The 144,179-nt window shown below is 38.4% G+C and overlaps 4 protein-coding genes across 5 annotated transcripts; 2 read left to right on the top strand and 2 right to left on the bottom strand.

Moving 5' to 3' along the window:
* Nucleotides 1-15,366: 15,366 nt before the first annotated feature.
* OR5B21 (olfactory receptor family 5 subfamily B member 21) lies at nt 15,367-16,799 on the bottom strand. Its single transcript, XM_073022884.1, has one exon. The coding sequence runs from the start codon at nt 16,671-16,673 to the stop codon at nt 15,744-15,746; it is 930 nt and encodes a 309-aa protein (XP_072878985.1). The 5' UTR covers nt 16,674-16,799; the 3' UTR covers nt 15,367-15,743.
* An 18,961-nt stretch (nt 16,800-35,760) lies between these two features.
* Nucleotides 35,761-81,453, bottom strand: LPXN (leupaxin). Its single transcript, XM_007997754.3, has 9 exons — nt 81,325-81,453; nt 76,132-76,289; nt 69,507-69,553; nt 59,812-59,911; nt 56,077-56,244; nt 54,991-55,164; nt 54,805-54,886; nt 36,933-37,081; nt 35,761-36,603 (listed from the first exon to the last, which is right to left on the bottom strand). The coding sequence occupies exons 1-9, from the start codon at nt 81,335-81,337 to the stop codon at nt 36,334-36,336; spliced, it is 1,161 nt and encodes a 386-aa protein (XP_007995945.3). The 5' UTR covers nt 81,338-81,453; the 3' UTR covers nt 35,761-36,333.
* Nucleotides 81,454-84,644: 3,191 nt separating this feature from the next.
* On the top strand, nt 84,645-126,446 carry ZFP91 (ZFP91 zinc finger protein, atypical E3 ubiquitin ligase). Of its 2 annotated transcripts, none has more exons than XM_007997722.3 (11): nt 84,645-85,207; nt 90,415-90,443; nt 114,814-115,023; nt 115,280-115,316; nt 115,934-116,035; nt 116,581-116,715; nt 117,270-117,320; nt 117,751-117,829; nt 119,295-119,409; nt 122,134-122,233; nt 122,596-126,446. In XM_007997722.3, the coding sequence occupies exons 1-11, from the start codon at nt 84,864-84,866 to the stop codon at nt 123,104-123,106; spliced, it is 1,713 nt and encodes a 570-aa protein (XP_007995913.2). In that variant the 5' UTR covers nt 84,645-84,863; the 3' UTR covers nt 123,107-126,446. The 2 variants fall into 2 exon arrangements, with proteins under 2 accessions (XP_007995913.2, XP_007995903.2); XM_007997712.3 differs by having other exon boundaries at nt 115,931-116,035.
* A 1,632-nt stretch (nt 126,447-128,078) lies between these two features.
* CNTF (ciliary neurotrophic factor) lies at nt 128,079-131,144 on the top strand. The gene is made up of 2 exons (XM_007997690.3): nt 128,079-128,291; nt 129,457-131,144. The coding sequence occupies exons 1-2, from the start codon at nt 128,178-128,180 to the stop codon at nt 129,943-129,945; spliced, it is 603 nt and encodes a 200-aa protein (XP_007995881.2). The 5' UTR covers nt 128,079-128,177; the 3' UTR covers nt 129,946-131,144.
* The last annotated feature ends 13,035 nt before the right edge of the window (nt 131,145-144,179 follow it).

Genomic DNA, 144,179 nt, shown 5'->3' with positions numbered 1-144,179 from the left:
CTCTCATATTACCTTATCATGAGACATAAGATATATTGACTTCATCAGAATTTAACTATTGTTAATTTTACATCATTGTTTTTAAGTTACGGGATATCAAGGAAAAGAAGAAGTTCAAATAATTATAACTATCTATATAGAAATAACATTATTTCTCATGCAGTAAAAGGTAGCCATAAGAAAGGGGCAGCCTGGCAGGGGTGTGAGTTTCAATAGATACTACCAATCTCCAGCTCAGCAAGCAGGGAATTGAGGGAATAAAGACCTCAGCATCTCTTTCCTCCTGCCTTTTGATCACCAACTGGCCAAATCCATGAAGCCACAAGGAACAGGAGTCCAGATGATCTAGTTTATAAAGTGAGCCTCCCGTGGCATGGAGGACCAGAGAGATGGCAGAGCAGGATGTACAGGGAAAGACAGAAATGACAAAATGACATCTGTGACTGCCTAGAGAATAAAATTCAACTTCCATATCCAACCACCAGTATGTATACTATTAGGTAGTCAATATGCTTGCTAGGGTCTGGCTTATAGCAGATGCCTCACAAATGTACTTTGAAATAATAAGCCTAACACTCAATGAATGATAGAATTCAAATGGCTGTCTGACCAAGTCAAACTAGCCCTCTCGTGGCGGAGTTACACACATTCTGCAGTGCCCTTTAAATATTTTTCTTGGATGTGGACTGAGTTAAATACTTCACGAATGAAACAAACACAGGTCGGCAGATAATCATGAACCTTCCAAGAGTTTTAGAGGTGTTTATCTGTTTTATTTAAAAATAAATAAAAACATTCACTCCTGACTTAAAAATAATCACAGAACATTTATGTTTCTTTGGCTCCTCTCTCTTTTGCTCTCCCTCTCCCTTTCTCTTTCTCTTTCTCTTGCTCTGTCACATAGGCTGGACAGAGGAGAAATCAAAAGAAGATCAAACCTGTGTAGAATACTATCTGCCTTTAAGAAGAAGAAAACTCTGCCATATGCAACAACATGAATGAACCTGGAGGACACCACGCTCAGTGAAACAAGCCAATAACAGAAGGACAAATACTACTTGATTCCATTTTTATAAAGTATCTAAAATAGCCAAAATCATAGAAACATACAGCGAATGGTGGTTGTTAGGGGCAGGGGGAGGGGGCAATGCTGAGTTGCTTGAAGGGTATAAAGTTTCCATTATGTGGCCAGTTGCAGTGGCTCACACTTGCAATCCTAGTTCTTTGGGAAGCTGAGGCAGAAGGATTGCTTTAGCCCAGGAGTTTCAGGTTACAGTGAGCTATGATAGTACCACTGCACTTCAGCCTGGGGGCAGAGTGAGATCCTGCCTCAAAAAAAAAAAAAAATTCAGTTATGCAAGGTCTTCTATACAACATTTTACCTATAGTTAACGATACTGTATTGTGCACTTACAAATTTATGAAGAGGATAGATTTCATGTTGTGTTCTTATCAAAATATTTAAAAAAGGAAAAGGAGGCCGGGTGCGGTGGCTCACGCCTGTAATTCCAGCACTTTGGTAGGCCGAGGTGGGCGGATCACAAGGTCAGGAGATGGAGACCATTCTGGCTAACACGGTGAAACCCCGTCTCTACTAAAAATACAAAAAAGTTGGCTGGGCGTGGTGGCAGGAGCCTGTAGTCCCAGCTACTCGGGAGGCTGAGGTAGGAGAATGGCAGGAACCCCGGAGGTGGAGCTTGCAGTGAGCTGAGATGGAGCCACTGCACTCCAGCCTGGGCAACAAGGCAAGACTGCGTCTCAAAAAAGAAAAGAAAAAGGAAATAAAGACATTGCTTCTGACTTTAAAATACAGAATGTTTTTGTTTTGGTGGCTTCTCTCTCTCTCTCCTTTTTACTTCTGCTGTGTAGGTGGGACAGAGGACAGACCAGAGGCAACTGAAACCTGTGAGGAATGACTTCTGCAGCAGGGCCTGGGGATATGAAGGTCCCTCCTAAATCAGAAGACAGTATCTTAAGGTTATATATGTGTTGTAAAGAACATCTCCCAGTGTCCCCAAAATATAAAGACACACTAAAAGTACATATGACCCAAGGAGAGAACCCACACAAGTGTGGGTGTGATTCACAAAGATAGAAATATCACTTTCATAAAGGGTGACTCAGAGAAAAATAATTTAGAAAGAGACCAAGAACATATTTCATTAATATAATTTCTTCTGAGAAAAAAATGAGGCTGAAATATATGACAGTGCTTTCTTGTTTCTCATCAATAATGAACCCCTAAATGGGGTTGATAGGAAGAGTCTGCTATAGATCACTCCTGTTCTCAGTTACCTCTTCCATTAAATGAAAACGCTAAGAATAATACCCACCTAATAATAATATGAAAAACATTAGGTGATATTTATTGAGCTTTACTATGAGTTAGAAATCAGGCTGCAACAATTATGTTGTGTAACCTCTACAAGCCTGATGAAAAAGATACTACTGTCTTATGATTGCTACTTTATAGATGGGAATTAGACAACTTAGAGGTATTTTGATAATTTCTTCCAGGTTGCATCACAAGTAAATAGCAAAACCAATATTCAAAACCAAGAAGTCTGATTTCAGAAGCCACAGCCTAAATACCAGGATAAATATCTCTTGATTAAATAAGATAAAGCATGTAATAGTAAGCACTCCGTATATGAAAGTGACTACTCTATTTCATCTAAGTCCTGCTTCTATGCATTCTACACTATTATCCCATGCTAGTCCACGCTTGGAATTTATTTCTTGTGTTAGTATTGATTTCAGTCTGCAGTGTTTTTCCATCTTTGCTGATAGGAAGGATCAAAATTCACTTAGAGAAGATTTTTCAATTCCTAAGAAGACTTAGCATCTCTTCAGCATGCTCTGCAAAGTTCAAGGCTCTTGATTGAAGCTTCTTATCCTCTGTGCATCCATGTGCTCATTAAATTCTGAAACGAGGTTCATGAACCAAAAGAAAAACAGTGACGAACCACAGTTCTGGCTCTGATGACTGAAGCAGGACTACTGTCTCTATTTATGAGGAGTTGGGGTTTGGCACTTTTCTTCCTACTTTGAGCTTTCTGTGTTCAATGCCAAATACCACTTAGATTTTCCTTCTGTCAAAGCCCTATGGAATATTGGTACCATCACATGAGTTTAAAAAAAATTCTATGTTGTTGAAAAGTCTAAAAGTTCAGAAACATTCCCATCTGAGATTTAAGTGTTCATGAGGCTATTAAAGATGCTGAGAAGTACCGTAGTAATGTAACAGCAAACTGTTTAACTTACCTGCTTAAGGAAAATTTTTTCTTATGTAACCCGGTTAACTCCCCATAGCATTTATGCTTGGGTGGTGGGGGAGGGGAAGCAGCAGTATTAGACAGAAGTGTGTAATCCATGAAATTCCTGGATTGTGTCCCTCTGAATACAATGCATCTCAGAATTATACTCTTTGTCCATTTCATGCCAGTTTTCAGGAAAGCACATATACAATTTGCCCATTTTCATAATTCTCTCTCCTTAGCGTGAGTGTTCCATGAGGCTACATTTTTGACATGTTTACCTTTAAAATACCATCACACTGTCTAGAATTTATTAGTTATAAATAAACACTTCTTGAATAAATGAATTACTCAGAACCTTTTGTTTCATTGATGGTGAGTAGAGTAAACAACTGTTCCACTTTGCCCAGAATTAAGAAATTTCTTGAGATTTGGGGCTTTCAGTGAGAAAACAGATTGTCCCAGGCAAACTAGGACAAATTGGTCATGCTATGTAGTGGTGATTTTTTATTTTCTGGATTTTTGTTTATAATTATTCTATTTGTCCACTCTGTGTGTGTGTCCAGATTTTAGCCAAACACTGGCCATGAATTAGTTTGTTTACTTCTCAAAACAACCTCAGGAAATATGTATGATTTCATCTCTGTTTCACAGATGAGGAAATTAAGACAAAGTTTTCATGTCTTGGCCACAGATACCCAACCTTACCCTGCTGTCTGGTTCTAGAGCCTGTGCCCTCCAAAATGAATTCTGCAGGTACAGAAAAGAGTATAAGGTCATGAAATTCATCTTTGAAAATAAGAGCTCAGTAATTCACATAGAAAATAATGTGGACAAGCACAATCCATTCCCTGCTGGGTGAGATAGAATGTGAGAGAAAGAAGTCTGGAAAGTCATAATCTTAACATTAATCCAAGAAGCGAGTGAATTTGAATTTGAGCTTTTAATATGTTATATACAGGCCAAGCAAGCTGAGAGCTATTTTTAGCTCTAAGTTATGAAATACAATCACATGGACAGGTGGCCTACATTTTCAGTTTTATATTTGGTGAGGAGTTTTGCAGTCAAAGTGAGAATGCCATTGCACCGACCATGTTTGGAAAAGGCAGCCGTAGTCCTACAGATTCTGAGCGTGCTAAGCAGGAGAGCTAGCTGGTGGTGTGGAGTGGGAGATAGAAAATCTGCAGCCTAGATTCAACACCACCAGTCTAGCTATATGACATGGGAAAAACTGTTTGAGGGTTTTTTTTTGTTTTTTTTTTGTTTTGTTTTGTTTTGTTTTGTTTGCCTTAGTTTTCTCATGTGAAAAAAAAATGGAGCATGATGGAGAGGTAAGAATAGAGTAAAAGACTTGTAGAGCCAGCAAAAGAGTGAATCGGTATCCTGATTCTATTACTTAGTATCTGTGTATCTGAGCCTCAGTTTTACCATCTGTAAAATGGGAAATCTGATTCATAAATCACAGGTTATCATTTAGTAGAAAATGATGACACTTCTTCATCTGTTTCATCCTCGATAAGTCGCTTCACATTTTGGGGCCTTGGATTTATCAACTATAAAACTAGGATAATAACCTAAATGTCAACAGGGTAATTATGAGAAACAACAAAAGTGACAATGCCCACCAGAGCTCACAGCACACACAAAACCATCAGGAAAGTATTTGAGGAGGGGATAGCTTCTAAGGCTCTTTACATCTCTAGGAAATGTGAATTTTGTGCACACTAGCCACTGTTTTCTGCTTACTTCAAGAAACAGGTCTAAAGATTTAGGACTTTAGTTCTGATGTTTTTAGCAACACAAATCACAATCTTAAAGAAGGTAAAAAATTATTTGGCCATCAGAAATGATCATATAATTAGGAGTGGGTGAGGACAGCCAAAGAAACAAATAGAGTAAAAAAGGCAACTTACGGAATGGGATAAAATATTTGCAAACTCTGCATCCAACAAATGTCTAATATCTAGAATCTATAAGAGACTTGACTTAAATTAACAAGTAAGAAACAACCCCTATTAAAAAGTAAACAAAAAACATGAACAGTTTTCGAAAGAAGACATACAGTGAACAAGTATATGAAAGATGCTCAAAATCACTGATCATTAGAGAAATGAAAATCAAAAACACAATGAGATACCATCTCACACCAGTCAGAATGTCTATTACTAAAAAGTCAAAAAATGACAGATGCTTGTGAGGTTGCAGAGAAAAGAGAATGCTTATACACTGTTGGGGGGAATGTAAATTAGTTCAGCCATTGTGGAAAATAGTGTGGCAATTTCTCAAATAAATTAAAACAGAATTCTCATTTGACCCAGCATTCCTAATCCTGCAGATATACCAGGAGGAATATAAACAGTTCTGTCATAAAGACACATATACACACATGTTCATTGCAGCACTATTCACAAGAGCAAAGACATGGAATCAACTTAAACACCTATCAACAGTAGACGAGATAAAGAAAATGTGATATATATACACTGTGGGATACTATGCAATCGTAAAAAGAAACAAGATCATGTTCTTTGCAGCAACATGGATGGAGCTGGAGGTCATTATCCTGAGTGAACTAACACAGGAACAGAAAATCAAATATCATATGTTCTCACTTGTGAGAGCTAAACATTTGAACACAAATAATGGAACAAAAGACACCAGGGCCAACTTGAGGGTGGAGAGTGAGGAGGAGGAAGAGGGCTGAAAAACTACTTATCAGGTACTATGCTTATTACCCAGGTGACAAAATAATTTGTACACCAAACCCCCATGACGCATAGTTTACCTGTATAACACACCTGCACATGTACTGCTGAACTTAATAAAATAAAGTAAAACAAAATACCTATTTTATGTGGGAACAAAACAGCAAGTGAGGAGATCTCTCAGATTAGATTCATTGGGAAATAGACTCTGACACTGAGATCTGTGTGCAGATGGCTCTCCAGGAAGGACTCTCAGGAACAGCATCTATAAGGGAAGATGGCAGCAGAATCAGAGAGAGGGAGAAACAAAGGCCTCAGCCAATTCTTCAGGGTGCTTGGGAGCTAAGATGACCCTTGGGAGCTGTGTCAAGGAAACAGGATAAGCGGGGGCTGGCCTTCATACTACTCACTGGCCAATGTTGGATGACACTTCTACAGCTGTTTAATCTTCACCTGGAGCCATAATAGCAGGGGAGGTGGCTCCTATTGACTGAAAGAAATTCTTGGAAGGATTTCAGCTAGGAGATCCAGGTAGCGCACAATGGCATCCACTATCAGAGACACTATTATTTACATAAGACGTGCTTGGAATTGAAGAGAGAAATCTGAAGAGCAGCCAACGAGTGACCTAAAAAGAAGTGGTTGTTGGAATTAACTTGAAAGTCAGCATACTAGCTCCTGGACACAACATTGTCCAGCTTTAGCCAGGCTCATATATTACTCAGATAAAAAGTGACCATTATCTGAACAGAAAATCAGTCACGTGTTTATAAGGACAAACATGTTTGTAAGAAAAGTGTGTCTGACTCTATCAAAAACATTAAGCAGACTAAATGGCTGCTCATACACACAAAAGGGGTTGTGGCCACCAGCCGAGCAGCTGTGGTGTGTGAGGTGGTATGCAGAGTTAGAATACTGCACAAAGTCTCGCTCTGTCACTTCCTGGATGTGAGAATTCAGAGACCACTTCTCCTCCCCAGGCCTCAACTTCTTAGTCAGTAACATGCAGCAGGGGAACAAAAACAGCCCTAAGATCTCTTTCATCCTACGTGCCAATAATTCCAGATCTTTATTACCATTGTTAGCAAGAACAAAAATAACTACAATATGGATGCCTTGGTAATTCCTTCATTTTCTGCTAAGTTAAATTTTGGGGCAGTGTCCTCTGCATTATTCACTTTCCTGATAATTTTTTATAAAACTTTTTGCTTTTTATTGAAATGTTGTAGGCCTCTCTTTTATTATTGAGGGTGCTTTATTCCTCATACTCTTTAACATTTATAATTTTGTGAGGTCAGTGACTTCACACTTGCTTACTGTACCGTCCATGGAAGAGTATCTCTCACAAGCTAGAGGTATCAGCTATGTTTCATTATAGACACCAGTTCAGGCTAACTTAAAGGGGAAAAAGGAGGTATTTGAAAGGATATCAAGAGGTTTGCAGAATCAAAAGGAAACTGGGCAAAATGCAGGAGCATTTCAGAGCGCTGAGGAATGGAAGTCAGAAGCAAAGAACCATGTCATGTCTGGAATGGCCCCACCAGCATTTCCCTGCTATAGCAAATGAGCTCCAAGCCTTGATGCTACCTTTCCATCCCTTGCAGATTCAAATTTAGGGGAGTGAGAACTTTTTGTTGGCTGAGCTTCGGACTCATGCCTGCCTCTCTGTGTACCTTCATGAATCTCTCTGTACAGATTTCTCTTCCTTTGGGGGACGGGAAGGAAATGTTATCCTTGCCTCAGCTTCCATAAACTTGTGGGTGGCGAGGGTACAGGAACTAGACACTCTTCTCCCACCAATCTATTCTCCAAGAAAGAGGTCATTCTCCTAGAAAGTCACGATATTTTAAGCAGGAGAATGGATTCTGGATACACAGAATACCAATATTTGCTAGAGCGGGTGCTCAAATAATGTTTTAGGTGGATATGTGCTCATACATAAAATGCTGAAAATTTCCTCTGAAGCAAACAAGTGCTTTACTTTAACATAAGTGCATAAGGAAAGCTGTTTTAAATATTCTTGTACAGTAGTTGAGATTCTGCTTTATCTCTGACATCTATCTGCATGATATCCAGAATTTCTTTAGTGAAGTTTGAATCTAGAGCTTAAATTTGAAAACCTCAATTTGAAAGATAATATCCCTACTGTTGGGCACCAACGTATCATTCCAAACTTATTTTTCATTACTTCTCTCCACAGATATTACACTCCAGCCAAACAGACATTGTTTGCAAAACACATCTGCATGATTTTTCTTCTATTTTACTGTATCTCTCTTGTCCAGAGCAAAGTTATCTTCCTCAATTTCCCACCCTAAAATCTACCCTTCATCTGTTACTATAGCATTTTATATGTATCTCTTGTTGGTTTTTATTATTTTCTACATAGAATTAAAGTTACTTATGTATAGGTCTTATCTCCCCTTTAGTTTTTTTTAATAAACTTTTTGAATATAGGAGCTCTGTTGGGTCTATCTGTTTCTAAACATTTGAAGTGTGAAATATATATAGAAAAGTTTATAACAGAAATTTAGTTATATCACTTTCTAAAATATAAAAGCTTTGTTTGATTTACTTTTATAACATTTTTACCAAGATATATATTTTGGTGTGTGCGTATATATATAAATATATTTTATTTTTTATTTATACGTACATGTATATATGTGTATGTGTGTGTATATATATAAAATTTGATATTCAAAAAAAGGTGCATAAAATACATAGGTTCATTTGGCTTTCCTTATCTACCTAGTCTCAGCTTTCACCTTTCTTCTGAGCTCCCAGTTCAGGTTTCTTAAGTATTGAGGCACATCCCCAGAGAGGAGACATGTTAGCATCTAAAATACAACATATTATGGGGCAAACTTCTCACCTTTTTCACCAAACTAGCACTTCTTTGATATTTCTGACCATGTCATCACAATTGTTCAACCAATCAGGCAAAATCCAAAAAATTCCATTAACTGATATGGACTTCACTAATGTTGGCCCAAGGATGCAGCATATATACATATATGTGTATATATATAGTGTATATATCACTATATGTATATGTATACGTATATATGTATATATGTATATGTATGTATATGTATATGTATACATATACATATAGTGATATATACACTATATGTGTATACATATACATATATACATATATGCATATATACATATATGTATATACATATACATATATACATATATGTATATACATATACATATATACATATATGTATATACATATACATATATACATATATGTATATACATATACATATAGTGTGTTTATCACTAATGTTGATATATATGTATATATATCAACTTATATATACACATATATGTATATATATACATATACATATATGTCACTAATGTTGGCCCAAGGATGCAGCTTATACACACACACACACTATATATATACACACACACATATACACACACACACATTTTTTTTTTTTTGAGATGGAGCCTAGCTCTGTCACCCAGGCTGGAGTGTGGTGGTGTGATCTCAGCTACTGCAACCTCTACCTCCTGGGTTCAAGCAATTCTCCTATCTCAGCCTCCCAAGTAGCTGGGATTACAGGCACCTGCCACCATGCCCCACTAATTTTTGTATTTTTAGTAGAGATGTGGTTTCACCATGTTGCCAGGCTGGTCTCAAATTCCTGATCTCAGGTGATCTGCTGGCCTTGCCTCGCAAAGTGCTGGGATTACAGGCATGAGCAACCGTGCCCAGCCTCAGCATATATATACACATACATATATACACATATATGTATATATACGTTTATATATACATACACATATACACATATATACATAGTTGCTTCTGAGCTCTCTATTTCACTCCACTGTATATCCCCACTCCAAAGCCAGCACATATTTTTGACCTAGGATCTGAAGCATGTGTTTATTATATTTGCTTGATTCATAGGTGACCTATGTTAAATAAATAGTCCACTGTGGGCACTCAATGAATATTGTTTAAATAAGTGAGGCTTGGAAGAAGAGGAAAGGAAACTGATATTTATTTAGTCAATGTGTTTTGCTAGAAACTTTATATACCTTAACTAATTTATTACTCCCAATAGCTTTCTGGGAATTTATTGTTGCCTTTTATAGAGTTGAAAAGTGAAGCTTGTAGAGGGTCCGGAGAGTAGATGATAGCAGCACATAAACCTAGTTCTTTTTCAATTTAAAAGACCACACTGTTCTTTTACTAGACCTCATAGCTTGCACATTGTAAAATTATCACTAAATTCTTATTATTATGAGCATATTTTAAAAATAAAAGCTCTTTCAAATATCAAAAAAATTCTAGATTCAGTTTGACAACAATTACCATGCAAACACCAATTTCTATCACCCAGTTAGGAACAGAACAAATTAACTCCCCATATATTCATTTCCATTTATTCTGCTTGTATTTAGTTGTAGTTCATTCTTACACAAATAAAAATAGGTGAAAGATTTGGGGAAAAAAACGAAACCAAAATTGTGCTGAACTTCAGCAGTCATCAATATAGTACAAATTAAGACAACAATAAAAGACACTATTCTCTAACCAAACTGGCAAAATTTATAACTCCAGTAATACCAAGAACTGGCAGTAAGAACTCTCACACACTGTTCATAGGAGTAAAAACTGGTACAACTACTTTGGAAAATAGCATCACATTATTCACAAAAGTTGAAAATGGATAAACTCTACAACTCAACAATTCTACTTCCAGGTATATTTAGCCCAGAAAAATTAATGCATTTGTGCACCAAGATACATGACCAAAATGTTCACATCAGCATAATTCACCACTACCCCAAACTGTAGATAGGCCATATAAATGAACATGAAAAAATAGATTGGGCAATTAAATTTTGTATTTTCTATTGGGTTATCTGTTTTTTTCTTACTGTTTTCTAGAAAGTTTAAAATACACACATACACACACATGAGTGTATATATAGACAAATAAATATGCACACACATGTGTATATGCATGTATATACAATAACTTTTTCTCCTAATTAAATATGCTACAAATATCCTATCCATCCCCCTACACACTTTGTGAAATAATGACAGACTAACAACTGAGAAATTCCATGTTATGAAGAGGAGGCAGAATTATTGGGCTTGAATCTACATACCCGATTGGTGAGATCCTACAGAAATTTTTCTGTAAAAGTATGATTTCTCTGTAGGGATGCAATTACTCTCAAAGGCCCAGTCTCTTCACCTTTTTTGATGACAAGAAGTTCCAATTGCCTGTAGAAGTAACTGACTGAGGCATTAATGGTTCACCCTCTTCTAATCTGAATGGCCAACTTTCCTACAAGCTCCTGCCAACATGCCATCTGCAATCCCACCTCCATACCTGAGTTCAGATGGTTGCTTAGGAACTCCCCATTCAGCTCTGCTTATAATATTTTACCAACAGCAACACTATAGTTCAAAAGAAGGTGGCAATTTTGAAGATGCTTTCTCACCCATTATCTCATTTAGCCTGCAAAACATCCTAAGGAAGGTATGGCTGGTGCTATTGTCTTCATTTTGAAGGTAAGAAAATTGGCTCAGAGATACGTGGCTTATACCAGCTTCACCACTGGCAACTGGCAGAGTTGTGACTAGAAAGTAAGATTAGAATCTTGGAATTCTGGGTTCCATCTACATTATTCTTTCAGAGTTTGGCTCACGTCCCACATCCTCTGAGGATCTTCCTCTGCCCATAGGATTCTTTTTTGCCCCTGATGAGCTCTAATTATTATTTTCTAGACTACTCATCTGATAATGGCCACAAATGCCTTTGAACTATCGTCTACCTAGAGGTATGTCCTCTGTTCCACCACAGAGTTATTTTTAAGTTGTTTCTGAAGCAGGAACAATATTGAATATCAACTGGTTTTTTCATCAACTTCACACCATGCCTTTTCTGCAGCTTGTGTCTAGTTAACATTGGTTGAGGCTTGGCTATCACTGTCAGCTGTGGCACTCAAAGAGCCAACTCTATCAGACTGAAAACAAATATGCCCTGATCCATTCATGCTCTGTGGAATACTGGGAAAATTCCTGTTGGTAAAGTTATTGAACATTGAGTCATTAACCTCAAGGTGCATTACATCAGTAAACATATATGCAGAGGGCTTTACTTTGTGGAAGTAGGAATTACATCTTACAGTCTTACTTATTTGTATTCTTCAGAGTGCCTTCCACATGGCAAGGACTCATCATGAAAGAGTGTAAGCAAGTCACACATTAAGTAAGACCTCCATTGAAATTTACTAACATACATGGTGACTTATTTTTTCAGAGTGTTGGTCAGGGAAGGCAAAAAACTCAGTTTCATACCTCGGTTCCTCTTTTTAACAGTAGACAGGTAAGTTAACTTCTCAAAGCTTTGGTTTCCTCCACTGCAAAACTGAAGCACAAATAACTATATCATGGTGAATAAATGAAGGTAAAAGTATAAAATGTCTTTTTATACAACAAGTACTTTATAAAATATGAAAAAGTGTCAAACAAGATTTGGTTCTTTGTGAGTTTCAGCAAGTTAAACTGTAAAAATAGGGGTTTTTAATTGCAAAATGAGAGGATTGGTTTAGATTATTTTTAAATTCTTTCTTTGGCTAAAGAGTCTATGACTCTGCAATTCCAGCTTCAGTTGCCAAGGAATCTAATATTTTAATTTTCCATTCCCAATACATAAACCTCAACAAATGCTCTAATGCACAAAGGGAACATCCTATTTAGAATAATTCAATCATAATCCATTTTTAAAAGAATAATCTATCCTGATATAAATAACTGCCCTGATTTTTGAGTTTTCACATTCTCTTTTGAACATTTCAGGTGGGAAGTCCTTGTGCCTTTATCGCACTGTATTGGGCTGCAGGCCCTACACACAGGGTCTCTCATTCATCAGACAATTCCTGCAGGGAGAGAGTGGGTGTTGTTATTAACCAAATGGGCATTTACTCTCCATTTGACAGATTTCCTATGTGGAAGGGAAGAGCTCCTCACAGTAATGTATACTCTGTGAATTGATGTCTTGCTGGCGACAAGACATCTCCTTCTGAGTAGCTTCTATAAATGAATACCCATGTAATGTCAGTTTGAAATGTAGAGCTGGGAACTTGGAGAGCAGAAAGTTAAACAAGGAATGAAAATAAAAGCTTGGACTTGGATGGGACGAGCTTCACCTGGCTGTCCTTGGACTTCCCATTTTTGCTCAGGCAGCTCAAGAGCAAACATGAGAAGTCCAGGGACAGCTAAGTGAAGAAAGAGCTAGTATAGGAATCTCAACGGTATGAAATACACGTTCATTATGATGGGCACATTCACATACTTAATATCATATTACCCTCACACTTTATCCTGTACATTGGGTTTGGTGAGACTAAATGACTTTCTTGAGGTCATACCACTGATAAGAACAGTTAGAATTTTCATCCAGCTTTTGATAGTACTCTTTTATACCTATTTACAGTCAGATGGAACACTTGTTTGAGGTGATTTCAACATAAAATATAAATATGTAGACATTGGGCCCTTAACTCTTAGGAGACCCACATTTTCCTGCTAAACTGAGGTACAGAGGCATAAAGAAATACATCCATGAGAATGATAAAATGGACTTTGGGGTCTTGATGGGGGAAGGTTGGGAAGGAAGTGAGGAATAAAAGACTATATATTGGGCACACTGCTCGGGTGATGGGCACACTAAAATCTCAGGAACTACCACTGAATGATTTATGCCTGTAACCAAAAACAACCTGTACCCCCCAAAACTAATGAAATAAAAATTAAAATTATAAAAGAAAGAAACATGCCCAGAAACACATGCTAATATATACTGTAATCGTTATGACACATAGACTCTAGATTTTAATTTTTTTTTTTAGAGATCTAAATGGCCTAGTGGTGAGGAAAGTTCCTGCTTGGGCTGGGCATAGAAAGAAGTTGGGAAGAAAAAAGAGGAGAAGAAGGATAAAAGGAAGTAAAGAAGGAGGAGCAGGAAGAGGAGGGGAAAAAGTCAATTATATCAAGTAGGGAAAATGTGTAGGTGAGATTGGAATGCACTCAGTGCTTGGATAGCTACTTCCTAGGCTCTTCTCCAAATGCAGATACTCTTGAGCTCTGTAGCTTTCAATGAGAAAGATTCCCATATACAGTGGATCCTGGCCTGTAAAGGCTGTTCTTCCTCGCGTGTTGCTGGATGGGCCTCATTGCTAAAGAAGAGGGGAGGCAGGGGGCTGAACGGGGGAAGTACAGGTTGTCCAGGCCTTAGGCTCAGAAGCTCCTGATCTTTTCAGGTGATGGCAACCGTGTGCTAGAGAAAGATATTCTCGTGTTTCTCATGTTCCATAACTCCTTCTTTGCAATTTTCCCTGGAAGGCTTATGATTTATCCTCTTCAGACAGAGGCTGCCCTGTACATAATGGAGCCCAATAATCTCAAAACTGAATTGGCATTTTAAGCCAACTGAGTTAGCCAACCAAGATTTCTGGTTTTCATCTATAAAGTTAAAATTAATTTGTGGGGTTTTTTGGGGAGATTTTGAAATCATGACCTATTGTGGTGACTTAGATTAATTGCAGTTATAAACACCATCAAGCAGTTGATATGTGAGAAGTGAAATTAATCACCACTCCCCTCCCACGCACACACATTCGCTCACACCATTTAGCACATGAAACAAGTCCTGAAGGTGGACTAGCACTGTGCGTCATCGTGCTGTTCCTAAGAAGTAAATTTCCAGGCAGGCTTTTTTATTCTTGTAGCATCTAATTACAGAACACTAGAATGCAATGGAGACCCAGAGGTGAGCTGAATTATTGAAAAAATAAAAGCAAAGACAGTCCAGAAAGCTATTACGCATCTTCATAATAGATTCGCCAAACTTAAGGGTGCTAAGAAATGCAAGCATTTGATTCAGAAAACAAATATATATTTTTTAGAGCTCTAGGGAAAATTGGTTTTTTTCTCTAAACCTTCTGGAAATTTTGGTAATTATGTTAGACAGAGACAAGAAACATAGAAGATAGTGTAGGCTCTCCGAAGGAAGTTATATTTAGTCAGGTTCAAATTTAAGTAATTCATCTATTAAAGCATTTCCATACTTATGTATACAACAAGGTGTATTGTTTCCCCAACGCTTTAGCAAAAGGGAATGGAAATTGCAAAGGCACATGACTAGCAAGTAGGGTAGGAATATGTGTAGAGAAGGGAGAGTAGGGAGTTGGAAAGATGTAATCTTCAGTCACCTGACTTGATCTAGTGCCTTGTCCTTTAAATTACAACTTCCTCTGAAATATCATTTAAAATATTGAACCATCCTTTCTCTACATTAGGAAGTCCAACTTTCAAACTCACAGAACAAAGGAATAAAAAACAATACTGCATGTTCAGTTGATAAATATTATAAATGAAGGTGAAATCTTTATACCAAGTTTAATAGTGAATGAAAAATCCTTACAATTAAAAATAGGATGAGGAAAATTCAGTACATTCAGTTATATCCTTCAATCTTCTGCTTTAAAACACATCAAGAAACTAAAGCAAGAATAGCGCAACTGTCCCATGCTGCTGTTCACTAAATATAAGATTATCTTTCTAAGTAAGACTTTTCAACGTGCTGCTTTTTACATCTTCTAATAGCAGAAGTAACCGCTGTTCTTGGGGAAGAAAGAACTGAAACCAGCCAAACATTAAAAGTCATGATGGCATTTAGGTGTGAGAGAACGTTTACGCCTTAATTGCTTGCCTACTTCCCTTTCACACTTAATATTGGGGGTAAAGTTTGTTGAGTATTTTCCAGAGAGCACTTTTCACTTCTTTGTTCCTAAGGCTGTAGATCAAGGGATTCAGCATGGGAATCACCACTGTGTAAAACACAGAGGCTATTTTGTCTGTGTCCATGGACTGGCTGGAGTTGGGCTGTAAGTACATGAAGATGATTGTGCCATAGAAGATGGACACAGCAGTGAGATGGGAAGCACAGGTGGAGAAGACTTTCTTCCACCCTTCAGCAGAACGCATCCTTTGAATGGTGATGCATATGAAGAAGTAAGAAATGAGGATGACCAGGAGGGTGAAAAAGACGTTGAAGCCCACCACAAAGAAGACCACCAACTTGCTGACGCGCGTGTCAGAGCATGAGAGAGCCAGGAGTGGGGGAATGTCACAGAAAAAATGATTAATCTCATTAGAACCACAGAAGGAGAGTCTGAAGGTGCCTGCTGCATGGATAGAGGCATTGAAGAAGCCAGAGACATAGGAACCAGTAGCAAGGAGGGCACACACACCTGCTGTCATGGTGGTGGTGTAATGAAGAGGCCTACATACCGCTGCATGGCGGTCATAGGCCATGGAGGCCAGGAGGTAGCACTCAACAGTGGCAAACCCTACAAAGAAGAACTGAGCTGCACATCCATTGTAGGAGATGGCCTTGTCCCCTGACTGCAATGCAGCCACCGTTTTAGGGGCTACAGCTGATGAGTAACCCAAGTCTACAAAGGAGAGGTTACTGAGGAAAAAGTACATTGGAGTGTGGAGATGGGAGTCTGAGTGGATGATCACCATCATTCCTCCATTCCCAAGCAGGGTTATGAGGTAGATGAATAAAAATGCCAGGAGGAGGGGTATCTGAAGATTAGGGTCATCTGTTAATCCCAAGAGGATAAACTCTGTCACTTCTGTTCTATTCTCCATTGTGGTCAACTTGAATTAGCCTGGTGATTAAAGAAGAGGCATCAACCAAATTCAAATGAAAGTATGAGAAGGGATGATGGGATGATAAAAAAGGAGAAAACTAATGTATAGAGAGAACGTACTGTGTGTAAGACTCATGCTAGAACCCTCTGTTATATTATAGCTTTTAATTCATATGAGATAGGTGCTATTATGACCATCTTACAGACAAGAAAGTTAAGACTCAGGGAGCTGAATATTGAGCAAGATAGTCTATTTAACAGTCACAATCAAAGTTCACCCCTTTATATTTCTGAATCCAAAGTCCACACATTCATCTTGAATTCTTTAACATATTTACATGATATAAATACAAATTATGATATGGATATAAGATTGTATGCATTTAATTATTAAAAATAAAAACATCCATCACTCAATGTCTTCCACATTCTACTTCCAATAATATAGCCTCACTAAAGATTTTCTAAATTTATTTTTCCTTGAAACAACACAAGTTTATTCTCTCAAAGTTCAGGAGGCCAGAAGTCTCAAATCAGTTTCACTGGGCCAAAATCAAGGTGTTGGCAGGACAAGGTGGTGGTGCCCTCAAGGTCTGTTTGATACTAAATCCAAATATCTTAACCACAACTTTTGAAGCCTTTATAAATTAATCCCTCAACAGTAGTTCAACTGAAAGGGAGTATGGTATATTTAAATATGAGGATGTATTTAGATATATATTTAATATGGAACTATAAATTTGATATATACAAATGTTTTTGTGTATCTGTATATATGCATATGTCTTTTTTCACCCCTTATCAGAAGTCTGTTGTAGACCCTAATTACAGTTAAGTCCTCCTTTCTCCACCTCCTCAAAGCACTTGAGTCTTGGCTGATTATTGCACAATTAGTTGGGCAACCACTCACTCTTCGCCTAGCTCTAAGCCCCTTGGGACGGTAACTGTCTTCATCCTCTCTGGTCCACCCACCTTATCATGGCCCCTCACACACATATATAAATATTTGGTGAATCGAACGGAACATCAATAGGAAAGTATAGAAACATTTTTCACGCTCTTTAATTGTCCTCTTGTCTACCAGGCTTGTGCTTTGGGCCAAAATATTAGCTTAGACTTGTCGTATGAAAAATATTCAGGAGTAACAGTGAGTTTGCAGCTGGTCAGGCCTGGAGACAGGCTTGTGTCCTCATTTGAGAGCACTCTTTCTCTCCTATTTTTGTTCCTCAACCTCAGGTGTTCACAGGCTTTCCCCACTCCTCGTAGCAGAGTGAGTGGGAGCAGACTCAGAAGAAATGAGAGAGAAAATGTTAGAAGAGAGGAGGAAAAAGGAGAAAACAGGAATTAAAGGAGAAAGATGCTTCAACTCTGCTGGACTTTAGCTTACCTTGAAGAGTAACAGCAGCCATTCGATTGGTGACACAAAAAGAAGGGGATAAGGTAGCTTGTCATTTCTGGATGACCTTTACACATACACGATGTGGCTAGTTTCATAAGAACTGGCTCAGTCAGCTTGGTACATTACTGGATAGTACTTTCTGACCAGTAGCACTTTCCATTATATTTATCCAGCCTTTTTAACTTTTCTTTTGACTTCTGACATGTGTGTATACTCTCTAATTTTAGCAGACACAATATCCTGTAATCTATGACAGGCAGTGTTCTGATCTTACATATTTGGAAACAGAAGGATGTGGTGCCCCTCGAGGTCACATAACTACTTAACTGTAAAATCTGTACAATTCCAGAGCCTGATTTTTCAGCCTCAGCACTACTGACATTATGAGCTAGACAGTTCTGTGGTTCAGGGTGTGGTGGGGAAGAAGGAGTGCTGTCCTGTGCATTGTAAGATATTTAGCAGTTTCCCTGGCCTCTTTGTACTCACTAGGTTCCAGTAACACCACTACCTCCCATTTGTAACAGTCAAAAATGTCTCCAGATGTTGCCAAATGTCCCCTGAAGGGTAACATTCCCCTGATTGAGAACCGCTGTTCTCGAGTTTATAAAAAACAGTGGTTCTAAAGTTTATAAAACTCTTTTTGCATTCACTTCTTAATTATTGCATGACTAGATAGAGAGAGAGAGAGAGACAGCAGATATAGACATGAAGAAACTGAGGCTCAGTGAGGTGAAGTGACTGGTTTAAAGTCTAGAACTCTGGCCAAATATTGCTGCTTATTGGCAGAGGGATCCCAGGAAGGGATAACTGCTTGCTAAGTACTGTGGTCCTTTGACTAAAGAGATATTAGCCCTCCCATATTGTAAACCAACCTTTTCCTAGACACAAGGTAGGATGAAAGCCTGGAAAAACTCCAAGAATAAAATGCAGCTGACTTAGGGTGGATTCTGAATATTTTTCCAAAATACCTTCTTGAATGCTTATTAGATCAATTTCCTTGGTTAATATTGACCACAGGAGTCTATTCACTTAAGCTGTAGGTTCAGTTTTTAAAAGCCATTACACACCCCCCCACACACACCATATTGAACTGCCGCTGACTGCCATCTTCATCTATCAGCAATTAATCTTCAAGATACTTTCTGTGTTCCCGTGATGGGCAACCCTTTCCATTATGCATTGCAGTCTCTGTTAATAAATGTGTTGAGATCCAGAGCAGCAAGGAGAAATCTGGAGTCAGTGCCGAGAGAAAAGGCCTCATTTACCCAGCACCAACCCTGGGAGGCTGCAAGGCCTGAATCCAAATCCTGCCACTGCCGCTGCTATATCTCCTCCCACTCAAGTCCTGCAAAACCCAGGCTTTTCTGCATGGGCCTAAAATAAATATCGGAAGGAGTCTTGAAAGAGAAAAAATATCTTTAAAATATCTAAGGTTGAATGCTGAAATACCTAAGGTTGAAATATTAAGTCAAAAACTGAAAAAGCATTAAAAATTAAGAAATTATTATTGTTATAAAGAGATAAGGAGAAGTCTAAGCCATTAAGATAGCTTGGAAATAAAAAGTTCCATCAAAATTGCTTCTAAGGGGGTTTGAAGCATCACCCCCAGTCATAACAGCCCTGTCTGGGGAGTTCTAAAGAAGATTCTCAATGGAATAAATTCCATAAGGGAAGAGACAAGGCCTATATTGTTTGTCAGTGTTTTGTGCATTATTATCCATTACCTAGACTCGAGGCAGCCACACAGTAGACTCAACTATTTGTTAAGTGGATGAGTGAATTAGAATCTCCGCAGTTGAGTTAGAATAAGAGCTTTAATGCTTACTTGCTGTGGGACTGTAGGCTAGTCAATCTTCCTTTATAGACAGAAGATAAAGTAAGATAAAATAAAATAAAATTCAGCCAGTGTGTGACCTCTAGCAGGTGCTCCATAGAAGCTAATTAATCAATCTTTTTATTAAACTGTAGGCCAATCGTGTGAAGTTATTTCCCAGGTTTTGTTAACACCAGTTGGTAGCAACACCCCATCTAGCAATGACTATGGCAATGGCTGTCTAATTAAAGGTAACCCAGAATTACTTATGGGAAACGTCTGTCTCTATTCTTGTGAAATGTAGCAGAGGAGGTTGGGGGAAATTGAATGAAGAGTCTTTTTATATACCTACTTCCGAGCCTCTTTTTTTTTTTTAGACAAACCCGTTATTTCTACCTACAGTGTGAAGAATACTGCTTTTTAAAAAGGTCAGGGAAATCATACCTATGTCCTTGGGAATTACGAGATCTCAATTCAGAACTGCTTCAACATTGGACTTTTTGAAGTCTGAAAAAGAAAAGAAAAGAAGAGCTGTTGGTCTCTGAGGACCTTGGATTTCAAATAGTGAAAGATTTCCTGAGGCTATGTGATAAAAATGTAAAGGCAGTTCAGCTGCCGCTGCAGTTTGCTTGAGACTGTAAGTGAGCCATACCAAACTGTGTGAAAAGTCTGAGATCAGCTAGAAACTAGTGCCTATGTAGATCTGGGAGCCTCTGAAGGGGGGTTCCCTAAGGTCTCAATTCCAATCCAAGGCTCAGCAACATACAAACAAGCAATCAAAACACCACTTTCCTGAGGGAACTGAAACATTATTATGATATGGAAGCACCTCGAAGATCCCTTAGGGGCCACAGGGGAGTCCTGGTTCTTCTAGTCACAGGCTAAGATTATTGATGAGCAAATTCTGTCAAAAAATGCTTTCAAAGGAGCTTGAGGATCCAGCCACTGCACACTCAGCCCACAGATTTACTGTGATTATTGCAAGTTGGCCCTTTATCTAAGACTAAATGGGGAGAAATTTTCAAAATGTCAGATTATAAATGATAAATTTTATCAGAATCTCCATTTTCCCAAACCCAGCTCTGTCTACAGAACTCAAAGTTTCAAAGAGCTCTGTGAATCAAAACACTTCCAGGAATTTTTTTCCCAATCAACCTGGTTTTAAATGAATTTTAACATGGTGCCTACAAGAAGCGAAGGATTTCTCTATTTCAGCTTCTGATAAATTTATATGTATATAATATATTTATATAAAATATATAGCTTCCTATGTTTCAAACCCTTGGTTCAGTATATATTTGTATGTGTTATTTCACTTAATGTTCATATAACTCTATGAGAAATATATTTTCAATTTACAGATGTGAAAACTTCTGTATATACCTAGCACTTAGATCTTTTTCTAATATTATTCTCTAATAAAAGAAACCAGTGCTCCTTCGAGAAATGGTTGGTTCTAGCACTGGAGCAGGGAATATACCAGAGAAGCCTGGAGCATCTTATAGTTCCAGAAAGTGAGGAAATGCTCAAGTCTGTCTGACCCAAATTCTATATATTTTTACACTGTGCTTTACTGCTTCTCTTGGGAATAAATGTGGAAAAGCAAAGATGTTCTCGGAATCTAGAAAACAATATTTCTCTTAAGTTCTCACAAATGCCTATTCCACTACAGTCAGTTACAAAAGTAGAGCTTATTTACTCACTTTTTTCTTTGCTCTCATGAAAACATTTCCAAGAAAAAGCCCCCTGTTAGAAAAATTATTTTTAACAAAAGAAGACATATAAAGTGGCCAAGCAAGTGGCAAGCTAGGTGATAGGAGTCCAAGGATATTTTTGCACACTGTTGGAATTTTGTAGCATCTAATCACCTAACCCACATGTCCAACTCTGAAGACTTAGGTTTCTTCCTCATTATTTATTTGACCAATATAACAACCAAGGAAAAAACTAGAGAAAGAAAGAGGGAAAAATGGCTGAAGACAGATAAAGAGAGAAAGCAAAGAAAAGGAAGGAAGGAAGGGGAGGGAAGAGAAGAGGAAGAGAGGGAGAGGAAGAAGATGAGGAATGAAGAGAAAACTTCACCTGTAGGATCAAGACTCTAACAACTGAGACAATCTAGCCTATATATCTGGCTTTATAAAGTAATTTAGTACTCTCCTTTATCAGTGTTTAATATTCTAAAAAATTAAACAGATAAAAATGAAGACTATTAACATGGTGAAGTGAGGTGGTTCAGGGTTTTGGCAAGTAAGAGGCCTAGAATCAGCCACTTATGAATGGATAACAGATGAATCATTAATCTTTTTGAACCTCATCATTTTTTCATGGCACCAAATATATCCTCTTTCTTTTCCCTCCAAAGACTCTTAATTCCTGGTAAATACTTATGCTTTTCCACTTTGATGTCTCCAGCGTCTTCACTGTTTGGTCTCCTCACAAGATCAGTTTGACTCTTCACCTCCAAATAGTTACACCCTGGGGTTTTAGAAAAACTAAAAGGCAGAAAAGGGCCAATTCTGAATTTTTGATTACTTCAAGGCCAGATACCAGGCTCTGTCCATCCATATTTGAGTTAATGCTGCCACCTTGAGGCCTTCCCAAGCTTTTCACCTGATGAGCCGTTCCCAGTGGTGGGGCTGGGAAAATGAAGACTTGTCTTCCTTGCCTCAATGATCAGTAAGTTCATACAGGAAAAATGCTTTGGAATTACAGGAAGAATCAAGAAACCACCCATCTGCTTAAAAAGTTAATTTCATGGCCACATAGAATGTTAGCACCTCTTAGGACCTTGGAGATCACCTAGGTGTTAAGGTACACCAGGCACCCAGCCCACAGGTGACAATTACAGTCCTAGAGCCAAATGTATGGGTTCAAATCCCAGTTCTCCCTTCTAGTTCCTGGAGGGGCTCTTGCAAGTCACTTAGGCTCTCCATTCCTCTCTTTCTCATTATGGGACTGTTGAGAATTAAAGTTAATCAACATAAGGTACAAATAAACTTTGGAGATACTGGGGGTTTGGTTTCAGACTACTCCAATAAAACGAATATCACAATAGAGCAAGTCACGCAAATTTTTTGCTTCCTAGTGTATATAAAAAGCTATGTTTACACTATACTGGGTCTACGAGCATTATGTCCAAAAAATGTACATAATTTAAAATACTTTATTGCTAAAAAATGATGATGATCACCTGAGCCTTCAGTAAGTTGTAATTTTTTCTTTTGCTGGTGGGCAGCCTTGATGGCTGCTGACTCATCAGGATGATGCTTGCTGAAGGTTGGGGTGGCTGTGGCAATCTCCTAAAATAAAACAACAATGAAGATTGCTGCATCGATTGACTGACTTTCTTTTCTCTCCTTTTTTTCTTTTTTCTTTTCTTTCTTTTTTTTTTTTTTTTTTTTTTTTTTTTTTGAGACAGAGTCTCTCTCTGTAGCCCAGACTGGAGGGCAGTGGTGTGATCTTGACTCACTGCAACCTCCACCTCCCAGGTTCAAGTGATTCTCATACCTTAGCCCCCTGAGTAGCTGGGATTACCGACACACACCACCAGGCCTGGCTAGTTTTTGTATTTTTAGTAGAGACGGGGTTTCACCATGTTTGCTAGGCTGGTCTGGAACTCCTGACCTCAAGTGATCCACCCACTTCGGCCTCCCAAAGTGCTAGGATTACAAGTGTGAGCCATTGTGTCTGGTTGATTGACTTTCTTTCATGAAAAATTCCTCTGTAGCATGAACTGTTGTTGATAGCATTTTATCTATAGTAGAACTTCTTTCAAAATTGTATTAAGTCCTCTCAAACCTTGTCAGTGCTTTATCAAATAACTTTATGGAATATTTGAAATCCTTTGTTGTCATTTCAACAACGTTTACAGCCTTTTCCCCCAGAGTAGATTCTATCTCAAGAAACCACTTTATTTTCTCATTCATAAGAAACAATTCCTCATCTGTTCAAGTTTTGTCATGAGATTTCAGCAATTCAGTTACATCTTCAGGCTTTACTTCTAATTCTGGTTCTCTTGCTATTTCCACCACATCCACAGTTACTCCCTCCACTGAGGTCTTGAACCCTTCAAAGTCATCCACGAGAGTTGAAATCAATTTCTTCCAAACTCTTGTTAATGTTAATAACATGAACTCATGAGTCACAAATGTTCTTAGTGGTATCTAGAATGGTGAATCCTTCCAGAGGTTTTCAATTGACTTCACCCAGATCCATCAGAGAAATCACAATCTATTGCAGTTATAGCCTTACAAAATGTATTTTCTAAACAATAAGACTTGAAAGTCAAAATTACTCCTTGAACCATGGGCTGCAAAATGGATATTATATTACCAGGCATGAAAACCACATTAATCTCTTTGTCCATCTCCATAAAAGCTTTAGGTGACTAGGTACATTGTCAATGAGCAGTAATATTTTGAAAAAAATATATATTTTTTTCTAAGTAGTAGGTCTCAATAGTGAGTTTAAAATATTCAATAAACCATGCTATAATCTAGTCTTTTCCATTTATAGAGCACATGCAGAGTATATTTAGCATAATTCTTAAGGGTCTTAGAATTTGCAAAATGATAAATGAACATTGGCTTCAATTTAAACTCACCAGCTTCATTAGCCCCTAACAACAGAGTCAGCCTGTTTGTGGAAGCTTTGAAGTCAGGCATCAATTTCTCCTTTCTAGCTATGAAAGTCCTAGACGGCATTTCTTTCAATATAACGGTGTTTTGTCTGCATTAACAATTTATTGTGAGGCTGGGCACGGTGGCTTATGCCTGTAATTCCAGTATTTTGGGATGCTGAGGTGGGTGGGTCACCTGAGGTTAGGAGTTCGAGACCAGCCTGGGTAACATGATGAAATCCTGTCCCTTTCAAAAAAAAAAAAGCAAAAGGAAAAGAAAAATTAGCTGGGTATGATGGCTTACAACTGTAATCCCAGCTACTCAGGAGGCTGAGGCATGAGAATCACTTGAATCCGGGAGGCGAAGGCATCCGTGAGCCAAAATCTCACCATAGCACTCCAGCCTAGGCGACAGAGGGAGACTCTATCTCTCTCTCTCTCTCTCTATATATATATATATATATATAGTTTAGTGTAGTGACTTCCATCAGTTATCTTAGCTAAATCTTCTGGATAACTTGGTGTAGTTTCTACATTAGCACTTGCTGCTTCACTTTGCACTTTTAGGTTCTAGAGATGGCTTCTTTTCTTAAACTTCATGAACCAGCCTCTGCTAGTTTCCAATTTTTCTTCTGCAGCTTCCTTAACTTTCTCAGCCTTCACATAACTGAAGAGAGTTAGGGCCTTGCTCTATTAGGCTTTGACTTAAGGAAATGTTGTGGCTGGTTTGATCTTCTATCTAATATTTTCTCTGAATCAGCAATAAGGATATTTCACTTTATTATCATTCAGGTCTTTGCTGGAGTAGCACTTTTAATTTCCTTCAACAACTTTTTATTTGCTTTCTCAACTGGGACAATTGTTTGACACAAGAAGCCTAGCTTTTGCCCTGTCTCAGCTTTTGACATGCCTTCTTCAGAGTTTAATCATTTCTAGCTTTTGATTTAAAGCGAGAGATATGCAACTCTTCCTTTCTATTGAACATTTCAACTCCATGTTAGGCTTATTAATTGGCCTAATTTCAATGCTTCATGACTTTCAGACTTATTTCTACCCATCAGTTTCTCAGAATTTTCTGAGTGTCTGCAGACTCCGCAGCCCCACTCAGGTAAATGCACTCTCTATGGATGTGTTTTCCTTCATCTCCTTTACCAAATCAAGGCCATCTAATATTAACTTTGCCACAATCTCTCCATCTAAATCCATCCTATCCTGCTCTGCCTTCCTACCTCAGAATTTCCCCCTCTTCTGTAGCAGGCTGCCCCCTTCATCTATGCCATTGATCCATCTCTACTTACTTTGGTGAGACTGTACTGTGGCAATTACTCCTGTCCCTCCACCCTCCCTTATTCATTCCTACCCCATTTGTCCACAGACATTCTAAAGTTACCCATCCCTTCCCCCAAAATGCTCAAGAATCTTTCTCCCATCCTAATATACTCTTGTGCTATACCAGCATCCTTCCTTCTACCATCGAAATGATCAAAAGTGGTCCACAGCATCTTCCATTCTCTCCTAATCCACTGCATTGTAGCTTCAACTGTTTCTACTCCATTATGTTGAAATAATATTTTTTCTTTGGTTTATTTATATTATTTTTAATTGACAAATCATAGTTGTATTACATTTATGGAGTATGATGTGATGTTCTGATAAGGATATACAATGTGGAGTAATTAAATCAAGCTAATATAGTCATCACCTCTTGACTTTTTTTGTTTTTTATTTTTTAATTTTTTGAGATGGAGTCTCACTCTGTCGCCCAGGCTGGAGTGCAGTGTCGCGATCTCGGCTCACTGCAAGCTCCGCCTCCCGGATTCACGCCACTCTCAGGCCTTAGCCTCCCTAGTACCTGGGACTACAGGCGCCCGCCACCACGCCCAGCCAATTTTTTGTATTTTTAGTAGAGACAGGGTTTCACCATGTTAGCCGAAATGGTCTCAATCCCTGACCTCATGATCTGCCTGTCTCGGCCTCCCAAAGTGCTGAGATTACAGGCGTGAGCCACCGTGCCAGCCTTGACATTATTTTGTGGTGATACATTTGAAATTTACTCTATAAGTTATTTTGACATGTTATTATTGACTATAGTCACCCTGATGTGCCATAAATCTCAACACTTATTTCTCTTGTCTAGCTGAAACAAGATTCTTAAAGGTTGCTCCAAGACTAGCTTCACAGATGTGCAAAACAGTACAGTCGCACAAGACTGTGCTCAGAAAAGTCCCATCCTTGGAGACTAACATCTTGTGATTGGCATATTCAAATTATTTAAAATGTTATCTTTGAATTTGCATTTTGTAGGTAAAGTCCAATGGGATAATGGAGCAAACACAGAAAACTTGGAACCCCAGCTTGTGTGTGGTCACACATTCTGCTGCCTCCCATTCTCCCCTCAATCCACTGCATTCAACACCGTTGATGACTGTTGCCTACAAGATGATGTCCTGCTTCCCAAGCCTGACATTCAAAGCACTCTAACTCTGAATAGTTTTTCCAGTTTTTATTTCTTTTGATGGCCACCAAGCATCCTACTTTCTATCCACATAGACCCCAAAGTGACCATGCCTCAGTGTTTGGCACACCATGGATGCTCAATGAACGGGGTCTATCTTTCACTCACCACACCATATATGCTATCCCCTTTTGATGTATTTCATGCTGTTCCCTCAGTTTGGAATGCCCTAGTTTTATTTATTTATTTTTTTAATCACTTTTACTTGTAGGTTCAAATTAATGCCATCTCCAAAGTGAAGTTTTTCTCTGATGTTTTAAACAATTATGTGTGTCCTATTTATAACTTTTTTTTCAAAATGCCTTGTGTTATTTTCTCCTGTATATTACGTCTCCTTTTGTTTCTTTTCCCAGAACACAATACTTTAGCTTCTCCCACTCCTATGTTCCTACCTATTACACAATCCTGTCCAGAAACCATCTTGTATGGACAAACTCATATTAGGGACTGAATGTGGGGGTTCTTCCTGGGCTGTACATTTTCTGAAGGCAGACTATGCCTTACTCATCTTAGGTTTCTTCTGGAACCTAGAACAGTGCCTTTTGACAGTAGGACCTACTGAATTATGCAAATCCCATCTGATTCTCTATTTAATAAATTGGAGAAGGCACAGGTGTATCAATTTAGGAGCCCAACTCAGGGAAATGTATTTGTCCTAAACAAGCTAGCTTTCCGATCACTAGATGTGATAGTTTAAAGTAGCACTGTATGCTTGTCATTATGAACAAACATGGAAAATTTGTAAACTGATAAACCCTGGGGCTATTTGCTAATGAAAACAGTTTAAACTGATGTCTTGAAATATATCTTGCTCCCACTTTTGAAAAGGAAACCATATCTATCTGCTATGTTACAAAACACTTGCATATGTAAACACATGGAAGATGGAACACTCGTTCCTAAGGATAACTCTCATCTGGGCTCCTGCCTCCATATCATCTGTATCCTTTAGAATCTGGTTTAGTTATGTCACCTTACATCTCTTAAATCACCAATATCTGCATCTCTGTGGTCTCTGTCCAGTTACATCCAAAAATCACTTCTCAACTTTGATCATCTTTGGATCGAAACTTCTAACTCAACTTTCTTTTCCCTGAGTGAATGAATAAATGCTCAAAAACCAAAGGATATTCATGAAGGAACAGAACTAGTAAGTGGTAGAGCTGGGATGGAAACTCAAACCTGAAGTCAAGACCCACAACATAAAGTCTTCCCCACCTTTTAACTGCAACTCAACTGCATCAGTCTCTAATGATTCATGTACCAAAAGACCACAATATTCCTGTCAGTGGGTTTAGTATTGGCTAACAGAGTACCATCCATCACCTAGCTGTTGATCAGAAGGCATATGGAATTATATCTTTGCCAAGCTGAATTATTTTACGTAATAGTGGTAACAAAGATTTTCCTAGAAATTTCCCTTGGATTATAGTTAGACCTATGGCAGGCAGTGGAAAATCTTGGCCCTGGAAGACTCCTGAGCTCTTTTCTCATGGCTATGCTTCCTTGACCTGGGTGAGCTGTTTTCTATCTATGGGAAGTGGCTAACTGGATAGATTTCCTGTGCCATGGAAATCGTTCACTCTTGAGTATTACTTTGTCAATATGCTGCTGCAAAGGAAGATTATGAGCTCAAACTCAAGCTCTTCTAATCACCCAGCATTTTCAATTTCATCAGCTTTCATCCCGAGCCTTAAAAAAGATTTCTAAAATCATACAAAAACAACTAAAAGCCTGCTATGGTTTCTCGGTCTCCATGGAAATGCTAGGAATGGATGCTGTGTTGACTTCTTCACACATCTCTTGGACTATTTTGTTAATGCCTTTTATGTATGGTACTTGGCAGTTTACAAAGCCCTTTCTCACTTATTATCTCAGTTAATCCCCACAACAAACCCACGTGGGAAGTATTATTACCCATGTTTAACATATTATGAAACCTAAATTTAGAGAAGATAAGTGGTCTAACCAAAGTTTACAAGTGGTAAATTCACTTACAGTTTGCAAGTGGTAAGTTCAACATTTAAATTTTGGTTTGTCTGATGCCATGGCTGCTACTCTTGCCACTATAACCAAAACTGTGTAGCCTAGAGTAGATCACTTTGATGCCCTAGTGCCATTGCTTGTCCCTTGAAAATTCACCTCATGGGTACTTTACATTGTTGATATACAGCCTAAAAGAAAGCATCCCCGACAAGGAATTAACAAACTTTAGTTCTGTTTCTAATTCAAGTCACCTTGACTTATTCATATAATCGACAGCTTCTTCCACAGGTAAATGGAAATAATAATCCTTGCCCACTTTCTCCCTTCTGTTATCTCCTCTACTAATACTACCTTAGATGAAACACATTAAGCTTCATAGAGCTGGGAATATTATAAAACTTTGCAAATGCATGGCTTACCACAAATTCAGCCTTGTGATTACCGGTAATGTGAAGACCTTTGTTATGATTTTCTTCCTTTTTTTTTTTTCTTTTTGAGACGGAGTCTCGCCCTGTCGCCCAGGCTCAAGTGCAGTGGCGTGATCTCAGCTCACTGCAAGCTCCACCCACCTCCCGGGTTCGCGCCATTCTCCTGCCTCAGCCTCCCGAGTAGCTGGGACTACAGGCCCCCACCACCACACCCGGCTAGTTTTTTGTATTTTTTAGTAGAGACGGGGTTTCACTGTGTTAGCCAGGATGGTCTCGATCTCCTGACCTTGTGATCTGCCCGCCTCAGCCTCCCAAAGTGCTAGGATTACAGGCGTAAGCCACCACGCCCAGCCAATTTTCTTCCTTTTAACCTTAACCCTCGATAACTTTACCCAACAAATGACATCAGTTCCTCACTCCTATCTGTTGGCACTTACTGCTAGGTGCGCACTGCTGCTTCTTACTCAAAGTGCCTGTGACTTAGAAGAAGGGCTTTCTTTGGCCTCAGAGTACATGCAGCTTGAGTACAAGGAAGACACAGTGGGGTGTAAGGGTTGGTGGACCACCCCTTGTACTCTACAATGAATCCCAGAAGTTCTCTAAGTATTCAATTCCAACTTCCCAAGACAGTAACCTGCTCATTAATGCAAACTGATTTGGCCTCCTTGCCTTTTCTTTTTTGTTTGTTTGGTTTTTGGTTTTTGTTTTGTTTTGTTTTGTTTTGTTTTCAGGTGGAGTCTTGCTCTGTTGCCCAGGCTGAAGTGCAGTGGTTCTAGCTGGGCTCACTGCAACCTCAGCCTCCCGAGTTCAAGTGATTCCTCTGCCTCAGCCTCCTGAGTAGCTGGGACTGCAAGCCACGTGCCACCACGCCCGGCTAATTTTTTGTATTTTAGTAGAGATGGGGTTTTACTGTGTTGGTCAAGATGGTCTCGATCTCCTGACCTCGTGATCTGCCCGCCTCAGCCTCCCAAAGTGCTGGGACTACAGGCATGAGCCACTGCACCTGGCCCCTCCTTGCCTTTTCTTTCTCACTTCTGTCTCTCCTACCTGTACATCTAGAGATCACCTCCTAGATAGACTACACATGTCCTAGTCTCAGCATCCACTTCTAGAAAAACCCCAAACTGTGAGACAATCCAGGATAAGTAGTAGCTTCACCAGGTAGTTTGTGTAAGGGACTGAGTGACAATTCCCCCCACCCTGTCTTTCTTTTCCTCACAGAGAGTGTGTTATATGGCCCATCTTGCCTCCTTTACTGAAAGCTCTGAAAATTTCACCTTGCCCAACTCACAAATTCTCTTATATATCCTGTAACTTTCTTAAGTCCTACTTTTCCTCCCTTTCAAAATTTTCAGATTGTCTTAGGAAAATCTCCAAGTTCTTCATTTTATTTTTGAGACTCCAATATTTTCTAACTTGTGTCTGAAAATGCAAGAGCACCTAGAGACAGAAAGTCATATTTTCTAAGTATTACTGAACATAATGAAAATAACCACTTCCAACCTCCAAAGCACTGAAAAGTGTCCTTAAGGTCCCCCTCTCAGAATCACTATAAATGTCTTCTTTTTCCTCCTTAACTTCATATAAACCCAACTTTCTTTAAGTAGCACCTTTCAGGATGTAATGGGCTGAATGTATGTGTCATTCCAAAATATGTTGCAGGCCTAACCCCAATGTGGAAGTAAAGAGGTAATTAAGATTAAATGAAATCATAAGTGTTGGGGCCCTGATCCGTTAAGATTGGTGTCCTTACAAGAAGAGACACCAGATCTCTTGTGGTCTCTCTGTCTCTCTCCCTCTCTTTGTCCCCTCTTTTCACCCTGTGAGGACAAAGCAAGAAGGCAGCTATCTGCACGCCAAGAAAAGAGCCCTCAATAAAGTCCAAACTTGCAGACCTTAATCTGAGACTTCTCATCCCCAGATCTGTGCGAAAATAAATTTCTGCAGTTTAAGACACCCAATTTATGGTATTTTGTTATGGCAGCTATGCAGACTAAGACACAAGATAAATGTAAATTTATTTATCTTATAATTGTCTAATTTTTCTTTCTTTTTTGTTTGCAAGTGGGATATCAGGATGTTTTAAAACTATTTTTCACTATAAAGAGTATTGCAGTAATATCAAATATGTAATAGTTCTCTCTGGGTGATAATTAAACAAAGTAGCATGAATACCACGATTTCCAAAACAATTTTAAATCTCAGAGGATGACGACACCCTCCCAACCTTTTTCTTCACCTTTGTAATAGTGACAGATACTGCAAAATTGGACAGGAGCAAGAAGTTTGTACTCTAAATATACAAGCTATTCACAGGATGACTTCACTTTAAACTATAGAGTTTCACTGTGCTCTGGTGTAAAAAGCATCAAGAATTGATCAAACACTATTTTTGTGTATTAGTTTTCCATGACGACACACAATATATGTTCTATACCAACACTGAGTTTATTTGTTCAATGTAAACAAAAAAAGAGAATTTATTTGCTCACATACTTTCCTAGTCTATGATTAAGATGCTGCTATGGTAGAACTGAGTGGCTCAAAAAAAGAAAACACAGCCTCTCCATTACTCAGTTCTATGTTCCTCTGTGCTGGTCTCTTTCTCAGACAGCCTCCCCCTAAGTGATGATAAAAATATTTATCAGCAACAATGGGTTTTTATTATCACACAACTGGAATTCCAAAGAATGGGAATGTTCTTTCTGAATAAATCTAGTAAAGGTCACTGGCTTTGCTGGGTGTCACATGTCTATCCCTGATCCAATCACCTTCCTTCAGAAGAGCGAAGGAATTTTATTGGTCAGACCTGGGACGGTACCCATTTCTGAGGCTGAGGTTAAAGTCAGCCTCGCCTAAACACGTGGACCAAGAATAGGAGATGCAGTTCTTTGTAGAGAAACTAGACTATAGGGGAAAACAGCTGAGAAATTTACTCCCCTTTCATTTCACGTCCCATCCTCAATTATATCCAATATTATTCAACACAGCATATCCAAGTTCAAAAACATTAAAATCCCAAATCAAATTCTGTAAGTTAAAGTTTAGAGAAAGTAAAGTCTTTCTGATTTATTGGTCTGTTCATTTTCAGCTTTAGGAGTTTTTCCAGTAACACCTGTGATCTGAGATATCTCTCACTAGAATTGAGGTACTTATCCCAGGAAAAATGTTATTCCCATAATACAGTATTTATTGTGATTTAATGATATCCAAAATAGGAAGGGAAGATGGATGGCTCTCAATAGGATGCCAGGAAGTCTGTGCAATTGTCCAGAATCCATGGTCTATGAACCTAAACACAGTGAGGAGACTTCCCCCCATGGAAAATCAATTCAGGCACTATACACTGACTATATCTAGGGTAGGAGAATGTCCTACATAAACTGTCTCCTTTCTTATAAATTTGAGACACCACTGCCTTCTGGCAAAGTTATAAATTTGCAACAAGTACAACCCAAGCACCAGCTTTTACCTGAGATTTCTTTCTTTGTATCCTGTGGATCCCAGTAGATTTCCATTTCCCCACCGAGCTCTGTGTTCCCAGCACTGACGTGCTGCACTGATAGTAAGTTTTACCTGGTAACACAACCTCCACAATATTTTGGGGACAGGCAGTCCCTTTTTCAGTGTCATATTTCAGTGGCTGCCACCACTGCTTTATTGAGGACCTGCTTATGCCTAAGACACTCCCCTCTAAAGGAAGTTGCTACTCTTTCTCACCTTGATTTCAGCTGGAAGATCTTTTCCAGACTGCCAAACTGAAGCGGCTTTTGATGTTTCTCAGCGGTGCGCCCCTAGGGGCCCAGGAAGAGCAGTGCCTCTGCCGCATGTTCCTCAGGACACCAGCATTTCCGGGCTCTCCTCTGCCTTTGGGTTCCGTAAAGTTCTTAGACATGATCCCTCAGGATACTGACAATGCCTACTTGCTTACTTTCTACATTACCTTGAAACTCAGAAACTCCAGTATTTTCACCTTTTTTTTTTCTTTTTTTTTTTTTTGAGACAGAGTCTCGCTCTGCCGCCCAGGCTGGAGTGCAGTGGCCGGATACGAATTCTTCACATCTCCTCCACAAAGCTTTCGGGAAACTGAGTCCTGCTTCTAACTTTGGAAGTAATTCAGTCTAGTTTAAGCCAAGCTGCAGAATCCATTCCCCCAGCAAAAATTACTGGTATGTGACCTAAGCTAGACCAGTCAGGATGAATCCCGGAACTTTTCCTTGCAAATGCTCGATAAAAGCACTCTTGCTCCCCCTACTGGTTGTGAAAAAAGAAGCATGCGCTGGCAGCCATACTACAACTCCAAGAAGAGTGCATGATAGAACTCGGATGGAAAAATAATTCTTTATCAAAGTATCACCTTGGAAGAGACTAGATTTACTTCAAAGAAAAACTGACCAAACTAATTGAGGGACTCCCCTTTGAGAACAGAGTGCCAACTCTAGAGCATATTCCTTTCTATATGTTTATATTCACTGGTGGAAAACCCCGTCCTGTGAGGGTGGGTTTAATTTTTTAAACACCCTAGAAGTTACTCAAAACCAAAAGTAATTAGGTACGTGATCAATTTTAGTAATGACATTTCCAGGGTTTTTAAAAAGTAGAACTTTTTACTTATGAGTAGTTTTCTTATTGCTAAAACACTGGTCCTGAAGTCAGTATCTCTTTTTGAGCATGTAAAACCACTTCCGTTAAATGTGGGAAGAAAATGTTTTCACTTCTTTATTGCATCTTAGTGAACTTTGGATTTTCTTTGACATTTAAAAATAGTTAAATTCTATTGAAGTCTCAAAATAGCTAATCTTTTTTAAAAAAAGTTTTAGCACCTGTACATTTTAAGGGCTAAAACTCCAAGTTTACTTTGTCAAATTGCCAGGGCAACCAAGAACAGCGCCATATTAACACCTGCGTGTGACATCGTTGACTGAAGACATTGCAAAGAGGATGTTTAAAAGTTGAATGTGTATTCTGCATAGTCTGGCGCTCTCAGACAGCCAAACAGGATAGAGGCCAGATGGTTCCATATCTGTGTGGCCTCCCACATATCTTACATGCATTTGGAGTTCCTATTTTATAGAATTAACTGTTGCCAATTCCTTGTAACTCTCAAAACCCCCTTATTATCCATTCCAACAAAGGACATAGATATAATAAAGTTTGGCAAGAAACATTTAATCCATTTCAGTTCTCCCAAGTAGTACTATTCCTCTATCAATCTAAAGACACCAAATTTTGTCCTATTTTTAAAAATACCTCCAGTGAAGGCGTTTTTGCCAGTAACTTATTTCAGAATCAAGGATTCTAAGAGTCTGGTTTTTGTTATAACAAATAATCACACAATTATTTTTAAGACCATGGTGAGAAATATATTGTACTGATCTCAATATCTCTTTTGCAGAAAGATGAGTCCTTGTGAAGCTTACTTTTATAAAAAGTAAACTATAGGACAGTAAACTGATAGGACATAAGAAAGTCAGAATCTCTGATAACCTGGCAAGCTTTTCCACACTTTGACTTATAATATTTTGAGATGAACAAATGATTAAGAGGAATTTTTCTTTGAGGCTTGGCTTTCCTAATTCTAGATAATAATCATTTGAGATTTTACAGCATTTTTCTTCAGAGATGCTCTAAGAACAGCCATCTCATTTGTCTTCAGGAGGCAAATGTAAAATTGAGTGTTTCATTTTTTACTTTAGAAATGAATTTGTGGCCAGGCATGGTGACTCACACCTGTAATCCCACCACTTTGGGAGGTTGAGGCAGGCAGATCACCTGAGGTCGGGAGTTTGAGACCAGCCTGACCAACATGGAGAAACCCCGTCTCTACTAAAAATACAAAAATTAGCTGGGCATGGTGGCACACGCCTGTAATTCCAGCTACTCGGGAGGCTGAGGCAGGAAAATTGCTTGAACCCGGGAGGTGGAAGTTGTGGTCAGCTGAAATCACACCATTGCACTCTGGCCTGAGCAACAAGAGTGAAACTCCATCTCAGAAAAAAAAAAGAAATGAATTTGTAATGTATCTAATGGAGAGCCAGAGTTTCTCCTTCTGTAAACACAGTAATAAAAACAATCTTAAGAAGTTTTGTCATTTTTAAAAATGATTCAATCATCTAAGTCCAGAAAATAAAATGGTTATGGGACCAAACTAAAAACAAAAATTAGTGAAAAGGAGACCCTCCTTTTAATTTCTTCCAATTAAAATTTTTAAAGTGTGCATTGGATGGAAGGAAACAAGAGAGTTGATATAATCATAACTGTACATAGTGCCTAGTATATAACACAGGAAGCACAAAGTTTATCTCCCAAACAAATATGACAATGAGTTATTGAAACCACAAGCTGGTTTATTTATCAATGATGTCAGTACTTAAAGTTGTCCAGTTAAAATCTACTTCCTCTTGGAAAACAAAAATACACTGAAGGAAGATGGAAAAAGGTAGGAGTGGTATCATGATTTCACAGCAGTGATTGTAAGACAGCGAGCCACAGGGACATGGGAAAACTTGAAAAGAGACAAATATCAGGACCAAATTAGAGAAGATCTGAGTAGGGCCATCAGTAGAGGTGAAAATGGAGAAACCTAAGGAAACCAGTGTTGGTATGAATTATGCAAGTGGAAAATACATCTGTAGAGGGACTAGATAGAAGGACCTAAATCTAACTCCAAGTACTTGATTGGAGAAGAGAGAAAGAGAATGTATAGAATTAACTGTATAGAAGCCTCAAAAATAAGATTATCAGCCTAGTCATGTAAAGTCTAGAAGTTAGTTTATTTGCTCATCACCTTTTTCTATAAGACTATTAAGCAGAAGGTCAGAACAGCAAATTTACCCTTTCCTCTCCTCTCTTGGTTTAAATTGTATAAGGAACCTGAAGAGGCTGTGGATCAGTTGGTATTACAGGGGGAAGAGCTTATTGAAGCAAGGTTGACAATACGTCTTGTCATTCTGCTCCCTGAAAATGCCCTTCGACAACTGTGTCAGGCAGAAAGCACACACAAAGTGCTCAGGATGGAACTTGTGCCCCATGGCACTGATACAACGGCCAGTGATGGGCTGTCCACATCCATGGCAGAGCGTTCCCCGGCGGTGATGGTAATGGAGCTCACAGAATGGACGTCCATCCAGTTCAAAGAAGGAACCAGTAGAAAAACTGGTGAAGCAGTCCTAGGGGTAGAGAGAAGAGAGAGAAAAGGAATGCAAATGTCAAGAGGTAAAATGTCAGCAAAGTAAAATTTTCAGCCTTGAAATTCCTGCCAGTTACCTGCCAGCTACAGGAATTTCCCTCAGATTCTTGACAAATGGAGGCTAGACTGCCTGCTTGCAAAACAGACAAGCAAATGCCCACAATGGATTTGTATCTCATTTCTCCTTTAGGATGCCCACATCCATTCCTCATTCAGGACTGCGAATCCTTTCACTAACTGCAGCCCTTCCTCTCAGAGAGGAGAACCCTTGATTTTCCCTAAGTCCAGAAGAAAAGTGATTATACAGACCCCACAAACAAAGCATTCTGGGTGCCAGACAGTGTCCATGGCTGATAGGTAGTTTTCCAACACTGGACGATTGCAGCCACCACACTTGGGTGAGAACATGGCTAAGAAATCCTTTCGGCAATATGGCTTCTTGTCCTTCTCATGAAAGCCTGGAGAGATAAAATCAGGAATTCACTGTTGCAGGTTGAGCCCTGAAAGCTACACTGGAGACTGAGAGGAGGCCCTTTCAATCTCAGTGTCCTTGTATTCAAAATAGGATGATTATTGTTACCTAATTCAAAGGGTAGTTGTAAGAAATAAATGAGATAATGCAGGTGAAGTGTTTGGCAGTCTCAGTGTCCTTGTATTCAAAATAGGATGATTATTGTTACCTAATTCAAAGGGTAGTTGTAAGAAATAAATGAGATACTGCAGGTGAAGTGTTTTGGCATTGTGTCTGGTTCATAGTAAACATTTAATAAGTGTTAGGGGCTATTGCTCCTCAGTGCCTTTGTACTAAGTATTCCCTTGGCTTGGATAGTTCTGTCCCAGAGCCAGATATAGTTGCCCTCTTCATGTGATGCAGGAATCACTCAAATATCATCTTATCAGAGAGGCATATCTTCAGTCCCTCCTTGTCACATCATCTTCTTTCACTGTCTTTATAGCATTTACCATTATCTAAAATCATCTTTGTGATCTGTCTCTCCTTACAGGAACATTAGCTCTGAGAGAAACTAGATATTGTTGATCTTGTCATCACTATATCTCTAGTATCTAAAACAGCATCTGGGAAGAAAAAAAAGTGTCTAATATTTTAAAATAAAATACTAGTAAATAATAATTTCCAAATGGATGCAAGATCTAGACAGTGACTCATACCATATATTAAAATTAAAAACAGATGTATTCCTCCTTTTTATTTTTTGTGTGGGTATATTTTGATTGTTTACCAGCAGTGTATGAAAATCCCAGTTCTTCCTCAGTCTTTATATCACTTGATATATCCAGATATTTCCTGTTTAATCAATCAAATGGATGTTATCTATCTGTACAATGTCATCTCATGGTAGTTTTGATTTGTATTTCCCAAAAGGCTAATGATACTTAGGGTTTTTGTTGTTGTTGTTGTTGTTGTTTGTTTTGTTTTGTTTTGTTTTTCAGACAGAGTCTCGCTCTGTCACCAGGCTGGAGTGCAGTGGCAAGACCTTGGCTCACTGCAAGCTCTGCCTCCCAGGTTCACGCCATTCTCCTGCCTCAGCCTCCCGAGGAGCTGGGACTACAGGTGCCCGCCACCACGGCCAGCTCATTTTTTTGTATTTTTACTAGAGACGGAGTTTCACCATGTTAGCCAGGATAGTCTCGATCTCCTGACCTCGTGATTTGCTCACCTCGGCCTCCCAAAGTGCTGGGATTACAGGCGTGAGCCACCGCGCCCAGCCAGGGTTTTTTTTAATGTGTGCATTTGCATTTCATATCTTGTCATTAATGATGTATTCCTCTTTAATCTGGAAATAGAAAAACTGTCATAAATAGGGCCCAAATTCCAAAAGCAAGTTAAATATTAATAAATTTAGCTACATAAAAAAAATCTGAATGACTTACACATGTCAAAAAAGCACCATAAACAAAGACAAAGAACAATCTGAAGAAAATATTTGCTGATTATATTCTAGAAAAACATAGCTAATACAAAGAGCTCCTAAGTATAAGTATGGTTTCAATTATTGTTGTATAAAATTAAAAAGTGAAAAAATTAAAATAGAAAAACACAAATCCCTAAAAAATTCAATCAAATTGAAGCAAATTAACTGTACATCAAACTGATGACACAAGCAATAAAAGAAATAATTCGGAGATTGCTGGCAGGATGGCCCAATAGGAACAGCTCTGGTCTGCAGTTCCCAGGGAGACCGATGCACAAGGCAGGTGATTTCTGCATTTCCAACTGAGGTAACCAGTTCATCTCATTGAGACTGACCGGACAGTGGGTGCAGCCCATAGAGGGTGAGCCGAAGCAGGGTGGGGCGTCACCTCACCTGGGAAGTGCAAGGGGTCAGGGAACTCCCTCTCCTAGCAAAGGGAAGCCATTAGAAACTGTGCTGTGAGGAATAGTGCACTCTGGCCCAGATACTGTACTTTTCCCACCGTCTTCACAACCGCAGACCAGGAGATTCCCTCTGTGCCTACGCCACCAGGACCCTGGGTTTCAAGCACAAAACTGGGTGGCTGTTTGGGCAGACACTGAGCTAGCTGCAGGAGTTTTTTGTTTATTTGTTTGTTTTTTCATATCCCAGGGGTGCCTGGAATGCCAGCAAGACAAAACTGTTCACTTCCCTGGAAAGGCGGCTTAAGCCAGGGAGCCAAGTGGTCTGGCTTGGCAGGTCCCACCCCCATGGAGTCCAGCAAGCTAAGATCCACTAGCTTGAAATTCTCGCTGCCAGCACAGCAGTCTGAGCTCACCCTGGGATGCCAGAGCTTGGTGTGGGGAGGAGCATCCACCATTACTGAGGCTTGAGTAGGTGGTTTTACCCTCACAGTGTAAACAAAGCCACTCAGAAGATCAAACTGGGTGGAGCCAACTGCAGCTCAGCAAGGCTGTTGTGGCTAGACTGCCTCTCTAGATTCCTCCTTTCTGGGCAGAGCACCTCTGGAAAAAAAAGGCAGCAGCCCCAGTAAGGGGTTAATAGATAAAACCCCTAAATCCCTGGGACAGAGCACCAGGGGTAAGGGGTGGCTGTGGGCTCAGCTTCAGCAGACTTAAACATCCCTGCCTGACAGCTCTGAAGAGAGCAGTGGATCTCCCAGCACAGGGTTTGAGCTCTGCTAAGGGTCAGACTGCCTCCTTGAGTGGGTCCATGGCCCCCATGTCTCATGATTGGGTGACACCTCCCAGTAGGGGCTGACTGACACCTCATACAGGAGATCTCTGGCTGGCATCTGGCAGGCACCACTCCAGGATGAAGCTTTCAAAGGAAGGAACAGGCAGCAATCTTTGCTGTTCTATAGCCTCTGCTGGTGATACCCAGGCAAACAGGGGCTGGAGTCTACCTCCAGCAAACTCCAGCAGATCTGTAGCAGAGAAGCCTGACTGCTAGAAGGAAGACTAACAAACAGAAAGGAATAGCATCGACATCAACAAAAAGGACATCCACTCAGACACTCCATCTGAAGGTCACCAAGTTCAAAGACCAAAGGTAGAAACATCCAAGAAGATGGGGAGAAACCAATGCAAAAAGGCTGAAAATTCCAAAAACCAGAATGCCTCTTCTCCAAAGGATCACAACTCCTCACCAGCAAGGGAACAAAACTGGATGGAGAATGAGTTTGACGAATTGACAGAAGTAGGCATCAGAAGGTGGGTAATAACAAACTCCTCCGAGCCAAAGGAGCATGTTCTAATCCAATGCAAGGAAGCTAAGAACCTTGAAAAAAGGTTAGATGAATTGCTAACTAGAATAACCAGTTTAGAGAAGAACATACATGACCTGATGGAGTTGAAAAACACAGCACAAGAACTTTGTGAAGCAAACACAGGTATCAATAGCCGAAACGATCAAGCAGAAGAAGGGATATCAGAGATTGCAGGTTAACTTAATGAAATAAAGCAAGCGGACAAGATTAGAGAAAAAATAATGAAAAGAAATGGGACTCCAAGAAACATGGGACTATGTGAAAAAACCAAACCTACGTTTGACTCGTGTATACCTGAAAGTGATGGGGAGAATGGAACCAAGTTGAAAAACACTCTTCAGGATATTATCCAGGAGAACTTCCCCAACCTAGCAACATTCAAATTCAGGAAATACAGAGAACACCACAAAGATACTCCTTGAGAAGAGCACCCTCAAGACACATAATCATCAGATTCACCAAGGTTGAAATGAAGGAAAAAATGTTAAGTGCAGCCAGAGAGAAAGGCTGGGTAACCCACAAAGGGAAGCCCATCAGACTAACAGTGGATCTCTTGGTAGAAACCCTACAAGTCAGAAGAGAGTGGGGGCCAATATTCAACATTCTTAAAGAAAAGAATTTTCAACCCAGAATTTCATATCCAGCCAAACTAAGCTTCATAAACAAAAGAGAAAATTCTTTACAGACAAGCAAATGCTGAGAGATTTTGTCACCACCAGGCCTGCCTTACAAGAGCTCCTAAAGGAAGCACTAAACACAGAAAGGTGTAACTGGTACCAGCCACTGCAAAAACATACCAAACTGTAAAGACCATAGATGCTATGAAGAAACTGCATCAACTAATAGGCAAAATAACCAACTAGCATCATAATGACCGGATCAATTCACACATAACAAGATTAACCTTAAATGTAAATGGGTTAAATGCCCCAATTAAGAGACACAGACTGGCAAATTGGATAAAGAGTCAAGACCCATCAGTGTGCTGTATTCAGGAGCCCCATCTCACGTGCAAAGACACGCATAGGCTCAAAAAAAAAAAAAAGGGATGGAGGAATATTTACCAAGCAAATGGAAAGAAAAAAAAAAAAAAAAGCAGGGGTTGCACTCCTAGTCTCTGACAAAAAAAGACTTTAAAACAACAAAGATCAAAAGAGACAAAGATGGGCATTCCATAATGGTAAAGGGATTAATACAATAAGAACTAACTATCCTAATTACATATGCACCCAATACAGGAGCACCCAGATTCATAAAGCAAGTTCTTAGAGACCTACAAAGACCCAGACTCTTAGACTCCCACACAATAATAGTGAGAGACTTTAACGCCCTCCTGTCAATATTAGACAGATTAATGAAACAGAAAATTAACAAGGATATTCAGGACTTGAACTCAGCTCTGGACCAAGCTGACCTAATAGACATCTATACAACTCTCCACCCGAAATCAACAGAATATACATTCTTGTCAGCATCGCATTGCATTTATTCTAAAATCAGCTACATAATTGTAAGTAAAACACTCCTCAGCAAATGCAAAAGAACAGAAATCATAACAGTCTCTCAGACCACAGTGCAATCAAATTAGAACTTAGGATTAAGAAACTCACTCAAAACCGTAAAACTACATGGAAACTGAAAACCTGCTCCTGAATAACTACTGGGTAAATAACAAAATTAAGGCAGAAATAAAGAAGTTATTTAAAACCAATGAAAACAAAGACACAATGTACCACAATCTCTGGGACACATTTAAAGCAGTGTGTAGAGGGAAATTTACAGCACTAAATGCCCACAAGAGAAAGCAGGAAAGATATAAAATCAACACCCTAAAATTACATTAAAAGAACTAGAGAAGCAAGAGCAAACAAATTCAAAAGCTAGCAGGAGACAAGAAATAACTAAGATCAGAGCAGAACTGAAGGAGATAGAGACATGAAAAACCCTTCAAACAATCAATGAATCCAGGAGCCGGTTTTTTGAAAAGATCAACAAAATAAATAGACTGCTAGTCAGACTAATAAAGAAGAAAAGAGAGAAGAATCAAATAGACACAAAAAAATGATAAAGGGGATATCACCACTGATCCCACAGAAATACAAACTACCGTCAGAGAATACTATAAACACCTCTATGCAAATAAACTAGAAAATCTAGAAGAAATGGATAAATTCCTGGACACATACACCCTCCCAAGTCTAAACCAGGAAGAAGTCGGATGCCTGGATAGACCAATAACAAGTTCTGAAATTGAGGCAGTAATTAATAGCCTACCAACCAAAGAAAGTCCGGGACCAGGTGGATTCACACAGAATTCTACCACAGGTACAAAAAGGAGTTGATAGCATTGCTGAAACTATACCAAACAATAGAAAGAGGGGGAATCCTCCCTAATTCATTTTATGAGGCCAGCATCATCCTAATACCAAAACATGGCAGAGACACAACAAAAAAAAAAACTTCAGGCCAATATCCCTGATGAACATCAGTGCGAAAATCCTCAATAAAATACTGGCAAACTGAATCCAGCAGCACATCAAAAAGTTTATCCACCACGATCAAGTTGGCTTCATACCTGGGACGCAAAGCTGGTTCAACATACATAAATCAATAAATGTAATCCATCACATAAACAGAACCAATGACAAAAACCATGATTATTTCAATCGATGCAGAAAAGGCCTTTGGCAAAATTTAACACCCCTTCATGATAAAATCTCTCAATAAACTAGGTATTGATGGAATGTATCTCAAAATAATAAGAGCTATTTATGACAAACTCACAGCCAATATCATACTGAATGGGCAAAAACTGGAACCTTTCCCTGTGAAAATCGGCACAAGACAAGGATGCTGTCTCTCATCACTCCTATTCAACATAGTGTTGGAAGTTCTGGCCAGGGCAATCAGGCAAGAGAAAGAAATAAAGAGTATTCACATAGGAAAAGAGGAAGTCAAATTATCTCTGTTTGCAGATGACATGATTGTATATTTAGAAAACCCCATCATCTTAGCCTAAAATCTCCTAAAGATGATAAGCAACTTCAGTAAAGTCTCAGGATACAAAATCAATGTGCAAAAATCACAAGCATTCCTATACACCAATAATAGAGAGAAAAATCATGAATGAAACTCATTCACAATTGCTCTAAAGAGAATTAAATACCTTGGAATACAATCTACAAGGGATATGAATGACCTCTTCAAGGAGAACTACAAACCACTGTTCAAGGAAATAACACAGGACACAATCAAATGGAAAAATATTCCATGCTTATGGATAGGAATATCATGAAAATGGCCATACTGACCAAACTAATTTATACATTCAATGCTATCTGCATCAAGCTACCATTGATTTTCTTCATAGAATTAGAAAAAACTACTTTAAATTTCATATGGAACCAAAAAATAGCCCGCATAGCCAAGACAATCCTAAGCAAAAAGAACAAAGCTGGAAGCATCATGCTATCTGACTTCATACCACACTACAAGGCTACAGTAACAAAAACAGCATGGTACTGGTACCAGAACAGATATATAGATCAATGGAACAGAACAAAGGCCTCAGAAATAACACCACACATCTACAACCATCTGATCTTTGACAAACATGACAAAACCAAGCAATGGGGAAAGGATTCCTTATTTAATAAATGGTGTTGGGAAAACTGGCTAGCTATATGCAGACAACTGAAACTGGACCCCTTCCTTATACCTTATACAAAAATTAACTCAAGATGGATTAAAGACTTAAACATAAGACCTAAAACCATAAAATTCCTAGAAGAAAACCTAGGCAATACCATTCAGGACATAGGCAAAGACTTCATGACTAAAACACCAAAAGCAATGGCAACAAAAGCCGAAATAGACGAATGGGATCCAATTAAACTAAAGAGTTTCTGCACAGCAAAAGAAACTATCATCAGAGTGAACAGGCAACCTACAAAATGGGAGAAAATTTTTGCAATCTGTCCATCTGACAAAGGACTAATATCCAGAATCTACAATGAACTTAAACAAATTTACAAGAAAAAACAACCCCATCAAAAAGTGAGTAAAGGACATGAACAAACACTTCTCAAAAGAAGACATTTATGTAGCCAACAAACATACGAAAAAAAAAAAAGCTCATCATCACTTGTCATTAGAGAAATGCAAATCAAAACCACAATGAGATACCATCTCATGCCAGTTAGAATGGTGATCATTAAAAAGTCAGAAAACAACGGATGCTGGAGAGAATATGGAGAAATAGGAATGATTTTACACTGTTGGTGGGAGTGTAAATTAGTTCAACCATTGTAGAAGACTGTGTGGCAATTCCTCAAGGATATAGATCCAGAAATAGCATTTGACCCAGCAATTCCATTACTGGGTATATACCCAGAGGATTATAAATCATTCTACCATAAAGACACATGCACACATGTGTTTATTGCGGCACTATTCACAAAAGCAAAGACTTGGAATCAACCCAAATGCCCATCAATGATAGTCTGGATAAAGAAAATGTGGCACATATACACCATGGAATACTATGCAGCCATAAAAAAGATGAGTTCATGTCCTTTGCAGGGACATGGATGAAGCTGGAAACCATCATTCTCTGCAAACTAACACAAAAACAGAAAACCAAACACCACATGTTCTCACTCATAAGTGGGAATTGAACAATGAGAACACATGGACACAGGGAGGGGAATATCACCCACTGGGGCCTGATGGGGAGCCAGGGGCTAGGGGAGGGATAACATAGGAGAAATACCTAATGTAGATGACGGATTGATGGGTGCAGCAAACCACCATGGCACGTGTATACCTATGTAACAGAACCTGCACATTCTGCACATGTGCCCCAGAACTTAAAGTATAATAATAAAAAAGAAATAGTTCATACAAGTAACTTTAAATGATAGTGTGGAGAGTGTACAGTCCTAATGATTCATTCTAAAGACAAAATGAGCTAAAAAGAAATCTCAAACTGTTTTTATATATACTAGAAATGTGCTGAGAGTAGATTCTGATGCTCTTACCACATACACATGAAAAGGGTTACTATGAGTGAGGATAGGTATGTTAATTTGCCTAACTGTAGTAAATATTTCACTGTGTATATCAAAATATCATGTTGTGTACCTTAAAATATACAATAAAATAATACAATACTATATATACATGCATGTCTGTACACACAATAAAAATAATTAGTTCATTTATAATACTTAGGTATTTTTTGAAATTATTATAGGTAGATTGTATAATAAAGCAAATAATTATATTAATGCCTTTGGAAAGCAAGATTTCCAGCATTAAAAAAGACAAAAGTAATCAAACAAATCAAACAAAAAACTGTATTCTTACACTATATCAGATATATTAGTATGAACCCATGACTTACTTTTCTTTAAAAAAAAAAAAAAAAAAAAAAAGAACAGATTCTATCGGGGTGCAGTGGCTCCTGCCTGTACTCTCAGAATTTTCAGAGGCTGAGGCGGGAGGACTGGTTGAAGCCTGGAGTTTGAGATGAGCCCTGGGCAACATAGTCGGACCCACTCTCTACAAAAAAATTTTAAAAATTAGCCCGACCTGGTGGTACACATCTGTAGTCCCAGCTACTCAGAAGGCTGATGTGGGAGAATTGCTTGAGTCCAGGAGTTCAAGGCTGCAGCAAGCTATGACAGCACCTCTGCACTCCAGCCTGAGAGACAGCATGAGACCCTGTCTCTATAAAATTTAAAAACCTTAGAAAGTAGATCTGAAGCTCTGTCCACGGAAAAACCTAGAAGAAATGACATCCCAGAAATAATGAACACTCTTAATTTTTAAATACCCTCACTGAAGCAGTCTTTTTGGAGAAATGGATGATTCCAAGTATGTGGCAGAGTTGACAAGATAGGCCTGATGTATCTTGCTGTGCCAAGGAAATAGGAAGATTACTGGGATCATATCAGAAAGATACAGTAACCATATTGAAGGGGCTACCTCTGACCTCAGACGAAAAAGCGTGAGCATTAAAAAATACTACTTCAATAGATCAAATTATACCAAGTATATGTAACTCCATGAGTGCATAATGATTTTTTAAAAATAAAAATTTATTGGTTTCCATTGGACATTGTTAATGAACCCATTTATTATCCTTATAATTACTCTGATTAACAGAAAGTGTCAAACACTTATCTCACCTTTCCTGTATGAGATATATTTCAAGATAATCCAATAATTGATGATAGAAAATTTTTGTAGAACTCAGCTAATAAATATAGAAGGAATAATAGAAAATTCAGCATTTTACCACCTATTCCATTGGATTTAGGCAATAGTCATCAATGGGGAACTTTAAAATGGATCAGGAAGACACTGCTTAAATCTAGTGGTCAATGTTAGTTATCAATAAAAGTGGTCAACCAGCCATTATATACCTCTTGATGTGATTCAACAAGAAGTATACTGCACCAACCACCTGAAACCTATTCTTGATGAGATTACATGACTTCTAAACTTGCTTCTCAATATTCCAGCAAGAAAAAATATGGATGGATGGGTGAAAGTTAATAGAGGAATCCATTTGGCAAAACACTTATACTTACTGAAGCTAGGTAAGGAAGTACTTTAATGTTTAGACTGTACTATAATAAAAACATTTAAAAAGCAATTTGTTGAGGTATAAGAACTTTCTCTTTAATACATGAAATTTTCACTGTTAGACACGTATTAGAAAATTCTTGGCTTGAGTCTTCCTGATCCCATGTCCAGGTAATGGAGCTACACTGAAAATGAGAAACTCATAGTGAATGTTTTTTAAAACCTTTTAAAACAAGTGCACCTCACAAATCAACAAATAGCCCCAAAATAGATACTTTTAATAATAATATGTTGGGCATTATGAGTAAGTCAGGAAACTCAAAAGAAAACAATGAATTCGTAATTTTTGCTAATCAGTAGTTGATTTTCTAATTTTAGCTAAGTAGTAAAAACAGTGTTAAATAAATATACTCAATGCTAAAAGATATATGGAATGATCCATATATTCATATATTCCTGGTAATAATATTCACTGTATTGTTCTTTTGGAGAGTCACTTGATAATCTATATCTTTTGGAGAGTTTTTTTTAAAAAGGTGTAGACATCTAAGTCCTGGGAATTAATTAATACAAATAATTCAAAAGAAGAAAACATTATGTTTAATGATATTCATTACAGTACTACTAAACACCAGAATTAATCTAAATATGATACTATTGTTAATACATTTAGTTGTTTCCAATGTTTAGAACTATAATAATGCTTCAGTGAAAATCTTTAGGCATATAGTATTTTATTTTTTGTTTATTTATATAAATCCCTAATGGAATAATTGATAATGTTAAAATTATTATAAAAATATTATGAAATTATGATGAAACAACATGGAGAAATGCTTAAGTATAAAAAAACAATTTTAGGCACACAATAACTTATGTGTGCCCATGTATGAAAAATATAGAAAAACACTGGAAGGAAAAAGTTTTTTGTATTGCTTGAGGTTAACAGGGTAATAAGTTAAAAACAAAAGTTTCTGCAAGGTGTTTTTATTGTCTTTACACTTAAAAAAAAAATTAACTAATTAATCCTTAAGCACTTATTCCAGTGATACATTTGCTCTGTTTTGAAACGCACTTCCCTGAGATACCCAAATGGCTTAATCCTTTGCTTACCTCAGGGGTCTGCTTAAGAGAAAAAGTGACTCAACCACTGGGTCTCAAATAGTATCTAATCACTCCCTCTCTCTAACCATGCAGAATAGGTAGTAGTTAGTTGACTAGATTGATTACTGTTTGTCTCCTCCACCAGAATACATTAATCGTGAGGGCAAGAACTTTCCTTTTTGTCGCTATATCCCTAGTACTTAGAATAATGCCTGACACATATATAGTAGTTGCTCAATAAATACATATTGAATGAGCAGACATAAGAACAATATTACAATAGCATACTTGAGATCATCTGCTCCAGAGTATATGGCAGTTTAGAGTCTCACTTCAGCATTGACCAGAATATGTATAGATGGATTAACTTTTATATAAGAAACCCTCCTTAGTATTTACTTAGAGAGACACCTAAAATGAAGACTATATTATCAGCAATCCCATTTATGGAGCATCTGCATTGTACTGATTCCACTGAAGGCTCTGTCTATAGCACTAAATTAAAATGAGATTTTTTTCAGAGCAACCTTCTGAAGTAGGCTTTAGCCCCATTTAACAAATGAGAAAAGACAGCTTAGAGAATTTACACCTGACTAGTCAGTAGAGGAACTGAGATTCAAATCTAGGCCTAACTTCAAAGCCTAACTTCAATGTCATACCTCTAACTTAAATGCATCCTGACTTTGACCTCTCTGTGGGAACTGACAATATCAGCTGAGCACAAATAATTTTGTAAATATGAGAGTTCTACCTCTTCTCCACTAAAACAGCATGTAAGCAAAGTATGCACGGTGTTCTGTAAAGCAGACTACCTAGAAAACACTATTTCTAGAAATCAGCTTTGATAACAGCAGTCAGATCACAACATTGCAATAGAAACAGCTAGGTGTTGGGACCCAAACCATATGGCTGCAGTTTTTCCACTACCTCAACACTTTTTCACATGCCTTGCTTTGTTCAGCTTTGCTTTCTTTAAAAAGCAGACAGTTTAGCAGAATTCTGAGGCCTACAGATCTGAATCTAAACTACTAATTTTATATGCTGTCCTGTGTTCTTCTTCTAAACGCCTGAGACACAGAAGAGCTCACTTTACTTTTTACTTACTCTGTCAAATGATGTCTAGAGTCTATTCAAGGAAACCTGAATACCGTAAGTCCTACTATGTAAGAAAAACAAATACCTGCAACCACCTGTCTCATTTTGTGTAGTGTAATAGTGTTTCTCAAACTTTAGTGTGCATTATTTATCTGGGAACTTGATAAAATGCAGATTGCTGGGTCTTCCACCCTGAGTTTTCAATTCAATAGGTCTGGGATGGGGCCCAAGATTTCACATTTCTAACAAGTCCCCAGGTAATGCTGGTGCTGCATAAAGCAAATGACACAAAACTGAGCTTGCCTACAGGTAGGTATTACTTGAGAAAACTGTAAGACATGCCAACTATCTGAGAAATGACCCTCATCTAGGCATCTGCTGGACAGCTGGTTTCGAGAGTGGGATAACAGGGGAGTAACAGCCTCTGTTTCAACTCGGGTAGATCTCAGCAAGGAAATCAAAAGCAATCAGCCAAACTTGCTGTCATACCCCTGCATTTCATAATCTAATAAATTAAGAAAGTTTCAGCTCTTGCTTTCTTGGAGGATCTCTCTGGGACCAATTACCTCATGAGGAAGAATGAGAAATACCAACAATTAAAAGTGACACAAAAAGAGGGAGAGTGTTTACACTCTGGTGAGGCTCTTAGCCACAGGGGAAATTAGGGAGCACCTACATGGCCTGGATAATGAGCAATTAAAAAGAAACACAGGTAGACACTGAAGAGCTCATCCTTGTGGGAGGAGGCTAAGGCCCAATGGCTTGAGCCCCCTAAAGAGGAATTCTCTGAACTGATGAAAAAATACAGACAAATTTAATTTCCCAGAAGGCTCAGTGGTTAAACTGTCATTATAGAAACTCCTTGTGATTATGTAACTTGGGGTGAGGCAGAATGTCACCTAATTAATGGACTGACCATATGGCAGGAGACCTTTTTACAGAAAGCCAGGTATAAAAAGGAAAATACAACCCAAGTGGAGCTTGTGATTAATAAATGTCACTTTTTGTCATGTGACTCTACGTATAAATATGTTTTAAGTGTTGTTTCCTGTTTATAAAAAGCCATAAATGACCCCATCAGCCCTGTCTGTCTAGAAGGGGCCTGAGTCAAGAAAATGAGAACTAGTTACCTTCATGGTGCTTTCTGGTCATCCTATGGATTAGATATTTTGTGTATGTGTATCTAACTTATGTCTCTACTTGAAATGTGCCTGTGTCCTCTTGTTCTGCTTTCAGGCAACTTCTCCATCATAATGATCCACGGGGCAGTATTCACTTGCTGACTGTTCTACTCAACTAATTCTCAGACTTTTGTGGCTACCAGTACAATATAAATTACTGTAACACATTTTAATATGATTTGTATTAAGTGTCAATGAAAAATGCTGCTTAGGTAAAATACCATCTAGAAATGAAATACCTAATGATTTGTGAAAAAGCATTGAGCAAGCTCCAGTGAACAAGCAAATTACTACAGGGCACTTTGCTTGTGGAATCTGTCAGCACCACTGTATCTAGGTCTATTGTCAAATAAAGCATATTGTGTTGGTACCACAAAAGTAAAGAGATGCAACAGCAGAAGAGGAATTGAGTTTCAGTCAAAAGGCAGTTGTGATGTTTTATGAAAAACATGGAACTTGCAGAAATGATACCCAAGTTGAAATCTTGCCTCTTCAACTTTCTAACTGTGTGACTTTAAGAAAATCCTTTACCTACCTGAGACTCACTATTTTTATCTAAAACTAGGTAAAATGTGGAATAAACTTGCTGTCACAAGACTGCGGTGGCATCAAATAAATTATTTTTAACCACATACATAATAATATGCCTGATATTTGGGAAAGTCTCCATATTAGCAAAGGGCCTAAACACATGGGATTTTCTTTACTCCCTCCTGAAACATCATTAACATGACAGTTAAGGAATTATGTAAATTATAAAGAGCCATAAGGAAAGATAAAAAAGTAAAGGATATGCCACCAGATGAGATATTAACTAAATTTTCAAGAATTTAAAGTAGGTTGTAAGAGTGGCAACTGGCTTAACATAAATAAGAAAACTGGAACTTATGTCTCCACAGATGGGAGAGGCCAATAAAAATCAAGCCATCTTGAATACAATAATATCAGAGGGGCTCAGAAATTGAATGCATGAGGTACTCTTCAAGGCTAGAAACAGGACTGGTTGAAAGTCTAAAGAATGATTAGAAGGTTAGATGCCTTATCTTATGGTAAGATGCAGTGATTATTTCTGTAAATATTGAACAAGAGAGTCTCAATGATCAGGAATGTTGGACACCATGAGGAAATGAGTCAAGCTCTCTACTGAAAAATGGGAATTAAGTAAAAGTTGACATGCTGAATGGTGAAAGTCCATTTCCCCATCCCCTTTTTCAATCTCAGAATGCTGGCAAAGAGAACATCTCTTTAGCATAATTGGCTCAACAGAAAAGACCTAAGATTGTCATATTCAGGAGTCACTCAACAAAATGGCCAGAGCATCTTACCTGAGTACCATATAGTCAAGTCCACCAGTCAACAATTTCTGTCTATATCCATGGAGTTTGAAATTAGCATTTTAGTGTCTCATTCTTAAACAGTAACCGACAACCATGGATCAGCAGTATTTGCAAAGACCAGTGTAAACAAATGTAAGGCACCAAAATGTAATATATATCAAATTCCAAATTGAACTGCAAAACATCCCTCCAAACAGGTAACCAAAGACTATTTGTACAATTCTGGAATTCCTCACTCATGTTCAGGAGAAAACAGGTAAAGAAAAGGGAAAACTGAGAGGATTTCTTTGAAGAAAACTGTGCTATGAGTGCATCATCACCACCAAGAAAGATGAGGTATAGTTCTGTTATCAAGATAACCTGAGGTTATCACTCAGGTTAAAAGAGGGACTTCAGTGGGACCACTCAGAGAGCTGGATATGTGTGCCTTGGCATTAGTGAGATGCAGTTAGTGGTATCAGAGTTATCCCTGGAAAAAGTCCATAGGTGAGTCTGGCTGAAAGAGCCTATGGCAGCTGAATAGAAACATGCAGCTAAAAATTAATCCACTGGCTGTCAGAGAAAAGAGTAAGTTATCCATGGTCCTTCTATGAAAATTTGAGTGGAATAGATGATCTGGAACCATGTTAATAATTTCTAAGGGTTTACTAGGGGGGAACAATGAAAGCCCCTTGAAAAAAAAGAATCTTTACAAAACAAATCCTCAAAGAAACATGACAAGGACAGAATAGCCAGTCAAGACACATAAAGGGCAATCAAGAGTTCACTGTTGGACCTGTCTTAATCCCAAAAAGAATTCAGGGAAAAAAGAGCTAAACACTGGCCAGGCCTGGAGAGCATACAGACAATTTAACAACAATCCCAGACAAGTTAGACCTTCCTGCCTTCCATTCTCATCTCCATCCTCCCTAGTGTTTCAAGCCTACAGCAGGCAGGTGTCAATGCTGGCAATAAGGGTGAGGGTGGTAGATAACAAAGTGGGGTCAGGAGAAATGAAAGGCCATACCCCTGTCCTCACCTCCTGCAGCTTGAAGGTCCTAAAAAAGGGAGGGAGTAGCTGTCACTTTTAAAGTGCTGTAAGCCTTAACTACTACGCAGACCGAATTACCTATGGGCTTAGTTTTTGTGTTTTGTTTCTTAAATTGATTTTATATTTAGAACTGTTTTTTAAGAGTAATCAGAAAAGACAGAGGACTGCACCAGCTTTTATTTGTAAGAGAGGAGAAATCCTTCCCCACTGAGTTCATTCTAAAAGGACAGGAAAAAAAAAACAAAGTAAAGCAGCTTTCTGATTCCATATTTGCTTAAAACAAACATAAAAAGAAGAAATTTAAAAAAAAAGACAATTCAGAAAACACATGAAACAAACATACAAAGGGAGAAGAATGGGTCATGTAGAAAGGATCAAGGATAAAAAAATTTTAATAAAAACTTGCCAACCATGGAAGGTAGAAGACGGTGAAGCAATGTCTTCAGAATTATGAAGGAAAATAGTTTCCACTTAGAATTCTATGCCCAGGCAACTTAAGGGAAATGACAGAGTAAAAATATTTTCAGATATTCAAGTTCTCAAAAATTCTTTCTCAGAAAGTTACTAGGGGATTTTCCCCACCAAAATAAAGGTGGTAACATGTATAAAACATAGACATGGGACCCAGGAAACAGAGAATCCAGAGAGGAAAGTAATAAAAGGGATTTCTAAGAGTAATTACTAGATATAATTCTAAGCTAATGAACCAGAATGACTGTTACTCAGCAGGAAGAAATCATTTCATGTTGAATCAGGAGGAAGAAAGTCTCCTGGAGGGATATCTCTAGCAAAAAAAAAAAAAAAAAAAAAAGAAACTGACTTATTGCCAGATGTAGTTGACCATTTTGAAAAGAATTTCACAGTTCTGTTACATAACTTAGTGGTAAGTACAATGAAAACAAAGCTAATTTCAAAAAGGATTCAAATGTTAACTTAAGAAAAAAATGAATTTATACAAAAAGGACACTGTGATAATAATATTAACATTACTATACCTCCGTGTGCTTGGCACTGTTCTAAATACTATGCTTGTATTGTCTCGAAATCCTCATAACAACCCTATGAGGTAGGCAATTTCATTAGGACTATTTTACTGATGAGGAAAGTGAGGTACAGAGATGTTAAATGACTTGAACAACATCATACAGTTAATAAATACCACAACCCAGATTTGAACCGGGAAGTCTGACTCTAAAATCCAGACTCTAATGTAGTCCGTTTGCTACATGGCTTACTTGTGAGCAGTATTTTATGATTGTCATCATATACACACTGAATACTGATCTAATCTGTAATTATGACATAATTATATATTGAAAAAACAGGGGAGGGGAAATATGTTGGGACTGAGTGGGGTAATAATAACATTTTTAAATCTCATCTTCCCTCCTAGACAGTCAATACATAATGGTTGAAACTGGAAAAATAAAACAACCTATAACAAGATACGTTATTATTTAAAACACATAAGCAGGCCAGGCATGGTAGTTCATGCCTAATCCCAGCACTTTGGGAGGCTGAGGCAGGCAGATCATGAGATGAGAAGTCCAAGACCAGCCTGGCCAATATGGTGAAACCCCGTCTCTACTAAAAATACAAAAATTAGCCAGGCGTGGTGGCAAGTGCCTGTAGTCCCAGCTACTCAGGAGGCTGAGGCAGAAGAATCGCTTGAACCCAGGAGGTGGAGGTTGCAGTGGGCCGAGATCGCACCAGAGATTGCACCACTGCACTCCAGCCTGGGCGACAGAGCAAAACTCCATCCAAAAAACACACAACAACAACAACAACAAATAAGTAAATAACAGAAGAAACAGCTAAAATAATTTGGAGAGGAGAACTGGATTTGGGGATGAGAAAGAGACTTTTTCAATATTCAACAAGAAAAGTCTTTTTCAATGTTACCCGTGAACTAATATTTGAGTTTTTAAACTATGCACTTGTATTTCTGTGATTTAAAACATCAATTTAAAGGGAACTTACAAATGTTGGAGAAAGGTAGAGAGGGATGGTATCTAGTACTGAAATGGGCGCTTCGATAGTAGTGATAGGAACCAGGACTCCCGTGACTACCAGGAAAGGTGTTGCTGGTCTTATAACTACCTACTGGGGTGTGGGATACCACCTCTCAAGTCGGGTCATACCTTCTGCACCAAACACCTCTCCACAGTGAGAGCAGAAGAAGTGTTCTGGGTGCCAGGTCTGGTTCATTGCTGTCAGCACTTTCTGAAAAGGGAACACACAGATATTACAATGATGCAGAGTTGTAAAGCATAACTCTGGTTCTGAACGAGTGATTGAAAGCTGGAGAGGAGTGGGGATTTACTTACATCCAGGATGGGAGCAGCACAGTAAGCGCAGCGTGGAGAAAAAAGTTGGTGGTAGTCGTTGGGGCAGTAGGCCAAGCCATTCCGCTCAAAGAAGGGACTGGAGCCAATCTCTTCTTTGCAATGAGTACAGACAAAATGTTCAGGATGCCATGATTGCCCTAGAGCATGGATCACCTGTGGAGTGAAATGAAGCCTGACACAGGAGCCCAGTTGAGTGCTCTATAGCCTATAGGTTGCACAACTCTAGGGAGCACTCTTCACACTGTACCCCTTGTAGACAACACCCTGTGGAATTACACAACACTGAGGCCTAGACCTAGGTTCCACCTAAGGCCATCTGTTGTCTGTGCTTTATGGATTGATAATAAAAGGATGCCCACTTCCCTGACTGATCACTGTAATGAAAGCCTGCAAATGTTCACAACCACTCCACTGCCACAGGGGGTGGCCGAAACAACACAGAGCACATTAATGACACACAAGTTGTAACTGTAGCCTTGGCGTGGAAGGGACCCCTGGAAGAGGAAAAGGCCAAATGACAGTTTTTATTCCTCTAGTTTGAACACTTTATTCCATGCCCCATGCAGTCAGGTCTCCAAGCCTTTTATCACAGCTTTGGTGAAGGATGATGCAGAACAGGGGTCTGCAGCTGTGACTTGGAGCTGAGTTCAGCTGAAAATTGTAATCAATCAATTTAGGCTGGGAATGTCTGAACAAAGGGAGCAGTGAGAAAGGTCATCTCAGTAAAGGCAGTACAGAAAAATGGTTAAGAACTCACTTGGGAGAGAGTCTACTGGTTTCAGATCTTATCTCTACTTCTTACTAGGCCTTGAATATGTCCATTAATGTCTTTGAGCCCTTAGTTTCCTTATCTTTACAAAGGGAGCAACCATGCTTCTTGAAGGGCCGATGTGACCATTAAATGAGGAAATACTTGTAAAGCACTTAGCTCAGTGGCCAGAGCACTGTGATTAGTAATTATTCATGATAACTAAAATATCTCAAATTATAAGGAGAAAGAGCAATCCTTGATGGGACAGAGAAAGACACAGAAGGCTGTAGGACCAAAATTTCAGCCCATCTCACCTTCCCAGCAATCGGTTTCCGGCAGGATGCACAATGGCCCTTGGGCACTGTGGCAATGCCAAGGTCCTGCAATTCCTGCTCCAGACCCCCAAGCATTGAGTCCAGGGAGGCCTTGTGATCCTGCTTGTCTGGTAAGTGTTTCTTGCCAGCATCTGCTCTCACTGCAACCTGGTCCAAGGGAAGAACCAAGAACAGAATCAGTCTCATGTATTTCTATTCTCACTGGCATCTTCTAATGACTCTATAAATTCACCTTTCCTGACTGATCTCTTAGCCTTTCCCCAGTCTTCCTCCAAGGCATTGGAAGAATCTAAAATTTCAACACCAATAAAAATATTGTCATCTCCCTTTCACCCTAAACTCCTCAGGCCAAATGAAATCTGACTAATCTTCTGTTTGTAAATCTTTTCTTAACATAGGAATTTTAGTACATGAAAATGATACCCTTTGAAGATCTTAGGATGACCCTAGTTCAAAAACTAGTCACATCTCCATTTTACTCACTTATTTGGCAGTATTTGTTGAATACCCGGTTTGTGCCAATCATTGCTCTAAGCACTTGGATTAAAGCAAGGATAAGACAGACCAAGTGTCTGGTCTCATGGAATTCTGTGGGTGATAGACAATAAACAATTAAACAAATAAATATATGTTACAATGTCAGATAGAGATGTTATATAGAAAGAGAGAAATGACACATGAAGATGGTAAGAATAATTGATTTAGATGGAGGTAAAAATCAAAGAAGGCCCCTCTAAGGAAGTAATATTTGAGTAGATACTTGGGACTCAGAAATATTGGCATTTATGGGAAAAGCATTCTAGGGTGAGGGAAGGCCCTGAGGAAGAAAACAACTTGGCACATTAGAAGAAAAGTCAAAGAGGTCAGTGGGGCTAAAGCAGAGGGAGTGAGATTGAACACAGCAGGAGAAGGTGATCGAGAGAGAGAGGCAAAGATCACATAGGAACCTCATGGTAAACACTTGGGTTTTATTCCAAGGTGACGGGAGCCATTGCAGGATTTCAAGCACAGGAGTGAAGGAATCTGGAGGATCCCTGTAGTAGCTGAGTGGACAATTAAGTGTTGACAAGCAAGAGTGAACATAGGGAGATTATCAGACAATGACTTAGATCGGTGTTATAGGAGAAGGTGGTGAGAAGTCATCAGATAAGACTTGTTGATGGATTGGAATTATTTAAGCAAAGTCCAAAATTATTATAAACCATTCAAAGAAAGATCCTTACTTTAAAAAAAAGTGGCGGGGGAGGGGAGCTAACTGACCCTTCATAACCTCATATCCTGATTCTGGCTCTCTCTACTCCTTTCCAGCTGGGCGACTGCTACCATCTATCTACCAAATACTTCATTCATCAGAAAACTACAATGGCTCTCCATTGCCTCCACATCAAGTCTGCACTCATCAGACAGACATTCAAAGCCCCCCATCCCCTGTCCTCCCTTTTTATCTTTCCCAATCTCATCTTTTATTAATACTATGTTGTAAAAGGCCTCCATTGTTTAGGCCAGCTGGGCTCTTCAGTCTCCTGAATGTGATCTGTTACTGTCTGCCTTAAGACCTCTACTTATCCTACTTTTACTGCCTGTTAAACATCACATTGTCACCAATCAAAATGCTCATTTTCCTTCAAGATATTTTGATCATCTGACAGACATCCTTCCTCCTCTAATATGTTAGTTAATATTCAAGAGGTTAGTGTTCAGAAGGTTAGTGTCTGAAAGGTCTGAAGGGGTGACTGACATTAATTATGAAAAATAAGTAAAAATACAATATAACTACATCTACACCTACATCTCTATCTCTTCACTGGTACCTTCCAGAATACTTCTGAACAGATATAGAAGAGACAGGAAATTCTGCCTATCTCCAGTGGGGCAGAACTGGACGGCTAGGCTGCAGAGCTGAGAAGGAAACAGTTCAGTGCAAGCTTTTTGTACTTTCGTTTTTTGTACAATGTGAAGGTGAAGCTTATTCAAAAGATAAATGGCGCCAGGAACAGTGGCTCATGCCTGTAATCCTAGTACTTTGAGAGGCCGAGGCAGACAGGTCACCTGAGCTTAGAAGTTTGAGGCCAGCCTGGGCAACATAGCAAAACTTCGTCTACTAAAAATACAAAAATTAGCTGGGCATGGTGGCGCATGCCTGTAATCCCAGCTACTCAGGAGGCTGAGGCACTAGAATCGCTTGAACCCAGAAGGTGGAGGTTGCAGTGAGCTGAGATCATGCCACTGCACTCCAGCCTGGGTAACCGAGTAAGAATTCGTCTCAAAAAAAAAGATGGCGTTGTAAATTAAGAATTTAAATAAACCAAGATACATGCTAAAACAATTAGAAACACAACACAATTAAATCTAATGTACATTTTTTTCTAGTATTTTCAGATATACAGCATAATGAGCCAATCTACCCAGCTTTATTGTAGACACTGGCCCATCAAAGGATGTAAGTCATTAAGGAAAACTTGTTTGTAATGTTTATTTATTCATCTCTCTAATAAATATGTGTTGCTCACAATGTATCAGGCCCTGTGTTGAGCACTGGGAGTCCCAAGGTGAGCTCTAAAGATAAGGTTCCTGCCCTCTCCAATCACACACGTTTTTATGTACTGCTTTGAAATTACTTCATAGTCACCTCATGAGTATATATCAAATCCTCCAACCAGATTTAAAATGGTTGGATTCTCTGCCTTAAGGATTCTGGATTATATTTCCTAAATAAATCTTTAAGCCCATTTATCTGAGATTTTCATTCCATGCCAGACCATGTGAGCTCACCACTTTAGAGGTGTTCTAGAGACTAGAACAAAGAGGCAGATTTTATCTCAATACGGGCTTGGGACTTCTCACCCTTCCTACTGTCAGAGCTATGCTTTGATCTCCCCTGCTGTGTCTCAGCTTGCTCACTGGTATCCTCTGTCCTGCTTAGTCAGGTCTCTTTAACAGTCCTTTCGGCCAGGTGCAGTGGCTCACGCCTGTAATCCAAGGACTTTGGGAGGCCTAGGCAGGTGGATCACGAAGTCAGGAGTTCGAGACCAGCCTGGCCAAGATGGTGACACCCCATCTCTACTAAAAATACAACAAAAATTAGCTGTGCACAGTGGCGGGCACCTGTAATCTAAGCTACTCGGGAGGCTGAGGCAGGAGGATCACTTGAACCCAGGAGGCAGAGGTTGCAGTGAGCCAAGATTGCGACACCTGACTCTAGCCTGGGTCACAGAGCAAGACTCTGTCTCAAAAGAAAAAAAAAAGAAAATCCTTTCACATTATCAAGTCTTAGATACCTCTGCCCTCAGGACTCGTTGCAACTAACATCACCTTTCTTCCCATCTCTCTATGTCCAAACTCTGCCAGGTCTTCAGAGTCCATCCCAAGTTTCAACTATCTGATTAAAACTCCAAAATCTCTCTATATCTGTAACGTTTGCTCTACATATGTTTGCAAACCACCTGGCTTTTATTCTATGAATGTTAAAAAAAACTTATGCCTCATTTTGCCAAGCACACTCCAGCTCCTTGAGATCAAAGTCTGTATTATATATTAATTTTTGTGTCCAAATAACACATAGTACAAAGATGGGTTAATTCATGGAATTAAATTTAGTCTGGAAAAAGCAATGACAACTTAGGAAAATTCCTAAGTGGGAGAATGCAGAGCTGAGTTCCACGAAGATAAATTGGTGACCCCATGGGCCCTGTTTATCATCTGGACTGCACTCACCTTGGCCTGCATCTCAGTCAGGTGAGCCATGAGCTCATCTAACTGAGCAGCTGCTGACGTTTTAGAAGGTGGTGGTGATACCTTTGGCTCTTGGGCTTCACTAGAGAGGGAAAACAAAAAAGTCATATGAACAAATCAAAATTCAAATAATGTTAAACCACACATAAAGTACTGGAAATGCAATTGTAATAATGAATCCCCTGGATATGAATCTAAAATCAGAGATGGAGGTATTTAAAAATATACATTAATATGTACTGACTGAAAATCTAAACAAGTTCTCTCTGCCTTTTGTCTCTATTTCTCCCTGGCCATCTAAGTTATAAAAAGTATTATATCTCCTGTCAGTTATTGTCAAAAAATAAAAATAAACCAGAATATAGAGCAGGCATCAACAAATAAAGTCCTTGAATCAAATCTGGCCATGTCCATTCATTTAGTTACTGTCTATAGTTGCTTTTCTGCACAGTTAGGTAGTTGCTACAAAGACTTTATAGTCCATGAAGCCTAACAAACTTACCATCTGCCTCTTTACAGAACAAGTTTGCAAATCTCTGGTGCAGAAAGTTTAGATAATATATATGATGATGATTTCATATTCATATAATTGTAAGAAAATTATAAATAAACAAAACTTTGGACCCAATAAACAGAATACGGATTCTATTCAAGTATCTGCATAATCGTTAGTAAAATTAATCATATATGAGGAAACAAAGTAAAGCTCAATAAATTTTTTAAAGTACATCATATAGACCATATTCTTAGATTGGAGTGAATAGAAGTACGAATTAATCATAAAAACTATCCACTTAAGAAAAAACAAAGCACTTCTAAATAATTCTTGGGATAAAAAAAATTAAACTGAATTTCAAACCAGACAGAAATAGCAATGAAAACACACACACACACACACACACTCTCTCATACACATGCACGCACACGTCTTTGGGAGTTGAAAGCTAAATATTATTGATAAGAAAATATATAAATAGCCTTAAGTGTGATATTAAAAAATGAGGAAGATCAGAAATAAACAAAACTTCCAAATCAAGAGTCTCAGAAAAATCTAAAATAATTGAACAGAAGGAATAAACACATAAATTAATGAAATAGAAAACAAGAAATAAAACAAAAACTGACAGTTTTGGGGGTATCGTTGTATAAAATTTCCAAATACATAGAAAAATATAGAACATTATTTCATTCTATATATAGCCCAGAAACTTTTTAAAATAAAAAAAATGATGTGCATGCGTGAGAGAGAGAAAGTTAAATAAAATTAGTTGAAATGTGTTTTTTTAAAAAGACATAAAAAATTTTTAAAAGTCATGGCTAGGTGGCGTTTATACTGGTCATCCAAAAATAGTTCAAAATTAGGAAAAAGATTAATATAATTCATTAACAAATAGGAGAAAAGCTTTATAAACACAATGATATGTGCTGAAAAAGCAGTGGAAGACAAATTTAACAACACTTCCTGTTGTTGAATATCAAGAAAAATAAGAAAAAGTCTATAAACTGATAAAATGTTTCCATAAGAAATCTACATCAAGCCTCATAATTGATAGTCAAATATTAAGCAGATTTCTAATTAAGAGGTAAGTTGGACATAGATCCTATTATCATTGGCAATCTTCAACATTATTCTAGAATACATTATCAAACACATTTAAAAGTAAAATAAGAGGATTATATAGTTGAAAAAAGGCAGCACATCCTCATTCTTTCTTTTAAAATAGATGGTATAATAACTTCCCAGGAAAATGTAAGATAAACGACTGAACAACCATTGGAATGAATAAAAAAGATCAGGGTGGTGATTAGATAGAAGAATAAAATGAAGCAGTCTCTTTCCTACTGATCATCAATAAGCAGTTTGAAAATCCAATGAGAAAAAAAGAACCTGTTCACAATTCTAACAAAAGTTATAAAATATCAATAATATATTTAACAAAAAATGTGTAAGAATTCTATGAAGAAAAACCATTGACATAAAGGAAGATCCACATATCAAATTAACCAATGAGCAAAGGACCTGAATAGATGTTTCTCCAGAGAAGAAATAAAAATGGCCAAAAGGTATATGAAAAGGTATTCAACACCATTAATCATCAGGGAAATGCAAATCAAACTATTATGAGATACCACTAACAAACAGATAGCTATTCTCAAAAAGTCAAAAGATGGCAAATGTTGGCCAGGGTATGGCGAAAAAAGAACACTTATACACTGTTGGTGGGAATGTAGATTGATACAGCCATTACAGAAAATAATATGGAGGTTTCTAAAGAAATTAAAAATAGAAATACCACATGACACAGGAATCCTTCTTCTGGGCATACACAAAATAAATGAAATTACTACTTCGTAAAGATATCTGCACTCTTATGTTCATTGCAGCATTATTCACAATAGCCAAGAGGTGGAAACAACTTAAGCGTCCATCAGTGAATGGACACCAATGGAATAAAGACATTGTGAAATATGCACACAAACACAGCAGAATATTATTCAGCCTTAAAAAAAAGGAGATCCTGCTATTTCTCATAGTACTGATGAATTGGAAGGACATTATACTAAGTTAAATAAGAAAGAAAAATATTGCATGATCTCACTTATAGGTGGAATTGTTTTTGTTATTTAAAAAGGTCAAATATGCAGATATATCGGTGATGAGGGGCAGGAAAGGGAGTGAAAATGGGGATGTGTAGGCTGGAGAATATGAAGTAGCAGATATGTAAGATGAACAAGCCTAGAGATCTAATGTACAACATAAGAACTATCGGTAATGAAATTGTTGTATTTAGGATTCCTGCTGAATGAGTAGATTTTGGCTGTTCTTGCCACAAAAACAAACAAACAAAAATGTGTAACTGTATGAGATAATAACTATGTTAATTTGCCTCACTATAGTAACCATTTTACTATTCATATCCCATAATATTGTACACCTTAAATATGCACAATAAAATGTATTTTTAGAAAAGAAGGCCTACATAAATGAAGATAAATATTGCGTCAGTTTCCCCTAATTAAATTGTAAATTCAATGTAATTCACATAAAAATTCTGACATAATTATTCAAGCTAATTAGTAAGGCGATGTTAACATTTATGGGATAGAACACTCAAGACAATTTTGAGAAAAAAAAAAAATAGGAGGGGTGTGTGGTGTCTCACACCTGTGGTCCCAGCACTTTGGAAGATCCAGGTAAGAGAATCACTTGGGACCTGGAGTTTGAGAACAACCTAGGAAACATGAGAGATACCTGGTCTCTATAAAAATTAAAAGTTTTAAAGAAAAAAAAAAACCAGAGGGAATATTTGTCTTGATAGATGTGGTGTCTTATAGAGTAACAATAATTAAATTTGTATGATGTTGGTAAAAAAAAAAAAAATAGATAGTGCTGGGTGTGATCGTTCATACCTGTGATCCCTCTGGGAAGCTGAGGCAGGAGGACTGCTTGAGCCCAGGAATTTAAGACCAGCCTGGGCAATATAGGGAGACCCTGTCTCTACCAAAATTTAAAAATCAGTCAGATATAGTGGCACACACCTGTCGTCTCAGCTACTCAGGACGCCGGGGCAGGAGGATCACTTTGGCCCAGGAGGCCAAGGCTGCAGTGAGTTGTGATCACACTACTGCATGCCAGCCTGGACAACAGAAGCAGAATGAGACCCTGTCAAAAAAACAAACCAAAAAAAAAAAAAAAAAAAAAAAAAAAAGAGAAGAAAGAAAAGAAAGGAAAGGAAAGGAAGAAGAAAAAAGAAAAAGATAAAGATAAAAAACAAATAGGTCAAAGGAGTAGATTAGAAAACCCAGAAACAGGCTCCTGCACCTAAAAGAACTTCTTATATGATCAATGTGACATTTCAAATCATCCAAAACAGACTACTCCACTCAATGAATAACAACCTATTTGGGACAAAATAAATGTGGATCCCCAACACACCATATACATGAATACATTTGAGACAAATTAAAGATAGATACAAATATTTTTAAATGTAATGATAATAAAAAAATGAAGAATATATTTTACAATTTGGGGTAATGAAGGCTTTCCTAAGATGGACACAAAATTCTGAAGTAATGTCAAAAATGAAAAAACAAACTGATACAGCTAAGTTCACAAAACTTAAATATAAACAAATATTTAAAACATAACATTCAAGATTTTAAAGAAATCTATAAATAATTTCGAAAAATAGAAACCTGAGCTAAGGATTCTTTTAAAAAGCAGGTTTCAGAAAAAGAAACTCAAATGTTTATTACTATATAAAAATACCTCAACCTCATTTATCTTTAAATTGGCAATTTAAAGCAATGAGATGCCAATATTTACCTATCAGTTGAAATTTTAAAAGAGGGATAATATGCAGTGTTGGCAAAATATGAATTTTTTATATATATATACATACACATTTATATATACCATAGGTGGTTAAGTAAATTTATAAACACTTTTGCAAGACAGTGTCTATCAACATTTCAGATGCATATACCACTTGATTCAGCGATTTTGCTACTAAGAATCTATCCTACAGAAAAATTGGACATATATATATAAATATATATGCAAGGACATTTATTAGGGTACAGTTTCTATGAGCAAATTGGAAATAAACCAACAGAGCTAAAGGAAAATAAACTATGGCTCATCTATGCTGTAGAATAATATGCAACTGCTAAGCAGCCATAGATTTATGTGAACTAAGAAAGACTTTCAACACACATTGTTAACATAAAAAAACAAAAGCCCAGATCAATATGAAAATTACACTTCCAGTCTGGTGCAGTCACTCAACGTCTGTAATCCCAGCACTTCAGGAGGCTGAGGTAGGAGGACTGCTTGAGCCCAGGAGTTCAAGACCAGCCGGGGAAACACAGGAAGACTCCATCTCTATGAAAAATTTCAAAATTAGCTGGCTGTGGTGGCACGTGCCTATGGTCCCAGCTACTTGGGAGGCTGAGATGAGAAGATAACTGGAGCCCAGGAGGTCAAGGCTGCAGTGAGCCAAAATAACACCACTGCACTCCATCCTGGGCAATAGAGAGAGACCCTGTCTCAAATTAAAGAAAAAAAGAAAGAAAAAATATACTTTCATTTATGTAAATTTATAAGCCCATGTACATAAGTGTGAATATGCACACACATAAGTCTGTAGGGAGAAGAACCTGACAGCAGTTACCCGTGGAGCTGGTAACGAGTTGGTGAGAGGAAAGGCTCTAAGCGGGGTGGCCTCACTTTTCACCCTATGTATACATTTCCAAAATCTGCGACTGTTTATGCACATGAGTTTATGAAACAGTTTTGTATCTTAAGTTATATTTTTAAAATAAAACAAAACACAGGTCATCTATACTAGGAAAATAGCTAATACACATGGTCAACAGATGAAGTAGTGGAGGTGTCAGATGAGACATCAGTAGTGCAATTCACCTGTATATCTCCGTTATACACACACACACACACACACACACACACACACACAATGGTTCTACAAACAACCTTCAGTAAAGTACATAAATACAGTCATGGGGTAGAGGTTTCTATTTAAAATTGTTTTAAAATATGAAATTAATACATGTTAAGTGTAGAACATTTGAAAACTACAGAGAAATATAAAGAAAAAATTTTAAACACATGTAATCCCCTTTTCAGGAGGCAATTACTCTGAACGTTTCGGCTGATACCATTACACTTAACTATGATTGTGTGTAATTTTAGAAAACTCAAATTATACGTTTTTCCTACTCTTATGCAAACATTTTTCTATCTTCTGCAACCATAATAGATAGCATTTATTGAATGTCTGTCTACACTATGCCTGACACTCCATGCAGAGCTTTACACAGGTTCTCTTTAAATCTTTTATAATGACAACCTTAAGAGCTAGGTATTGTCACCTCCAAATGAAAAAACTGGGGCTTAGAGAAGTTAAAAACTTTTTTGTACATAATACAGTTGGCAAGTAACAAAGAGCTTGGGCCTGCAAACTGCAAAGTTTGTGCTGTCTGTCCTGAATTACCTGCCAAAATAATGTTTAAAGGCTATATGGTTTTCAAATATATAATGTATTATACAATTTATTAAACCAATAATTTATTGTTGGACACCTAGATTGTTTTCTGTCGTTATTATAGTCAATACTGCTAAACAAATATTTGCACCCATGTTTGATCATTTATATAGAGTAAATTTTAAGAAGTGAAATCACTGGGTCAAAAGGTATAAAAAGGTAACTGACTGTGGAATCATGTTTGTAATCAACATTAATCAACAAAGCTTAGCTAACAACCCACCAAACCAAAACCCTCTGTCTCACGACCACTCGAGCCTCTTCTCTCTCATCTGCACAAAGATGCAAAGCCTTAAATAAAAGTAAATATTCTGTCTTTCACTAAATATATTTTCAAAAATGAAAACACACACTTACTACTTATCTTTATGTATTTATCAGCCAGGAAAAAAGTAGAAGAAAAGTGGATACTTTTCTCTCTTAAGAAGAAAAGACTATCTTTTGGATACGACATGTCTCATGTTCACTTATTTTTGATTATTTAACAACAAGGAAAATATAAGAGGAAAATGGATATCTCTTAAGATAAAAGATTTATCTTTTAGGTACAACATGGCCCTCTACTAGATGCAGGATTTTTTATTTTAATCTGAGAGCAAAAATGGTCAAGTATGCAAGTAATTGATTCAATCCATCTTGGATGTTTCCAAGAAGGTACAGTGGAGCTTTTTCTCACAGCTCGGTCAGTCATAATCCCTTGGTAGGTGTTGCCACAGGCAAATGGCTTGGGGATACAAAAGGCAGCAGGACTGTGAACACATTCTGCTGCCCTATGCCCAAATGTAGAATAAATGCAGTTTCTTAGCAGGGCTTGCATATTCCTAAAAACTGTCCCATCTCACAGTTGGGGCAAATTTGTGCTTTTTCAAAGAATTCCCACTGGTTTTTAACTAGAGTCCTAGTGCAGTGTAGAAAGGGAAACAGATCATTGTTATAATACTCCAACAGTTATTGAGTAAACAGTATAAAATTCTACATAAGAAATGAGAGACCTTGAAGAGTTAATGATTACAAATTAAAGTGCCTGCTGCAGGAAATATTCCTGAAAAGAGAAGAGCCTTTGATTCATTCCCTGACCTTTTGAAGATAGTAAAGATGCTTGGCTATGTCATCAGCAGCAACTTACTTCATTGCTCAGAGATTTCAGTAACACAAATCACAAAAGATGCATCTAAAAGAATCCAGATTGAAGCAAGGGGCTTTACTGTGCTGAGTTTTTTTCCCCTACTTATTTCTCTGTTATATTTTTACGACTTGTTCCTCTCCATTATTAGCAGAATTATTTTTGTTTATGGAAAAGATACATTTCTAAATTATTGCTCATGTTGCTATTGATATGTAACTATACTAGAAATGTTATTCCATTGTTATATTCAGATCTGGTATTGAAAATACTTTCAAGGTATGTTAAAAGCAATGTTTAGTTCATTTAAGCAAGCCAGAGTAAATAGCAGAAACAGAATGCAGGAATATAGTTTGTGTGTCTAATATCCCATTTATATGCTATTCTTGCCAGCACAGAGTGACACCAGTCTCAGGGATGTGCATCCATCTATTACATACTTACTAGGTTACCTGGATTTTATGTTACTCTCCCACAGAGGCCTGCCTACACAGCAAGTATCATTCAGTAATGGGGAGTACCTCAAAGGCCAGTCAGGAAAACACAAACTACATGAGTACACAGAAAGAATTTAGTCCAGAAACTTGATTACACAGGTGAGGGGAGAGCTAAGAAGCAAAACAGAAGACACTGAGTAACCCAGAAGTCACTACTACCCTAAGCCAAAGGGACAAAGAAAAGAGGAAAAGTTACCAGAACTAGGGCCCCAAGTCAACAGGCAGAAGCTGAAACCACAGCAGACCTGTTGTGCTCCAGCTGAAGTCATAAAGAAGATAAAGCTGCTGACAGAGATCCTGTGGAAATAGAGCGACTTGGGGGGGAAATGCCCTGGATTTCATTGCTTTTTACCCTGCAGTCTTTCCACAGTGCCTCCCATTGGTTGAAGACAGTGAGGACCAACTGATCCTGGAGCCTGGAAAACCCAAGGGGTCAGCTCCCCTGGAATATAGAGCAAGAGAAGGAGGAAATCATGGGAAATAGGCCAGAGAGGCCCATATTATGAGGAAGAGAGTGTCAATAAGTTAGTATTGGTAGACCATCAATTAATCACAGTGCCAGATATACAGGCTGTTGGTTGGGCTAGTTTTCATGTTATATGTTCATGCATTCACTCGCATTTCTATTGGAGTCTTGGTTTCCTAGATTTAAGAAGCCAAATATTTACTGAAAACCTATTGTGTGCCAGCCACTTTTTGTTATTGTTTTGCTTTGTTTTTATTTTTCATTGGGGTTTCAGGGACTAGGGAGGGACTAGGAGGAATTCTCACCTGGCAACATCCTTGGAACTAGAACAAACTGGCAATATGTATCAACAAATTGAACTCACCTTCACCAAAGTAAAAAGCATCCTTAAGAGGGAAGTTTTAAGAAAACTTCTTGTAGAACAGTTCTTGCCTTATTTTTGCCTTGCATGTGTGCACTACTGACTGCAATCCTGAAACCAAATAAGGTGTGGTCTAGCACTCTTTCCCAAGCATGAATCTTTACTATCTATATTTTATGCCCTTTAATTTGTTTTCCAGAAAGTTGTCTGATGTTAAAAATTGCAAGCTATAACTAAGGAGAGAATAAGTAAATTAACCTTTTTATTTTTTCAGACTGCCAATTCTGCTTTAGCCAGGATAAATGATTTAGTAAGTGTATCTGTTTCAATATGGAACTTCTCATAAAAGGAAATCCCTCTACCCATTATATAAATTTTGAGCAAATATGGAAAGAAAAAGTAAATACTCATCAGTTGGCCATGGAGACCCACTGTCTTAGTTTAATCCTCATCCTAGCTTTGACATTGCTAGAATCTTGCTGATGTTTCTTCAGGTGTGTTTTATCTTTCAGGAAACTGAAGCATAACATCTGGAATAGTGTGGACAAAACATCTGTGGTAACTCTGGGAGTATTTACACTTTTTTAGGTGGTAATGGACATAGCAGGGCCCACTAGCCTAGACAACCCCTCCAGAAGCCAGGCACCTTGAGAAGTTGTCAAGTCAGCTTTGCAGAATTCTACCAATGTTCAAAGACTACGGAAAGAGGAGGATGATACAGGAGTTATAATAATAAACACTTGCAAAACAAATTATCACCCAAACAAAGATTGATCGGCCGGGCGCGGTGGCTCAAGCCTGTAATCCCAGCACTTTGGGAGGCCGAGACGGGCGGATCACGAGGTCAGGAGATCGAGACCATCCTGGCTAACACAGTGAAACCCCGTCTCTACTAAAAAAATACAAAAAACTAGCTGGGCGCGGTGGCGGGCGCCTGTAGTCCCAGCTACTCGGGAGGCTGAGGCAGGAGAATGGCGTAAACCCGGGAGGCGGAGCTTGCAGTGAGCCGAGATCTGGCCACTGCACTCCAGCCTGGGCGACAGAGCGAGACTCTGCCTCAAAAAAAAATAAAAAATAAAAAAATAAAAATAAATAAAAAAAAAAAGATAACAATTATCTACTAACTTTAATTTTTGAAAGCATTTAATAGAAAAAAAAATACCTGTAGACATTGAGCTCCTGGATATTGGTGGTATACACGAGCTGCGCCTAAAATATGTAAGTGACAAGAGAAGAGCAAAGAATAAATTTTTGTTATCAGAATGTTGAGGCTTAATGATACCCATAGTTAATAGATGTTTGTAGCTTTTAAAGGGGACTAACAAGTGGCATTATCTATGAGCTGTTCTTTCACAAGCCAGGGAAATTACCAGCCATCCCACAAAGAAAAGCCAAATTCTAAACAGAGTAGTTGGCATATGAACAAATACTGGCAGCCCCTTCTTGCCTAAAAACCACTGAAATAGAGTAGTTGATCCTCCTTTGATTAGAACCATAAAACAAATAAAATGGGTCAGAGCTAAGCTCCTTTAACTAAACAGGATGGTGCCTAGGGGGACACTATAATGTTATTAAACTTGACATATGAAAAGAAATAACATGTGAATCTAAAAGGTGGTTGGCCGGCAATTCATTTATTTATTGAACAAATATGTATTGAGGGCCTGTCATGTGCCAGGACTGAGGATGTAGCAGTCAAAAAGCAAAACAATCAAATCAAAACTGTAAGCCCTGCAGTTTACATTCCGGTGGTGCAAAACAGATAATAAAGAAATTAATATGCAAAATTAATCTTTTGGATAGAAGATGGGAAGTGGGGGGAGATGGCAATTATAAATATACTGACCAGGGAAGGACTCACTGAGAAGAGGACGCTTGAGCAAGGACTTATATAGGAGGTGAGGAAAGAAAGCAAGTATCTGGGGTCACATGATCCAGGTGGAAAGGCCATCAGGAAAAGCACCTGGAGCTTCTGGGGAACCACACACGAGAAGGACAGTGTGGCCTGAGCAGAGTGAACCAGAGACACAGGGGCAGCAAGTGAAGGGGCCAAATCATGCAGATGAGGTGGCCACGTCACCAAATGCTCAGACTGGGATATTTTTTAGAAAGAAAAGGGGTTCCAAAAGTAGTCATATTATATCATTTTTTTTTTTTTTTTTTTTTTCAGACGGAGTCTCGCTCTGTCGCCCAGGCTGGAGTACAGTGGCGCAATCTCGGCTCACTGCAAGCTCCGCCTCCCGGGTTCACGCCATTCTCCTGCCTCAGCCTCCCGAGTAGCTGGGACTACAGGCGCCCGCCACTGCGCCCGGCTAATTTTTTTTCTATTTTTTAGTAGAGACGGGGTTTCACCATGGTCTCGATCTCCTGACCTTGTGATCCGCCCGCCTTGGCCTCCCAAAGTGCTGGGATTACAGGCGTAAGCCACCGCGCCCGGCCTATATCATTTTTAAAATATGTGTTTATTGGCCGGGCACGGTGGCTAGCGCCCGTAATCCCAGTACTTTGGGCACCCGAGGCAGGCGGATCACGAGGTCGGGAGATCGAGATCATCCCGGCTAACACAGTGAAACCCCGTCTCTACTAAAAATACAAAAATTTAGCTGGGAGTGGTGGTGTGCACCTGTAATCTCAGCTACTCAGGAGGCTGAGGCTTGGAGAATCACTTGAACCCGGAAGGCAGAGGTTGCAGTGAGCCGAGATCGCACCACTGAACTCCAGCCTGGGTGACAGGGTGAGACTCCATCTCAAAAAACAAATCCGTTTATTGACCTGAATTTGGTCTTATTATATTAGTGGAGCTATAAGATAATTCTATCCAAAATTTATTTTCAAAATAAAAATTTCCTGAAATATCTTAAAGTGATACAAACTTGTGAACATTCAAGCAACTTTAAAAAAATATTGGCCAGGCATGGTGGCTAATGCCTATCATCCCAGTACTTTGGGAGGCCGAGGCAGGCACATCATTAGAGGTCAGGAGAGTTTGAGACCAGAGATAGTGACCTGTCTCATCTTAAGTGACCAGACATAGTGAAACCCCGTCTCTACTAAAAATACAAAAAAATTTGCTGGGTATGGTGATGGGTGCCTGTAGTCCCAGCTACTCGGGAGGCTGAGACAGGAGAATTGCTTGAACCCAGGAGGCAGAGGTTGCAGTGAGCTGAGATTGTGCCACAGAACCCCAACCTGGGCAACAGAGTGACACTCTGTCTCAAAAAAAAAAAAAAAAAAAATTGATTATCTGAATATTTTTAAATGGTACAGATAATTATTCTTGATATGTATTCACATACCTTAATTGGTTATTTAGATATTATTGTCCCTAGCATTGTGATGTGGAAATTTTTCAGGAACATGCGTTTTTTTTCCATTTTTTTAAAAAAAACAGTTATTATTTTTACAAAACTGCAATCTTTTTTTAAAATTTCATTTTATGGTTAATATATTTGAAATTGTGGACAACTTTAATTGATGCTTCACTGTAGACTGTAATGTTTTTAACAGAGAACACATTTCTTCTCTAGATACTGATGAACCTGTAAGTTCTGCTAAATGAAGAATCTTTTCATTTTTTATATTAAAATATGTAAATATTTCAGGCCAATGTCATCATAGGTGCTGTCTTTCTATCTTCATTCAAAGCACTTTTGTTCAATAATTTTCTTACAAGATAAAACTTTCAAGTTGTCTATATCTGTGATTGTTTTAACATTTTGCCAAATCTAGATATTGTAAAATCATAGACTTTCACAATTTTTCTCCATTTTGGTGGAGAATAAAAATTTATGCAGATAAAATTAGAACTCAAAATACATCAAAGATTTTTCTGAAGCACAATTGTCAAATTAGATAATCAAACCATATCTGCTTTCATCTTTTGATTTGTTCAATTCCTTCTTGGCTTTTGTAGGGAGAAATTTGAGCTTCTTCCTTTGCAAGCCTTATTTTACATAATTGTAACTTGCTAAAAGCTTCAAAGGCTGAATTTTCATGCTACATTCATTGAGTAATCGATCAAAAATTTTCAACTGGTCTTGAACATAATGCAATCTAAATTTGGGTTGCTTTACAAAGTGGTTTTTCAAAGGCTCAGGCATTCCCGAAATCCAATTGATGACATGCAACACAGACAGGAATATACATATAGTAATTCTGAAATGTTTCCTTGCATGGTAGTATTTGATATCAGCTTCTGTCAGAAAAGTTTTGTAGATCAGTAATATAATCTGTGTGTGTGTGTGTGTATTTATTTATATTTATAAATTTTGACAATTTTAGTTTCTATTTTGACTGACAGAATACCGCAGCTTGTTTGAATGTAGTCACAAATTTTGTGCACATTACAACCAATTCCAAGTACATTTCTGCTCCATAGCTTGTTAACTTGGTAAGAATATTTTATCGCAATGCGTGCTCTATTAACATTTGCATTCCTATTCTTACAACAAAACAACAGTTTATCTTCAATGTTGAGCTTTACAACTAAATTTACAGTGGCATTAACAATGTCAGATGTTTCACTTTTTGATCAGGAAATAAATTCTCACATATTTTATTTTGATTATTTGAATTAGATAAAAAACAAAATTGAAACATTTCGGAATTAATACATTTTTGAACTGAGACCTTTAACGACACTATTATAAAAAACATTATTTGAAGGTTTGTAAAGGAAAATCACTCATTTATTATTACCAGCTTACTTACAAGGACAAGAAAATGTGGAACTGAAAATGAGCAAAATTAATTTGTGAATTATTTGATACTAATGTGAAAGTGTGCTTCACAATGATATATACATAGGCCTCCAGCAGCTGCCATGTTGAAGTCATTTTAAGGCATGTTCTTCTTAAATTATTAACTTTGGAAATAGATGCCAAAGCTGCTTCACCATATTTGTACCTTCCGGTTTTCAAAGGGATAGTGAGCCTGTATGGTGCATGGTAGATAGTGACAAATATTTTCCACATGTTGCATATTAGTTATCAGCTTTCTTGAGACAATTAAACATGTGTGTTTTGTTTTGGTTTTGTTTTGAGCTAACTGCTGAAAGGGTTTATTGTAAAATTGTAAAATTAAAAAGGCATTACCATATAATAAAACAAATAGAGCTTCACATATACAAATAATAACAAAACTGCTTTAATAAAACAATTAGGGTTACACTATACTCTATGGCAAAATTACTTAGCCTCTATTTCCTAAAATTTGTATGACATTAAGCCACAATTTCTCCCATTTTCTACTGACTCTGCGGAGGTTCCATGCATCTCACAGGCCACCTACCACACGACCATGGGAGGGCACGAGTGGTGGTTTGCCAAGTGGCCAGCAGGGGGAAAAGCCTCAGAAATGTTTCTGCTACCACCGAAGATCAGAAGAGTTAGCTATCTCTGACTACTTGTGCTTGAGCTCTTAGCTTTAACAGCCAGCACCTGCATATAATTCTTGAACGGTTGCTGCTAGCTAGGTTTCATCTGAACGGAATCAAGAAAAAAGACAAGTTATCACTAGCCATCTTCTGCATTCGACCAAAATTAAGTCAGAATTTGGCTGGGCACAATGGCTCACGCTTGTAATCTCAGCACTTTGGGAAGCTGAGGCAGGCAAATCACCTGGGGTCAGGAGTTTAAGACCAGCCTAGTCAACATGGTGAAACACTGTCTCTAATAAAAATACAAAATTTAGCTGGGCATGGTGGTGCATGCCGGTAGTCCCAGATACTCAGGAGGCTGAGGCAGGAGAATCACTTGAACCTGGGAGGCAGCGATGGCAGTGAGCCAAGATTGCGCTGCTGCACTCCAGCCTGGGCGACAGAAAGAGACTCCATCTTGGGTAAAAAAAAAAAAAAAAAAAGAGCACTGTTCACTGAATATGTGTTCTATACACTGCTAGAGGAGACCATGGAAGAAGCTGGAAGGAGGTCTGTTAAGCCATACTGGCTTACTTAATGCAAATACTGATAAGAAAACTTTAAATAAAATTGCAAATCTGGGGTAAAAAGTAAAGTTAATAGCATGTGACAAAAACAAGCATAAACCCAGGACTGTCTCAGGTAAACCAGGATATATGGTCACCCCAGAAACATCGACGTAAGACTATGGCTTTTACTCCAAATGAAATAGGGAGTCATTGTGGGGTTTTGAGCAGAAGAATGACTGGGTCTGACTTTAGTTTTTAAAGGTGACCCTGGCTGCTTGAGAACAGACTGTAGCGGGGGAAAGGGCAGGAGACCACTTAGGAGCCTACAGCTATAATCTAACATTGAGAACAAAGACAATGGTTCCGTAGTATAGAGACAAATTCATATCCTTAAAACTGTGTATGTGTTTGGAGAAAAGAACAGTTAGGGCGTAAACCACCCCTGAGCTCAAATTTCAGGTCTGTGCTTCTGGTTATTTCATATAGGGAACAATGACAAATCAAAACATCATAGTACAAAATTACCAGCTATGAAGACCATCTACTTAATTCATCTTACACTAATTCCATTCTCATCAAGCAACCTTTTAATTATAATGTACATCCATATAGACTTATCCATAGGAAGAGAATGCATATATGAGTAAATACAGCTGCTTTGCTTGATTGCTTTAACTGTAACCATAAATTAATAAATCTGATTTCTAAGTTCTGTGTTTTTGTTTTTTGTTTGTTTTTTTGAGACAAGCTCTCATTCTGTCACCCAGGCTGGGACGGAGTGGTGCAATCATAGCTCACTGCAGCCTCGACCACCTGGACTTAAGCAATCCTCCTGTTTCAGCCACCTGAGTGGCGGGGACCACAGGCACGTGTCACCACACCCTGCTCATTTTTAAATTTTTCGTAGAGATGGAGGTCTCACCATGTGGCCCAGGCTGGTCTCAAATTCCTGGCCTCAAGTGATCCTCCCACCTCAGCCTTCCAAGCTGCTGAAATTACAGGCCTGAGCCACTGCACCTGCCCTAGGTTTTTAAAATATACATATAATCACTTGTCAGTTTGGTTAGCTTCAGTTGGTTCCCTAGAGCTTCATCATCTCCGTGTAAACTAATAATTGAATTTCCTAATCTATTCAGCAGAAAATACGACCTGGGAAGTGGTGACCCTAAAAAGTCACCCTGAGAAGACTTGTCTAAGCTGCCACCTGGCCTTCCTCAGGTGATCTCTGGCTTGAGTATCATTCCAGTCAAACAGCAACATGCATCTCTGATGCCCCCACAGTAACAGAATATCCCCAGTGAATCAGACAATACTCTGCCTGTGACCATGCACTCATTAGAAAAAATTTAGTTCTTGGCCAGGCATGATGGCTCATGCCTGTAATCCCAGCACTCTGGGAGGCCGAGGCGGGCAGATCACTTCAGGTCAGGAGTTTGAGACCAGCCTGGCCAACACGACGAAACCCATCTCTACTAAAAATACAAAAATTAGCCAGGTGTGGTGGTGCATGCCTGTAATCCTAGCTACTTGGGAGGCTGAAGCAGGAGAATCACTTGAACCTGGGAGGTGAAGGTTGCAGTGAGCCAAGATCATGCCACTGCACTCCAGCTTTTGAGATGGAGTGTGACTGTCTCAAAAAAAAAAAAAATTAGTTCTCAAAAGCTCAAACTCATTCCTCTGTGATGATTTTCTCAATTCTCCTCCTCTTTCCAAAAACAACTTTAGATGAGCATTGAGGCATTATTTTTTCTCTTTCTTGGATATATTATTCTTCTTTCATATCATTTTATGTGGGATACAATTAATTTTCAGAACTGCATTCAAACATCCATGTTTAAGGACTATAATAAATGAAAAGTTACCGGCAAGGGACTTGTGTTATCCTGAACAGAAAGGATCTCTGAAGTCTCGTCAAGGTTACTCTCCTTTCTGGAATGCTGATCCAGGGGAAGAGAAGCTGGGTTGGAGTATTCATCACTGTCCTGAAGGGTGGAGCGTTCCAGTTCCTCCAATAAGGCATCTACACCATAAGAAGTAAGAGAATCATGACAGAGAATATTTAAGTCTCTAAAGTCATTTTCTCCTTAAGTATCTTCACTGTGCCCACATTCATCTCCTTCTTTTCTTCAGTTATGGCTATTTTCAAATACTTTCCCTTATTCCTTATTTCACTTCAAGAATGTGGTGAATTCTATCAAGAAATGTTTAATGCCTCCATAAATTGTGGTTTTTTTCTTATTTTCTATGGTTGCATTCAATATCATAGTCTCATGCTATAATTTGATTTTTTATACTACAGGTATTAATTTTCATCATTCATTTAGGGTAGACTGCCCACAAATATCCCTAATTAGAAAAAATAAAACTGAGCTGAGTATAGTGGCTCATGCCCGTAATCTCAGCACTTTGGAAGGCTGAGGCGGAGAATCTCTTGAGCCCAGGAGTTCCAGAACATAGCAAAATCCAGTCTGTATTAAAATACGAAAAAGTCAGCCCAGCATGGTGGCGTGCACCTGTGGTCCCAGCTACTCAGGAGGCTGAGGTGGGAGGATCACCTGAGCCTAGGTGAGCCTGCGTTGAGTCAAGATCACACCACCACACTTCAGCAGCCTGGGCCAAAGGAGTGATACACTGTCTCCAAAGAAGAAGAAGAAAAAAAAAAAAAAAAAAACAGACAAAAAAAGAAAAAAGAAAGAAAGAAAAAAATCCTAAATGCTTTTTTCCATCAGAAAAATACAAGCAATTATATCATCATTTTTCAAAACATACAAGGGAAATACCACTTATTCTTAATCCTAATGATATTTTTTCTTAAATCTTAACAATTATCCTGAGCACATAATAAAATTCTCAAAGCAAGGTATAAGTATTCTGTCTTTTAGGGTGTGGAGAGAAAAAATGGGGAGAAAACTGAGATATTACAAAATCAAGTAAGATGCTGCAATTTAAATAGTTGGGATTTGTTACTCTCGTGGTTTTTTTTTTTTTTTTTTTTTTTTTTTTTTTTTTTTTTTTTTACTAGTACCTATCTGTTATAAAGAAATAAATAATAATAAAAAGTAACACATGCCAGGCACTGTGCTCAGGAGTGTACACATTTCATTTAATCATCCTAACACTTTGAGGCAGATGATATTATTGTCTTTATTTGGTAGATCACAAGAAAGAGACAAAAATAATTTGCTTAAGCTCATGAGTGCAGAACCAGGACTTGAATCTGAGCTATCTGATCCCTAGCCCCTGCACTAACTGAAAGTTAGAAGTTCCAGTCTCCTGTCTTAGACGTATTCCTGGGTTATCCTGAGCATGTCATGTCCTTCTCTGATGCAGTTTCCTCATCTACATAACAAGGCAATTGGATTAGAACAGTATTTTTCAAATTACGGCTCAATACCCGTTAGTGGATCTCTAGCGGATTTCTTACCACAAGTTATAGTTTTCGAACTTTAAACACAGAATTATATTATATCTAAGGACCTGTCTACATCTGAAGTTCTCACATAAGGAAAATAAACTTCACAGGTCATTTTAAAAAACCCAGATTTTTCATTTATTTTAGATTTTGGAGGAATGAATATTTCTTAATGGCATTAGAAGAGATCTAATCCTTTTTTTTTTTAAACAAATGAAATCTACAGCGCTTTCATAATCATTCATTTCTCAAAAATGTTGACTTTTATGTACCATTTTAGAGATAAGCAAACTGAACTAAACTTTAGGGCAAATGAATAACTGTAACGGGAAAAAAGAGATGAGGGGGAACCTATAGCATTAAAAAGTCGAGAGACTTACAATTAATTTCAGTGTATGAACTTTATTTGGATCGTTAAATATACTTAAAAATGAAACAATCAAGACTATTGAACACTGACTGGATATTAAACAATATCAAGTAAGTACTGTTTAAATGTAATAATGATATGTGATAATATTAAGTAATTCTGTTAAGTTTTTAGGTGTGATAATGGTATTTCACAATATTAAGGAATTACTATTAAGGTTGTTGTGGTTATGGCAATGGCATTACAGTTATATGTATAAACATATTTATTTATTTTAGAGGTTAGTGCTAAAATATTTACAGATAAAATGACATCTGAAATTGTTTTAACATAATTATAGCGGTGAAAGGAATGGGTGGGCCTATATATGAAATAAGACTGATGAAAAACTGATTGTTTAAACTGGTTGATGGGTATATCAGAATTCATTAAACTATTTTCTCTACCTTTGCATATTTAAATTTCTTTATAATAGAAGGTTTTTAAAAAGAAGTACAAATAGGCTGGGAGCAGTGGCTCACGCCTGCAATTCCAGCACTTTGGGAGGCCAAGGCGGGTGGATCGCCTGAGGTCAGGAGTTCAAGACCAGCCTGACCAACATGGAGAAATCTGGTCTCTACTAAAAACACAAAATTAGCCAGGCAAGGTGGCACATGCCTGTAATCCCAGCTACTCGGGAAGGCTAAGGCAGGCGAATATTTTGAACCTGGGAAGTGGAGGTTGCAGTGAGCCGAGACCGTGCCATTGTACTCCAGCCTGGGCAACAAGAGCAAAACTCCGTCTCAAAAAAAAAAAAAAAAAGAGACGGAAGAAAGGATAACTAAGGTAGAAAGAGAAAGAAAACTTTTTGCCTCAGATTTTTATTAGCCAGACCCCACACCAAATTTGAGAATTTTGAATTTTTATTCTGCATCTTTCAATTAAGCTAGAACCTCTTTCTTTTCAATTTTCTAAGCTTTGCTCTAACTAGAAGCTAAAGATACTCCTGAGCTCAAAATTAAAATCAAGATTATAAGAGAGAGGAAAACATACCACTAAGAGCAGGAAGTTGCCCTCAGAAGCACCAGCTAACCAAAGTTATCAAAACTCTTCTTTCTGGGTCATGAGTTATAGGCTTTTCTCTTCCTGTTTCATGAGTCTGCATATCACCAACACTCTGAGGTTATTATGCCTTTTGCCAGATTTTGTAATTTGAAGATGACTAATTTCAGTATGACAAATATGGGATTCCTGGAGGGTGGGGGCGGGGGAAGCGGGTACAAGACTGAAGACTCTATAATTCTTCTCTGTAGTCTTTTACTGTGGAGATGAAATATATCAATATTAACATGAAAGGAATAAAGTGAGGTCTCTTGGGAGTCTCTATGGGTTGCATGGATTTCATTCGGAGGCAGAATCTGCTCCTGGTTCCTCTTTATCTATCATGCCTAATGCCTATGTAATGAGGGTTTAGGTAAAACCTTCTGGGTGGATACAAGCTGCTAGCCTCTGAGGCACTACTGCAGACAGGAAATATTTGCTCACTTGAGCCAACCTGTCCTCGATGCAATTTCTCTGCCAGCAGGAAGAAAGATCCACACCAAGTCTCAAGAGTAGTTACTGGGCTGACGACAATTTGAAGAAACTGTTGAAGTGTAGCCATCAACAGCCTGTGGAGATGTAGCCAACTGGATAATCTGCACAACTGCTAGCTTCCAGGCTACTTGGTACTTTCTGTATTCCAGGACAAGATTTACCTAACATCTAGCCTGCTCAGGAAATGCAAAACAACATAAATTTCTGTTAAATCTGGGTTACTTCATTGGCCAGAACACCAGAACCAAAAACTTCTAAAATAGGAGAGCACCTTGTTGCTTAGTTTTGGTGTCAGGTGTTCCCGACAATGACACTGAAAAAGTTATTTTCTTTTTCTTAGTTTTCTCATCTGAAAAAGAAGTGGATAATACCTATTTCAGAGGGTTGCTGCAGACACTAAAATCATTAACACGTGTAAAAATGTCTAGTTTTTGCTTGACTCACTAAATAAGTATTAGTTTCCTTTTGAATTATTTGCCATGAAAGCCATTCAGTGTCCTCCCCGCCAAAAAAAAAAAAAAAAAAAAAAAAAACCAAAGGCCCTAGCCCTAGTGGAACTCAGGCAGAAATTCACGTTCTTCCAGCACTCATGTAGGATAAGAATTTGGATTCTACCGCAAGTCCAAAAGAGTCTGGCCCAGTATCAAAATAGACTTTACCGCCAAAGCAGTTTGATAGTTATTAAACACTACCTTTTTCACTTCATTGACATCTCTTGCCTCCTGGTAATTTGCCCTTTACTTTTCCTGTTTCTCCAGCTTTGAAATCACATGCCATTTTTTTTAAGACAATGTAAAAATGTGCAAGATATTTTTTTGTTGTTGTTTTTTGCACTTTTGACATATCCCATCCCCAACCACACCCCAAACCAGGACACTGTGGAATTAATACAGCTTGGAAATTGGGTAAAGTTGAGTGACTCAATGTTAGTTAGATGCTGGCAACAGATGTTGGCAAAGGCTATGGAATGAGTCCCAAGAATGACAAACCTTACATTACTCCAAAGGTTTGAAATCCAGGATCTCTCTGGATAATGTGGCTGATAGTTCCACTGCTGGTTTTAATTGCCTTGGAGTGGAAGGAGGTGTCATATTTTCAGGCCATAATAATCTCTTCCTTCAGAATTCTTCTGAATAAAAAGCTTAGCAACAACATCACTAGAGTTAGAGTGCTATGCCTTCTTGATTTAAGACTAAAACATGGAACAAATGAAACCACTCTGTCCTTTTTCCAACCTCTACAGATCCCTCATTCCTATACTTCTAGTCCATTTTTTCTTCCTCATAACACCCCAACTCCTTTTTTGCTCTTTCTTTTCCTCCTCAAATCACGTCTCTGCATTGTCTTGCTATGTGGCCATCCTATGATCTCCAGTGAACTCCAAAGGGCAAAATGCCCATAATAAAATAGCAATTTCAATCACAATCCAGTCCGAAAGTATTTGCCAAGAGTTTACTCTGTGGTTAGCACCAAACTCTCCATCTCTTTTGCCACTGCAAACAGTGAGCCCATAGTTCCACAAAACAATCATAGTTCCTCATGCTTCACTCTTGGCAGGGCTGAGGACAGGAGAGAAGTGAAAATAAAATCTTCCATTACTACCCTCAGTCTAACCAGAAGTATACCCCACCACACACGGAGATGGCAGCCAAGTCTTCACTCCCTCAGAGTTTCTCCTCCAAGAAGCTCCTCACTCACCTAATTCTTCCATTGTCCTACATCCAAGATGCTCTTGTCTCACAGGCCGTGAGGAACAGCTTTGGCATGTGCTGAAGAAGAGGACCGCAAAGGAACTGGATGAGACAGCATAAGGCAGCCTCTATAACCCTTTTTGGTTCCTGTATTTGCTTAGCACTTCCTCTCTTTTGATTTGGTGAGCTTTTTTTTTTTTTTCATAGGTTATACAGTTTTAAAAATGGGATTGACATAGAAAGGTAGATAGTGAGATTTGAGTTATGGTAGTGCATTGGCCAGGGTGATAAAGATTCAAAATTAATTTTGCAAAAACTGAGGACCTAATCTGTGCCAGGATTCATCTTGGATTCATGGGCATGGCAGACTTACACTTGCGTTTTTTCCAAGTGTAGGTACCCCACTCTAACTGAGCATCTACCTTTCTTTTTTTTTTTCTTTCTGTGAAGCTGGGGAACCACAGAGGCATAGTCTCTTTCTTAAAATTTCCATCAGAGTTGACCAGCATCCATTTCATTTTGTTGTCTTTATTTATTCAGAAATTATGCTTATCTGCTTTCCTGCATGGATTATAAATCCTTAAAAGTAGGGCAGAAGTGGATTCATGCTTGGACTCTCAGGGCCTGGCTTACTCAGTGGTCCAAAAAGCAAACATCTATAGGGGGGTCACAAAGAAGGAAGCGAGGTTTGACACCAGATGTTAAACTGTGTGCATCTCAGTTAAGCATAATCCCTGTCTAGATACACTGCCTTATAGCAATTTCTCTGGAAAGTGACACCGAGGTTAACTCTTCACTTTTTTTAACCACTGTGATTTATTCACCTTGAATGAAACATTTACCAAAGGCCTACTATAAAAAGGCAATATGTAAGGAACTCTAATTATGGCCCTGTGAAGTAGATTTCCCCTTCCCTTTTTACCAATGGTGAAATAGGTTCATGGAATAGCAACTTGCTATAATTAATTGGTAGCTTTGCTACTTACTATAATAGAAGACTTCAAAGTCTGCGATCTTTCCTCTACAACACAGTAGTCTTTTTAATTTTTTAAGAGACAAGCTCTCTGTCACCCAGGCTGGTGTGCAATGGTACTAGCATAGCTCAGTGTAACCTCCAACTGGAACTCCCGGACTCAGGCGATCTGCCCTTCTCAGTTTCTGGGGTAGCTAGGACCAGAGGTGCATGCCATCACGCCACTAAGTTGGCTTAAAAACTTTATTTTTATTTATTTTTGTTTTTTATTTTTTGTGTAGAGGCTGGTCTGGAAGTTGTGGGCTCAAGGGATCCTCCCACTTTGGCATCCAAAAGCGCTGGGATTCCGGGGGTGGACTACCACAACCAGCCCACAGTGGCTTTTTTTTTTTTTTTTTTTTTTAAAGGAACAATTCATTCTTCATTCCACTGTCTGTACATTTTTTTTTGAAAGATTTCTCCTCTGTATTACTTTGAGCATCCAATGGATGTCAGCACTGTTCCTTCCAAAAGTCGGCTTACTGCAAACTCAATCTGAAAAAATTTCCATTGACACTATGCCAATCGATTGTTACAACTGAAAATGACATTAGCCCTATGAAAATGTAAAATACTCAGTAGAGAACATAAAACATTTGTCTAATATGAAGTGGTATCTGAGTCAAAGTACTGGAAGGAAAAATGTACTTCAGCACTTGCCTACAGTTTAACTGAATGATTAATGTGAAATTTAAAATTGGATCCCCAGATCTTGTTTCCAGCTTCTTTCTTCTGGGGCTTTTAGCCCTGGATGCTTTATTTTCCAGGGGTAAAGGGTGTTCTTGCAAATCGTTCCTTGATTGTTATGGATGAAAGGAAAAAAGAAATGCGAGAGGCCCACAGCATCACCAACTGCAACGGAAACTCCCTTTGATGAATCAGGAAGACAAATTAACGTCACACGCTAGTGTGCAGAAAAGTAACTTCTGATAAAGTTGCTATTGTATAAACCGCAGAAGCACATGGCTTCCGGCCGCAGAGCTTAAGAGACCCTTCAGCTTCTCAGTGTAGGTCACCAGAGTCTGGTCACGCTAACAACCCTTTCGCCTTCCTCCAGGTCGGGCACCGCAGCCAAGTTAAGCAACCGACGAAGGCTTCTTGGTGTCCCAACAAGGTCTAGTAGAAAAGCAACTTTATAATTCGTTTCACAGATTTTATTAAGAGCCAACTGAGTAGTGGGCCTTGTACTAGCGCTCCGAGGGCCAGATGACCCCACGGAACCACATTCATTCCCTGACCTCTAGGAGCTCACAGGTGAGTGACTCACACAGGGGACGACGAGATCAATAATGTAGACATGAACGCTGGCTAGCCAGTTCCAGAGGAGGTGTCATCTGACCAAACCAAGGTAAGTTGGGGCAATTACGCAGACACCCCGAGAAAGGTACGCCAACGCCCAGATAAAAAGTAACAAAAAATAGGAAAAACCCTCCCATCAGACCAGCAATTGGCTCAACGTTTGAGCCCGGATGTATGGCACGCGTTTCCCGACCTAACCCGGAAACACTGCCTCCCGAAAAAAAAGTAAACGCTAGGCTGCGGAAAGTAAACTACCTTTCCCGTCGTGAATCAGTCAGAACTTCCCAGCATCCTCTCTGTCTCTGGTTTCCCATCTATTTTTTTCTAAAGCCTAGGCGAAATAAGACTTCATCTCCCAGAATGCCCTTGGTTAAGTTAACGGTGCGCATGCGCCAGGAGGCGGGCCCCCGTTAACCCACAACCCCGCCTCCGTTTTGCCGCCGCCATTTTTTCAGAGACTTTCATCCGGCAACCGACGGGGCTTTTTTTCTTAAAGGAGAAGCGACAGCTCAAAATACTACCCCCTTCTCCGCGCAAGATCTGGCGGCGCTGGGGACAGAAAGGCCAAAGACAGGAAAGTGGGGTAGGGTGGAGGAGGAAGAACGCCCAGACTACCTCTGCGGCCTAAAGAAGAATAGAAAGAGCCCTTGCGGCATCAGTGGCTCCTTAGGGAGGCAGGTGCGCGCGCAGCCAGTCTAGGGTGCGCGTGAGGCAGGGAAAGAGGTGCGATTTCTTCTCACCCGCCTCCCTCGCGAGACCTGCCCCTTCGTACTGCCCCTAGCGCGCATTGAACTCTGGAGGGGGGGAAAAGGTCACTTTGGGATTGTCGCGAGACAGCCGTTTAACGGTGAGAACGGGTGCGCGGGGAAGGAAACCTCGCGCGCTCCCTTTTAGTCGTTTCCTGATTGGCTGAAGGAAGGGGTGGGGGAGGGAACCTGGAACGTCGCTGCGTGTAAGACCGCGAGGGGCGGGGTGAGGAAGACTGTCTTCCTCTCCGATTGGCCCGCTGAGCGTCTGTGGCGGGCGCGCGCGCGCCGCCAGCGGTAGCAAACCTTGAGTGGCAGGGGGTGGGGGGGGCGCCCTCGGAGCCCGGCGGAGGGGAGGGGGGAAAGAGGAGCGCAGGGTGAGAGTGAGCCGGAGGCTTCTGGAGGCGAGGGGGCGGGGGGAGCAGCGCCGAGGCCGCCGCCTCCGCCTCCGCCGCCTGGGACTAGGGGGTGGGGGACGGACAAGCCCCGATGCCGGGGGAGACGGAAGAGCCGAGACCCCCGGAGCAGCAGGACCAGGAAGGGGGAGAGGTGGCCGAGGCGGCTCCGGAGGAGCCCCAACAACGGCCCCCTGAGGCGGCCGCGGCGGCGCCTGCAGGGACCACTAGCAGCCGCGTGCTGAGGGGAGGTCGGGATCGTGGCCGGGCCGCTGCGGCCGCCGCCGCCGCTGCAGCTGTGTCCCGCCGGAGGAAGGCCGAGTATCCCCGCCGGCGGAGGAGCAGCCCCAGCGCCAGGCCTCCCGACGTCCCCGGGCAGCAGCCCCAGGCCGCGAAGTCCCCGTCTCCAGTTCAGGGCAAGAAGAGTCCGCGACTCCTGTGAGTAACAGTCTTTCAGGCGGTGGGAAAGACCCCCCTCTGTCCGTACGCAACCCTCTCGGCTCCCGTAGCGCCTGCTCCACGTGACATCCTGCTTGCTCTGCCCCCTGCCGGCTCCGCACGCCAGATGTCACACCGTTTCCCCGGGAGCCTCTCTGCGCCACCCTTCCTTCTCTCTCGTACCCTCGCTTGTCGGGCCACTTTCCCACTCCCCGAAATCATCTTTTGACACACCCCTGCACTAGCTCGTGATCCACCTCCTCCCTGCCACCTTCAGGCTCATCCCTCTCTCTGGCATCCGCACCCCCTTTGTCAACCTATCCCTTTCCTTTAGGCGACTCTCCAGTATTACATCACATGCCCTTTAGGGAATCCACAGCCCGATTATAGCCTTCAAAAATGTGTTCGTCCCCCTCTTCGCGTTAGCTCAAGAGCCAGCTGTGCTGGTATGTTTATGTAGCTTTTTTTTTTTTTTTTTTTTTCACTTTTCTGAATTTTCACACCACTTCTCATTCTTTTGAGAAATCTGCCAGTTACTATGGTCAGGGTAAAAACCCACTGCTACGATTTTTAGTATGGAGTCTTTCATATAAAATTATATGAGCATTCTTTAATGTTTGTTTTTACCAAGTAGCATAAGTTTTATTTTTGTGTTTTATATTTTTAAATGTAGGAACTTCATCCTTAAAATTAGAATCATCTGAGAGGAATTCCTTTATTACCTAGAAGTAGTAGAGGAAACATGAACAGGTGGCCAGGAGCATTGTTTTAAATTGTTCGTCAAAATAATACTCATGTGTTAACACTGAAGCACACAAGTTTGTAAATTCTAGAAATTAATCACATTAGTCAATTCATGACTGAAAACATCGTTAGTGACCTTTGACTTTTGAATGAAAACAAATTAGTAAAAACAGAGAAAATTGAAGTGAAGGGGAGTCAGTTTTAAGTGTTCCCTTTCCTCCAGTAGAGATAGTGGCAAGGTTTGACTTACAGCAGACCTAATAGATTTAAAACTTGAAACAGAGTTTGTCCAAAATTAAGTTTAGCCTGTGCCTTGGCATGCTTGCCTTAGAAGCCTCTCAGAGGAATAAAATTCAGAGATAATCATGTTGTGGTATTAGATATGCTTTCAAATTTTTGAATGTCAGCTAAGTTAACATAATTTAGAGAATTTATTGTAAGAACTGCAGTTCTGTCGACAGCAAAAATCTGTACTTACAAATTCAGCTGCAATTAGAATTCTGATTGCTGTAGATGCATTTCATATAAAAATTTTATAGTTCTATATTGTTTAACCTCATACATTTGAAAAGATACATGTATATCATTGACCTCATTTGGATCTGAATTCCTTGGGCAAATTCCTTAACCTACCCATGCGTTAGTTTCCTCACCTATAGACGGTAATCTCTACCACCTGAGTTTGTGAGAATTAAATATAGCATGTGAAGCGCTAGACAGAATGCCTGTTATATAATAAATACTAAGTGCAAGTTGCCGTTTTCAGTAATGGTGGGATGGTAGAGCCGTGAGTGGTCTGTAGTGATGTTTTTCATGTAAATTATGCAAAATATGATTTTTTCACTTTTTGATACGTAGAGAGGTAATATTTAAAATATTTTTAAAATTTCCTTTTATTCTCACCTACCACTTGAAAGTTAAAGTTAAATATACCTATATCTCTTAAGATAACTATGTCTAAAATGGTACCTGCTGTTTGATTTTTTTTTTTTTTTTTTGAGACGGAGTTTTTGCTCCGTTGTCCAGGGTGGAGCGGTGGCACGATGATCACTGCAACCTCCGCCTCCTGGCTTCAAGCGATTCTTCTGCCTCAGCATCCCGAGCAGCTGGCATTACAGGCTCCCGCCACCAATCCCGGCTAATTTTTGTAATTTTAGTAGAGACAAGGTTTCACCATGTTGGCCAGGTTGGTCTCCAACTCTTGACCTCAGGTGATCCACCCGCCTCAGCCTCCCAAAGTGCTAGGATTATAGGCGTGAGCCACTGCGCCCGGCTTGCTGTTTAATTTTTGAAGGAAAATAAACAATTTTTATCTAAAATAGTAATTTTACCTGCTGTTATGATTTATTTTTGCCCTAACTCTTGGCAACAAAGTACTAGTGGTGCTTTAATTCCATATAAATGTTACTGTTGTATATGGATGAAGATGACTTAATTGAATTCCTTCCTTTTTTCTGCACAGTGTTCCTTGTGGGGAGGAAGAAATAAGTCTGAATTCTTAGCGCCACCCTCCCACCCCCGGCCATCCAATATCATAAAAGATAGTAGTGACAATGGTATTCTTCTTTCAGCCCACAAATTATCTCTTGACTGTGTTTTTGATCAGGTTAAACAAATTTTCATCACAATAGAGTTTTTGTTACACATTTTTACCTTATTCCATAATCTGGAAATCAAAGGCATGCTAAAGCATTTTAGCTCGGCAAACTTGTTTGATCAGTAACTGGGCCTGGTGCTATGCTGAACTAGGTGGTAGAAAGTAAAATGACACATGGCCCTCGTCTTCAAGGACCTTGGGGTGTAAGGGAAAGATGCGTTGATTAGTGGAGATATGTCACGTGTGTATGGTATACAGATTTTCAGTCATAAAATACATTTTAAGACTTAGTTTTTTTCTACATAATTTAATCCTTTAAGAGATTTCAAGAGGTTTTGAGTTCAAACCCTGGTCTAGTATCTTTTGACTTTGAATCATTTCTATTTTCCAAATGACATTTTGACAATTTTAAAAAGAAAGGTTTATTCTGTATTACTTGTTTGCTCTAGTCCTTTTTCCATATCCCAGCATTTCCCTCTATACAATCTTAGTAAACAGCTGTTGAACCTAATTTGATTCTCTTAATTAAAGTGATAGTAAAGTATACCATAGTTTAAAAGGTCAAGAAATAGATAGATTTGGATTAGTTGAAACCTCTGTTCCCATTGGAAGACAAAATAATAGAGTGGATAAAGCACTGGACTTTAGTCAGAAAGTTTTATGTTCCAGCTTTGTATTATGCAGTAAGTGGCCTTGAGCAAGTCACCTAACCTCTTTAGATCTGCTTCATTTATAATTGATATTTTATAGATTTGTGAGGTGAGCTTTATAGTTCCATATTTAGCTTACAGTTTTTATAATCTGATGTTTTTAACAACTTCTTTTCACAATGAGGAGTTATTGGGAAGAGGAAATATTTGTGGATGAAGGGGAAATAAAAATTTTTCATACAGTGCTCAAGAGAAAGGCACAGAGTTAAATGCTAGAATCATGATAAATTGAAGCATAGAAAGCTAGTAGGAAAAAGAAACCAAATTTGAAGAAAGTTTATGTATCTATACTAAGAGTAAGACTGATCATTTGCTGTATGTTAGCCAGTAAATTGCAGTTATTTCAAGTGCACATTTATATACTCTCTTTAATTCTTGAAATAAATACACTCCACAAGATATCTAGTAGCATTAGTATAGTAGTTTTTGCCTAAGACTTTTTTCTGATTCATCCATGTGTTCTGCTAATAGGGAATGAAATTGTCAAATTAAGACTAGGTTAAAATGTATAAGGCTTCTTTTCATTTTTACATATAGTAGCCGTTTGTTTATCCTGTACATTTCAGAACTCAAAACTTTAGGGACAAATAATTTTTTAAAATTCTAATTTCACTTTGGAGTAACCATATTAGTTAATACTGCGTATTTTTAGATATCTTCCTTCAGATTCCGATTAAGAAAGTATTTTCTGGTATATGAAATTCCATTTTTGGTGTATTTTCTTGGTAAAATTAAAACAGTAATAAACCTTTAGGTGACCTTTCTTGCTGTTTCCCTTTTAAAGGTCATGGGTAGTGAGGATGAAGAGTTAGTAATATTCTGAATTGAAAAAACTTACAGTTCTTTGGAGAAGCCTTCAGGTGTACAAGACTGAAATCCTGAGTGATCAGGATCTTAATATGATGATAGAAACATTGAACCAACTTTAAAGGTTTTTGGGGAAATTTGTTATATAATTTCTCAAAAATTTAGCAATTATTTTTACAGTTTTTATTTAAAGATAGGATGATTAGCAGTTATGGTGTGTTAATTGGGACATTGGTAATGTGATTTAAAATAAAATTATAATACCAGTCTTTTTAAAAAAGTATGGAATAAACAATGATAACTATTATTTCTAAGTAGAATAGATTTTTGTGTTATTTATTTATAACGTTGTAACATAATAGAGTTTTTACTATATATAGGGAGTCTTCACTGTATTTTGGGAGGAGCAACAACAAAAATACTTTGTACTGTTCAGAGATACTCTGTGGTATCTATATGATAAACGTTCAAGGACTGTTGACTTTTGAATTTTAGTAGTAAGTATAGGAAGTTCATTATACTGTCCTCACCAGTTATGTATGAGAGGAATTTTTCTGAATTAAAAACCTGGGGATATATCTGATTTTTGGTGTTTTTTGGGGTTTTTAAAAAGTCTTCAGGCTGTAACAATTTTTAAGTTCTTTACTGTTGCTTTTTAATTTGTAAAGAGCAAGTTACGTTTACTTGTGAGGTCCATCTATTATTGCCTTTTCACAAGTACATTTTGATTTGGTTTTAACAAACAATTTTGGGTCTTTTTAACAGTTCATTAAGTTTTTATTATGAAAATTATTAAATATACACAAAATAGGGAAAATAGTATAATGAAACCGCAGTGTTGATCACCTCGCTGAGATTTTGCTATGCTTGCTATGTCTGTCCTCCCTGTTTTGACAGAAGTACTTTGGAACACATCCAAAACATTGTCATTTCATCTCTAGTTAGTACATTTATATAAAATGAGAACATTTTCTTATATAATCACAATATAACAAAATGAGTAATATTTTCTTTGTATCAATATCTTAGTTAAAAACAGCTGTTTTGAATGATATTCTAGCTCTATGCTGTCAGTTGTGGTAGCCACATGTGGCTATTTAAATTTACATTAATCAAAGTTAAAAATTCAGTTTCACAATTACTGAATGTTTCAAGTGCTCAGTAGCCACATGCGACTGCCATATTGGACAGTGCATATATGTTTCTATCGCTGCTGAAAATTCTATTGGACAACACTGGTCTAGATGCTTGCTTTATCACTCTGCAGGTGAATCTGAAAGAGATAAATATTTATGTTTTCAGAAAATGCGCTAGATTGTTCATTAATGTTTGATTCTTATTTCTTTCAGATGCATAGAAAAAGTAACAACTGATAAAGGTAAGACTTGGTCATCCTTACCTCTAGTGTACATTACATTGATTATCTTACAATCTGTTAGAAAGCCTCATCATTCAAATTGTTCCCCATTTAAAAGTAATTTTTATTTGGTAAAAGATTACTGGAGTTGTTAGAATAGTATCTATTTAGATGACAGCAGGTTTGGATAATAGAGTATTTCAGCATTATTTAGAAACCTAATAATGGCAAATCAAATTGTTGATGGTAATTTATAGTAATTTTTTTAAGCCTTTTATTTTTAAATGAAGTAACAGACTGGAATGGTACACAGTATACAGAATGAAGTGAAGGCAAAAATCTTTATGCTAGTGGAGATACAGATTAAAATTAAAGGGTGAAGAATGCTGAGTGTTAAAAGAATTCAGCCTGGTGAATAATTAAATTAGGTCAATATTAGGTCATTTTCCTTTAAATTTGAGTGTTCGCACACCAGATGTATGTATTATAGTTTTCTGTTTTCCTGGATTATGACAGGAAGCTAATGTTCACTTTTTCAAAACCTTTTAAAATACTTTATTCTGGCTTTACAGATTAGGTTATTAAAATTTCCCTAACATGTTGGACCAGTTGCTTATTTGTTTCATTTTTTTTTTCTAGTTTTTGGCTGTGTTCCTTGATGTTAAATTCAAACACACAGCATCCTCCTTAAAACTGGAACAATATACTTTTAGGCACATTTAATTTATTGTGTGTGACCTTGACCCAGTCTTAACAGCCATTTTCCGAACTTCTGGAATCCACTTAGTATCTGAGAGTCGATTAGTTTTTAAGATCTACTTATAGCCTGCTTCTATTTCTATAAAAGAATATATGTATATGCATTTTATATATCAGTGTATGTATTACATGTACATGAGAATCTTAAGGTTTTTCTGTTCTTGATAAAGAATTCTTCAAGAACATACAAGGCAAGTTTAAAGCCTGGATTTTGTGCCATATGGAAGAATGACAGTGTAATTAAGAACCAATAACTTGAGTTGGTGGTGGCTGCTTTGTAAATAATTAGATTTCAATGCTGAGGTTTCTTGTTTCTCTGAATTTTGGAATCTGAGGCTAATATTTCATAGTATACCAGGCAGAAGTTTTTCATACCTGGCATTTTTTTTTTTTTTTATGTAGAAACCTTTGCATGATTATTTTGTCTAACAAGTTTTTTGTTCCTGTTGTTGTTACTTAGAAAATAAGTTATGTCTGCCAAAAATGGAAGGTCTCACATTTCTTATTCAGACATCGATTTGGAGATTTTATGATGTAGAGAAAATGTAGACAGGTAACAAGTCTAGAGCATTCTGATTAAAACAAAAAGCAACCTGCCTTTGTCAGAGCTGAAATCACCTTTCATGTCCAGAGAAATCACTATGGGTTGCTTTGAGGCAAACTTGAAGAAAGGTGGAAATTTTGGAGCCCCTTTTGGAGAGAAAAGTAGATGACCTTTGGGTAGATTTTTGTTTGTTTGTTAAGTAGCCACAGGGTTTAGCCAGGCTGGTTTCGAACTGCTGGCCTCAAGTGATCCACCTGCCTCGTGTGTAGATGTCTTAAACTAGAAGTTGACGTATTGGCATGCTTTGTGGTTGTGCAGCTGTGGAGAGATTAAAACTACATTCTGGATAACTTGATCCAAAGATCAATCCCACTTTAATCTACTGTTTAAAGGCCCTGGATCTAGATATTCTCAAATGTCAATCTTCATATCTATTAGTTTACCTATTAAGGTAGCTGTTCAACTGTATGAACAGTAGATAGGTATATAAGAACTATAACAGTCATACAAGATGAATGAATAAAGAAATGGAGGCGTGGGTAGTCACTTTTTCCTGTTGTGTTTCATGTTTAGAATTCACCTTAATTACTTTTCTTCTGGTCATTTAACTTCTCAGTTATTCTGTTACTCTGGAATAGTCCTTATGTTCAGTCTGCTAAATTTTAACTGAAATAACTCATGTTGATTTCAGAAGTTAAAGGTTTTTCAAAACTTTAAACAGGTTTTACTTTTTAGAGGTAAGACTGGCCCTCTGTTGTATTAATGCTGAAAAGATGTCTTCAAGATTGTTTTTACTCTTACTTACTCAAACCATCTAGAAATTGTATGCCTTCTTTGAGTTGAAGAGAAGAACCTTTGACATACACATAAACAATATTGCACACACAGAGTAGGCAACTTTCCATGTTTTTTAAATTAAGTTGCAAAGTGTTACTTTCATTTTTTTAAACTGAAATAATAAACCTGTTTTTGCTACCCTTTTGTAACTGTGATTGGTATATAAAACAAATGGAAAGCTACTATGCTAAAATAGTGTTAATTCGTTCAACAAGTAATTGTTGAGCATCCACTATGTGTCTGGCACTATTCTAGGCACTGGATTGTATTGGTAATCGAATAAATCAAGAAGTCAAAACAGTGTAATAATGTTTGATGAAGTTGGAGTTGGGAAAGCTGAGTTTAGATGAAATGATAAGGGAAGACCTTTTGGTGGAGGTGACACTTGAGATTACACCTGAATATATGCAGATAGTTAATTTGAACAAGGAACATTCCACACAGAAGTTAAAAAGGATAAAATGCTTCAAACTTGAAAGCTTAGTTTACCGCTGGGAGAGAATTATCTTCATCATTGTGGAATTTCCAAGAGTATTAGCAGAAATCTTAAGGGATGGAGACCTAGTTCCTTTTTAACTTGGCTTTATGTTTTCATTGTTTCTCTGTTTTGAACCAGTGTTGTACTTATGATTATAAAGTAAAAGAATGGTTTACCTACATGTAATTTTTAGTTATCCCGGTGTGCATTTTAATTTATTTCACTTTCTAACCTCTAACTAGATATGTTATGAAGGCTAATTGTTTTTTCTCCCATCTGTTAGGTCCTTAGTGATGAATAATAGTTAAAACTGCCTATCAAGATAAAATATAAAAATGAAGACCGGAATATCTTAATGTTTATTAAAGTATGTTTTAAGTGTTCAATGGAATGATAATAAATACTGTAGAATCAAGTAGATGTGGGCAGTGCTTGAGTTATTAATGATAGGTTATTTATTGCAGAACTTTTCAGAAACTTTGATTTTTGAGTAATGCACAGTGTAAATACCAAAATTTTGCAGCGATTACCTAACCTATTTGACTTATAAGACCCCCTTTTTAAACAACATTTTGTAAAACTTGAGTTTACAGAAACCATACTTGGAAATACTGCATGCTTGAAAATTTGATTATGTAAAATTCTGGATCTCAACCTTTTATTCAAAAGCATTTTGCTCTCTCCAGTGCTGTTATGAAATAGTGATGTTTGACAGTGGTTACTGTGTGTCTCTGACTTGTGTAGTCAGGGAAAAAAAGTCAGTCATCAAATTCATAACAGCTCTCAGCATTTACTTAGATTATTTGGAGCTTGATTGTTAAGTATTTACATTATCTAGTTTATCATAATCAGCATACTATCTGTAATTATTACTAAAGTATTAGTTTATTTTCATTATTTTTCCTCCTGTCTGGATGACATCCTCAGCTTTTTTCTTATGTTGATACAGTCTAATTTATAGCTGCATTTTGTTAAATTAGAATTAATTTGTTATTAACAGTTTTCATAGATTTCAACAGAGTTTTATTTTTCCTGTATTGAAATATCTTTGATTATCTTATCCTCTCAAATCAGTCTCTTGTATCCCATTCATCTTGGCCTCTTGTCAACTTGCAGCCTCAACATAACATCGACTGTTTCTACTTCCTTTACAGATGCATCCCTTTTATAGTATACTTTTATGTTGGTTTTTCTTCCTTTCTAGTATTTTTAAAGAATATTTTTATTATTTCTACAAATACAGAAGACACATTTTCATGCTTTTTTTCCCATTCCAGTGAGAAAAATCTAACTTTTGTAATTCTTACCATTTGAGTTTGTATACAAAAGGAAGAATCGAGAAGATACATCGTTTTCACAATGCTTTCTTGAAAGATTTCGAATCTCCTCGCTAATGACCTAGTTTTCCTAGTCAAAATAAAACCTTGTAGGTTTTGAATAGAAAAGAGTTCTGAAAGGAAAATCTGTAGGTGAGAAAGGGCGTGTATAAGCCCAGTCTTAACACTCAGATAGGCTTTTAAGGCTTTTTTTGTTTGTTTTTGAGACAGGGCTCACTTTATTGCCCAGGCTGGAGTGCAGTGGTGTGATTATGGTTCACTGCAGTGTTAATCTCCTGGGCTCAAGCCATCCTCCTGCCTCAGCCTCCCAAGTAGCTGGGACCACAGAAGTGTGCCGCCATTTCCAGCTAATTGCTGTTGATTTTTTTGTAGAGACAGGGTCTCACTGTGTTGCCTAGGCTGGTCTGGAACTCCTGGGCTCAAGCAGTCCTCTTGCCTTGGCCTCCCAAAGTGCTGAAATTTATAGGCATGAGCCACTACACCCAGCCTGTTAGTTTTAACTGAAATATTCTCCTTTACCAATTAAATGATACTGTTCTAAATTTAAATGTAGGTTAAAAACAGTAACAACAACAAAAGCCTCTTTCCCTGGCTTCTCTCAATACTATTGAGATTGCCTAATATTTCAAAGCAAACTTCAATTATTTGTGGAAAACAAAGTGCACGTAATGATAAAAATACAGAGTAGTTCAGTTAGGTTTCAGAAACTCAAGTTTCTGACAGTATTATAATGTTGAAGCCTCAAAGGCTAAATACATTAGATAGGCATTTTTGTTTGTCCTTCCTTCCTAATCTTTTATCTTAAGGTAGCAGTAACTGTATTATTTTTCTTAGTATGAGAATAATTTACTCAGACATCTTGTGCCATGTTGGGTGTGGCCCAGATCCTTTAATCAGTATTTCCAGTTCAGACATTCAGACCTCCTTTGGTTCTTCTTTTCTATTATTAATTTCCTACAAATAAAGATATATGTCACTTCCCATATATGTGAATTGCGATGCAGGCTGAAAAAGCCTTGATCATCAGCTTATTTCAGTTACGGGATTACCTATCAGGTAAATGAGTCTTAACTTTATAATAATTTGCCTGTTACAATTCAACTTATTGCCATCTTCGACACAGTTATAAGTTTATTCTGTTATATATATTATTTTACATTGAGATCCCTTTTCCTGCCAAGACCACTTGAGAGTTAAAGCAGAATGCCCTGATAGAAGAAAATTGAAGCAGAGGAAACTTAAAATCCTTAGTGGGGAAACCCATATTCAGCCTGTACAAATCCAAAACCTTTAAGAGAGACTTATCTGTACATGAGGGCATAACTTACCCTCATTTTGAGATGAGCCTTAGTGGATAATAATCTCTGACAAAAAGGAATTGCCCCCTGACTCTTAAGTTCAGGAAGGAAGAAGCTCCTCTGAATTAAAACCAGCCAGAATAATCTAATGCTATCCGGGCAAAGGCTTCTTTAGCTTCATAACAAAACCGTCTAAAAACTTAGTGGCTTAAAACACAGCAATTTATTACTTACTGGTTGGACCATTACCCCCTCATCATTGGTCATTCAGTTCAGACTTGTTTTATATTATGGTGGTTGCAGCGCCAAAATCCTGAAGACAGTAACTGCAAGGTGTCTTGAAACCACCCCCACAGTATAATCAATCAGTTGTATTTCTGTATATCAGCAACACAAAATAGAAAATTGAAATCATAAAATCAAAAAATAAAATTTATATTAGTATTTACAACTCTATAAACAAGATATACTGCTCCATTTACTTAGGTCTTTAATTTCACTCAGCAATGTTTTGCGCTTTTCAGTGTATAGGTCTTTCAAATTTTTTATCCCATTTATCCCCCAGTATTTCATATTTTTTGATGCTGTTAGCTTAATCGGGATTCCCACTGTGTTTTAAGAGTGGGATTGATTCTTTAAGAAAGAAGAGGTGCCTAGATGGTTTGTGGATATCCAGCCATGGCTACTATACATTTATATTCTATTATTTAACCATTACCTAACTGAAGGGCATTTGATATTTCTGAGTTTTTTTTTCCTGAGATTACCGGTGATTTTTAGAGAAATTCTATTAAAATGTTCCATATGTATATAGAAATGCACATATTTTAAGACATATACATGTACTCTTGTTTCTCCTCTCCCTTCTTCATTTTATATTATTTTATAAGTGGGCAGACTTTTGAATATTCCCAGGGTGAGCCCAATCATGTAAGCATTACACAACTGAATAAAACATAATCGGTGTTTTGGAAACTCCTTTATGCTCCTTCAAGTCAGCCGTCCCCAAGTGTAACTACCATTTTGACTTTAAATAGCAGAAATTGGTTTTGCCAATTTTTGAATTTTACATAAGTGGAATAATACAGTAGGCACTGTATTTGTATCTGACTTATTTTGCTCTTCATTTGTGACAAGTGCTGTGTTTGTCATAGATGGTTTATTTTAGTTGCTGTATAGTGTCCCATTGTGGGAATATAACCACAGTTTAACTGTTTTACTGTTGATGGATGTTTGGGCAGTTTTCTAGTCTTTATGACTAGTACTATGATGTGTATTTTTGAAATACAGTGTTATTGGGATTATAATTTACATATCATAAAATTCACCCATTTCAAATGTACAATTGAGGGATCTTGGTACATTTTGTGAATTGCACACCTATCATAATACAGTTTTAGAACTTTTTCTTCACCCTAATAATATCCTTCATGCCTGTTTATAGTTAATCCATTTTCTCACCCCCAACCCTAGGCAACCATTAATCTACTTTCTGTCTGTATAGATTTGTTTTTTTTTTTTTGGACATTTTGTGTAAATGGACTCAGACATACAATTTGTGTTTGTATATAGGAAGCATTGCATGCAGGCAAGACAAATTTGTACCTAGAGTCTATTCCAGTAAGAACAAAGCACTTCCATCATGGTAGTGGTCCAATGTAGCGAACCTTGCATCAGGTGAGCTGGCTGATCACCCCAGTGATCCCATATCAGGGACTCAGTGTTGGTCTCCGCTGCTGGTACATTGGGCAATTAGCAGTGGCTATAGCCAGGTCAGCCTTGGTACAACTCACTCTGGGTTTGGTTTTCAGCAATCTCAGTTTTGCAGCTGTAGTAGGTAAGTATTGTTTTCAGGAAAGACACAGAAACTTTGAGGTCATTTTTGTGGTGCTTGAGCTGGGAATTTGAACCCCTGAGCACATCTTTTCTTTTCTTTTTTTTTTGAGATGGAATTTCACTCTTGCCCAGGCTGGAGTGCAGTGATGTGATCTCGGCTCACTGCAGCCTCCACCTCCTGGGTTCAAGTGATTCTCCTGCCTCAGCCTCCTGATTAGCTGGGATTACAGGTGCATGCCACCACACCTGCCTAATTTTTTGTATTTTTTTAATAGAGACGGAGTTTCGCCATGTTGTGTCCAGTCTGCACATCCTTTTCTTTATCCACTTTGTGTTTTCTAATTAGGAGCAGCCAGCTAATTTCATTATATCATTACTTTGACCAGAATGTTCTAAGGTATCAAATACATGATCTGTAAAAAGAAGGAACTTCTGTCATTCATGACAACATGGGTGGAACCAGAACACATTATGCTAAGTAAAATGAGCCAAGCACAGAAAGGTAACATGGTATAATCTCGCTTACATGTGTCATCTAAATAAGTATCTCATAGAAACGTAGTTACTGGAGGCTAGGGGGTTAGGAGGTGGAATGAGAAAAGGGGAGATGGAGATGAAAAGGTACATACAGACTTTCAGTTAAATTGGGAGAGTAGGTTTTAATGATCTATTGCATTGTGTATTAGTACCTTTTGAGTTGCTAGAAAGGAATATGTGAGACCGAATGATTTGTAAAGAAAAGAGTTTTATCTGACTCGTGGTTCTGCAGGCTGTCCAGGCATTGTTCCAGCATCAGCTAGACTTCTGGTGAGGCCTCTGGAAGCTTTCGCTCATGGTTGAAGGTGGTGGTGGAGCAGGTGTGTCACAGAGCCAGAGCGAGAGAGAGGGGAGGAGGGGCTAGGCTCTTTTAAACAACCAGGTCTCACATGAAGCCATAGAGAACTCACCTATTACCGCAGGGATGGCACCAAGCCATTCATGAGGGATCCACCCGCATTACACAAACACCTCCCACATCCAGTATTGGGGATCACATTTCAACATGAGATTTGGAGAGGACAAACACCCAAACTATATCACACTGCATGATGACAACAGTTAATAATAATGTATTACGTATTTCACAGTTGCTAAGTTGGTAAGTTGATACGTTCTATTGTTTTGAATGAAACTCTTACTAAGTTTCTCCATCTGTCCCCAGCAGCCACCAGATGCTCAGACAGAGAGCACCAGCAGGCAATGCAACTGCATGGGTCCCTTTATCAACACTGTGTACTTAGGCTACAATAAATGTATACGCAAATATTTTTCACTGCTCTTTCCTTTTCTTAAACGTGTCCTCAACCTTAGTGCTACACTTGTATATGTCTTTCATACCCCAGAAAAAGCAATATGAACAGAACAAGGTTGTACTGTGGTTGTTTTTAATATATGCAGAACTGCTGCTGGAAGAGAGAAATCAATGAATAAGCCAGATATTGGGGATAGCCAAAAACAACACATTTCATGAATATTGAAAATGATCCATTTTATATGAACCAAGCTAAATCTAGACAGTAATAGTTTGTTTTTATGTGCTGACAATTCCCAATTTTATGTTTGTAGCCCACTCTGTCCTTTGAACTTAAGGCCTATTGATGTTTTACTCAGCAGTAATCTTAGACTTGGTCAAAGAACATATATTCTCTCTAGTGTCTCTTCAAGAAACAAAAAACCCTGATTTTTTTCTTTGTTTTCATCATCAGTCCAATTGTTCAAGTCGGAAATCTAGAATCCCAAATCCTTGGTATCTCCCTCTATCCCTGTTAAGTCATTCTCTAGTCCTGTCTCTTCTATTTCCTATGTATTTCTTATATCTCTAATTCTTTCCATATTCAATGGTATTACCGTCTTTAAAGCCATAACTATCTGTTGCCTGGCCTATTGCAGTAGGTTTTTAGCTGGTCACCTAGCATCTACTTTTGCCCCTACCTAGCTCTTTGTCTAATCTGCAACGAACATGAACATTAAAAATGAAAATCTGATCATGTCACCTCTCTGTTTAAACTGTCTGTGGCTATTAGGATAAGACCCAAATTCCTGGAAGGCCCTTGTTAAACTTTTTCATGCCTCCTCAGCATAACTGATGGGTTTTGTTATGTTTTCTCTGCTCCAGTCATATTTATCTTTTTTTCAGTTCTCAAGACGTACACATGTACTCCTGTTTCTCCTTCCCCTTGTTTATCAGCTAGGTACCACTTACTTAGTCTTCAGAGTTCACCATATTTATTTAAACTTAAATGTTGAGCTAATTCTTAGCTATAGAGATCATTAAGTTCATGAGCACTAGTTTTAAGAGCTGTGCTTTCAGAGAAACCATCCTTTCACCTTCTCAAACTTATGTCTGAGCAAAGTCTTAATGATTTTAGGAAGAACTAACTCACCTAATGTCTATACTTTGAACGTTGATGACATTACTTTGTGATTCTATTTTTTTTTTTTTTGCTCCAAACTTTTAATATCTGTAGAAATTCCGTGAAAGCCTAATATTTTTTATCCTTTCTATCAGTGCACCAGTGCCTGACGTCTAGCTTTGAAATCGGTAAGCCAGGAAAAATTATATGTAGATGGAGTAAACAGATAACTAGAATAAGAAAGAAAAATCTAGGTATTAATACACAGTGTTGATTTAAAAATGAGTAAACCGTTTTGGAATGTAAACATTCTTAATTTCTTAAATACAATTTTAAAATCTCATTTGTTTTTTGGTTTTTAATCACAATAAAATTTCTCTAGTTCTGTTTTGAAACATAAGGAAATACAGCATGTGGCTTTAGGTTAAAAATTCACTCATGGAATAATTCTTATAGGTGTTTCACGTTAGTATATTGTATAAATGGGGCCCTCTTTTGGCACTTGAGTCCAAGGCTGGGTGGAAATGAGCCAAATCTGGATTGAGCCCTTGCACTGGCACTTTCCTGTTCCTCATTTATATGGTTAGGTGTGGTACAGTAGAAAGAATATAGACTTTGGACTTAGATATACCTGTGTTCAGTTCCCTCCACAACTTTTAATATGTGGGAAAGTCAGTTATTTGGTTTCTTCATCTGTGAAGATAAGAATAATAAATACTTGACAAGGTTATAACTGATTTTTGAGAAATGAAAAAATAAATATATTACCTGGCAGTTAATACTTAAGATTTGTTAGTTGCCCAGAAGAAATTTAAATACTTAGAGATTTGAAGACCTTTACGTTTAGTATCTTCCCAGCTTATCAACTAACCACACCCTGTTTCACCCTACAATAAAATAATAGCATTGATTATGTTAGAATGGCCTTTGTAACTTAAAGTATTCTATCATGACAAAGTGGCTTTCATCTTTTGGAATTTGATGGTTTGACTTGTTATATTAGTTATCTCTGGCTGTAAGATTGAGATAAATCATATTTCATTGTTTGCTATCTAGAAGAATTAGAAGAAAACATTCCTGCCAGTAGTATCAATCTCTTTTTTTCTTTTTTTTTTGGTTTTGAGACGGAGTTGTACTCTGTTGCCCAGGCTGGAATGCAGTGGTGCGATCTCAACTCACTGCCTCTGCCTCCTGGGTTCAAGCAGTTCTCTTTTCTTGGCCTCCTGAGTAGCTGGGACTGGTGTGCACCACCATGGGCCTGGCTAATGTTTGTATTTTTAATAGAGACAGGGTTTCACCATGTTGGTGAGGCTGGTCTGAAACTCCTGACCTCAAGTGACCTAACCCACCTCCACCTCCCAAAGTGCCAGGTATAGGCTTGAGCTAGCACTCTCTTTTTGTCTCAAGTCATAGTATAAACCACTCTTACTTCATACCTTCTTCTTTCAAGAATGTACAGTTGGCCCTTGAACAACGTGGTAGGGTTAGGGGCACCAACTCCCCCCTCACAAACAAAAACCTGCATTTAACTTCCCAGAAACTTTACTAATAGCCTACTATTGACCAGAAGCTTTATCAATAACATAAAATCAACTAATTCATATTTTTTATGTGTATTATATCCTGTATTCTTACAGTAAAATAATCTAGATAAAATGTTATTTAAAAAACCATATGGAAGAGAATATATTTACTATTCATAAAGTGTAAGTGATCTTTATAAGGTCTTCATCCTCTTCACATTGAGTAAGCTAAGGGGGAGGAAGAAGAAGAGTCATTACTCTTATCTCAGGGGGTGACAGAGGTAGAAGGAGTGGCAGGAACATTTACAGAAGTACAATTTCTGCCTGACTTCTTTTTTGCTTTTTCGTTTCTCTACAGATGTTTCTACACTTTAACCATTTGCTTTAGTTTCAAGGCAGGTATCATAGAAGGGTTCCTGTCATAAAAGGAAGTCAGAAGCAGTCTTGAATAATTGGAACCTTTCTGCCAGAATTTATAAGTTTTTAATGTTAGTTTGTTTTCCGGCATTTCTTCTTATATGTTGTCTTTTTCATCATCTGGCACCTGATCAAAAGCACTCATCTTCATCATGTCATCTTGTTAATTCTAATTCCTCTTGTGTGGTGTCTATTTGCACTTGAATTTATCCAAGATGCTTATTTTTAAACTCTTCACCATCACCAGCCCACCACTACCTTTTTTTTGGGCCATATTCACAATCTCTTTCATGATTTGCTTGATTGGCTCTGCTGTAAATCCTGTGAAGTCATGCACAACATCTGGACACAGTTTTCTCCAGCAGGGATTTTCTATAACGATGGCATCTTCAGTGGTGTAATCCTTCCTGACTTTCATGATGTTCTGTCTATTGGGATTTTCTTACATAAACAGTCCTTTTCCATAGAATATCGTGTAATGAGACTTAAAGATTCTTATGACCGCCTGATTGGGAAGGTGAATTAGAGATGTTGTATTTGGGGGTCAAGTAGACCGCTTCAACACCTTTGATGTTAACTCATGAGGCAGCCAGGGGCATTGTCCAATATCAAAAGAACCGTAAAAGACAGTCCCTAACTGACAAGGTACTTCCTCACTTCGGGGGCAATACATCAGTGGAACCAATCTAGAAAATTAGTTCTTGTTTTCCTGGACTTTTTGTCATATAACCAAAAGATTGTTGGTTTTTCTCTTCAAGGCTCAGGAGTTAGTAGCTTTATAGATGAAGGCAGCCCTGATCATAAACATAACTGCTTTTACATAAAACAGTGGAGTTAGCCTATCCTTTCCTGCTTTAAATCCTGTTGCTTACTTCTCCTCCTTACTAATAAATGTCCTTTGTGGCATTTTTTTCCACACTGGGGTAGTTTGCATTAAAAACTTAGGCAGATATCCTTCCTCAACTGTTTTCTTAACGGTGCCTGGGAACTTGTCTGCTGCCTGTTGGTCAGTAGAAGCTGTTTCTCCTATTAGCCTGACTTTTTTTTTTTTTTTTTTTTTTTTTTGAGACAGAGTCTCGCTCTGTTGCCCAGACTGGAGTGCAGTGGCGCGATCTTGGCTCTCTACAAGCTCCACCTCCTGGGTTCACGCCATTCTCCTGCCTCAGCCTCTCCCGAGTAGCTGGGACTACAGGCGCCCATATCTTGACATTTTTAAAGCCAAATCTCTTTATGAAATTATCAAACCATTCTTCGCTGGCATTAAATTCTTCACCTTTCTTTTGCTTTAAGTTGTCATATAATGACTTTACTTAGAGTCTGTAGGTATGCCTTTCTTATAGCAATTCTGTACCCACATAAAAGCTGCATCTTGAATGTGAGATAGAAGTATTTTGCAAATACTGCAAGATTTTTGCATGTGCTACTGCAGGTGCAGCGATGGCTTCACAAATTTCCTTTTTTTCAGTACTTTTTATGTTGGATTCATTTATCTTAAAGTGGTGAGCAGCTGCAGCTACACACCTCAACCTTCTATGCTTATCAAGCAATTCAACTTTTTCTTGTAATACCATGATTTTTCCCTGCTTCTTGGAAGCACTTCCAGTATCACTAGTGGCAACTCTTCTGGGTCCCATGGTGTTATTCAAAGTTTTAGGTATTGCTCTAAACATAGTGAAAAATGAGTTAACTGAGAGAGATCCCTTTTACTGTGACAGTAAATTCACTCAGGTGGTGATGATTATCCTCACGACATTTTAAGCAGATACCTGAAACAGCTGAGCTTGCTGCAATAGCAACAGGAGATAACTATGAAATTATAATGTACTGAGTTAATTTTATGCAGTTACTCAATACAACATCTTTACATTTCTTTACATTTCCCTGGACTTTGGATGGTGCCATGTATAGTCTAAGACTTTGTAAGTTTTGTTGAATTTTAACTTTTTGTAATGTATTTGTGTATATTTTACAGTAATGTCATCAAATAGAGTAGTATCTATAGTTTATGTATAGTTTATGCATTCATGAGATACCTTAATTTTTTCGATATTTCTAGGCTACACAGTTTGTCTGCAAGTTTTTTCAAATTGTCACAAATCTCCAAAAATTTTTCTCATGTATTTAAGAAAACCTGCGTATGAGTGGATCTATGCAGTTCAAAGCTGTGTTGTTCAAGGGTTAATTAACTGTAGTTATATGCACTGTGCCTGCATGTTGCTCATGCAGTGACTAGCATGATGTATTCCTTTACCCAAGCTAGTATGGCTTTTTTCTCTAATTATTTATGTATCAAGGAACCTCCCCCATTTAGCTGCAGCAAACATTAATCCGCTTTCTGTCTCTATGGGTTTACCTATTGTGGATATTATATATAATTGGAATTATATATAATTGGAATCATACAATATGAGACTTTTGTTTCAAGCATCTATCATGTAGCGTATTTTTAAGGTTCATTCATATTGTAACGTGTTAAGACTTCATTCCTTTTTATGGCTGGATAAAAATTTTCTTTGTGTGTATATATGACATTTTGTTTATCCATTCACTGGTTAGCAGTTATTTGGGTTGTTTCCACAATTTGGGTATTGAGAATTGTGCTTCTATGAATATTCATATGGAATAAGTATTTCTTTGAAAAGCTGTTTTCAATTTTTGTTGTATGTACCTAGAAGAGGAATTGCTGGATCATATGGTAATTCTGTGTCTAAGTTTTTGTAACATTTTTCTTAACAATGTTTTCTTAGGTTTTCCATAACACTGTTTTCCTCATTAGCTGCCTCATTTTACATGTCCACCAGCAGTAAACAGTGGTTCCAATTTCTCTGCATTCTCACCAACACTTCTTATTTTCTTTATTATTTTTAGTAGCCATTGTAGTATGTGGGAAATGGTAATCTCATGTGATTTTGATTTGCATTTCGTTAATGACTGATGTTCCATATCTTTTCAAGTACCTTTTGGCCATTCGTATATCTCTGGAGAAATTATCTGTTCAAGTTCTTTGCCCATGTTTTAATTGGGTTGTTTCTCTCTTTGTTGTTAAATACAAAAACTTTATATATTTGGATATTACTCTTTTACCAGATATATGACTTGCAAATATATTCTCCCATTCTGTAAGTTGTTTTCACTTGCAAGCATTTTTTAGTGCTATCTCTTATGTTTAGGTCTTTGATCCATTTTGAGTTAATTTTTATATGTGGTATAAGGTAGGAGTACAACTTTATTTTTTGCATGTGGATATCCATTTATCTTAGCACCATTTCTTGAAGAGACTGTGCTTTCCCCTACTGAATGGTCTTAGTCACCTTCTTAAAAATCAGTTGACCATAGATGTGTAGATTTATATCTGGACCTTTAATTCAGTTAGTTGATTTACTTATTAGTCTTATGCCAGTAATACATTGTATTGATTACTGAAGCTTTATAGTAAGTTTTGAAATTGAGAAGAACAAAGTGCATCTTTAACTCAGTTTTTTTCCAAGATGGCTAGTGTATATCCCTTGCATTTGCCTGTGAACTTTAGGATTGGGTTGTCAATTTCTACTGAAAAGGAAGCTGGGGTTTTGATAAGAATTACATTTAATCTATGGGTTTATTTTCAGACTATTGTCATCTTAACAATATTTCAGTATTTTATTCCTTTTTATTCTATTGTAAAGGTAATCATTTTCTTAATTTCCCTTTTGTTCCTTGCTCATATACTTAAAACAATGAATGTTATGTATTGGTCTTATATTCTGGCACTTTGAATTTGTGTATTACCTTTAACAGTTTTCTTTTGTGAAAATTCTTTAGAATTTTCTATATGTAAGGTCTTTTCATCTGCAAATAGAGATACAGTTTTACTTCCTTTTCACTTTGGTTGCTTTTTTTTTTTTTTCCTTGACTAATTGCTTGGCTGAAACTTCCAGTACAATGTTGAATGGAAGTGAAGAATGAGGGCATCTTTGTCTTGTTCCTGACCTTAGCAGGAGAGCTTTGTCTCTTGCCACTGCGAATGATGTGAGCTCTGGGGTTTTTGTAGGTGTTCTTTGTCAAGTTGAGGAAGTTCAATTCTATTCCCAGTTTTTTTTGTGTTCTTATCAGGAAAGTTTAATTTTGTCGGATTTTTTTCCTGCATCAATTGAGATGATGGTGTGTTTTTTCCTCCCTTTATTCTATTAATGTGGCACATTGCATATATTTTTGTATGTCGAACCACCTTCATAATCCTGGGACCTGTCTCGACTGATCATAGTGTTTAATCTTCTTAATATGATGCTATATTTGGTGTGCAGGGGATATTGGCTTGTGGTTTTTTGTGGTGTCTTTGTCTGGCTTTGGTGTCAGAATAGTGATGTGTTTATAGGATGAGTTGGGAAGTGTTCCATCTTCTATTTTTTAAAAGAGTTTGAGAAAGACTGGAGTTAATTCTTTAAATGTGTGGTAGAATCCAACAATGAAACCATCTAGAGGCCTCTGGCCTTTTTATTGGGAGCTTTTTGTTTACTGACTCAGTTGTCTACTTGTTAAAGGTATGTTTGTCTTTTCCATTTCTTGTTGAATTGTTTTTGGTAACTTGTGTGTGCCTAAGAAGTTGTTGCTTTTATCTATGTCATTTGTTGGCATACAATTGTTCATTGTGTTTTCTTGTTTATTTCAGTGGTAGTGTCCCATTTTCATTTCTGGTTTTAGTAATTTGAGTCTTATTAACCAAAAGTTTGTTGATTTTTGTTATCTTGTCAGATAACTAACTTATTTACTTTATTCTTCTAGCTTTGGGTTTACTCTGCTCCTTTTTTCCTAGCTTTTATGAGGATGATGTTAGGTTATTGACTCAGGCATGCGATTTTCTTTTTCTATTTTAATGTAGGCATTTATATCTAGAAATTTTCCTCTTGAGAACTGCTTTCACTGCATCCCCTAGGTTTTGGGATATTTTGTTCTCATTTTCAGTCATCTCTAAGTATGAGTTTTCTAGTTTTCCTTCTGATATTGAGTTCTAGTTTCATTCCATTGTGGTCAGAGAACGTACTTTATATGACTGCAGCCATTTTTGAAAGTTACTGAGACTTTTCAATATGTCTGATTCCCCCTGCCCCACCCCCGAGATGGAGTTTTGCTCTGTCACCCAGGCTGGAGTGCAGCGATGTGATCTTGGCTCACTGCAACCTCCACCTCCTGGGTTCAAGCAATTCTCCTGCCTCAGCCTCCTCGAGTAGCTGGGACTACAGGTACATGCCACCACGCCCGGCTAATTTTTGTATTCTTAGTAGAGACAGGGTTTCGCCATGTTGGCCAGGCTGGTCTCGAACTCCCAACCTCTGTGATCTGCCTGCCTCAGCCTCCCAAAGTGTTGGGATTACAGGTGTGAGCCACTGTGCCTAGCCCAATGTTTGTTTTTTAATATTATGTCTAGTTCTAATATGTCTGATTTTTTAATATTGCTTGAGTTCTGTATTTCCTTATCAAACTTCTTTTGACTGGTGTTTGGTTCTGTTATTGAAAGTGGGGTACTGATGTCTCCATTTTTGTGATTGTGGCATTACTTGTTTCTCTTCAATTCTGTACATCTTTGCTATGTATCTTTTGTGTTGATGTATCTTGAGGGGGGGGCCTATGTTAGCTATGTATAGGTTTATATTTATTTTCTAGATTGATTGACCCTCTCATTAATGTATAATGTACTTTGTGTTTTGTAACAGTTGTTGAAGTGCATTTTGCCTGATATTAGTAGGGCCACCCTTATGAGTTAAATTGCTTTCCTCAAAAAATGTTGAAGCCTTAACTCAGGTACCTGTGAATGGAACGTTGAGAAATAGGGTCTCTGTAGTAAATAGGCTTTTGTGGTAATTTGTTATGGCAGTCCTAGGAAACTAACACATTTTGGTATTGGAAGTGGGCTGTAAAAAAGTACCTAAAAATGTTGGCATAGCTTTGGGATTGGGTAATGGATATTGTCTTGGAGTATTTTGAGGTGTGGCGCATGCCTGTAATCCCAGCTATACTGGGAAGGCTGAGGCAGGAGAATTGCTTGAACCTGGGAGTCGATGGTTGCGGTGAGCCAAGATTGCGCTGTTGCACTCCAACCTGGGCAGCAAGAGTGAAACTCTGTCTCAAAAAGAAAAGAGGAGAGGAGAGTCTAGATTGCCTTGAAGAGATGGTCAGTAGAAATATGAGCATTCAAGACAGTCTGATGAGGCCTTAGAAGGAAATGATTAACACGTTGTTGTACAGTGGAGAAAAGGTGATCCTTGTTATAAAGTTGCAGAGAACTTGACTGAATTGTGTTCTATCATTGGTTAAGCAATGAACTTGGATATTTAGCTGAGATTTACAGGCAATGTGTGGAAGATAAAACTTTGTTTCTTCTTGTTTGTATACTAGTATGTGAGAGGAAAGATGTAAATTGGGGAATGAATTGTTTAGCAAAAAGGAGTCAGCACTTGATAATTTGGAAACTTTTTAGTCGTCCAGATAGTGTATTGTGGTACAGGACCAAGGCTGTGACTGGACAACTATTCTCTAAAGAGACTTGGTATATAACTTGTGGATCAAATCAGCCATCTCAGCAGTTCCCAGAATAGACATGCAATTTTTCAGGAAAGATCTGTGGAGGACCCTCATTTGATGGCTTCGACCCCCTGAATTTCATGAAAGACTGACAAAGTTTTTGAGAATGTTGTAACAGCAGAAACACTGCCAGGCTGGACTGAATGGGACAGAGACAAAATGGGATTAAAGAAGAATGATGCTGAGGGTAGAGCTGCAAATGCTGGGTCCTGGATGTATTAGACCTCCTGGAGCCACGATGGCGGGGCTATTTCCCCAGTGGGCTCAGAGTACAAATCATTATCCACAAAAGCTTATTCTTAGGCCTAAAAGTCTAATACTGTTTGCTAGGTTTTGGACTAACCTGGTACCCCTGACCCTTTTTTCCCCCCTTCTCTTTTCTTCCTTTTGATATGGAGATACGTAATCTATAACTGTCCCACCATTGTTTTTTGGAATCAGCTCCATAGAGGGAGAAGAATTTTGCTCTAGAGTGGACCATACCCCGAGTCTCATTCATAGCTGATCTGGATGATGAGATTTGATCCCTTTTGAGTTGATGATTTTTAGGGATTGTTTTGGATTTAGAGTTGATACTGGAATGGGTTAAGACTCTGGGAGGTTGGGATTAGGTGAATGTCTTTTGCACGTTGGAAGGACATAAATTTTAGGGAACCAGAAGGTGCAGACCACTATGGGTTGAATTTTATCACCCCAAAAATGTGTTGAGGTCCTAGCCCTTAGTACCTGTGAATATGAACTTACTTGGAAATAGAATCTTTGCAGATGTAATCAAGTTATGATGGAGTTATTCTGTATTAGAATGGACCCTAATCCACTATGACTGATGTCCTTATAAGAATAAGCGAGACACATGGGACAGGAGGAAGCACCATGTGATGATGGAGATAGAATTGAAGTTAGCAGCTATAAGCCAAGTTGTTGACCACCACCAAAAGCTAGGAAGAGGCAAGGAATGATTCTTCCCAGAGTCTCAGAGGGAATGTGGTCTGTTACTGTGTTGATTTTGGACTTTTATCCTCCAGAGGTATGGGAGAATAGATTTCTGTTAAGACATCCCAGTTTGTTGTGATTTGGTAGAGCAGCCCTGGTAGACTAATACATTATTTCAGCTCTCTCTTTCTTTCTTTTCGCGTGTAATATCTTAATCCATTCTTTTACTTTGAACCTGTTTGTGTCTTTGGATCTAAAGCAAACTTATCTAATCTATATCCCGCAGTCTGAATGTGGCTCAGGAGGGCTTTGAATGTGTCCCAACACAAAACTGTAAACTGTCTTACACATTATGAGATCTTTTTAAAATTTTTTTATCTTATCAGATATCATTAGTGTATTTTATGTGTGGCCCATGACATGTCATCTTCTTCCAATGTGGCCCAGAGAAGCCAAAAGATTGGACACCTAGGTCTAACCTGAGTTTCTTGTAGACAGACTGTAGATTGGTTGTATTTTTTTGTTTATCCATTCTGCTAATATGTACCTTTTAATTCCACAGTTTATATATATTTAAATTACTGATAAGAGTGGCCTACCATTTTGCTTTGTGTTTTCTACCTGTCTTAATATCTTTTATTTTGATCTTTATTTTCTTTGTATTTCCTTCTTTGTGTTGCAGATACGTAGCAGTGTACCATTGTCTCTTTTCATTTTCTGTGTATTTTTATTTTCTTAGTGGTTACCTGGGGATTGCATTTAGTACTTCAAACGTTATCTAGTTTAATGCCAATTTAGCTTCAGTAGTGAACGTATCTCTGCTCTGTACCATTCTGTGCCTCACCATTTATGTTATTGTTGCAAAGTGTATGTTTTGATGTCAAATGCCCATTAACATAAATTTATAATTGTTATTTTATACATTTGTCTTTCAAATCATGTAGGGAGAAAAAGGAGTTACAAATTGAAAGTATAATGCCGTATTTTTGCCTCCGTAATTATCTTTGCCAGTGTTTTAATTTATGGCTTTCAGTGCTCGCTAGTGTCCTTTAATTTCATCTTAGAGGATTCCTGGTGGCATTTTTTATAGGGCAGATCTACTAGTGATAAGCTGTTTTTGATTTTCTGGTAATGTCTTAATTTCATGAACTTCGTTTTTAAAGAATAGTCCGGCAACTATAGAATTCTTGCTTGACGATTTTTTTTTTCTTTTCGTCACTTTGTTACCACACTGCCCTCTAACTTCCATGGTTTCTGATGAGAAATAGGCTGTTAATCTTGTTGAGCATTCCTTGTTGCTGATGAGTTACTTCTTGCTGTTTTTATGGTTCTTTGTATTTGTCTTTCTACCAATTGATAATAATGTGTCTGGGGGCAGATCTCTTTCATTTATCCTCCTAGGAGTTAGGTAAAGTTCTTGTTTGTATAGACTTTTTTTCCCCAGTAGTTTTTCAAATATTCTTTCTGTTCATTTTCTCCTCTCCTTCTGCAGATCTTACTATGCATCTCTTGACATGCTTAATGGTTGTCTAAATGATCTGCTGGGCTTTATTTTTCTTTTTTCTTTTTTTCTTTATATTTATACTGGATCATCTCTGTTGGCCTAGCTTAAAGTTCACTGATTCTTCTTTTTCAAGTCTGCAGTGAATTTTTGATTTCAGTTATTATACTTCTCAGCTCCAGAATTTTTTTCCCTTAGTTCCTTTTCTTTTTTTTTTTTTTTTTTTTTTTTTTTTGAGATGGAGTTTCGCTCTTGTTGCCCATACTGGAGTGCAATGGTGTTATCTTGGCTCACTGCAACCTCCACCTCCTGGGTTCAAGTGATTCTCCTACCTCAGCCTCCCAAGTAGCTGGGATTGTGGGGACACGCTGCTATACCCAGCTAATTTTTGTGTTTTTGGTAGAGGCAGGGTTTCACCATGTTGTCCAGGTTGATCTTGAACCCCTGACCTCGGGTGATCGTCTGCCTTGGCCTCCCAGAGTGCTGAGATTACAGGTGTGAGCCACTGTACCTGGCCTCTCTTGGTTTCTTTTTATAGTTATCTTTTTATTGATATTCTGTTTTCATTGAGACATAATTCTTCTGATTTCCTTTAGTACTTTGTTAATGCTTTTCTTTAGCTCTGATTTTCTTTAGTTCTTTAAACATTTTTTTTTTTTACAACTTTTATTTTAGATTCGGGGGTACATGTGCAGGTTTGTTACTGGGGCATATTGTATGATACGAGATTTGGGGTACAAATGATCCCATCACACAGGTACTGAACATAGTACCCAATAGTTTTTCAACCTCCCCCACAGTAATCTCCAGTTTCTGTTGTTGCCATCTTTATGTCCATGAGTACCTAAAGTTTAGCTCCTACTTCGGTCTCTGTGGTCTCTGAAGGCTCTGGTCCTTTAGCTTATATTCATCGAGCGATTTGACAGATTTCCGTAAACGTCTTTACTCACATTTTTCTTGATTCAGTGCTCCCTGGGCTTTTATAACCTTTAACTATTGTCCATAGTTTCCACAAAGTTGATTCTGACAGTTTTTGTTCATGGTACGTGTTTATTTCTGTGGAGGGACATTTTTGCTGTCATCTCTGACAGAGTGTTTTTTTTTTAAGACTAGATTTTTAGGTGATGGGGGCGGTAGTATTCAATAAGAATAAGATAGGCTATTATGCTTTATTCATAATGGTGAGCTATTGTTATCAAATTGGCATCATTTATCCAGTGAGTATAAAATCCACAGCATAGGAAGTTGTGGGCATACCATCCTTTCATCATGAAGAAGAAAAGAGCTTTGTTGAGGACAGGAGGTTATGGAGTGGGTTCCAAGTCCAACTCAGTACAGTTGTGTTAAGGAAAAAAAAGATGTTTCTATTATTAAATGTTGTAATACTTCATAGATGGTGTTGAATTGTTCTCTTTGATGAAATTGTTTTAAAAGTAGTCATGACCTACATGTAAAAGTCCTTCATTATTAATTTCAAAATATGATTTCTAAATCTAGGTGTCCTTAGCTAACCTTGTGATTTTGAATAAGCTTCTTCTTTGGTCTTCTAGATACTTTATGGGTAAAACTTAATGGATTGTGCTTAGACTGAATGGCGTTTGAGGTATTTTCACCTCTATTAATGTTTTTTTTTTTTATTTTTTCTATTAAAATAGCTCAGATAGGAGGGTGATGCAATAATGAATGGAAAAGGCAGCTAAAAGGAAATGCACAACTGATTTTGATGGTTGTTTAGAACTGTTCACACTGCTGTGTATCTCAGTGTTTCAAACTAATTTCATTACTTCAGTATATTCTCATAAAACTTCCAGTGTAGTTAAAGCTAAAGTAGCCTGTAGTCACCACATTGCTCCATAGTAAACTATTTTTTAATATTAAGCAAAAATGTTGCCATACTGTATATATAGTTTTGTGTCTTTTTTATACATTTAACAATATTTTTGCTGATAATTCCATGTCATTTTTAACAGAAACCTACCTCTATTTAGTATTCCATCATAGGAAGGTATCATGGTTTATTTAAGCACTTTATCTTTGACAGAGGGTTAGGTTGTTTCTGTTCTTTGCTATTATAAACATGCTACAGTTAACCTCCATGTGGTAGTTTATATTTCTAGGACATATACTTAAAGGTGAAATTACTACACATATTTTTGGACCTTCTCTGGAAGTAACCAGTACTTGTGAATTTCTTGTATCTCCTTCCAGAAATGTTGTAGTATGTAAGATATATATATACACACACACACTCTCACACATACTGTAATGACTAATGTATAGCACTGTTTTTAAGTAGAAGAGTAGAAAACTAAACGTTCAAAGGGGGATTGGTTTCATAAGTTATATATTTGTATATATCTTACATATATATCTCTTACATATGTACACAATTATTTGTGAAACCAATCCCTCTTTGAACGTTTAGTTTTCTACTCTTCTACTACTTAAAAACAGTGCTATACATTAGTCATTTATAAGTATGATTGTAATTTTGTAGGATAAATTTCTAATAGTTGAACATCATGTGGAAAGGTGTATGCATTTATAATTTTGATGTATATTGTCAAATTGCTCTGCATGGAGGTTTTGCTAATACATTATCATCTGTGTGTTAGAGTGTGTTCTCAAATACAGTATATTGTCATATATGATCATCCCCAGTATGATACATGAAAAATGGTGTCTTGCTATTGTTTTCATTTGAGTCTCTCTTGTTCTGAGTGGATTGAGCTTTTGTTTTTGTTTTTCGTTCCTATTTTTCTTTTTTTTTTTTTTTTTTTGACGGAGTCTTGCTGTTTTGCCGAGGCTGGAGTGTGGTGGCGCAATCTCAGCTCACTGCAACTTCTGCCTCCCGGGTTCAAGCAATTCTCCTGCCTCAGCCTCCCCAGAAGCTGGGATTACAGGTGTGCACCACCATGCCTGGCTAATTTTTCTATCTTTAGTAGAGACGGGGTTTCACCATGTTGGCCAGGCTGGTCATGAACTCCTGACCTTGTGATCTGCCTGCCTCGGCCACCCAAAGTGCTAGGATTACAGGCATGAGCCACTGTGCCCGGCCTGTTAGTTCCTATTTTTCTATTGGGTTGTTAGACTTTGTGTATGATGTGAAAGTTGTTTTTATGTGTATCTTATGACTTGAAATTGTGTTTTATTATTGGCCCTTTCCCATTCTAAGTTTATTAAATAATCTTCTATTGTTAAAATGGGCTCACTTCTAATGTACTTTTTTTTTTATATAGGTCTAAGTAATTCGCTACTGCAGGTATGAAAGCCAGTTTCTGAGGTTAACTTTTTATTACTTACGGCTCAAGAGAGGATGACCTACCATACTTCATTCACTCCTTAAAACATGACAAAATATAGGATAACAATAACAGATTTTGTGTATTCTCCTGTACACAGTGTCTTATAGGACAACTGAAATAGAATAGCACCAGAGCTGGACTTTACCATTCAGTTGCTCTATAGATTAGTTCAAATGTACAGTGTGGTTTTAGGAAAAACTCTTGATTAGAGTGAAAAGTACTCCTGTTAGGAATTCCTCTTCAGTAATTTGTTATAGACTTGTTTGATTGTAAATAACATCTAGATCTATGGTTCGTTCTTTTTGGTGCCTCTATAGTTCTGGTCATCTTTTTGGGACCAATTAATTTAGTTTCTTTTAACTTAGATCTAAAAGGTAGAATTTCATGAATCCAATTAAGTGTATTTTGCATAGTTAACATTGCATTTTTTAGAAGATAAGGCAGTATGAAATTACTACTTTGCAACATGAAATAATTTATTTAGCATAGTGACATTAAGGGTAAGTTATCTAATTTTCTTCTTTTTTATTATTTCAATAAAAGTCTTAGGTTCTTTTTCCTTTGAAAATACTTAATTTATCCTCAAGTAACTGTATTTACAATTAGTAGACATACAGGGATGCTTATTGGTTAACCGTAAACTTAAAGAGAATGGTATGTCTTTTTATTTAGATCCCAAGGAAGAAAAAGAGGAAGAAGACGATTCTGCCCTCCCTCAGGAAGTTTCCATTGCTGCATCTAGACCTAGCCGGGGCTGGCGTAGTAGTAGGACATCTGTTTCTCGCCATCGTGATACAGAGAACACCCGAAGCTCTCGGTCCAAGACTGGTTCATTGCAACTCATTTGCAAGTCAGAACCAAATACAGACCAAGTTGATTATGGTACAGTGCAGCTAGAATATGGTGTTTACTAACTAGTTGCTGTTATATTTTAAATGTAATGTTGAACATTTGCCTTAACAGCTTAACTGTCAGGGGCAGGTGTGATGGTGTAGGTAATATTTCTTTGAACAATTTGCAGATACTCTACTTTTGTGTAATTACGCCATGCAGTAATTTGATTTGCATTTCTTGACTACAGAGAGAAAATATCTTATATCTACACTAATAAAATTTTGTTTTGTCTTTGTTTTTCTAGATGTTGGAGAAGAGCATCAGTCTCCAGGTGGCATTAGGTAAAAAAAAGTTAATATTTCATTTTTAAACCTTTGGGGAAATAACATAGTCACATTAAATGATTCAGAAGTTGCTTCCATTTGAAACAATTTTGAGCTGTAAGAGAAATTAACGTCAGTTTTGATACTGCATTTAGATTCCATGTTGAGCTTAATTAGAACTTAAACCATGTAATCTGCTTACATAACTTAGAAATCATGTCTTGAGTACCTTATGTGTTTGGACTTATTCCATGGTAGGAACTAATGTGAAATATGGGTGTTTTGGCCAAGGATTTGAGATTTCATTGGAATCTTGTGTGTTGTGATTTATCTGTTAATAGGTCTTTTGATACAGCAGATCACCAGACAGTATTACAAAGTCAGTTGTTTCTTAACTTTTAATGCCATTGAGTTGTCATCACCCTGTCTTTATCTAGGATTTATGTCTTTTTAGTTTCAATTATTATTCTTTGTGATAAAGCCGCTAGATTTCAGTCCAATTAGGTCATTAGGATGAGAATGCTAGATGATTTTATCAGTTTTTGGCTACCTCTTAATAAATTACCAAATAAAATCTCCTCAGACATGATCCTTACAACCAGAATGTCTCATTTCTATTTACTTATTTTTAGTAGTGAAGAGGAAGAGGAGGAGGAAGAAGAGATGTTAATCAGTGAAGAGGAGATACCATTCAAAGATGACCCAAGAGATGAGACCTATAAACCCCACTTAGAAAGGCATGTCTCAGATTTTACTCCAGACATGTCAATGAAATATAAGTAGGAAAACATTGTTGAATGCTTTTATTTTGTCTATTGCCAAACTAATGAGTGTAGAATTAATTTTAAATGAGTAATTATGCACTTCTGTTGTAAGTCTAACATCTTACCATACCCTGATATAATCGTCTCTCCCATTTGTAGAACTTTATTTTGATTATATATAAGTTTTTATGAGTCTGCATGTTTTATCTCAACAAGGTATCATGAGTAGCCTGAATACTTAGAATTTTTTTAACTTATTGTCTCGTTTCTCTTTACAATTATAGTGAGATTTGATTTACAGTCATCTTTAGTCTGGGGAGGGTTCAGTCCATGAACATCTTATACATATATTTAGATCATTACTACACATGTGAGGATGATTCGTAAGAAATCACATTTCATGAACTGAGGAGAGTAGTTTTATAACAAATCAGTGATAACTCTAAGCTTTAATTTGTTGTCATAGTCTTCTTTGAAAAGATCTTTTGCCTAGTGTTGAAATGCATTTGCGTTTTCAGGGAAACCCCAAAGCCACGGAGAAAATCAGGAAAGGTAAAAGAAGAGAAGGAGAAAAAGGAAATTAAAGTGGAAGTAGAGGTGGAGGTGAAAGAAGAGGAGAATGAAATTAGAGAGGATGAGGAACCTCCGAGGAAGTGAGTAGACAATTATTATTAAAAATGGAAATCTAACAGATTTTGAAACCACTAGTGGAAAATAAAGTGGGAGTGTGAGGAAGGATGTTGACATACACATGCTTCAAAATATGTATTTTTTAACTTAAAAAAATTTGGCCTCAAGCAGCTGAATTTCACTGGAGAGACTCTTAGTAAAAAATGTTTAGGTTTTTTAGTTCTGTTGCAAGGAGAAAGTATGTTTTATTCTCAGGGCTTTTAGATGATACATGGTAGCAACTCTAAAAGTAACACATTGAGATTTATCTAAGTCTTTCATAATATTGCATGGTTTATGGAGGTATATATTTAATCTGTCTTACAGACTGATTTGAAAGTGAAATTACGTCAGAGTAAAATCTTGCTTGATTTGCCAGATATGTCTTTGACTTTATGTATTCTTGGTTATCCTTTGCCACTTGTTCTTTGACCGTGTGTGTGTGTGTGTGTGTGTGTGTGTATGTGTGTCTTCAGCCAGCCTTCACTCTAAGTTTTGATTCAGAATATGTCTACTGTTACCCTGTCTTCAATTATAGGAGAGGAAGAAGACGAAAAGATGACAAAAGTCCACGTTTACCCAAAAGGAGGTGAGGAATTTTTACCCCTACTGTTTTGCACCTTATTCCAATACCAGGCACTTTACTTACATATTTAGACTTCACATGATAATCCTGCAGGAATGGCCATTCAAAAATTTCACGAAAGCAACTTCACTAATATCCTAGATGCACAGGTATTATCTTATTTTCATTGTAAGATCTTGAAATTTCCAACAATCTTAATACTTTACCTTTTGGGGTGTTATTAGTTTATTTGTGTTACTTTTTAATTCCGTCAAATATTTGCTAATTCTTGGCTACTTCTAATACAAATTCTGTGTAATCTATATAGTAGTAAAGAGATTTTAATTCTTCCTACTATAAAATAGCTATTCTGTATAGCACAGTTTGAGTCAAAGGCCACTGTGCAGAGTGCCACTTTTGTTTTGCTAACTTTTCTTCTGCGTTTTGATAATAGAAAAAAGCCTCCAATCCAGTATGTCCGTTGTGAGATGGAAGGATGTGGAACTGTCCTTGCCCACCCTCGCTATTTGCAGGTCAGTGAAGTTGTTATATAAGAGCCTTTCCAATTGTGTTCCATTACTTGTTCTGGCACCACGAGACTTTAATTTATTGGCTTGTGTAGGCTTTATCATTGACATATAATGTCAAGAAAAGTCTTTCTTTAAACATAAAATGACTTTAACCCATTTATGCCTAGTGTTCCATTATTAGAATGCTAAGCTTGGGCAAGTTATTTATATCCTACTGCTCAAGGTCATCACCAAGGTCTGATTTTTCACAAAAAACATTTGCAACCTCTGGCATAAATAGGTTAATCATTATTAGTCCATTTGTGCTGCTATAATAGAGTACCTGAGACTGGGTAATTTACAGAGAACATACATTTATTTATTATCTCGTGGTTCTGGAGACTGGAAAGTCCAAGAGCATGGTGCCCACATCTCACAAGGGCCTTTTAACTGTGTCAGCCCATGGTTAAGTTATGGAAGTTAAGGAAGGGCAAGAATGGGTTGAACTTGCTTTTGTAACAAATCCACTCCAATGATAATATCAACCCATTTATATAAGGATAGAGCCCTTAAGACCTAAGCATCTCCCATTAGGTCCTGCCTTCCAACACTATCACATTGGGGATGAAGTTTCCAACACATGAACTGTGGTGAACACATCCAAACTCATAGCATCTTCTGTTAAAAAAAACAAAAAATGAAAAATGGTGACGAAGAATCTGAACCCAAATAGAGGACTTTCCTTGGAATCTTTCAATATTACAGTAATTCCCAATGTGGTGTAAATACTTCTGATATGAGATGACTGTAACAACATTCCAAGACACAGAGTAACAGATTTTATTTTACAACGATTTAGAAAAAAAGTAAAATTAGAACTCAAACCTGTGATTTCTTGGATACTGTGTAGAATGAATAAAAGACTTTTAATTCAGGTTCTGTTTTTATTTTTTTTTAGTAGATTATTATTATTTTTGATGAGTAAAGGTACCACTTACATTTGGGTCCAGCAGGAAACATGAAAGTGAAATACTGCTTAGGAAATACCTGTTTGATCTTTAGCAACAAATATAACTTGACACTAAGGCCTTACTTATGGATTGTGGTTCAGTTATAACAATAGCTGCTCCTCCTCTGCTGTGTGCCATTTGCTGCTCTAAAGTACGGTACAATATATAAATCTCTTACCCCATAACAACACTTTGAGATGGTTATTGTTATCTCCATTTTACAAATGGGAACTGGAGCTTGAAATATTTATCTCCTAAGATTACAAAGGCTGGTGAATGACAGACCCAGGATTGGAAACCAGGTCTGTATATTTCTATAGCCTGTGTTCTTAGCCATTTTATTATACTCCCTCACCATCCATGTGCGAAATCTAAGTATTTGGTTTTCTTTCAGTACTTTTGACTTAGCAAAGACAAATACTTTCAGGAAGCCTTGATTTTTTTTTTTTTTTCACCCCTTTCACTTTCTCTTGTTTTAGCACCACATTAAATACCAGCATTTGCTGAAGAAGAAATACGTATGTCCCCATCCCTCTTGTGGACGACTCTTCAGGCTCCAGAAGCAACTTCTGCGACATGCCAAACATCATACAGGTACTTTTAAAATGTGTTTGTCAAGTAGGTAATTAATTGCACTGTGGTTTTTTTTTTTTTTTTGCATGTTGGTAATGATAACGTTTTTCTAACATAAATCTTAAAAGATTCTATAGTCAAGTGTGTGGGGAAAAGGTGTGAAAATAAAATGTAGTAAGACCAATTTTCCAAGGGATGGACAAACTAGGACTTTTGAATTTTTATCCTTTGACTTCTTGAACTTCTATGACCAGGATAATGATCTTTTACTGAGCATTCTGTATCAACTGTGGACTAAATACTTTATGTATATTATTGCTAATCAGTCTGTTCAACACCACTAAATTTGTTTATATTGATCTTCTTTTACAGCTAAGGAACTGGAAGCTTTGCAGGATTAAGTAACCTACCCATGATCACATAGCTAGTTTTTAGAAGCATAATACTCTGCTGCTATTGAAACTGTGAAAGCTAGCTGTTGAATTTGCATGTAACCTCCCATAGGAACTGTCAAAAAGAGATGCTGAGTGTCTGCAATATGTATTATAGAATAGACTCAAATTCAATTTATTTGTAACCACTGACCATCTCAGTGCAGTGTACCTAATAGGAACAAATTAGGTGCATACCACTGAGTATGTGCCAGACACTTGATAATTACACATTACCTTCTCAACAATCTTGGAGAGTAAGTCTAGGAATTCTAGTTGTAGAATTATGTCTCCTGCCCAAGGTCATACTGATAGGTGTATTATCTCCTTCATTAACTGTAGGCAAGTTACTTAACTTCTCTTTTCACTTTTCCTTCTCTATATATTAAGGATACCAATATCAGTTATTGTAAGGATGAAATGAGATAACATAAAATTCTGTTGACTACACAGAGCCTGGCATATGGTAGACTTTTTCACAATACCAGGATTGAACTTGACCACTCCAAAGTCTACAGTTTTCTTTTACCATGTTTCTTCAGAGTTATTTCCACAAGTAACAGTTATTTCTGTTTCTTGATAGGTACTACAATTTCTGTCTTCCTTCTGCTCCCTGTTAATACTGTTTTTTGCCATAGAAAAGTCATTTCTGACAAGCACTTTAGATTGTTTTAGTTAAATATCACAAGCCTATGAAAAACTGTTTTATAAATTCAGTCCATTTCAAATATTTATAGTTGGTTAATACAATTTATGGTGTTAGTTCTCCTTTTGCAAATTAGTGTATACAGACTTTTTTTTGCAAATTTATTTATTTAGCAAATAGATGCCCCACACAGGTTTGTCCGGCTATGGAACTGGAAATGTGGACATGACCTGGGAGATACTAAGAGTTTCCTAAGTTAGAACTGTGCATTTTTAGACCTTGCTATATAAAGTATGGAACACAGACCAACCAGCATTGACATCACTTGGGTTCTTATTAGAGATACAGAATCTCAGGCCCTGCTTCAGACCTGTTGAATCAGCATATACATTTAATAAGCTATCCAGGTGATCTGTAAGCTGTTTCGAAAGGAGTATAGGATTAAATTGAATGTTGTTCACCTTTTTTTTTCTTTTTTTTTTTGAGACGGAGTCTCGCTCTGTCACCCAGGCTGGAGTACAGTGGCGCTATCTCGGCTCACTGCAAGCTCCGCCTCCCAGGTTCACGCCGCCGTTCTCCTGCCTCAGCCTCCTGAGTAGCTGGGACTACAGGTGCCCGCCACCACGCCCGCCTGATTTTTTGTATTTTTAGTAGAGACGGGGTTTCACTGTGTTAGCCATGATGGTCTCGATCTCCCGACCTCGTGATCCGCCCGCCTCGGCCTCCCAAAGTGCTGGGATTACAGGCGTGAGCCACCTCGCCCGGCTGAATGTTGTTCACCTTTTAACTTAAATTCATGTTTTCATTCTGATTAATTCTGGTAATTTGAAGCAAAAGGAGTAGAAAATGTAGTGGTCATTAATTCAACAAATATATATATTCAGCACCTCTTTGGGCGCAGGCTTCCCGAACACGTGGTAAAGAAATGAATAAGTACAATGTTCCTTTACCTCGTAGATTGAACACCATGTTACCACATTCATCAGAAATCCTGCGTAGTGTGGTGGAGGGTGTTGTGAGTGACAAGGGAGGTAGTTGAAAGGTGCAGAAGATGGGTAGGAGAATAAGGTAAAGTAGTACAGGTATTGTTTACATATATTTCATAGCAGCAACTCCAGTCTTGAGAAAAGTTTGTTTATCTTGGGTAACATTTTTTAAACCTGAAACAGGATATGATTACCTCTGGATCAGTTTTCTTTTATACAGTGCCAAGTTCTTGTTTTTTGTTTTTGTTTTGTTTGAATGCCAATTCTTTCTGTGTAAGCATTCAGTTTTCATTGTCTGTGAAAAAAATTGTTTTAAGGAATAAAATATATGGAAAATATAGTTGTTTACTTGCTAAACACTTTGTATCCAAGACCCGGATTAGTGGTAAAATTGAGATGAGGATTCCAGTTCTTAATATTTTTATCTTGTTTTTCTGTTTGTTTGTGGTTTTTTTTGTTGTTGTTGTTTAAACAGGTCCTTATGCTACTGTGTGTTTGGATGTTTTCTTAAAGCAATATTTTTCCTTTTTAAATTTTGTTTACCGAAAGTGTTTATACATTGAAAATAGCATTGCTTTTACTCTAAATTACCTGCCCCATCATCTGCTTACTTACTGTAAGGGAGGGAAAATACTTACAGGGTGTCTAAATAGAACACTAACCACAGTATTTTTCTTCATAGATCAAAGGGATTATATCTGTGAATATTGTGCTCGGGCCTTCAAGAGTTCCCACAATCTGGCAGTGCACCGGATGATTCACACTGGCGAGAAGCCATTACAGTGAGTATTATTTACTGGTGAACATCTGGGTGAGAAGGATATATGCCCTACTTGAAGGTTTGCCACTTTACAAACATTTTAGTTTTCACTGCTGTTTACTTTCATCAAATAAATGAGTGGATGTTGATTGGGAGCATTAGATAGTGGCCTTTTTCTTAGTTTCCCTCTGTTTTTCAAGCAAACAGAAGAAAATCGATAAGTTTTCCATCTAGTAACATTTCCCAATCCTTCAAAAGAAGTGTGTTACTGATTATTGTGTATGTATGTATATATGTGAGCTCTGAATTCTAACCCTGACCCTGAATAAGAGCACTCTTTTATTTCTCTGTTGCATCAGCCATTTCCCTTTCTCCTCTCCTTAGATGTGAGATCTGTGGATTTACTTGTCGACAAAAGGCATCTCTTAATTGGCACATGAAGAAACATGATGCAGACTCCTTCTACCAGTTTTCTTGCAATATCTGTGGCAAAAAATTTGAGAAGAAGGACAGCGTGGTGGCACACAAGGCAAAAAGCCACCCTGAGGTGCTGATTGCAGAAGCTCTGGCTGCCAATGCAGGCGCCCTCATCACCAGCACAGATATCTTGGGCACTAACCCAGAGTCCCTGACGCAGCCTTCAGATGGTCAGGGTCTTCCTCTTCTTCCTGAGCCCTTGGGAAACTCAACCTCTGGAGAGTGCCTACTGCTAGAAGCTGAAGGGATGTCAAAGTCATACTGCAGTGGGACAGAACGGGTGAGCCTGATGGCTGATGGGAAGATCTTTGTGGGAAGCGGCAGCAGTGGAGGCACTGAAGGGCTGGTTATGAACTCAGATATACTCGGTGCTACCACAGAGGTTCTGATTGAAGATTCAGACTCTACCGGACCTTAGTGGACAGGAAGACTTGGGGCATGGGACAGCTCAGACTTTGTATTTAAAGGTTAAAAAGGACAAAAAAAAAATCTAAAGCATTTAAAATCTAGTAAAATAACTGAAGGGCCTGCTCTTTCCATTGTGGATCACAGCACACACATACATACACACACCCCCTTCCAATCCCCATCCCCTGTTCTCCCTCTATTGCTCCCCTTATAAAATTGATGTTGTCTTTACCAGAAAGGTAGACAAAAAAGAAGCAGCAGCAGCTCTTAAAGTGAGGGTTATTCTCATACTCGGTTCCAGCCATCAGCAGACTTCCTGCTCATTAGCAGATCCTCCTTTCCAACCTGTAACTCTGATGTGCTCTGGATCAGCTTTTAACTTTTAATAGTATATTACTGTCTTCTAAATCCCTTCTCCTCCTCTACTGCTGCCCTATGGTTCTGGCTCCTACCCCCTGCGGCACACTTATCTTCAAATACCATAGAATTCTAATCTCTGGAGGCTGGCAGCTTGACTTGGCACTTTAGGGCCCCTTAGCAGGGTGAGCTGTTAAAACAGCACACATCTCTCATCCCCTCTTCCTTTATTCCCCACTGGGTTTCAGAAAGGAAGGATATATGGGGACCACCTCCCTCCTCTTTGATCCCAGCATCTCAGTCCCCCTCCCAAACCTCCATATGGCTCTCAATGGTGCTCATTTGCTTGGAAGCAGGCTCCCAATAGGGAGAGGGCTGCCCTCTACACAGTCTCTTCGACTGTAAGACAGGGCTCTGTATCAGTGAGACGATGAGAAAAGTCCCAGGCTAATGGCAGAAATTTGCACTTTGAACATGTGTGTTTTTGTGTTGTGGAACCTGAGATTCCTTATTTATTAACAAAGTCTGATTTTTTTTTTTTTTCTTTTTGGAGTCTTTGTTGCTATATTTTGTGGGGCTGGGAGAGAGAGAGTAGATTATTTTGACATGGGATCCCTTCCATAACAGGTACTTTGAAGGCAAGACATAGGGTTGAAGAAGCACAGCCAGCCTCTGAAATCATAGCTCTCTAGTGGCCTTTGAAGAAAGCTGGTCCTCAGCACTAACAAAATCACTACAATAGCCTAGTGCTTTTTTGGAAGCCTTTTTAGGGAAGAATGTTAGGTTCGTGGTAACTAGTATGCTCTTTGAGATTTTTAGAGCGTTGAGACTTAGGAATTTTGAGAGGATGAGGAGGATTGTTCAGAATCTAAATTACAGATAGAAGATTGTTTCTTGTGAATTTATTTCTTTTCTCTTTTTTGTCCCTACCATTTCCTTACATTTCCCTTGGGGCCCATCTCTGGCTCCTCGCTTTTTGTTTTTTGCTTTGCTTTTTATCATCAGTTCATTCCAGCTCCCTGTTAGTGAAGGACACTGCTGTTAGTGAAGGAACAAAGTCTATGAGTCCTAAAATTTTAAGTCAAATTAAACTCTCTTTCCCCTTTAGTAACACTTCAGAAGAGGAAAAACTTCAATAGCCAAAGTTAATAATCCTATATAATAATTGCTTTGACTTTCACCTAAAATTCTGGGAATCACAATTTCCTAGGGATAGAGATTGTGTTGGGGCATGGACTGCTTATTGCTGTTCACTGGAGAGAAAAGGTAGTGTTTCTGTACAAGGTCATATCGCCAAAAGCCCCAAATCCTGTTTTGGCTCATCTTCAGGTAAAGAGTAATTCCTATCCTGTGTGCCTCAAAAGCTAGAATCGAAGGCTTACGCTATTCATTGTTTATTGTCAGAAATGCGTGATGGCTATTGCAAAGAATGACGTTTTGCTGGGGGAAAAAAAAAAACAGTTTGTTTTTCACAAACATGGTTTATCAATTTTTTTAAAACATTCTTTTTTCCCAAAAAGAGGAGTAACAAAATGTCATTTCTGAAAGAGGCTTACTTTATACCCACTAGTGTTAGCATTTGAGATGCCAGGGAATAGGGAGTGAGACACCTACAATCACCAGTCTCAAATGTGCTATTGTTTCTTTTCAGAGTGTTGCAGATTTACCATTTCTCCATAATATGGGGATAGAAAATGGCATAAAGATAGAAGGGATGTAGAATATGCTTTCCTGCCAACATGGTTTGGAGTTGACTTTGGTATATTGAGTAGATTTGAAAAGACAAGATTGATTGGATGAATCTACAAAAATGTTGTCCTACTCTCAGGTCCCTTTTATACTTTCTGACTAGCTATCGTCTATATTCCACACTTAGCTTTTTCGTCACACTTATCCTTTGTCTCCATAAATTTCATTTGCAGTGGTTAGTCATCAGCAGATATTTTAGCCTCCTACACAAAAGCAAACTGCATTTTAAAAAATCTTTCTGAGATGGGAGAAAGTGTATTCTCCTGATACCACTCTACCCACAAAAAAAAACAACCAGTTTTACTAATTAGAAACTTGCTGTACTTTTTCTTTTAGGGGTCAACGGCCCTCTTCATAGCTACCATTTACCTACAATAAATTATTGCAGCAGTTTGCAATACCAAAATTTTTTTAAGGACTTTATATTTTTCCTTTTGATAAAGGGATGCTGCATAGTAAAGAGTTGGTGTAATTAAACTATCTCAGCCCTTTCCCTGCTTTCCTTTCTGCTCCATATGCCTCATTGTCCTTCCAGGGAGCTCTTTTAATCTTAAAGTTCTACATTTCATACTCTTAGTCAAATTCTGTTACCTTTTTAATAACTCTTCCCACTGCATATTTCCATCTTGAATTGGTGGCTCTAAATTCTGAAACTGTAGTTGAGATACAGCTATTTAATATTTCTGGGAGATGTGCATCCCTCTTCTTTGTGGGTGCCTAAGGTTATTTTGCATAATTGAGACTCCTTGGTATGCTTCAGCGAGTTTAGGCAAACACTGGCCATGGCCGTGGGAGTACTGGGAGTAAAATAAAAATATTAAGGTATAGACTAGCATCCACATAGAGCACTTGAACCTCCTTTGTACCTGTTTGGGGAAAAAATATAAAGAGTGTACTACCAATCTAAATAAGATTATTATAGTCTGGTTGTTTGAAATGCCATTTTTTTCTCCTTTTGTGTTTTTCCCACGTTCCAGTGTACTCGAAAATTGAACAAATGTAATGGATCAATTTAAAATATTTTATTTCCTAAAAACCTTTTTTGCCTGTTGTAATGTGCAGGACCCTTCTCCTTTCATGGGAGAGACAGGTAGTTACCTGAATATAGGTTGAAAAGGTTATGTAAAAAGAAATTATAATAAAAGGGATACTTTGCTTTTCAAATCTTTGTTTTCTCTTAATCTAGGTAAGGCATATTAAAAATAAATATGTAAAGAAGAAAAATAAAAGTTGTCTTCATGGAAGCAACTTGTCTTCCTTGATTGTACTGAGTTACAGTTATCCTAGGGGTGAAACATGTGATGCTGCTAAGCAGATCAGATGCTCTCAGAACAGGTGTTGTGTGGGGCATATTGTTGTTTGCTTTTGTTGAGAATCAGGTGGTTGATTTTTGACTGTTTAGTTCTTGATTTCTAATGCTGAAATGACATGATTCTGTTATTCAGCAAACTTGGAAATCTTGATGTTTTGACAAATTCTTCCTAGGAAAACTGGCCATATTAACCTAGTAGATGGAACATTAAGGAGTATGTGAGGTTAATTTTACCCTGATAATGACAAAACCTTGATAGCGTTTAATATCAATACTTCTTTTCAAAATCGAATATTTGTATCAAGTACTGGTTTTTGTTTTGAAAAAGAGAAAACTACAATCCTTTTGCCTTCTTAAAAGCCATACTGTTGTAGCTGCCCCAGGTTGCTCTCTTACATCTCCCATTTATTGTTTACTTTTATAAATTTGCTTCTAAGATAGTATGTGTTTCAGCTTATTGGCAGTATCTGTGATATAAATAATGAAAGCTAATTCTTTCATTTAGGGATGAAATCTTTAGCCCTTACCCAATAAGCATCATTCTCTAAGTTAAATGCAATAGAATGACAACTCTCCAAGTACCTTTTAACTCTTATACTGTCATTTCAAAGTCCAGCTCATTCTCTTATTTTAAGAAGCATGTGGTATGACTGGGTAGGGGAGAAAAAAAGGAAAGCATGTTGTCACTTGAGTGAGACTGCTTTGGAAATGTTACCAAGTTAGCATTGGGTGTTTCCTGTTCTTTGGAAGAGAACAGGCCTAAATAGTACCTTCCTCCTCCTCTGTAGCTACCAGGAAGGCACCAGGATTGAAATAAGAGATGCTCCCTTGCTTGATTTTTACGTTTAAATTAAATTATCTTTAAAAGTACTTAAGGATGGGAGTGAAAAAATGGTATGTTTTTAAAGGACTTCCTTGACGCAACCTTTGTTTCTTGAACAAAATGTGAACTAGCTAAACAGAAAATGAAATTGGAAAGTCAGTGGGAGAAACAACTGTAGAATCAGACTTCTGTTTAAATTCAAGCCTCGTTACTTGATTTTGTGAATGTTATTTCTTGAAGTTTCAGTTTATTATATGGGAGAAATAACATTTACCTCAGAATTATTCTGAAGATCAAATGGAATTGCTTTAAAGTATTTAGCTCACTGTCTGACCCATGGTAGTTGCTTAATAAATGGCAGCTGTATCAATAATAATTTCATCGAATGAACATTTCGCCAGCCTATGAGAAAAAAGACATGGGAAGCATAAGGGAGAGTGATAATAAAATGAACTGATTCTAAGTGTGTATGAGATAGATTACATTAGGCAGGGGTGCCATGAGGATTAGTATGATAGTGACCTTGTTGCTAAGTGCAAAAGCAAAACAATGACGTAGAAACAAGTGTGCTAAGTACTGAGTGGAGGAGAGAGATGGAGGCAGACGCTGCAAGGGAAAAAAAAAGTCTGATTAAAAAGGGCCCTTTCATTCCACAGGCACAAAAATCCACAGCTAGGAATTTGCTGCCACCTCTGAGTCAGGCAGGGGGTGGGGGTGGGGTGCACAATCCCATTAGTAGAGAATGTGCAGTGGGTTTAATCTGTGAGAGTCACATTTCTTATTTGGACCAGTGTAGACAGGAGTAAACCCAGCTCACTTGTTTCCTGGGACAGTTAAGGGATGGCTTTCGCAGAGCATTCACCGCTGACCCCTCACCGTCGGGACCTCTGTAGCCGCTCTATCTGGCTAGCAAGGAAGATTCGTTCAGACCTGACTGCTCTTACGGAATCTTACGTAAGTTGCCTATTTTGCTGTTTTCTGTTTTCCCTTCATCTTTTCTGATCCAGCAACTTACCATCATGCATCAGCTCCATTACCAATTGTGAAAGCTCTAATCATATAGTCATTCATATAGGTTATTTGACATGGGCCCTTCCCTTGAGGAAACCCATGTGACCTTATTTTCTTCCTCCAGGCTGTTTAGGAGCTATGTTACTTGAATGAGAAAATATATATGGGGTTCTAGATAGGATTGGCTCATATGTCTTGGAGGCTACTCCAAATTGGTTTGCATATATCCTGAATACTACTAGAACAGATTAGCCATGGGCCCTCTTGGTTCTTCATAGCCATTGTTCTGAATTTTTCAGCTATGTAAATGAAAGGTTTATGGGATAGAGTACTATGAACGTGGGAGGAATTTGTAAATCCTACCAATTTCTCTTATATAGCATTAGCCACCCACCTTTTAGTATTCTGCACCAAAAGTACAGTACGTCTAAAGAGAAAGGTAAGCTATCAAAAGGATCTCCTAGAAGATTCATTGGAGACTTGTGGAAGTGTCGAATTCTTGAGCTAACTGTGGAGTTCCAGATTTGTCTTCTAATAGCCGGGGGATCCCCATCAATTTCCACCTAAGATATGCTGTGGAAATACTCCAGCCCTTGTAGAGAGTTTTGAATTTAGGCTCTCTGAGAACTGATTTATCTTTGTACAGCCTCACCAGACAGAATTCAGACTCTTTGGGAGTGCTCAGTGGGGATAGGGAAGTTAGAGAAATTCTACAATGGCTATATTCCAGGGCTTCCTAGTTGTGGCCATTGTCTACAAGTATGTTTAAAAATACTTAAACTTTAATATGATTAAAATATTCCAGTTAGAAAGTTTGAAGTGAGAAGGAGAAATTCTTCTAAATCAGTTTTCAAACTTTAGAACTCAATGAAATCTGAACATTCTTCCAAGAAAAATCCATAGGTACTCAATTTCAGGGAGTACTGGGTCTTTCTAAAGCCCAGTCATGGGGCTCAAATGAAGAGTTCCTACTGTAGACCTGTTATTTACTTTACAGCTTGGATCCTCGGCCAGAGAGGTGGGTGAGATTTTGTATGAAATTTAGGAGTGATTTAAGGATATTGGGGTGATTACAGAAGATGTGGTGTTTTCCTGTATCCTCGGCCAGGTGAAGCATCAGGGCCTGAACGAGAACATCAACCTGGATTCTGTGGATGGGGTGCCAGTGGCAAGCACTGATCAGTGGAGTGAGCTGACCGAGGCAGAGCGACTCCAAGAGAACCTTCAAGCTTATCGTACCTTCCGTGTTTTGTTGGCCAGGCTTTTAGAAGACCAGCAGGTGCATTTTACCCCAACCAAAGGTGACTTCCATCAAGCTATACATACCCTTCTTCTCCAAGTTGCTGCCTTTGCATACCAGATAGAGGAGTTAATGATACTCCTGGAATACAAGATTCCCTGCAATGAGGCTGATGGGATGCCTTTTAGTTTTGGAGATGGTGGTCTCTTTGAGAAGAAGCTGTGGGGCCTAAAGGTGCTGCAGGAGCTTTCACAGTGGACAGTGAGGTCCATCCATGACCTTCGTGTCATTTCTTCTCATCAGACTGGGATCCCAGCACATGGGAGCCATTATATTGCTAACAACAAGAATATGTAGTAGCCCCTTCTCCCTTGCTTTCTCTTCTAATGGAATATAGATAGTTACCTGGGGCCTTGCTTTCGCATCTTAAATTTCTGAAAACGATTAAGACTACAGGCATTTTCTTTTTTTTTCTCTGACCACCTGCAGCCTGTTGAAGGACTACAGGCATTTTCATCAAGTAACATTGGAGACATACACAAATGGGCATACAAGTTTAGCTTGGGGGGTGTGATTGTGTGCACACGTGCATGTGCTACAGGTGTAAGAGTGGGAGCAGGGACAACGTCCTTCCACTTCAGGGTTCTAATCTTTCTAACCCTCTAAGTAACCTCTACAGGCATTTAACAGCCTTACAGACAGAATATACATATGTTAATTCTAGTTCTGGATGACTCGGTCTGAGAAGATTCAATTTAAAATCAGACTCTTTAGTTGATTTAAACTCTTAAGAGAATAAAAATAATAATGGCTAACTTTTATTATCTACTATATTGAGGCAATATGCTAAGGGTCTTTATGTATATTATGTACAGCTTTTACAACCTTGTGAACAAGGTGGTGGTGCTCCCATTCGGTAGATGAGAAAACAGGCTCACAGAGATTTGGTTAAGCTCACACAGCTAACAAGTGGCACACAGAGTTTGAACACAGATCATTCTTGTAAAGCCTATGTGCCTTGCACTTTAGAGGCTTGATGATGAATCACTGCACCTCTTTGTCACAGGGTGTTGGAAGATGCATCCATGTAATCTGTTCCCATCGCTGGAAAACAGCTGCCATTAGATGTCCTCAGAAGTCAGTTGCGAATTTTAGCATTAAAGTCAGGATTTGTTTTTCATACTTGGCAGTGAAGAGGGCAGCTGGAGATCTTAAGATTCCATTTTGGAAAATGATTAGGCCCACCACACTTCTGAACTTTGGAAGCTGGGGATGTTTAGTAATACAGCCTGGTTTTAAAGTGCTCACTAAATGTTCTCGAATATTGGGTTGGGCACAGCTTATACCAGGTTACCTCACTTTTAATTAGTGAGGCAGGCAGTGTAACCCAAGCATTTGTGAACAATGAGTGGAATACTAAAGTTAAAAAGTCATCAAACTTTCACCTCAAATTATCTGGACTTAGTCATGAGGAGAGGGTGAGGCCCACTCTGTTCCTACTGGAGATGCCAGAGACTCTGAAACTATACAGTAAAGCTTCTGTGCTGCGCAACAAAGGGGCAGGCTCTGCTTTTAATTTCTTGTAAGAAGCACACATAGTATGAAAGGTTGGTCAATGTGGACATTAATGGAAAAGGCCATGTACTGGTGGTGCGATGTGAATGCAAAAATTTTCAAGTGTGTCTATTTTATACTTATCAATTAAAACTCAAGATCTTGGATGGGGAGACCAGGTTAATTTAATTAATCGGGGCTTCTGTATTCATAAATGAACCATGAGTCAGGGCTAGCTCCCATAGGTTTCATGAGGTGTGGATGAGTAGCTTAGCTTGTATCCTTTCTCACATAGGTGTGTGTACAAAACTCCGTGAAGTCACTATTACCAGAGTACTCTGGGCTAGGCATTGTAACAGTTCAGGGAAGGTAAGGCCCTGCTTTCTAGTATGCATTTGTGGCAATATGGTTGTGTATGTGTATACACACACACACACCCTGTTACTGTAATCAGTGATGCAGACAGTGTAACCCAAGCCTTGTGGACAGTGAGTGGAATACTACTCAAGTTAAAAAGTCACAGAACTCCTTCACCTCACATTCTCTGGACTTAGTCATGAGGAAAGGGTGAGGCTCACTCTATTCTCACTGGAGATACCAGAGATTCTGTAAACACACACACAAACACACACACACGTACACACAGTCGAAATTTTAAGTCCTAGGTTTGTTAGGAAGCTAAAGGAAGGAAAACAGGGCCCCAAAGTAGTTTCCTGGAGGAAGTAGGAGTTGTGTCTCAATACAAAACTACAAAATACTCTGGACTGGTTGAGTACAAAATAGAAGTCATGAGAGAAGGGAAGAGGTGGTCATTTGTAATTTTGGCACTGAATGTGTAGTCTTATTCCATTCAAACTTTGTCTTAATCATTTCTTCTGCTCAACAGCAGCATTCTCAAATAATGAAGTTTCTGCTTATTAATATAAGATGTTGTCCCCATACTCCCTCCACCAAAAAAGAAGTTTTTAAAAAATGAGTGTCCCCTCTCCAAGTGTTTTTATGTTCAACAGGTATAGCAGCAGACATCTGTAGAAGTTTCAGAACTCAGTGGAGCTTGGCTTAAGCTCTCATGAGTTGCATATAAAGGAATATGTATGTATAAGAGGTGGACTTGAAGTGGCAGAGGGTCCACAAAAGGTACAAGTACTAACCATAGAATGGGAGGAGATAGAAAATTGTGTAAGTCACAATTAAGTCACAGAATCACCAAGTTTTTACCAAGTGTGTTCTCAGCACTTTGCAAAACGTTGTGTATTTGTCTTTCAAGAAGCATACAATATGCACCCAAAAGAAGTGTGGGGAAAGCTAATCTTAGAAAACAATACAGGGGAAATGATCAGTAGACCATGCCACAAAAAGCAACATGTATGAGATCTGAATGTGTAGACATTGCATCGTGTTTATTTGAAATGAATAAACAGAAAAAGGGACTGACAATGGATTAGTGTTCTAGGTGTGTGTGTTATAGTAAAGAAGAGGATAATGATGACACTATGGAAATACGTTTTTTTAGGGATATAGAACCCCAAGAAGATTTTGTTCATTAGGTTTTATTCTCTTAATCTGATACGGACAAGATCTCTGGGAAATCATACATGGTATAACTATATAGATTGAATTATAGTTTAAGGTACATAGATTTAGTTTCTAGCCCTAACTCATTTTGTGAAAACAATTTCTTCTGCCTCCTTTTCAGAGAGTACCTTCTGAAAAGTCCTCTCTGTGGGTAAAGAGATCCGTTTTCCTGAGTCAAGTAATTTCATGGATGATAATTTTTCTTGCATTCATGTAAGAGGTGATTTGGGAAAGGCTTGCAAATTAGCACAAATTTGAAGGCCAAATATGGAATAAAATTAGCCTTAAGATAATCAGGTTTAAGTGAAGTGAGAGTTTTAATAAAAATGGAAAATGTAAAGTCATAGCTCTGGTATTGCTGTTATTTCAGGCTGCTATGGATTAATGCCCAAAGGATGACTCATTGTTGTGATCACTTGTCAGACAGGGAGAGGACTAGTAAATATTTCAGGAAGACATATCTGAAAAGTTACTTAGATTGAATTTTGTTTGTGAATCCTCAGCTCCTCATGCGGTACCTGAGCATCTCTGTTAAGGGGTGAAATAGAGACACAAGAAGCAGAGAGACCTCCTCCGGGATGCAAAGGGGATTGGTAAAGAGGAAGGGGATGGGGAGGGAGTAGAATTTGGATTTCACTTCAGTAGATTCTCTGTGTGTGTGTGTGTGTGTGTGTGTGTGTGTGTTACTAATGTAGTTTTTAGGTCAGGACATTTCTTAAAAAGAATGGTTTGGCCTCCTGCCTCATCCCACCTCCACTGCAAGCATCAGACCCATCCAAGAATGAGCTCTCTGAATGTGGGTACATTCAAAAAGCAAAAAATGATAAAAAACTTCATTTCTTGGCTTCTATAGCACTCTGAGAACTACAGATAAAGACATAATAAGATAATTTGATAGTTTGATGAAATGTCGGGGTGTGAGATAAAATCTGTGTGCTTGTGATTCTTAACATAAAAGATGTGTTGGATCAATCTGGTTTGAACACATAGAAAATAAAAGATGCAAGAATAGCTAACAATAAAGTTCTTTTCTTAGCAATACCATGAGTTACTTCTTTTCTGTATCTTTGGATGAATGAGGGGAATTTCAAGTGACTTCAGCATTGGATGAAACATAATCCTCCCAGTCAGGGCCAGGCTCAGTCAAGTGTGCTGAGTAAATCTCCATGATGCCAGGCCACTCACACTGGGCAAAACTCCCAGGGCCATTCAGCCTAGGAAAGGTAGATTGCCCCTATATCACCAGGCCAATGCTTTGCCCTCTGAATATGTAGTCCTAACAGCTAGACTGCAGATGAAAAAGATTTCCTTTTACATGGCTTAATTGACTCCCCCCCCCCACCTCCCACAATTAAGCTTTTGACTTCAAGAGAAGAATCCTGACTAGCCCATTTTTAGTCAGGTTGGAGGTAGAAACCAAATTGTTGAAAATCACATAGAGGAAAATATGAAACAGTTACTGAGAGATTGTGTATTTCTATCTACATATTTAGGATTGTATGAAAGGGAATAATGTAACGTGTCAAGCAGCTCTGCACTATTTTATATTATTTAATCCTCTGACATATTATCTCTTAGATGAGGAAAATGAGAATGAAAATTAACTTGCCCAAATTTCCTCCTCTAGCATCTGACAGCGCTGGAGTCTTAATTCTGACTCTAAAACTGACTTCACTACACCTTGTGCCATAGGACATCTAGTAATAGAAATTCTCTTATTCTGAAATCCATTCTCTGTCTCTAATCCACTCTCCTTGGTTAAAGCCAATACAGGCTTGCACAGAATTTTGTTCTGTAACAAAGTCTATATAAATTTCTAAACTTTGAGACAAGTCACTCTTTTTCTGAGCTTCCTCATTTATGAAATGAAAATGATGAAAAATAGCTAAGTAACTTCACAGTTGTTACAGACAAATTGAGTATCTGAAATTACTTGTAACTGACATACAGACATCACCAAGTATATTTAATGCCTCAGGTAGCTTGGATTCACAGAGTGGATTGAGGAGCAAGCTCTGTATCTCAGAGAACACCACCTGCTTACCAGGAATGATCTGGCCACAGCTTCGACTTCACCGTATTGTGCCTATTGGCCTTTGGCCACTGGAGGTCGACCCAGTCTCATTCACAGCCTCCAGGAATCATCCACCTCCCTGGAGAGTTACAACCCCCAGGAGGCAGCTTTCACAGTAGGCAGGGGCAGACAAGTCCTGGAGAAGCCTGGTAGGCTCCAGAGGGAGCCAAGGAAATATGCAGACTAAGGAGCTGCCCAGGATACATTAAAGCATGCATTTAGACTTAGAATCATCCCACCATATGCCTACACCCTCCTGTTAATACCAGAAGGAGCTCAAACTTCATTTAGTTCAATCTCTTCATTAAACACAGTAAGAAGAAGCCAAAGAGGTTCAGTAATTTGCCCTGGCATCCCAGCTAGAAAGTGGCAGAATGAGACCTACAGTCCATGGATACCCCCACTGCACTTTCCTGCTTCTCCATCAAACCAGCCTCATTTTAGGAAACATCTGGTCAGTCTTTCTTGTTCTCTTGTATGCAGCGCCCTCTAGCTCCCTCACCTGTAATAACCCTTTAGGAGCTCTAGGAACAGCACCTCATGACCCAGACTTCTTTTGCCACTCCAACTGCCACCTCTACTATAATTTAAGGGTGTTACATTTCATCCCTCCCCTGATATGATGGGGGAAAGATGTGGCCCATTCTGAGGAATGCATTCTGAGGTAATGGCTAAATATGTTACTCCTTTCAGGGTAACAGTTATTTGAACAAGGCACTCACGGGAGCTTTTTAAAAATAATATTCTGGTCTGGGCACGGTGGCTCACACCTGTAATCCCAGCACTTTGGGACGCCAAAGTGGGTGGATCACGAGGTCAGGAGTTTGAGACCAGACTGACTGACGTGGTGAAACCCTGTCTCTACTAAAAATACAAAAATTAGCCGGGTGTGGTGGTGCGCACCTGTAATCCCAGCTACTCAGGAAGCTGAGGCAGGAGAATTGCTTGAACCTGGGAGGTGGAGGTTGCAGTGAGCCGAGATCGTGCCATTTGCACTCCAGCCTGGGTGACAGAACAAGACTCGATCTCAAAAATAAATAAATAAATAACATTCTGAAGCAAGTGTCTTCATGTCAGATCAACCCTTCTTCCACAGGTAAGGTAAAGGCTTAGGACTAATTTCTCTTAATCCCTGACTCCTGTCTCCAAAACTTGGGATGGAGGTAGGGTTGGAGGTTACACAAACGATACAGTTTGGCTGTGTCCCTACCCAAAATCTCATCTTGAATTGTAATCCCCATAATCTTCACGGTTTTGTTTGTTTGTTTGTTTGTTTGTTTGTTTTTTTGAGACGGAAGTCTCGCTCTGTCGCCCAGGCTGGAGTGCAGTGTCCGGATCTCAGCTCACTGCAAGCCTCGCCTCCCGGGTTTACGCCATTCTCCTGCCTCAGCGTCCCGAGTAGCTGGGATTACAGGCGCCCGCCACCTCGCCCGGCTTGTATTTTTTAGTAGAGACAGGGTTTCGCCGTGTTAGCCAGGATGGTCTCTATCTTCTGACCTCGTGATCCGCCCGTCTCGGCCTCCCAAAGTGCTGGGATTACAGGCTTGAGCCACCGCGCCCGGCCAATCTCCATGTTTCCAGGGAGAGACCAGGTGGAGGTAATTGAATCATGCCAGCCCATGCTGTTCTCGTGATAGTGAGTTCTCGCGAGATCTGGTGGTTTTATAAGTGTTTGCTAGTTCCTCCTGCGTTCATTCTCATTTGTACTGCCTTGAGAAGGAGGTGTCTGCTTCTCTTTCGCCTTCCGCCATGATTGTAAGTTGCCTGAGACCTCCCCAGCCATACGGAACTGTGAGTCAATTAAACTTCTTTATGAATTACCCATTCTCTGGTATGTCTTTTTAGCAGTGTGAGAACAGACTAGTACAACAAACAACTTGAAAAGACACTGAAAAAAAAAAAAAAAAAAAAAAGGCCAATATTCCCAGCCAGGTTCTAAGTTCTAAAGCTCAGTCTTTTGAAAATGTCCTGCCCTACTCCAACCAAATTTAGCAATACATATTGACGTCTGCTTTAGGCCAGTACTAAGAGTGCAGAAATTAATAATAATAGTAGCAAATATTTATATGGTGTTTACTGTGTTCCAGTCATTGTTCCAATTGCATGCCTTAACTCATTTACGCTTCACAACAACCCTATGAGGTAGGTACAAAGTACTTTGATTTACAAATTAAGAAACCAAGGCCCAGAGAGCGGATAGGTCTCTGCCCTTGAAATACGGTCTCGGGAAAGCAGATGTACAATTTACTGCGACAGAAGTCTGTGCAGTCGGTAGGGTCATGTGGGCAACAACAAGCTGTGGAAGGACAGAAGAAGGAAAGATCAAAGAGGGGACCTCTCAAAAGGGGCAATTTGGGAATGAGGACTTGAAGGGTGACTAGGACTTCGCCCTCAGGAAAAAATAGAGAGGAGTGGGCAAGAACCTTTTAGATAAAAGAAGCAGCGCTGCACTTGTCAAGGCTTGGCTGCTGAAAAGCATGTGGCACCTCTGGGACCATTCAGCCTGACTAAAGTTCAGAGCTCTCAGCTATGGTAGAAGACAGGTTGAGATGAGTGAGGTGACAACACCCTGAGGAGAGAATCTATGAAAAGTTTTTGAATGGGGAGTGCCAGCATCTACACTTTGTTTCAGAAAGGCAATTCATTTATGTCTGTATGGGAGGTGAGAGTGATTGGAGGCAGAGGAACCCGTTAAGATGCTGTAATGCTCAAGGTAAAAAATGTTTTAGTTATTCGTGGAAATGGTAGAGGCAATAGGAGACAAAGATGAGCACACATAGTCCCTGACCTCTTAAAATGTGCATTCTGGTAGAGGAAGACCAGCGACACACAATAGTACAATTTAGAAGGTGATAAGAATTATGTAGGAAATGGAAAAGGTGGTAGAGAATTACTGAAAGTAGTGGCCATTAAGGCAAAGAGTGGAAAACCCACAGGGACAGTTGTCTAGGGCCTCATAGCTCTACACCCAAATCACGAGCTGCTCAGGAACTTCCCAGCAATGTCCCAGCTAGTAAAGATCTAGGCGAAAGGGGAGCAAAACTTGGACTAGGAGATTTAATTTTCTATGGTGTTCTCGTTGGTAAAGCCTTAGCAACAGCCAGTGTGAGAGACTGGAACACAAGCATAGCCTGTTCTGTAGGCATCGTTGGTGTATGCCTTTCGTTGTTACTCTGCCATTTTTAAGAAAGCTTTACCATTTTCCTTTTCTTTAATTCTTAAGAGTTTACATTTCCCCTGATGAGAAGGAGCTAGCCATGAGTGGACCTTAGTAGGAGAAAGATAATGTTAAGTACAGAGCCCCAAGGCAGAAATGAACTTCCTATCTTCAAGGAACTGAAGGAAGGCCAAGTTGATTGAAGCCAGGTTAGTCAGGTGAGCAGGGGAACAATGCCTGTGCCAAGGCCCTTGAGCCAAAGATTATGAAAAACACACCAGCTATTAAACAGCTGGGTTTATTGTTGCAAAGAGGAGAAATGTATACCTTGGGGAACACTGAGGTGTCTCATTAAGAGTGTGTTAGAACCTATTATGGGATTTAGGCTTTGTTTGGGTGATTCGGGGGTGGTTCTAAGGAAGCAGAGGTTTGCTCTGGATTGGATGCTGTCAGAAAGTGGGGGCAATTCTATGGGTATTTTGTGAGTTGTGCATGCACTGATCTTGTTTTTATCTATGCTTAGACAAGAGAAAATTATGAGGTGACCTTGTTTTGTTTCATTTTGTCATGGTCTCCAAGTAACTTTGTTGTTATTCTGTAATAGTGTTTAGATTTTTTAGGCTCACTGGGCTGTGAGCCTCAGACCAGCTTCTAATAATATTGCAATCAAGCTGTAAACAGATCAGTTTTGGACATCAAGGGTACATTTTTTTCCTCCTCATTAGTGACAAGCTTATGTACAGAAAGAGATCTGGATTTTATTCTAACAGCTGAGCACAGACAACAGGTCAGTGTGTGATTAGTATTGCCACCTGGGTAACAAAGAGCAGCTCTTAGATTTAAAAAACAAAACCAAGATATGCAGTGTTAGAATTGCCGTTGCTCTTCCGACAGTACTCAATCCAGAGCAAAGCCACGCATCATTAATTCATTCCCAGAATTAACTAACCCTACTCCAAATCCTACAGCAAATCCCTCCTAACACTTTCTCATGGGGGTGCTCCAAAGTTTCCCATTGTGTGCCCTCCCTCCCTCATTACAACAAGCCAGTAAACTCAATTTTGTCTAACTATGGACATTGTCCCAGTGGTTTGGGCTAAACTGCATCAACACTGCAAAAAGGAACTACTGGAAAGTTTTATTCAGGAAAGTGACATGATGGGATATATATTTATTTAAATGAGTACTCAAGCTACTATGTGCAGATAGGCTTATGAGGGCAATATTGTGGAAGCAAAAATCTGAATGGTGAAGAGCCAAATTCAAATGATGAACAAAAGAGGACAGCCCTGAAAAACATGACAGGATTTGGCATGGAAAGCCACGGAGAAGGATGGTGAGTTTTAGGAAGAGAGAAGAACCAAAGAACACTCCCTCCCCAACTAGGAGGATAGAGAATAAATTAGGCAGGAAACAAGGAAGAGGGAATAGATATCAGGCATAGCATAGAAAATTGCCAGCCTAGATTTTAAATATGTTAGGTTGAATATGGAGACTAGGAAGCATGGGGGAAGGAGTGAGGAGGTGAGTGACAGAATGAAGCTGGTTAGGAAGGTTGGGGCTCAGTCCTGAAGGGCCTTGAACATCATGCTGAGGAATTTAGATTTCATTCTGTATATATATATAGATCAGTGACCCTCTTAGGCAACATTAGGCAGGCGCGGTGGCTCACATCTGTAATCCCAGCACTTTGGGAGGCTGAGGCAGGTGGATCACGAGGTCAAGAGATAGAGACCATCCTGGCCAACATGGTGAAACCCCGTCTATACTAAAAACACAAACAGCTGGGCATAGTAGCGCCTGCCTTAGTCCCAGCTACTCCGGAGGCTAAGGCAGGAGAATTGCTTGAACCCAGGAGGTGGAGATTGCAGTGAGCTGAGATCATGCCCCTGCACTCCAACCTGGCAACGCAGCAAGACTCTGGCCAAAAAACAAACAAACAAACAAAATCAGCATTACAGAGACCAAGACAAGAAGAAAGGATAGGAAAGACAAGGAAAACTCACTGGGAGTCATGTCACATCATCTGCCTTAGTTCTTTTTTTTGTTGTTTATTTTATTTTATTTTTTGTTTGTTTGTTTCCTCTGCCTTAGTTCTAAAGGGAGCTAAAAGGGTCCTCTTGTTCAAATCCAAGCACAGAGTGCCTTCTGATTCTGGGTCACCAGAACTTTAGTAGACCTAAAGTATATTGGTAAACCACCCACTTTCCATTTCTTATCTTGGGCAAATTTGCATCTCCTAAGAAAGGTTTCATGTTGTTTATTTTGTTCTATCCATGCTCCCTCCTCCATCTCCACATAACTAACTCCTGTTCATGCTTCAAGATCCATGTCATCTTTTTGAAAATGTCCCTGATTAGTACCCCGATATCACTGCCATCTCCTCTTTGCTGCAACTTTACCTTGTATATTTATCTTCCATCAGTACTGCTTCTACTAGTGATTACTGTCACTACCACTGCTACAGACAAAGATACTGAGCTCTGACATGGAAAAAGTTGCTTTGCACACAGCAGCTCTTTTAACCCTTACCACAACCCATTCCACTTGCTGATATCATTCTCACTTTAAAGATGAGAGAACTTACGCTCAAAAAGGTTTAAATCACAAAGTCTCAGAGCTGGGATTAAAATGTAGGTATTTGGGAACACTTTTTCTTTATATAACTACTATATTACATAACACATTGCATATTAATTATTTGTGTATACGCCTCTCTCCTGGTGGAGTGTGGGCTCTTTGAAGGCAGATGCTGTGTCTTCTCTGGTGTATAGTAGGAGATCACCAAATGTTACCGATTAAAAGGAAGAAGGCAGGTAGAGATAGCGATGGAAAGAATGCAAAATGGTGTGCAATGGGAGAATTACTGTTTCATACCAATGCCTATCAACCTTTTTCATAGAAATAATGATGTTTTTATAGCACACTGGGACAAACTGGGGGATCTAGATTCTAGGAGAAAGCTGCTCTAGGCTAGAGAAAACTAGACCATCGTAGGTATAGTATCTGTAGCAGGTTCAGTTAACCACTTGGGTTACTGTAGTTTTGAAGAGATCAATATATCTTAGGGATCTGCTGGGCATTCTGTGCTTTATATCAGGGGTTAGCAAGCTATTTCTTAAAGGGCTACAGAGTAAATGTCTTAGTCTTATGAGGTGTAAGGTCTTTGTCACAGCTATTAATAGGCAATAAATAATACATAGACAAATGAGTGTGGCTGTATTCCAAAAAAAAACAAAAACTTTATTTACAAAAACAGATGGCTGGCCTGTGGGTCTTGTTTGCTGACCTCGGTTTTAGATGAATATTGTGCTTCAGAGCCTTTTGGTTCTCCTCCTCTTAGCCTGATTTTAAAAATGTGAATGATGTCCAATTTATTCTTTTGTTCTTTTACAGATTGTGCTTTTGATGTTATGTTTAAAAATCTTTGCCTAACCCAAGGTCACAAAGACTTTTTCCGCCTGTATTTTCTCCTTCGGTGCATTTTATCCTCAGTACAATCCTTCTTAAGAATGAATGAATAAATAAGTAATTTAAATGAAAGGAAAGAAGATCTTTCTTCCCTACTTCATACTCTCCCAACCCTAGACTCCCAAACCATGAAGCTCAGCAGATATTCCTTGAACTCCATCTGATTTTTGAGCTCCTAACCTTGCCAATCTGTTTACCTATAACGTAGTGATTCCCAGCCTTTCAACGCTGCAACATATTCTTTTTACAGCATACACCCCCCAATTTTACTTGCACCCCCCCCCCCCGCACACACTTGCTTTAAAAAAATTAGTCCCAACATAGTTTTGAAATTGAATTTAAATTTATTTTTCATTGTCAAATTTTTTAGGAACTGAAGAATATCTGGTTTATGACAGCCCATCTCTATGAGGTAGAGAACTATCACCAGGCAGGATGGAATTTGGACCAAGAGAAAGGCTAGAGGAATGAGACTGGGGCTGAAATAAGGAGTGGGCCTGGGAGGTGGGTTTCAGAGGTTTACCGGGTCTCCTTCCATAGCTACTTAGCTCTGTACTCATTTCTCTTTATTTTTAAAAGTATAGGCCGGGTGCAGTGGCTGACGCCTGTAATCCCAGCACTTTGGGAGGCCAAGGCGGGTGGATCATGAGATCAGGAGATCGAAACCATCCTGGCTAACACGGTGAAACCCCGTCTCTACTAAAAATACAAAAAAAGTTAGCCGGGCTTGGTGGCAGGGCACCTGTAGTCCCAGCTACTCAGGAGGCTGAGGCAGGAGAATGGCGTGAACCCGGGAGACAGAGCTTGCAGTGAGGCCAGATTGCACCCCTGCACTCCAGCCTGGGCGACAGAGTGAGACTCTGTCTCAAAAAATAATAAAATATATATATAGTGTTTTATGTAAATACATATCATATACAAATTTGAAAAATGAGTTATTCAAGAGGGAATATAAGGACAAAAAAGAAAAGTTGGAACTAAGATTGAGTTTAGCAGTAAAAGTGTTATGGAAATGACCAAAATTTGGTTCTAGGCTTTCTAGAAGTCAAAATCAGGCAGAAGACCTCTTCATTTTACATAACTTACAGTATCCAATAGAGAGCAAAAACCCAATTGTCCAAGAGGAGCTTGTTCCAGAGAAGACAATGTGTAACGTCCAAGGAACAACTCTGGGCCAGGACCCCAGCAGGCTCCATGTTGTCATCAGCTGGGATGGAATTACTGCAGCCCCTCCACCCGGTTACCCAGGGTTCTCAAAGGAACTTGGAGACCCTATGGTTACACATGCTACCACCTCCCCCTTTCCCATTTCTTTTGTTTATTATTTTTTGGTCAACTTGCACAGAATATTTTGAGGCAGTGAAAACTAAGTTTTATTCATGTTTGTATTTATTATAGCACTTACAATGGACAAAAATGGGGCTCAAAACTGGTTTATGAATGAAATAATAATACACTTAAGAGTCCCAGAGGGGTGGGTCATTTAAAAGAATTTGATAGCTGGTTCCTATCACCTGACCTTTTTCTGGTTTTCTCTCATTCATTCAGCTAACTTTTAGAGCACATACCTCTAAATTTAGAGCACCTATCTCAGAGTTCTGCCTGATGCTCTGAGGCTGAGCCCTGAAAGTAACTATAATAAGCACAACACCAACCCTCCCCACACTAAAAGAGCTCTTAGTCAAATTGGGAAAAGAACTCATGCCAAGTGACATGCTCATATAAACATACTGCTAAGGTTGGGTGGTTGTCAAGAGGAGTAAGAGATGCTTTCTTCCTGGGAGATTGAAGGAGAATGTGTGTGTGAGGGGGAGGAGCAGGTAAAGACATATTCTCAAGGGAGCTGACATCAGAACCCACTCTTGATTAATGAGTTAGACTTCATCAGGCAAAGGCACAGCCAGGAATCACCATGACACATTGGGGGATCAGTGTGTGGCGCATATTGGGAGTGCGTCATGGGAGGGGGATCCTGAGGGCTAGCTAGAGATCAGGATGACAAGGGAGGTCAGGGCCCAATGGCAAACAGTCACATCAAGGTGGACTGGCATACATTCCAGTTTATGACCATTGTCCCATATAATTAAAGCACCTGGTTTTTTTTTTTTTGTTTTTTTTTAAAGTCTGAACCGGAGGTCAGATTTGGATGATAAATTATATGACTCGACTCTACTTATAAGATAATCCATTCTCTCTTCCACTTTGTTTTTTTAAATCTCAGGCCAAAACCTTCTATTCTGCCTTGGCCTCCACCTCACTTTTTTCAGTTGGGGAGCTCAGTTTCTGGAGCCTAGGGGGATTTTCCAAGAAATGAATCGAGGCCATCAGAATGGAGCTTCCAGTTGCTGTTGAAAGGATTCTCCCAGGCCAGCAGAATTGAACAAATCTATGTGTGCCTGGCTGAGGCCAGAAGGAGTCTGGTGCTCCTGCTCCCAGCCTTGGATCAAACTCTGTTTGCAGGAAGTCCTTCTTTTCTTTCTCACATCTACTCTTCAAGATGCAGCAGAAATTCCATCCTCTTCCAGAAGCCTTATCAGATGTCTCTCAGAATTTGCATCCCTCCTTCATTTTCCCATAGAAAGTGTTTGAAGCTGTATCACATTTCACAATGAGTAATTTATATATTAGGTGTATCTGCCCCACTCAACCATGAGCCCTGGTTGGACATCTTTGTGTTCTTCATGGTACACAGAACTCTGCCACTCACCTCCTCACATCACCATCGGAATGATCATCATCATGGTCAATTCCACATTATGG

The sequence above is a fragment of the Chlorocebus sabaeus genome, chromosome 1, assembly GCF_047675955.1.
Source record: "Chlorocebus sabaeus isolate Y175 chromosome 1, mChlSab1.0.hap1, whole genome shotgun sequence".
Classification (NCBI taxonomy): domain Eukaryota; kingdom Metazoa; phylum Chordata; class Mammalia; order Primates; family Cercopithecidae; genus Chlorocebus; species Chlorocebus sabaeus.
This window is presented reverse-complemented; position numbering and strand designations above follow the sequence as displayed.

What these genes read in the sequence shown, in the direction of transcription:
- LPXN (XM_007997754.3), bottom strand. An exon ending in CAGGAGCTCAATGTCTACAG is followed by an intron (nt 59,912 to 69,506) that starts GTATTTTTTTTT and finishes TTCCCTCTCTAG; the next exon opens with TGAAGCCCAAGAGCCAAAGG. An exon ending in GTGCTGCTCCCATCCTGGAT is followed by an intron (nt 54,887 to 54,990) that starts GTAAGTAAATCC and finishes TTCCCTTTTCAG; the next exon opens with AAAGTGCTGACAGCAATGAA.
- CNTF (XM_007997690.3), top strand. Translation starts at nt 128,178, where the DNA reads ATGGCTTTCGCAGAGCATTCACCGCTGACCCCTCACCGTCGGGACCTC. An exon ending in CTGCTCTTACGGAATCTTAC is followed by an intron (nt 128,292 to 129,456) that starts GTAAGTTGCCTA and finishes ATCCTCGGCCAG; the next exon opens with GTGAAGCATCAGGGCCTGAA.
- ZFP91 (XM_007997712.3), top strand. Translation starts at nt 84,864, where the DNA reads ATGCCGGGGGAGACGGAAGAGCCGAGACCCCCGGAGCAGCAGGACCAG. An exon ending in TACAGACCAAGTTGATTATG is followed by an intron (nt 115,024 to 115,279) that starts GTACAGTGCAGC and finishes TTGTTTTTCTAG; the next exon opens with ATGTTGGAGAAGAGCATCAG. An exon ending in CCCACCCTCGCTATTTGCAG is followed by an intron (nt 117,830 to 119,294) that starts GTCAGTGAAGTT and finishes CTCTTGTTTTAG; the next exon opens with CACCACATTAAATACCAGCA.
- OR5B21 (XM_073022884.1), bottom strand. Translation starts at nt 16,673, where the DNA reads ATGGAGAATAGAACAGAAGTGACAGAGTTTATCCTCTTGGGATTAACA.